Here is a 121,569-nt window from a genome sequence, read left to right on the forward strand (position 1 = left end):
GCCTCAGCACAATACATTTTTTAAAAAAACCTCATGTCCCTGGGCTCACTCAGCATAAGCCACCAGCCCAAGGTCAGGAGCCAATGAGGTGATGGGTGATTCCAGGCCTGCCTGCAGGGAACCGCTACCCTCGTCTCATCTGCATGTGTCTCACGCTGTCCCCTGACCCAGAAACTGCATCTCACCCGTCCTTGTGCTTCTGTGAAGACACCTGTATTAGTCTCTTAAACACACAGGGCTATGCCTTTAGAGAGTCTGAATGCTTTAAAAGGATAATAAAAATATATCTTTCCATGAGTCATGAAAGACTTGATGGTGTCAATAAGTTAGTTAAAAGCCCAGCATTCCTCAGAGCAGAAGAGCCATAAGGCACCGTGCCATGCTCCCCCCTCCTGTCCCCCGCTCCCCGCCTTGAGTCTGGACAGGGTGCAGGTGGCCAAGAAACCAGTCTTATGACACTGATTTCACAAGAAGGGTCCAAGAGGTTTATTAGACAGCCTGTGGCAAAACACAAAATGATTAATGATGATAACAAGCATATTCTATCAGCCAAGAACCAATCGGCACGATGACACTATCCCCAGAACATTCCTGGGTTCACATTTCCTAATGGGCTGCCAGAAGAAACGAATCCCTTCAAATCAAGACTCGAACACAAAGGAATTCCAGAGACTCGGGAGGAGAGCGGGGTAGGCAGCCCTCTCACCAGTGTGGGAAGGGGGAGGGGAGGAAACGCACAATTTAAATTTCCAAACTGAGGGAAACACGTACAAGGCAGGGTCTCCGGGACCTGGGGCAGGGGGTGAGGGACCGGAGAGGCGGAACAGCAATGACGGACCTGACAGGTTTCCTCCTCTACTTCTTTCTCCCGCCTCTCTCCTTGAGGGCCAGGTGGATGACAGCGCCATTGGCCATGTTGTAGTAAGCCAGTGAGTTGGAATCCTTGATGAAGATGCCCTGGAAAACAGACGGTGTGCTTAGCATGGGCAATCTGGCCTTGAGCACACGACGCAGCCTCACTCCCAATGTCTGCTCACGTTCTGAACTGAGTGAACACAGGAGCCCGAAGGAAGGCCGGGGGTAAGGGGGGATGCAGGCACAGGGCAGGTCTCTGGTTCCTCCCAGAATGCTTTGCTTTTCCTTCCTTCCTTCCTACCAAGCCATGTTCTTCCCTTTTGTCAACTCTCCAAGAAGTTGGCCCTGACCAACCCAAAATTTTAAACCACAACACCTTTAGAGATCAACTAGTCCAACAGCCACATATGCAGAGCAGGAAACTGAGGCCCAGAGTGGAGATTTGTCAAAGTCCAAAGTGGGACAAATAGCAGCCTTGTGAGACCTGGTGGGCACAGGCCTAGCTGGACTGTCACCTCTGTCCGCGCACAAAGCCAGGCTACTTGGAACCACACTGACTGGGTGGCTCCACCCCTGGACCAGAAACCCACTAGAGCACCCCGAGAAACTGTCCCCAGGTGTCCACCCTTGTCATTGAGGCAGAGGGCTTTTAGATCCCACACAAGATTGTATTGTGACCCACTACAGCCTCACCTGTCAGGCTAACCTGCCCCCGCAATCTCTCCCAGCAGCGTCATTACTCCTTGGATGGACTCAGGTGGCCACATCCAGGCATCTCCCCCCTCCTTTGGTTCCACAGGGGACTTAGCTTTTGGGACGACCCAAGGGCTAGGACCAGACACCTGACTCACCTCATACTGCAGCTTCTGTTTCCCTGCAGGCATGCCCGTGGCTTCGTGAATTTTCACCTTGATAACAGAGACCTGGGGGACCAAGGAGAGGACATTTACCCCTTTGCTAAGGTCCTAAGCTGAAGGAAACTGCCCCTTGACCCCTTGGTTCCCCGGCAGCAACTCATACCTGGTCAGTGAGTGGGAGCGTGAAGACCAGCACCTGTCCGTTCAGTTTCCATTCTGTCTTGTCCTGCATGTTGGGCACTTGGACCTTGATGGACACTGGACCCTGCAAAACAGGAGGTGGCCATTATGCCTGGGACCCCTGAGCCGATCCGGAACTATGCTCTCCTATTCCTGGGCCAGTCTAGACGGTGTCACCTCTCCATCTGGGCTCCTGGACACGGTCCCTGATGCCACTGGGGACATGGCACAAGATTTGGTTTCTCTTCTTGAAAATGATCTCTACCCTGCCTCCTGGTGAGTCTGGAGCTGAAGAAGTGACATGAAAATGCTCTGCAAATCCCAAGAATTACCATGGGGGGTAAGAATATGAACTGTGAAATCAGAAGACCTGGGTTTCCAACTCAGCCTCCCCGCTAACTAGTAAGTAGGTCTCTCTGAACTTCAATGCCATGTCTATTAGGCAGCTCATCACAACCACTGCACAGTACTGTTGTGAGCACTAAATGGACAAATGCGCGTACAGTAGGTCGCTTTACCCTGGCACTTGGGCCCTCAAGAGATGGGAAACACTATTGGGAAAAAATGAAAGAAAAAAAGATTTGTCAAACGCACTGGGGGGGATGGGGCTGGGACTGTTCCTGCCTCCTCATGGAGCCTAACAACTTTCCTAGGGACTGAAGTGCCAAGATCCCCACCACCCCTTACTGCTAGCACCCCGACAGGATGCCCACAACAGGCAGACCTCCGAAGGGCTGAAACTGGAGGAGGCCACAAAGTAAGACCTGCACCCAGGATTTCCTATAGGGCAGCAATTTTCAACTGGTGTGCTGCTAGAATTTTTAAAACATGCAATATCTGACATCTTTTCCCTTAGATTGTCTAGTAAGAAAATGACAACAGCTGTCTGTTGTGAATGAATCAAAATTATACCTATTTTTTTGGTCGGGTTGGCAAAAAATACACATTTTTGGTGTGCAGTGGAATGTTAGTAATTGATTGTGTGTGTGCGCCAGGAGATGAAAAAGGTTGAAAATCGCTGCTCTGGGGTTGCGGGTCCCTTCCACACTCAAGTCCTGCTGCCTGTGCAGCCTGGTCTCCTCCGGCCTCTACGATAGTCCACACCAGGGAACCAATGCTGTCTGCTCCTCCAGCTGCTGACCCACGTCAAGCACATGCTCAGAAGCCCTCAGGGGCCACACTGGCTGACCCAGGCTCTGGAAGCCAAAACCACAGGAGCAGAATGGGGTGGGCCAGGCAGTGTGTGACGGGGCGGGACTGGACTCCCAGCTAGACGCTCGCGGCCACGGCAGCGCTCCGGGATCACATACCTTGTTTCTGCGAAGGAACTCCTCCTCGGGCATGAGGCTATCCTCTGTCTTCAGTTTCTTGGAGGCAGGTTCATCCTCCATGGGAGGCGGAGGGTGGACAGGGGGCATTGGGGCTGGAGCTGGGACAGGGGCCACAGGTGGAGCGGGCACAAAGGCTGGAAGGACAGGAATAAGCAGCTGTGTGAGGGGGGAAAGAGCCCAGGAATCAGGGCTGGTGAGAACTTAGAGGGGAGATTGCAAAGGTTTCCTATTTCTCCCAGTGAGAGGTGTGAAGGGCCACTCCTTGCCGAGTCTGGCAGTCAGCCGGTTTCCTGGCACGGGGACCGGGGATGCTGCCCAGATTGGGCAGCCGGGCACTGGAAAAGGGGCAGGACTGATGGATGGAGGGGTGCCTGCCAGCAGTAATCACTGTCAGGCCTTTGCGCCTGCCTAGGCTGCACAAACCCCAGCTCTGTCACATCAGACCATCTCCCCCAAGAGCTGTGGCTCCCAGCTCCCAGCTCCCAGCTCCTAGCTCAGGGAACTCACGGGGAAGCCATGGCTTTCTTCTGGGCTAGACCCCGGGCTGGACCAGCTAGCACCACCACCAGCCACTGCTCTGCTCACAGTGCTTGGCCTGCAGTCCTGACCAAACGGCCTGGAAAGCAACACGAGACACTGACCTGTTGGCACAATCATAGGAGGTGGGCGGGGTGCCATGATCGGAGGGGCTGAGGGAGGCATTGGCACCACGTTGATCCTGGGCGCGTGGATAATAGGTGGCATGGGAGCGATCACCGAGCCTGGGGGCAGTCGGACCACTGAAGCCATCGGGGGCCGGGGCATGACGGGCACTGCGGACACAACTGTGGTGCGGACAGGAGGCGGCATCTGTGGGGAGAAGGGGCCCCAAGGTCACAGAAAGCCCAGGAGGGACTCACAGCTGGCAACTGGTCACCTGCAGACTTTGAGGAGGGGGCTCCGACTCAGCCCCTTGGGGCTGAGAAACTGCAGCCTCACCCGAGGCTCTGACGGGAACTTCGCCGAGAGGGGCCCAGGGGCAGCACTCTTTCCACTTGGACTCAACCAGCCACTCATGGCAGACACTGAGAGCCAAAGAGGCTGACCTTGACTGAGCTCCTGGAGATGAGCCAGTGCCCCTCAAAGGCCCATTAAGCCCTGCAGCCCCTCTCTGCCCGCAGCCTGCTTTGCATCTGCCACTTGCCTCCCTCCCTGCTCGATCCTCCCACACAGAGAGGAGGTCAGGCCAGAGGTTCTGACTCCCAATTAAAGGGTTCTCTGTATCTGACCCACTCAGCACTCAGGCCCTGCACTCAGGCAGTTGCCCTTCTCAGCCAACAGCATCCAACCCCAAGAACCACACTCTACAAGACCAGTGACAAAGTGGCTGCTGGCTTACTGCCGGTGGCCGGGGCACGGAGGTGATGGGCGGGGCTGAGCTGGGTATATTGGTGGCCGAGGATGGAGGTGGTGGCTGCTGGGGGATTTCATTGGGCTTGCTGGGCCCGATTTTCTCTTTGGTATCATCTTCGGGCACCAGGCCCTTCGCCTTGTGGATGGCCTCGATCTGCTCCTGGAGAGTGATATTGGCCTGCGCAGCCTGCTGGGTTCGAGCCATGCTGCCTGAGTGGCCATCCCAGGTCACCTGCAAGGGAAAGCGACACCACAGCTTGTCAGGACACCGAGAACAGAGCCCCACGGGGGAGCCTGAGGGCAGGGAAGGCTCTAGGATAATCCAAACTGCACCTTTTCCTCCGGCTTCTGGATCTCCTCCTCACCGATCTTCTTACCAATGGCTGTCTCCTCTACACCGAAGATGTCGGTACGTCGCTCGGCCAACTGTTTCAAGCTGCTCTCGATATCCAGACCTGGAGGGAGACGGACAGAAAGCGACTCTGAACCACATGCCCTTCTGACAAGGCAGCAGCTCTCCTGGTGCAGGGTGGAGGCTGGGCCCATGGGACAAGGCTGACTCTGAGTCCAACCCAGCATGCCTGTCCTCTGAGCCGAGGGAAGGCTGCCCCATCAGCTCTAAAGAAGCCTATAAACCAGAGTTCGTCCAGCTCCTTGACGTATGAAAGGCAATTGAGAGGACAGGGTCACGTGAGTCACAAGTAGCAGAGTCAAGACTGAAAGCTTGGTCTCCCCCCTGTTGCTGCTTCTCACACAGCAGTCACAGGAGTGCCGTGTCGAGTCTCATTCTAAGCCGCAGAATGGGCACCCCACCCAGCCAGTCAGACCTGGCTCTGGGGTGTCAATGGGCACATGCCATCCCTGTCAGGTGCCTGTCTTTGGAGGCGTCCTATCGATAGTCATTCTGCAAAATGGGGGGTCCTTCTGTAGGACCACAGGCTGTACATAACCTTGAAAGCTTCTGTGGAGCTCAACTGCTGCTTTCTATGTTTGCTTAAGGCAAGTTAACTGTAGTTTAGAGATTCCCACAGGTCAAAGCGAGTCAGGGCTGAGTCAGAGAAGGGGTGTGGACTGGGTGGGGGCACCCCCACCTCACCTGGAGCGTACACCTCGTCATCGCTCTGCTTCTCGCGGATGGAGCGATCTCGCTGCTCCAGCCAGCGGGGGTCGAGCAGCCCGATGCGCATGTGTTCCTGCATTTTGCTGGCAGGGATCTTCTCCCCCGTGATGGGGGACACGAGGTACTCATCTGGGGCGGGGGCTGGAGGCAGGGGCTTGGAAGCTAGAAGGGAAGAGATGCCTGAGTGAGAGCCCCGGCGGCAGCCTGGGTGAAGAGGGTGTGGTTTCACTCGTGCATCACTCATCTGTGACACACCAGTCAGTGCCACACGGTACCTGGCGCTGGGTGAACTGTCAGGGCGCCAGAGATGGCTACTCCCTGTGACCCCCAGTGAGGCCTGGGAGGGAGGGGCTCCTTTAACAAGCCGCCTCGAGCCATTCTAGAAACGGGCAGGTCTGAGGCACATATGGGGGCGGGAAAGCAGGTTGTACCTTTGGGGTCGTAGTCCTTCCTGACAATGACCTGGTCTGGAGTCGGGGGCAGAGGCGGCGGCATGGGGGTCTCTGGGGGTGGGGGCACTTTCTGCCCTTCTTCTTCATCATCTGAGCCCTGAAAAGCAAAGCCACGGTGGGATTTCAAGAGGGGCGGAGAAGCCGCCTCTCTACAGCCGAACCCTGAGGCTCCCAGGGCGGCAAGGTGCCTAGGCCTACAGCCAGTGTCCATGTGCTAAGCCTCCCGGGCAGCGAGGCCAGCCGGCAGCCAGCCAAGCTGCTTCCTCGCAGCATGAATGGGAGTGCTGGGGGCCGGGTGCTAGCACTCTGCCCAGGCATTTCCAGCAGCTGGCACCGGGCGGTCCCAGGAGGCCAAGGGCACTTAACATGCCAGGGAGGGGTGCGGGGAGAGCAAGTCAGTGCTCGAGGGTTGCTGCTCAGAGCAATGCTGGGAGGGAGAGAGGACGTCCATTCCCACAGACACAGGGGCCTTTCTTCTCAGGCTGCACGCAGATTCTTTCTGAGGGAAGGAGAACGGCTTGGCCTGGAGCCTCGATGCCGCCTGGAAGGCCTGGCTCCAAGAGGGTGGAGGTGGCCGAAAGGAAGCACAGGCCGCACTTAGAAAAGCTCGGGATCTGCTGATCATTTGGGCCGAAGCTGAGGTGTAGAGGGTTCCCTGGCTGAGAGCTGGCCTGGGTGGTGAGGAACGGGCTCTGGGCAGAGGGGGAAGGTGGCAGAACAGGCTGGCACAGCGTTCAGATCCTTGCTCAAGAATGAACCTTTGTTGCCCGAGCTGGAAAGGGGCTCTGTGCTGCTGGGTTCGGGCAGCTGCCTTATTCAGGGCCCACGCCTCCCTTCGAGGTTCACAAGGGGCTGGATCTCGGACTCTGGTGGAGAGCACCCCCTTCTCCTTGGGCTCCAGGGACAAGGTCATCTCACGCCTGTGCAGGCCCAGGGACACACCTCGTCCATGTCTTGCACTTGGGTGTCCTGATCCAGCTGGGAAGGAGGCTCCTCCGTCTTCTCCTGCTTCTCGTCCTCTTCATCAGACTCAACCTCCATCTCCACCTCCTCACTCTCCCCGAACTTCTCATAGCGCTCCTGAATGAGGATCCGCGCCCCCAGCTCCTCCGGGGTCGTCGGGGGAGGGAAGTTCCCTGGGGGAGGGGGAGACGGAGTCGAAGGGAAGCCTATAGAGGCCCAGCTATCCTCTCTGCCCGCCTGAGCTTTCCGCGGGCTGGGGCCGATTTCTCTCCCATCCAGAGCCCACCCGGAGTCTGACACCGTGAGTATTCGCTGGACTAGGCTGAGCTGGGACAGTGTGGGAGAACTGAAGTCCTCCGGGAGCCGAGGGGAAAGGACACAGCCTCCGAGGAAGTCTGCTGTCCTCTGGGACACCCGCACGAGCTCTCCCGGGGTGGCCCTCAACTCCTGGCTTCCCATCGGGCCGCAGGCCTCCCTCCTCGCAGACCTACCTTGCTCGTTGGGCTGGAAGTCCACCGTTTCCACCACCACAAAGTCATGCCAGTCGATCTGCGCGTAGGCCACCCGCTCCTTCTCCTTCTCCTCCTCCTCCTTCTTCCTCTCACGCTCCTGGAACTTGGCCCACTCCACGCGGTAACACACCTGAAGAGCCAGGACACGGCAAGGCGCTGAGCGGACAGGGTCTGCTCCGATGGAGGTGTCGCCCAGGGCCTGTACAAGCCAGCACCTCCTGCAGAACAGGGAGGAGGCCGCCCTGCTACAAAGGGGGCGCTGTGGAGCAAACTATGGCATCTGTGTCTAGTCTCAGCCAGGCCCGGAGTTCGGACAGGATGACAGCCCTAAAGCCACAGAAACCTCCTGCCGAGGCCCGAGGCCAGCCGTTTGTCCGAACCCCGGAGTTTTTTGCTCGAGTGAGCGAGGAGCTGCGTTCAGAGGAAGTCTGCGTGACAACCAAGTGCCCACAAGAGAAGCGGCCTCAGAGCCTGTGAAACAAAACATCCTACGACCATCCAAAACCGCCATATTCGTTGAAATATGTACAACACTTCTCTAAAAATTGAACAAACATTTACTGTCTCCTCTCATGAACAGCAGCAGCAGGAGACGGCAAACGTCAGCAGTCTCCTCGATCCACGTCGTTCTGATGACTCCCGGAAGGAAGAACTTCAACCTATTCAGGTGCTTGATGACATGAAGTCTTAAAGATTCTTACATGAAGGTGTCTTGAACCGTGTAGGCACAAAGCACTACAGCACATAATCATATCAAATGATTCTAGAAATGACCATTGCTACCCACAGAACAGCATATTCGTCTACAAAATTATTAAGCTACTGCTCTAAATATAGCAAGACCTGGGCCACAACAGGCAGCTGGGCTACAACAGGCACCTGCTCAGGAGTTGGCTTCTCTGAGGGTAGGAAAGAGGGAGGCCTAGTGACGCTGAGAGCAGAGCAGAGAGTTGGGGCACAGAATCCAGGTTCCTTGGCCTTTGTAGCAGAAGGCCCCTCTCCACCACTCCTGTGCCCAGAACATAACAAGGCACTGCCTCGGAGATATTCACAAACGTGAAACACAACCCAACAATCTAACTCCCACATCAGTGACTGGTCATAAAAAATGAGTTTACCTGGTCCAAAACTTCTCGGGGGTTCTCGGCCTCTTTCTTGAGCTTTGTAAATAAGCCTTTGGGCGGAATCAAGATCTGAAACACAGAAGTTATAAAGCCACGGTCAGCGCAGCACAACCCGGGACAGGGGGGGCCTTCCCTGGCCGTGGAGAGGTGCGGAGGGAGAGCATGGGAGTCTGGGTCCCAATCCCAGAAGTTATTTAACTTCTGTAGCTTCGTTTCCTTCTACAAAATGGCGACACCACTTAAGTTGGCATTATCAACTTAAAAGGCTGCTGTAAGAATCAGCAGGCAAGGATGCAAAACCATGGCAGGTCACCCAGCACACGGTCAGCATGTAGCTACTTATTAGCTGACAGACCATGAGTGACTTCAGCTCTCTGAGCCTGTTCCTGCTTTTAAAAAAGGGGAGAAAACACTTTTAGCTCATGGGTTCTTATGAGAGTTAAATTAGGTAATAGGAGACAATTACTACGGGCTTGCTGCTTTCTCAGGCCCTATGCGAGGCGCCTAAAAATGTAAATGTACTAAAAAGCAGCTAGCATGCCCGGCATGCATGGCTCAGTGGTTGAGCGTTGACCTATGAACCAGGAGATCACAGTTCGATTTCCAGTCAGGGCACATGCCTGGGTTGCAGGCTCCATCCCCAGTGGGGGGCGTGCAGGAGCCGATCAGTGATTCTCTCTCACCATTGATGTTTCTATCTCTCTCTCCCTCTCCCTTCTCTGAAATGAATAAAAAAAAAAATATATATATATATATATATATATGTATATATATATATATATATATATGTATATATATATATATATATATATATATTTTTTTTAAAGCAGCTAACAGCACGTGGCCTTGTCACACAGCAGGCACTCACCTAACGCAGTTGTCAATCATGCTTTTCAATTTTCTTCAGAAACAGCAGTCAATGTTGCATTTAAGAGGGAAACCCGAATATAAACCAAGATTTCACATGGAAATAAAGTGTTAACGTCCACCCAGGGGCCCACAGAGGAATACTGTCCTTGTAGACAGTGAGTGAACAGCATGCTTTCTGGGCCCAGCACCCGGCCTGCACCCTGACCAGGCACCTTGGTGTACTGTTCCACCAGCTTCGTGAAGTAGTTGAAGAGGCTGTGCTGTGGGCGGAGGAAGTCAAATTGGTAGTTGCGCTGCTCTTTCTGCATCAGCTGGGTCAGAAACTGGCGCCCATTCCTGGCCACAAACTGAGCTGTCAGCTTCACCACATCCAGGTCAAAGGCTGAGATGGAGGGGGGGTCTGCGATGAACTCGAACTCAGGAGGGGGCTCTTTGGGCACGATGGTCTCCTGGATCACCTGGGCTTGGACCTAAGATGCGGAAGACGTGTGAGCAAGAGGCACAGGAGTGGACTGGCTCCAGAGGGGGCTCTATGCCTCTGTTCATGGTGTGGCCACCACTGGCACCTGGTGAGAGAGTCCTAACTCACAAGAGCAATTTCTCGGCCAACGGTGGCCTCAACAACCCGAAAGGCTTCCAGTGAGATCCATGCCCCTCTTTATCTCTGCTGCTGCCCTGAAATCAAAGACTAAAACTGGGGAGCAGGAGACCTGATAGGAGCAGGGCTCGTAAATCCCAACCGAGGGAGAGGGAGGATGCAGGAGGCCCTGTGTGTGTGCAGAGGACCCCACCGGAGGAAGGATTTCCACATTTGTTACCTCATCTGGTCTCCACCGGAACCATGAGGTGGAGAGAACGGGTACCGTGAATCCTCTTTGTAGAGGGAGGAACTGAGATAAGTAGCCTGAGGCCCGAAGGGTAGTAAATTGCAACGCAAGGCCTCAGAGGCTACGTCAGCCTTTCCCTCCCACTGTAAAATGAGGCACCACCTTTGCCAGAGCAAAGGAGCAGAGAAGGAAAAGGGACCAGTCTAGGCCTACAAAGAAAACAAAATGTGCCAGCCCTTCCTGTCCCCACTGACAGCCCTAATCACCCCTAGTTCTGGGCCTAGTGCTGAGGGGTAATTGGGCAGGCCAGATTGGGGGGGGGGGGGCGCCTCGGAAAGTGAGATAGAATGATGGCGTAAGAAAGGGCCCCAAAGCCTTGGACAAGGCAAAGCGAAGAGGCTGAAAGCACGCACTTTTCAGTCCTGACTCTGTGGTCTTGGGTAGATCACACTTCCCTGAGCCTCAGATCTCTCAATTGTAAAATGATCACCTCGCTGGCCTCCTCATGAGCCCCCGGGGGTGCCAATAAGACAAGACCCCTGAAGCACTGAGCACAGAGCTTGACGAGCAGTGCTAAAGAAATGCCAGCTGTCAGCAGGACTTTGCTCTCTCAGCCTGTGTCCGCCTCTGGAGGAGGAAGGGGGGGGGGGGGGCTCTCCCTGGGTGGCTGTGCGGTTTGGATAGCAGAGTTCATTACTCTCCTCTCCCTCCCGATCCTGGCCTCCCTCTCAGGCCTGGGGAAGTGAGGGGAGGGGTTGGCTCCAACCTTCTGGGGCAGCTGCTGCTGGGTGGCTTGCTGCTGCTGCTGCATGACCTTGGGGATGGCGGCTGAGGGCTCCTGAGCCTTCCCCTCCTTGAACTCGCTGACCTTGTGGCGGTAGTAAGCATGGTAAGGGTCATTGGGGTTCAGAAAGTTGAACTTGGGATTGTTGATCTCGTTCTGTCGGATCCTAGCTTCAAATTCAGGTCCATTTCTAGAAGGAGGGAAAAAGAATTAATACCTCAACCATTGCAACTGCTGAGACCCAGAACACGGCCCATTCAAGCCACCCTCTTGCCCCAGCCATCACTCCAACTGGTCCGTCTCTCAGCACCGCGGAGGTCTTCCTCGAGACCCCTGCCATCAGCACCAGGGCCATCTGCCTCCTTAGGCCTGCCGCAGGCTTCTCTACCACAGGCCCTCAGCTCATCGCTCCTGCAGCTCCTCTGCCAGTCTCGCCATTTCCAAAACCCATCTGGACTATTGCCTTTTTTTTTTTTTTCTCAGTAAGATTTATTTACTTTTTAAAAAAATGTACTTACAAGGGAAGGCATATATTACTACTTCACATAAAAATCAGTATGACTTCACTAATAAAAGGCAGGCTTAAAATTAAACACAAGGAAAACAAAGTATTAGACTATTAAAGTTTAGCTCCAAGTTTGCTGGGCCAGAGGCCAGTTTTCTTAGTTAAAAAGTGGATTACAGATGCTGCAAAGGTGTTCAAGTTATCCTAGCCCCAAGCTGAGACTTTGTCCTTTGGGTAACGAGGAGGATTAAAACAGCCACGCAAATGTGGACAATGAGACTTATGCCCTGTCCAAGCACCGCCTAAAATCAGCTCCCTCACTCCTGGGTGAGGCCGTCAGGAAACACTGCGAGGGCGCGACCCTGTGCTGCTGGGTGCGGCACATTCAGATGCAGGGAAGCAGTGAGACGGCGGGAGGCCTCCCATCTCTCTGTACCTGGGCCAGTTTCCTATCTACACCTCACGACCCCAATTTGCCTGCCTTTAAAAACCTCAAAATAATGAAAAAGACTCTCTCAGAATGTCTAGGGAACGCTGATTTTTTAGAGTCCCAACAGTAATATTTCGAGGTGTCATACATACATGGTGGGGCAAAAGTAGGTTTACAATGGCTCATACGGAAGATAATATAATAATTACTAAATAATACAAAAATAAAGTTTTGCATACTCACAACTGTAAACCTGCTTTTGCCCCACCCTGTATATAACACTGTGTCAGTCAGAAAGTGCACTAACCTTAAAGACACAAGATATGGACGTGTTCAAGTTTTGGGTTCACTACTGATGCAACAAGCTACCACACTTCTCTTTGACTCAATTTCCCATGAAAAGTCGCTCACGCCACCTTCTCTATCTTGAACTAGTAAGATCAAATGTATTAAGGAGATGCCAGTCTTCTTGAGGCATAGAGTGGCCTGCAAATGCGAGTGCCGTCACTTCTGTAAAAGTCACAAGGGCTGTTCCATTAACAGGAGAGATGACTGGGTATTAGGAGACGATGGGACTTCCTCCATGGCTCCTCCAGCAGAGCCAGCTCTCAGATGCCCCCAACACAGCCTGGCTGCCCCACTTCAGACTTTCACACCCTGGTCCTGTCGGTTGAAGATGGGGGGCAGACAGGGAGTGGGCGATGCTGTGCTCCCGATGAGCCACCATAACCATCTGTGCCAGGGTGGGGGCAACACCCAGGCCAGCTCCTCCACAAGCTCTGGTCACACTCCGTAGTGACTGACACCCTGAGGTCTAATCTGACAGTGAACTAGTACAACCAGAACCTCACGCGTGAGGAAGAAGCTTCTGTCCCACTCCTCACACAAGGCACACTACACACGAGGAGGGGAGTGAATGCGAACGCTGCCACAGCGAGGCCACGTGGCCACACCCCCAGCGGACGCCGGGGCAGATAAGGGGCGGCTGGACAGGGGGCTCCGATTGTCTCCTCTATCGCAGCCTCTGAAGCCATAACCTCGCCACATCTGGGAACAATTGACAGATTAAAACAGTGAAAAGGCAGCCATGTTTATTCTCAGCTCTTCTGTTGCTTTAGATTAGTTTAATGTTAAAATTGCATTCTCTCACAAAAGAAATGGATTTCAAAAGAAGACAGTATTCTGACTCAACCCAGCTGGTGGGACTTTTAATGGTAATTTCCACTTCAGTTCCTTGAAAGGAAAATGCAGAGAAGGGGAGACCTAACCTACAAAAATACACACACAACTTCTTTTGGAAAACCCTATTGGTTAGTGATCTTTACGGTATGCTCTGCTCCATCAATCAGTACGTGTGAAACGAAGGGTCCTGCATGTTTGCTGTATTCCAGACTGAACTGCTAGTCGTCCCTTCATTGCAATGTCAACAAAAGCATGTGCAGAGACTTTAGAAATGCCTACAAGGCAACAACAGATCTAGAGATGTGGGTGTGTAGATTTATTATTTTTAAGGGAACTTGGACACACACTGACTTCTGTGGCAGAAGAAGTTGACACAAAATTACTGGAAAGCTACTTGGCAAGTGTTTAAGAAATCTTTAAAATCCTCCTTCAGCCACACTATTTCCTTCTAAAGAAACAATCTAAACAGGAAAGTAAATGCTCGGAGACTTCCCCTCAGCTTCACTTGCCAAACTGAAATGTTGCAAACAACTTCGAAGGAAAAGGTAGAGACGGCCAGTCAAGGAAGGCCCATTGCCTCAACTCGGTGCAGCGTCTCCCGAGGGGCCCACGCAGCCCCAGACCACGAAGCAACGTGGGAAACGCTTATAACAAGCACTGGGGAAAAGCAGGATGTGAAAGTACCTCTGCTGCTGTTACAAGGACCTAAAACAGGACGCGAGGGCCAGAGGAAACGGGAAAAAGTGAAAACGGCTGGCAGAAACGATCTGGTAGCGAGGTTGTGTCGATTCTTCCTCCAACACCCCTTTCCCATTTGTGTTTAAAATGAGGGGAGAAGGGGAAGCAGGCATGTTGCTCGGAGACGTTATAAACATTTATTACGGAATACACCGCCTGCTGTCCTAAACCTGACAGGGGCTGATGATGTCCAATCAAGCACAGAACAGCTTTAACCCAATACCCAGGTTCATCAAAGCCTCTGAAATGTGATGAGACCAAGCTGCCTGGCACCGGCCACACAGACTCCCTCCCGTTTCATTTCCCTAGCAGGGTGGGAAAGGAATACATCTATGAAGTAGACATTGTATGACTGAGGGCAGCAGTCTGCTCAGGACCAGCTGAGCTTCCAAGCAAGGAGCTGTCCAGATTTATTGTGCCATCTCTTCATTTTTAAGTAATCTGGGTACAAAAAAAATTGCAAAGACAAACAAAAGATCTGTAGGCTGCTGGCTGCTGAAGGAATACTTTAAAGACCCTAAATTAGGGGACGTGTTGACCTCTGGGGTCACGTGGCCATCAAGAGGATTCCATCGGAGGACGTGTGAGTGTGTGTATGATGGGGAGGGACTCGAGGAACTCGGACTGCCTTCCACGCCACCTGACACCTGCACGAGGCCCCCGAACGGTGCCGTCCCCCTAACTCACCCTCTCATGCCTGCCTCACGACAACCCTGAGGGGCGTCTCATTCCCTTCCCGTCTGCAGATGGGTCATCCGAGGCTCTGAGGTCCTCACACAACGAGAATGATCAACCCCTTTTTGTCTTCCTCAGGCCAGTGGCTTAGACAGAGACACACTTACTACGGGTGACACAGCGGCATCCGGACATATCCTCAGGCCTGCTGTGGAAACACAGGTTCCTGGTGACTCTGGGGCTTGTGTAACTCACACTCCGCCACCGCCACGCTGTGTCAGAGGCCAGTCCTGACCACTGCCCACCTCACCGCCACGCTGTGTCAGAGGCCAGTCCTGACCACTGCCCACCTCACCGCCACACTGTGTCAGAGGCCAGTCCTGACCACTGTCCACCTCACCGCCACGCTGTGTCAGAGGCCAGTCCTGACCACTGTCCACCTCACCGCCACGCTGTGTCAGAGGCCAGTCCTGACCACTGCCCACCTCACCGCCACGCTGTCCTTTTAGGTGAGCCAATGGGCCCACACTGAGAGCGCCTCTCTATGTGGATCAAGCCTGTGGCCTGTGTCCCTGGCAGGTGAACTAACTGCTCAGATGACTTGTGCTTTCAAAGGTGCATTGACCATTCATGTCAGTGGAGTCCCGCCTGACAACACCTCTCTAAAACCTAGTGTGAACCTGTGTGGACTCAAGAGCTGTTGGCGCTAAAAATCCACGTGTAAGCCACAGGAGCAGAAGAGCTAGGTTACCTGGCCACGAAGCTGGCAGTCTTGTCCACGATATTCCTGACCTCTGGAGGCGGGTAAATGATCCCCACCACGGGCTTGGAAGGGGTGGAGTCCTCCTTTGAAGATGCATCCTCTTCTGTGGGCTGTGAGAAAAGACAAAAGTCTTGAAGTTCCTGGTTTGGGGCTGGACATACCTGAGCACCAGGCTCTCCCTCGGACTTCCTTCGGGTCAGAACCCTCTGCTCCAGAAGAGGGTTCCTTTACCTGCACTGTGCTCGCAAGCAAAAGCAGCTCCACCAGCTAGACCAGCAGTCGCCAACCTTTCGGACCTCGCGGACCACCGGTTGGCAACCGCTGAGCTAGACTGTGTCCATGACACCAGGGGTCTGCATTTCTCCTAAGTGCCCAGGTGACTCAGATGCAGGTCTCGGACCACATACTGAGAAGCCACGTTCCAGAGTCCAGAACATGGGTCCATGATCCAGAGCAAGCGATGTGCCCGGCATGGGATATTTAGTGACTGTTTGCTGAATAAATACAAAGGGGCAGCTCCTTCTGCCTTAAAGCCTTTTCTCTCTGCATCCACTCCAGTCTTCACGACCAGTCAACGCTCAAATGTGTTGTGAAACTGCACTGGACATTCAGCATTAACTCCCCGTCAGTTCCGAGTCTTTCCTCGCTGGACTTTCTTAGTAAACGAAGGGTCAAGTCTCATCTCAGAAAAATAAACTCTCTCCCCTGCCCTCATGTTCCTTCCTCCTCCTGCCTTCTCCCCCAACCCTCTTCCTCTGCTTAACATCCTAAGTTCTCTCAGCCCCCACTTGGTCCCCATCCATTTCAAGTGTTTTTGCCAGCTGCCTATGGCCAAGTGCAGCGGCCGTCTGGCCGTATGACGAATGCCCACTCCTTCACAAAGCTCTCCGCCCAACTCCCAGGCCCCATTCTCACCCGTCTTCCCTTCTTGCTCACCGTGGCCCCCAAGAAACCTTCCAGGTTTCTGTTTCACCTCCTGCTCTATCATGTTGGGCACCCCCAAACTCCTGTTCTCGGTTCTCTTCCGTCTTCACTCCGTCCTCAGGCACCCACAGCCACCTCCAGCCTGAACAATCCCACCCACATGGATGCCCCGATCACTCTGCGAGCCAGAGCTTCAGATCGATTGATTCCCGGGCACTTTTGTCATCTCTGACCGCTTTCCTCATGAATGGCCAGACAGGCACCTGGTCAACCAGGCCAGAAACGTGGTCCTCCTCCTCCTCCTCCTCCCTCAGCCTCCAAATTCAGTGACAACAGAGGAGGTGCCATACACTTTTCTAAGCACTTTACATACATTAACTTGTATCACCCTTACGAGAGCCCTATGAGGCAGGTAACTTGATTATCCCCATTTCACAGATGAGAAAACTGAGGACTAGCGCGCTTAACTGGCCCTTTGAGCAATACACACTTGTGGAATATTCACGGGTACCTGGCTCCTTACTAGCTTACAAGCTGGCTCTCCAAGGCAGCTGCTGTGCCTCATCCATCCCAGTAACGTGGGACCCAGGCTCCGTCTGGCTTGGACTGAGTACTGAGTGGATGCAGGAGAATTAACCTTCAAAGCTGTAACCCTGCAGGCTGGGAAATTAGAAATTACTGGGCAAATTACTGGGGGCCGGTGGGCCCAATTGCCACAGCAGATGCGGGATCGGTGTTTTTCCCAAACTTCAATGAGTCACCTTGGGATCTTGTTAAAAATGCAGATTTCTATTAGAGGAGCTGGGGTGTATTTCTTTCCTTTTTTGTTTACTCACATTTTAATTTTTTTAATTTAGTGTTTCAATTACAGTCTGCATTCAATATTATTTTGTATTAGTTTCGGGTGTATAGCATAGCGGCTAGATACTCATATATTTTACAAAGTGCCCCCCCATATTTCCACCTGGCACCATACAAGTTATTACAGTATCACTGACTATATTCCCTATGCTGTGCTTTACAGAGTCTCGCATTTCTAATAAACTCCCAGCGGACGCTGAAGCTGCCGGTCCACGGACTTCACTTTGAGAACCACGGGTCTAGCGCGCTGCCTCCTGGGACTTGTAGTCCCTCCAAGGCCTCCTAAGCGGCCGCTACTTCCAGCAAAAGTGAGGCGCGCCTAGGCCTAGGCCCGGGCTGCCGGTCCCGGGGAGGGGGGCGCGATACCTGTTTGGGCTCGGTGGCCACGGGAGGCGGCGGAGGCACCGCCTGCACGGGTCCCGCCGGCATGACTGCGACGCTCAGGGCTGCCAGGCCGCCTCGGTGTGGGTGAGCGGTGCGGCCTCAGAGCGGTTCCCCCGCAACGGCGCTACCACAAGTCCGCAAGATGGCGGCAGCCGAGCGAGCCGTCACCCGGGAGGCCAGGCTGACGCACTTCCGGAGCCCCGCCCCTTTCCTTGACGTCATTTCCTTCCGCCCCCACCGGAGTGGCGAGTGCCCGACGCCGTTGCCATGGCAGCGGTCGGGGCGCCGCGTTAGGGTTGGCTGGCGTTCCCCAGAGCTGCGGGCGCGCCGGGGGCAGTTCCATGAGCCGATCCGACGCAGGGGCCGAGGCTGCGACACCAGAGACCGGTAAGAAGTTCTACATCACCCGCCGGACGCCCCCCGCACGCACCCCACGACTCTCGCCCCCCTCTCCTCTACTCCAAACCGGTCCCTCGCTCCCTCCAACCCCGCCTTCCTAGTCCCCAGCTCCCTCCCATCGGCCTCTCACTTTGGAGAGCCCCTCCCCTCGATCCTGCCTCCTCAAAGCCCCCCATTTTACCCCCTCAGCCCCCTCTTTCGCTTCAGACCCACCTCCTCCACAACCCCTTCCCGAGTCTCAGGCTCTAAGGACCGCTGGACCCTTTCCCCACGGACCTGCCTTGGGTAGGTTCCACCCCCTGCCTCCCATCGTCCCGCCTGCAAGCCCCGGGGGCCATCTCAAGTAGGGGCTGCTGCTTTTATTTTATTTTTCATTTGTCTTTATTGTTGAAAGCATTACAGATGTCCCCCTTGTCCCCGCCCCTCACCATGGGACTGCTTCTTCGGGCTCCACCCCTCACTCCCACAGGTGCCTCCCTGCAGGCCACTCTCCTGCTTCCCAGGTCCCCCAGGAACCCCTGCGATCCTCCCCTCCCTGCCTGTCCCCTCTCCTGCCCAACCCCCGAATGGGGAAGGCTCTAAGCGCTTGCCTGGACTTTGGCTTCCTCATCTGTGAAATGGGGCCGTGATAGGAAGGGGTGCCTTCTCGAGTCTTCCCTTACACACCCCCCATAACTAGTTCATGTCGGTGTCATTCATGTAGAATAATAACGATTGCTGGGATTTCTTGAACATGACCACGAGCCAGACTCTGTGCCAAACATCACCGGCATTACATCACTTATTATAGCAACTTATGGGGTGGAGTGGGCACCCCAACCCAGGCCACTCTTGGTCCTCTCCTCGAGCAGCTACTTATGCCTTGTCGTCACTCCACGTCTTCGCTGTCCCCAGGGATCCAGGCAATTAGCATTCCCGAGTCAGAGACTTGGTTTGAGAGTTTCGAAAGGTGACCTCGGATCTCAGTGGGAGGCAGGCGTGATCTTTACCTGAGACCTAGGACTCAGAGGGGGAAGGGGCCTGAATGTGGAATGGGAGTGGAGGGAAGGTTCCCCCTGGTGTCTGGGGGTCAGAGGTCCACCTGGGAGCTGACCCTCCTGCCTCAGGGCAGCGTTGACTCAGAAATTGGAAAGCCTGTGTCGAATGCTCCTTCCCCCGACACGTACCTACCGTGGTTTTCAAACCACGCTCATATCTGCCCATCTCCCTTGTTGCTAGTGATCCACACGGGTACGCGGAGCTGTTTTTCCTTGTTCTTTGACATTTGTGCTGCTTATCAGAATTGGCATCTAATAAGAGTTGGTATCTCGGCAAGCTCCCGAATTCCAGGGCCTCCTCCCAGCGCGGCGTCGCTGGCTCGCTTTATGTCCTCCCTTTTCAGGAAGGAAAACCAGGGATGTGTGTCTGTTTTTGTTTTTGTTTTTTTCTGTTTGTTTCTGCCTCTTTCTTTGGGGACATACAATCCCCACTTACAGGGTGGGGAAGGGCCAGGGCTCAGCATCCATGGGGCTGCCCAGCTCTGAGCAGAGCGCTGGCTCTGACAGCACCCGCTGGGGGCATGCGAGGAGCCACGGGAGGGGCGAGAACAGTGTCGCTTGCCCACCTTCTGAGTCGCGGGCCATGAACACAGTTCACCCAGATCACAGGTCCACAGACTCGGAAGATGGACAAGCAGCGTTCTGTGTGGGCCACAGGGACAGGGGAGATGTACCCGGCAGCTGCCCCAGACAAGGACGGCCTTTGCTGTTGTTGCGCTAACAATGTAATCACAATAGTCATAACTACTATCGATGGGGAACTTTTATTGGTGTCTTATCTGAACCAAGCGCTTTACTTGTAGACACCTGTAAAGGCCTCCGAGGGCCTGGGCCCAGGAGCCTCTGGGCAGGCAGCGGCCACGTGGCTCTGGCTAATGGGGCTCCTCTCTGCCCATCCCAGGAGCCCTGAGGATGGCTCACCTGCTGGGCAGCCAGGCCTGCATGGACAGCCTGCGCAAGGACCTCACCGACCTGCAGGGCACCATCGTAGACGTCTTTTCCCGAGCTGGACCCGTGCGCTTTCCCTCCTGGAAGTTTCCGGACCATGTGGCCTGCGACCTGGACATGGTGGCCCTGCTAGAGCACTATGACCACGTGCCGGGGGACCCGGAGTTCACACAGCTGTCTCACGCCGTGCTCTTGGAGCTGGTCATTGACAGGTGAGGGCCCTGACCAACCTGGTGTTCTTGGGGTGCTGATACCCGCCCCATAAGCCAGTAGCAGCCATGGGATCCCCCTGGTAGCAACGTTGGTAGCAACAATCACCTCTGAGTACCGTGGGGGGCCAGGTCAGCTCGGGGCCCCCACGATGGTCCCACCTGTGCCGTGGGCTGTGCTGTCCTCTCCCGCCCGCCCTCGGGGAGTTGCTGGCTGCCCTGCTGGGCTCTGTGGCTCCCGGCTCTGACCACGGCCTCTCTGGCTGCTTCCAGCTGCCTCCTCGGGGTTTCTGTGCGTCGGGGACACCCCGGCTGCCGTTCAGAGTTCCTATCCAGCACCTGTGGGCTGTGCTGTTCCCACTTGTGGGCCGTGTCATGGGGCCAGACATGGGTGTGTTCTTCCAGACCCTGGCCCTGCTGGGAAGAGGCCAGTGGATTCCTCCACACACTCCTCCCCCGACACTTCGATGCTATTACTGACATTAACGTGATCCTTAGCTTTCCCTTCCTGTTCCCCCTGCTCCGAAACCTTGCACGTTAATGAAGTCATGGGGGCCCGTCAAGCAGGGACCCCAGCAGCTGGGGGATGGCCGGCCTGGGACCAAGAAGCCAGGGTACCACCCAGAGGCCTGGGGGAGCCCTTGGTGTCCGAGCACCATCTGGAGCCCGTGAGGGGCTGATGTGTAAGCACAGAGCACCCCTCTGTGCCCTCTTCCAGGACTGCTCTGCCCACTCCTCACTGGTCTGCTCAGCTCCCCTCGTCCATCCAGGTCCAGTGTACGCGTCCCCCGCTGTGATGCTACTGCGGACAGACATGTCTTCCCACCCCGTTCCTCCTCCCTCTGCCCACCTCCTGCTGAGTTAGCCAGAGCCTCCCTGGCTTCCACGTGCCTGTGCGTAACTCCTGGCAGAGGCCGCGGTGTCTGAGAGCGAGAGCAGGCTGGGGGCCCTGGGGGAAGGGCAAGGTCACCGGCTCAGGGTGTAGCATGGGGAGGTGCTCAGCTCATGTCGAGGGGGTGATGGGTAAGGATGAAGGTCACGCAGTTCACTCAGCAGTATCCCTCGGAGAGGGGCTCCTCCCCGGCTGAGCAGACAGATCGCTGTCAGGCCCTGCCATCTCCTCTTTCCGAGTGCGTTCCCACCCCCAGTGCTGCTCACCCGTGCAGCGGGCACACTGACCCCATTCCCAGGAGGACACCTCGGCCCAGAGAGAGGCAGGGCCTGGAGAGAGTTGGCACCCCCTCCCCTGGCCCTCTCTGCCCAGGCCCAGTGGGTTTGGGGTGACCCCCCTGCACCTGCAGCAGCAGCAGGTCACTTACCTGCCTGGTGTGTTTGGTAAAAGAGCTTGGTTCCCAGGCAAATACAAACATCCCCCAACACCCATCTTCCTTAAAGTAAGCCTGTGACTCTGATCTTGACCTCAGCGGTCAGGATAGAGACCTAGATCTCTTCACTCCAAGTCTCCATGGTCACAGGAGCAGCTTGCCCTCCTGAGCCCCCCCAAGGCTCCCCACACACACACACACACACTAGAATCAGGGAATTGCAGGGCACCCGGCCCTGCATGCTCACCAGCGGCTGTGGGCAAGCTCCTCCCGCTCAGGTCTCAGCTGTGTCTCCTGTAAGCTGAAGGCTCTGCACCCTTCACCCTGTGATATGAGGCAGCCACTTGCCCAGCGTCTCTGAGCCTCAGGATGCCACTGAGGCAAGGCCCAGCCCCCAGAGCTTCCTCCCAGAGCAACACGGGCAGAGGGCCGGGCAGAGTGCTGCCCCAAGGAGGCCCCCAAGCTCGGCTCTCAGGGAGGGCTTCCTGGAGGAGGTGGCCCTTGCGTTGGGTTTGCAGCTGGCCTGGCAGAGCATGTTCTGAGACACGCCAGGCCCTGATGCCTGGGCCAGTTCCCCAGAGCCAGAGGCTGCTGACTGTATGGCAAGAGGGCGCACTGGCATTGGGCGCTGCCCCCGCTGACCCTGCTGTCCCTGCCCACAGGCTCCTGCTGCTGCTTCAGAGCTGTGCCAGCTACTTGGAGACCCTCAGTTCGGAGCAGACAGTGCCCCCTGCCAGGGCTGTGGGGCCCTGCATGTCCGTGGGGCTCACAGTACGGTGCTTCTGGAACAGCCTGCTGAAGCTGGGCATGCTCTATCAGCAGATGCTCCCCCAGGTGGGTCAGCTACCCCCCATTCCCCAACCGTGGTCACCCTCACACCAGCCCACCTGCCCCAGCTTCCTGGCCTGGCACACCGCACGTGCCCCGTGCCCACTCCTGGCTCCACCCTGCTGAGGGCGAGTGTCAACTCCAGAGCCGCCCAGTCAAGGCCTTGTGTTACAGCACAGGCCTCGGGGACACGTCTGGGCTACCGGGCTCTGCTCTTGACCCTGCGGGACTTTGGAAAAACGCTGCCTCCACTGAACCTCAGTGTGTTCACCTGTACAATGGGAGCAGCGACGTTCCCCACCTCTCAGGGCATTGTTGGGTGACAGTGTTCGTATGAGCACCGTTTGTGAAGGGTTATCCCGTCATCCTCACAGCCACCCAGTGGGAAGGACCACTGTAGCCCCGATGGGGGAGGAACGAAACCGAGGGGCCGCGGTGGCACGAGAGCAGTCACGTCCACTAGGAAAGAGCCCAGCACCCGGCCCTGTGCCTGTCACTGTCCCTCTCCCAGTGTCATGACCGGGTGGGGAGCAGCAGGGAGGAGGCCTGAGCTTAGTGACTCGCGGCAGCGCGAAGACAGAAGAAGGTTCTTTCCTTCACGTTGGTGTTCAGCAACATCTGAGGGTTTGAGCCTCAGGCGACGCTGTCCCAGAAACCCTCAGGGAAGCAGTCCCCTGTCATCCCCCCCCCAGCTCCCGACTTACCTGCTTTCCCTTTCTTTTCCTGAACACAGAAAAGGGCAGCCCAAGGGGAGACCCCCATCTGCAAGCCCACAGCCAAGGGCGAGCCCACCAGGAGCCCCGAGTTTGTGACCGCCAAGTTCATCAAGCCCCCCTCCCCAATTCCAGGCCTGCCCCAGACCTGCAAAGAACCCAGCAGCCTCTCCGTGCGCGTCTCCCTGCACTCTCCCGCCAGGACCACGGAGAGCACCCGGAGCGTCCCCTCGCAGACCGTGGAGACCGCCCTGGTGCCCTGCGACGCCTGCGCCAGCGTGCAGGGCAGCCTGCGGGAGGTGGGCAGGGCGCTCATCGGCCTGTGTCAGAGCCAGAACCTGCCCTCGTCCTTAGGCCACTTTCAGCAGCTGGTGCAGGACACCATGGGGCTCAAGCCACTGCCGGCTGCCACTGTGGGCCACTGGGCGGCAGAACAGAGCAGAGACCTGGCCCGCCTCAGCAAGCACGTGGGCGCCCTCTCGCAGCTGGTGGGGCCCCTGCGGGCCCAGCTGGAGGAGGCTGAGGAGCAGAAGGGCGGGCTGAGGGAGCAGGTGGGCCAGCTGGAGCAGGCGCTGCAGCAGGAGCAGAGGCAGCGGCGGTGGCAGGCGAACGAGGCCCAGCAGCAGCTGGCCCAGTGGGAGCAGGACAAGCAGCAACTGCTCGCAGGTCTGTGCCCCAGAGGCGGGGTCCTCATGCCACTTCCTCCGGGGAGCCCTCCCTGCGGGCTCTGCTGCGGCCTGAGCATGGGCTCTTCCCGTAGCAGACCCTGCAACGGGCTGCTGGACAAGTAGTTGGGGTGGAAGGAACCCTGGATGGGGAGTGAGCCCTAGAGCAGGGCAGGAAGGCAGCCAAAGAAGTACAGTCATCAGGCCAGTTCCACCCAGGCAACTGGGCCTAAGCCCCCTGGGAACACTGGAGCCAGGGCAGAGAGGAGGGGAGGGAGCGGGGCATTCACCCACCTGCTCCTGCTGGTCCCCGAAGGTGACTCCTGGGGAGTTTGCCCCCCTGGCACCTCTAGCCAGCAGGGTGGCCTCTGGCTTTGGCAAAAGCCATTAGGCAAAGAGACGCAGCCACTGGGAGTCAGCCAGTGCCCGCTACTGGGAGGCCGGAAGGAGGTGGGCAAGTCCCTGGTCTCTCTGAGCCTCGCGCTGTCCATGGAGGACATAGGCCCAGGGAGGTAGGGACGGGGCAGCCAGCCAGCAGGAAGCAGGGCGGACGGGGACCAGGCTTCCTGACCTCCCGGAGCTCACCCTCCAGCCCCGGAGGCGCCTCCACAGGGCGATGGCTGCCACCACTCTCTAGGGGGCACTGGGCATGCCGGCCACCAGCCAGCATCTGAAGGGAACTCAGGGGACTCTCTTGGCTGCACAGAAACAAGTGAGCTCAAGAGGAAGGTGGCCGCCCTGGAGAGGGAGCTGAAGCAGCAGCAGGAGTCCACACAGGCCGTGGGTGAGGAGCCCTCACATGCCCCACGCCCCGTGCCCCGTGCTCAGTGGTGCAGCACGAGCGCCCTCCATCTCTGTCCCCTGGGCTTCTGGGGCAAAGGTGAAGGGAACAGCAGAGGCAGGCGGGCCTGAGCGACCACACTGCTGGGCAGTGACCTGGACTGGGGTGCCACTTCTGTTTTCAGAACCCATCTCAGGTGGGGTTCAAGCACCATGTTGTGGCCAAAGACACAGACCCAGGGATGTGCTGTGACACAGTCACCCCCGGTCCTATCCTGGGTCCGAGGCAGGGCCGGGACTCGTACCCAGGACTCGCCTGCCCTGTCCTTTCCTGCACCCGCTCCATCCTGCAGAGGCAAAGGCCCAGCAGCTGCAGGAGGAGGCCGAGCGCAGGCTGGAGGCCGAGAGGCAGGTGCAGCAGCTGGAGGAGCAGGTGCAGCTGCTGGCCGGGAGGCTGGACGGGGCCAGCCAGCAGATTCGCTGGGCCAGCACAGAGCTGGACAAGGAGAAGGCCCGCGTCGACAGCATGGTCCGCCACCAGGAGGTGAGGCCGGGCATCACCAGCGCCCTGGGTGCCTGCGATGTAGGCTTCAGGGAGAGGGCTCCACCGGGGGAGGTGGGGGTTTAGCTGTGTAAGGTACCTCCTCCCCGACACATACCCAGGTGTTGGATTGACTCACCTCTATGGAGGGTCTAAGCCGAGAACTGAGAGGTGACCCAGGACAGATACAGCCAAATGAGCCAAGCAGTTGTGCCACCACAGCTCTCCTGCCAGGTGGCTAAGAGGGGCAGGAAAAGTGCTGCAGGGATCCAGGGATGGATAGGTCACATCTGTGGTAATCCAGGATGGCTTCTGGGAGGAGGTGGCCTTTGCACTGTACTCCAATTGCTGGTGGTTAGTTCATCCGCAACAGGAAGGATAGGGAGGACAGAGGATGAACCGGAGCACAGGATACATCTATGCCCTGAGCAATGGGGTCTTGCAGGAGTCCCCACTGGGGTGCTTTTCTCAGTGCCCTGCAAGAACAGTCACGGTTGCCCACACATCAGGTGGTTTCTGTGAGCCAGGCGCTGGGCCCAGCCTCTGCAGCCCCCTCGTCCTTCCTCCTTTCCACGACAGTGGGTGGCAGGTGCTCATCACTCAGTTTTTTACGGGTGAAAAAACTGAGACTCAGTGAGATGAAGGCCGACAGTTAGCCAGAGCTCGACCCAGGACTCAGAAATGACTGGGGCTGGTTCTTTTTGCTTTGCGCTCAGTGGGTGTCAGGAACTGTGGGTTCCAAGTGACATGGGCTGAAGATCTAAGGAAAAGAAGAAAACATTTCCTAAAATTCCTGGGGGGAGGCCGATAGCCAACTGCTTTCCAGGGGGGCAGGGTCTGCAACTGGGGGTCTGGCTCTGACCGGGCTGGGATGTGTGTCACCCCTTGCCTTCTTCCCTCTGCCCCTTGCCTTTCACACGTGTGCACAGGTCCCCCCCCCCCCCCCCACACACACACAGACTGACTCCGTTCAAAAGGGAGGGCTGGGGGCAGAGGTCACAGACACTGTAGCCTCCTTAGTCCCACATGGCTCAGCCGAGCCCCACGGGCCTCACGGCCGCCCTGCCTGCTCAGTCCCTACAGGCCAAGCAGCGAGCCCTGCTGCAGCAGCTGGACAGCCTGGACCAGGAGCGCGAGGAGCTGCGGGGCAGCCTGGACGAGGCCGAGGCCCAGCGGGCCCACATGGAGGAGCAGCTGCAGAGCGTGCAGAGCGAGAGGGAGCAGGGCCAGTGCCAGCTCCAGGCCCAGCAGGTGGGGGCGGGCAGCGGGAGGGGGAGGAGCCCCCAGGAAGCTGGGTGCCTGCAGGCCTGTCCCGTGTCCAGGGAGTAGAAGGGGTGGGTGTTCCCAAGGGAGCCAGGAAGTGGGCCTCGGGCCAGGCCTGAGCCTCCCTCTGTCCCAGGAGCTGCTGCAGAGCCTGAACGGGGAGAAGCAAGGCCTGGAGCAGGCGGCGACAGATCTGCAGCTGACCATCTCGGGGCTGGAACGGGAGCTCGAGGCGCTGAGGGAGCGGGAGCGGCTGCTGGTGGCCTTCCCGGACCTGCACACGCCCGTCGAGACCCAGATCCAAAGTAAGGGCCCAGGGCACGCTGGGACCCAGGGCAGCGGGACACGGGGGTCTGCAACTCCCCAGCTTGTGTAGACGGCGACACGGACGCCCAGAGGTGAGGTAACTGCCCAGGGTCACACAGCCGCATCCAAACACTGCTCATCCCCACATGTCAAATGCCAGTTCTTGCTCGACTTCCCCGGGCCCCTGTCCGAGCATCTCCCAAACCGCACCATGCGGGCTGCGCCGGGGCACAGCCCCAACTGTCCAGGGTCCCGGACCCCATCATCGCCCAGGGGTGCTAGGGACCCGTTTCAGCAGAGGACCTGGGTCCTGGTCCAGCCCCTCCAGCCCTTCCTCTAAGCTCCAGGGGTGAATCCATGCACAGAGCCGCCAGGAAGAGCCATGCAGTTTAACTGGCCACGATAAGTCGTCATCTTGAGCGCTGACCTATCGCTACACGCCAGACCCTCTGTTGCCCTCTCCACTGCCCTGGCAGGCAGGGAGCAGCCGCTTTACAAATCCAGGACCAAAGAGGGCAGGCGCTTGCCCCGGAAACTTCAGCCCCAAGCATGACTCCCCGAGGGCTGGGGAAGCGCATCCTTGCGAATCCCTGGCTCTTGCCCAAGAGCGGCCGCGTGGCCTTGGGCAATTCGTTGTCTCTCTGGCCTTCCAGAAACGGGCTTGTCTATTTGCTAGGTCTGCGCCCAGCTCTCAGCTTCTATAACGTAGCCTCCTAGCAGGTGCGGGTGGGGAGGGAGGCGGGGCCTCGGAAGAGGGAGGGTGATGGGAGGCCCGTGCACGACCCTGCCCGGCTCCCCTGTGCCTGCTGGGCCACCGACCACGCCTGCCCTCCGAGGCCCTGTCCTGGCGGGGGAGGTCCTAGGTAACCTGTCCCACAGGCTCCGGCAACGTCATGGACGACATGGAGAGGCAGGTGCAGGCCAACGACATCCGCATCCGGGTCCTGCAGGAGGACAACGGGCGGCTCCAGGCCATGCTGTCCAAGATTCGGGAGGTGGCCCAGCAGGGGGGCCTCAAGGTGGGCAGCCTGGGCCCTCACCCGAGAGCCCCCTGACGCAGGCGGCTTTAGGCTCCTGCTGGGAGCATCCTGCGTGTGAAGATGGGAGGCTGTCACAGGGCCTCTAGCTCCAAGTCCTCCCCGCCGGCCCTTCATACTCTTACTCCAAGTGCAGCCAGGAGCCTAATCAGAAAGCAAACCTTCCCGCCCTTCCTGCCGCCGAGCCGGCCCCTCAGAGGCACGGCCATGGGCACAGGCCCGGGCCCTCCCTCGCCCTCTCAGGCTGTGCCACCCTCTGAGCAGGGGAGGGGCCTGGGTCTTTCCGAGCTTGGCTCTCTTTGCAGCTGACCCCGCAGGACCAGCTCTGGGCCCGCACCAGCCAGGGAGCCCAGGGAGCAGCACCCCCCGTCCAGGCCCAGAAAGTGTCCTCAGGGTGAGTGAGGTTTTGCCGGGGGGGCTGATGGGCGGGGCGGGGCGGGGCCCTCTTGCTCACAGGGGCTCGTGCCATCTGGTCCTCCTCAGGCTGCTGGGCAGGTGGCACTCACCTGGCAGCAGGGCAGCCAGCGCGGGCAGGATCCTGCCGGGCCCGCGCCGGGCGTCGCCATCTCCGCAGTCCTGCGGCCGATCCAGCAAGTCCCCGCTGGAGGATGTGACCTACTCCACCACCTGTGCCCAGAACCCCATCCAGGTCTTGGCCAGGCTGAGGAGGAGAATGTCACCGAGCCGGGGTCCGGCCAGCCCTGCACACCAGCTCCAGGAGCCGCCCATGTAGCCTGCAGTGGGTGGGGCTAAAGGACGGGTAGCTGGCAACCCCCCCAACGTAATAAAGCCACACCATCTACCCACAGCGACCTGGGGCTCACAGCACTGTCTGAGCTGGGGCAGAGCCTTCCTTCCCCGTCCTGGGCAGGGACCACCGAGTCCCCCGCCATGGAGATCAGCGCCAGCAGACGCCGGGCGCACCGTGGGACCTCAGTGAAGGGAGCTCCCGACAGGCAGTGGGAGAAGAGGGCTCGCCAAGGGCAGAAAGAAGCTCCTGGCACCCGGGCCAGGTGACAGGCCATCGTTTGACCCCCCATACCAAGGGCCAAAGGGGGCGCAGTGACAACCCAGAAAAGGGCAGAGTCAGTGGAAGGGGTGTGCAGGATGGAGAGCAGCTGGAGGTGGGTCCACTGGGGGTACGTGAGCTAAGAAAGGAGTCTGAGGCTGGGGTCCCTGCTCTGGACTCGGCAGAGGGCAGTGATGCCTTCCCTAGCCCCAGGTCTGAACTTGGGGCCTCCCAGCCTGGCTCTGAGGACATTCAGGACCCCTTTCTTTGAGGAGTCCCTTCAGGAAATGTAAGTCACAAAGGGTTTCTCTAAAGCCAGGAGACTGGATCCCCAGGAGGCCACTGAAAGCTGGGCAGGGCCCCACTCAGCCAGAGATCAGGGCCCCCAGCCAGCCCTGGCTCTCCCAGGCCTAACCCTTGCAGCCCGGCACTGGTGCCAGCAGCCAGGCCAGGCCCATTGCAGTCCCGTTTCCTCGGGGCCTCCAGCCTGCCCTGAGCCACGACGGTGAGGGACAGGCCCTGAGACCTGAGGGCTTAGGGTGGGTGGCCCCAGCTCCCTGACATTTTCCCCAGTGAGGACGCCTACAGGTGGAGCACCCCGTTTACAGAAAAGTGTCCAGAGGGGCCACGTGTGTAGCTGAGCTGGCATGACCAGGGTCTGTCCAGCTGCTGCTGTGGAGCCCGGGGTCCCTGAGGGAGGCTGGGGGCTCCCTGAGGCCGGAGGCCCGGGTCCAGGTGCAGGGAAAGGACATCACAGCTCAGCCCCTCCGCACCCTCAGCTCCCAGCTCCGTGGTTCACAAGGTCTGGCCGGGGTGGCGGGGTTCTCTGCTCAGGGTCTTCGAAGCTGAGATCAAAGTGTCTGCCAGGCTGCGTTCCGTCCGACGGCTCCGGGGAAGCACGCAGGCTCCTCGGGTCCTGGCAGGATGCTGCCCCTGCAGCTGTGCGGCCGACGGCTGTCCGCGGGGCTGCACAGCTCAGAGGCGGCGGCCCTCCTTGCCGCGTGGCCCCTCCGTCTCCAAGTCAGCAAAGAATTCCTCGCGTGGTTGGGTGAAGTCCACCTGGATGTGTCCCTCTCGGGGTGCCCCCAGCTCCGACATTCATCACGGAGTCAAAGCCACGCGAGCCCTAGTTCCCGGACTGTGCAGGCGTGTGCGTGGCGCCGTCTCACAGCCCACTCCCTTAGGCAGAGCCCGAGGTTTGCTTTTTCAATCTTAAAACATCCACGCACGTTTTCTTCCTTACGTTAAAATATAGCCTTGTTTATTTAATAGGAAACCACCTCCCCTCCCCCACGTCTTCTACAAAACGGACGCCCTGGGAGATGCACCACATTTGTCCGGGGCTTCCAGTGTCCTGGGCAGTGACCGTCGCCCCCCGAGCAGCACGGAACTGGACGGTGTCTGCGGTCTCTGCTCTCCCCAGGCAGGAGGGGCCGCCCTGGACGGCCGGGAGCCCTTGGCTCCCAGTGCCCCAGGCCCGCGGCCAGGAGGCCCCTGGGTTTCACATCCAGCCTTGACCAAGATGTGCCCTGAAAGATGGTCTGGCCAGGGTGCCCCCGGGGCCAGACAGCTGCTCCCCGACCCACCCCCCAATAAATAAGCACAAAAGTGGCCACTGCAGCCTTGGCCCTGGGGTGTCCTGACGGGCAGGCAGAGCTCCCACCGCCCTCACCTCTCCCCAGGCCCGGGGGCTGCCTGCAAGAAGGCAGACACCCCAGGACTGTACACAAAGGGCCTCTCTCCCTCACTCCCCAGCAGGTCTGGCCTGGGGGCAGTGGATGTGGGGGGTGCCTTGCTCAGCAGGGAAGGCCCCATCTTTCCTCCCACCCTCAGGGTTTCCTGTCCTGCCCAGGCCGAGGGCCAGAGTGCAGGTTGGGGGGCGGGGGGGGGGCATCTCCCCATGCAGAGCGCCAGCTGGGGCAGCTAATCCTCTGAGTAGCTGTTCCCTGCAGGGAGGAGGGGAGAGAACAGGGAGGGCGGCGTCAGGTGGGGACCAGGTGGAACCAGCCAAGGGCCCCACCCGTGATGCTCACCTAGGACGTTGAACTTGCACAGTGGGCAGGTCTGCTGGAGCATCAGCCAGGGGTCCACGCAGTCCCGGTGAAACTCATGCTTACAGGGCAGCACCCGGAGCCACTGAGGGGAGGGGAGGAAGGGCTCAGGCCACAGCTGCAGGCCTCCAGGGGGTGCCGGGCCGTGTCCTCACCCAGACTGGGGAACTGAAACCCCAGGGCCCTGCCACCCCCATCCTGCTTTCCACGGTGCTGGTGGGGGTGGTTCCCAGGTCTCGGGGGGAGTGGGGGAGTCACAGGTCAGCGGATGGCGGGCCTCTGCCAGGGCCTCACCTGCTTGTTGCAGAAATAGTCCAAGCACACGGCGCAGGTCTCCGCACCAGGCTCCAGGGGGCCCTGCGCCGCCCGGCCCAGCCTGCAGCGCCGAGTCTTGAGGGACGCCAGCCTGCGCACCACGCGGCGCTTGAGCAGGTCCACCTGGGGGGAAGGACGCGCACCGTTGGGCAGGGCCGCGGGCTGGGGGCCCCGGACTCCCTGGGCTGGCTCCCACCTGGCCTCCGGGCTCCTGCTGGCTGTGCCGGGACGCCTGCCGCTGGGCCTGCACCACGAGGCCTGTGCACAGGAGCATGGCCACCAGCAGGATGGCGTTCCACAGCTGCTGCAGGGGCTTCTGGGAGGGAGCAGGGTGTCAGGGACACGGGAGGGGGTCTCCGGGGGGGGCCTCTTCCCCCAGTAAATCCACCCCTCAGCACGGCTCCTGGCTCCCTCTCCTGAGGCCTCCATCCCAGGGTCTGCCCGGCTGTCTGCTCTGTCCCACACATGGGGGACCCTCACTGTCCCCAGCCCAGGCCCCTCCTGAGCAGCTAACCCATGCAAGTGTCTGCCTGGCCAGGACTCCCCACCCCACTCCCAACCTGCACTGCTGCTCTGCTTTCTGGCGCCATCACCACCCACCTCTGTCCGGGCTGAGCGTTCACACCCCTCGACAGGGTGCCAGTCCCCGGGGCTGTGGCCTCCCTCTCCTTGGGTTCCATGTGCCCCCTCTCCAGCCCACCCCTCTACTGCTCCAGCCTCCCCCACCGTTTCCTGCCACAGCCACAGACCTGGTCACCCGACTCCCCTCCTGGACACCCTCCCCCAGGCCCGTCCCTGCGTCCAGGAGAAACCCAAACCCCTCACTCGGCCTGCCTCCTCCGGGCCCTCAACTCCGCAGCCCCACCCCCTGCTGTGTCCCTCGCTCCCCTCCTCCTCTTGTGCCTTCCACACACTGCTGCCCTCTAGGGAGCCCCTTCCTCCTTGCCCGTCCCTGGGCTACTGTCTCTGGAAGCTCTGCCTGACCAGGGCTGGGCCGGTGCTCCCCCCGCCTCGCCTGCCCAGCTCCGCACCCTACTCTGCACGGTGCTTCCTGGCTGCTGCGGTCGGAGGGAGGAAACCCTGTGTGACCCGCCTCACTGAGTCTGAGCAGCTCCTGGGGGGGGGAGGGGGGGGCTCAGGGTTCCCGGGAGGGGAGGGGGGCAGGGTGTCTTCACGCCCTGAGACTCCCACCACATGCAGTGTGGCAGCCAGGCTCTGACTACTGAGCAGCGGGCTCAGGAAATGAGGCGACACCGCACACCAGACCCAGCCTGCCCCCCATGTGGGCACACCTCGCCCACACGGGCACCGTCTCACAGGGCCGGTGGGTGTGTGATGACTAATAATAAACACGGTCCCTTCAAAGCTCTCTGCGCTCTTAGTGCTCTCTGCCACCATGTTCTCCCCAGCCAATGCTGAAGTTCAACGGCCATCACGGGGGTGGGGGTGGGGGTGGGGGGCCGAGGAACTGCCTGTGGTAACAGAGGCCCCCGCGCTGGACAGACGGTGCTGCCAGGGTCGGAAGACGCCGCTTTTGCTCAGGGCAGAGGCACTAGGGGGGCCGCTGCGCGGGCACCTGTGAGTCCCAGTTCCCCGCTGTCCTGCCCTTTCCTCCCGGTTTGTGTCCCCGTCACCCCGTCCCTGTGGTGGGGTGGTGGCACCTGCTCCAGGGAGCTCTCCCACACGCCTCAGTGAAGCTCAGGTGCCCTCGCTGTGCCCGGGAGGGCCCGTGCCCACCGGCAGCTCAGCACTCACCCCGCAGAGACCGTCTCTGGCCTCTGCTCCCCGGATGGGGCCCCAGGAGCCGGGCTGGCGCTGCCCTGCGGCCGTGCCCCCTGCCACGCTGACTAGGCTGGCCCGTGGCAGGACTCACTGAGTGGCCATTGAAGTGTAAGCTCTCCGGGCAGAACCTGGAGCCCCATGGGCCGAAGGCGTGGCTGGCCCGGAGCTCTGCTGCAGGCCCACCACCCAGCCCCCCCAGGCTCAGTGCATGTGGGAACCTCCAGGTGAAGAGGGAAGGCGGGGCTGGGGCTTGGCCATCGGACCTTTCTGATACACAGGGGCTGCAGCTCTGACTCCCAGGGGTGGAGGGGAGGCGCCTCCCACGCTGGCCAGCAATATGGCTGCTCAGCTGTGCCCTCTGTACCAGCCAGACCGAACTGCAGGCTGTTTTCCCACCTCCAGGCCCCTTGGACCCGCTCCCAGCCTGCCCCTCTCCGAGCTCTAGCCTTTGTGCCCAAACTTCTTCCGGCCTCTCACTGACAGCCCCGCCCCCAATACCTGCCTCCCCCACCCCCCCTCCCCCAGATCTGTGTAGGCTGCCCTCCAGGCGAGACCCAGAGGGCTCCCTCCTCTTCCAGAAAGCCCTTCCACCCCCCACATCAGGGCCTGCTTCCTCCGCAGACGTGTGCGTCTTTGTGTTGCTCAAACGTGAATTAGTCTGGGCTGCCACGGCCGCCTCTGGGTCAGAGTCCCCTCCCCCCTTGTCTTTGAGCCCTTCCAGGGCAGAGCCCAGGCCTCACAGCCTTTTGTACCCACCACAGCCCTTTGCATAGAGCCCCAAGTGCCCTAGGATCTCAAAAGCTACTTGGTGACTCTTGACTCGAACCCTTGTAACAATAAAGATATTCCAAGTGGCGGCGGCAGCCCGTTCGCTCAGCGCCCACCTGCCGGTCCCGTGGCCCCGTGCTGTCCTTGTTCACAAACGAGGAGCACGAGGCCAGAGAGGTTAAGCACGCGGCCCGCGGCCACTCAGCTAAGATTTCAGAGCCAGGACCTGAACCTATGTCCGCCCGACTTGAAGCTGCCTGGCACGGCCCACGTCCTCCGACGCCTGCTGGAGGCTGCATCCCACGAGACCGGGGCCAGCCCTGCGCAGACAGGGACCTGAGAAATGCCTGCAGGCAGAACCCCTCAGAACCCTCTCGACGCTGAGCACTGGGGAATCCAGAGAAAAGCCGACGTAGCTCGGCCTCCAGGAGACACGGCCTGGGTGTGGTCCTACCCGAGCCTCCTCGCCCCACACTCACCTGCTCCTGGGCCCGGCTGCCTCCCAGGCACACCAGGTCCTGCCACCCTCCGTAGCCATCCTTGGAGAGGCCGCAGGTGGTCCACAGGGTCAGCTTCCACTCGATGTTGGCCGACAGGGACGCTCCACTCGTGATCTCAGCTGTGGCCTGGGTCCTCCTGGGAGGGGAAGCCAAGAGGAGCTCGACAGGAGGGCTCTTGGGAGGTGAGCCACCCCCCCATCCCCCTCTCCCCCCATCCCCTCCTCCCCCAGTTATCATTCTGCAGCCCTTCTGCTTCGGCCCCCAGGCCTTTCCCAGATATAGGTTTTCCCAGTTCTCATACCAGCCAGGCCAGGGCGGCCCCCGAGCCCAGGGAGGAGCCTGTCAATCAGGTGCCGGGCTTCCTCCTTGCGAGAGCCAGTGCCCTCTACCCCCACAGCGGCCGCCTCGCTGCAGGCCTGGCACCTCCTTCAGGTCTCCTCACCCATCTTCCAGCTCAGCCGTAAGGATAAGAGGAAAGGCCCTGTTCCCACACACACACACCCCCCCCTCCACTGCCACAAGCCCATGGCCAAGCCCATGGCCAAGCCCCGCATCCTCAACACCCAGGTTCCCAGCTCCGCCCTTTGGAGCTCAAACCCCGACTCACTGCAGCAGGGCCTCCAGCAGTTTGGTGACGTTGGAAGAATAATGGAGGACGATCACAGGCCTGAGCAGAAGCTGGGATATGTCTAGCTGTGGGGGGCACAGGGAGGTCAGAGGCCTTGGTCCCCTCCCCCTCAGCCCGTGTGCCCCGAAGCCTCCTCCGGCTTACCTCTCGGACCACGTTGTGGTTCAAGATGAGGAGGAGCAGGGCCGAGGCCCCCAGGAAGAGCGCTCTCCGCATCTGCAGGACAGAGAGAGGCTGGCCCACGCCCCAGCGCTGCCCACACACCTGTCACCAGTTACTCTCAGCCCCTAGCGTGGGAGGCAGCCTTTCCTCTGGGTGGACCAGCTATACCCTCCTCGAGGTCAAGGGCATACCCTCCTCGAGGTCAAGGGCAGAAGCCCTTATTCTTCCTGCCTTTCCCCCAGATGCTCTGTGGGACCCAGACAATGCTGTGCCCTCCCTCCTCCGCCCGCCTCGGGAACTCCCCACTGGATAGTCCCAGAGCCTGGGGAGCATCCTGACTCTCTGACCTCCGCACCCCCCCTCCCCCCCCAGCCCCCCACACCTGTTTCTACACCACACTGCCTCCACTGTCCAAACCGGGGTCCCTGCCCGCCCCCCCAGGCCTAGGCGTTTCCTGGAAGCTCCTTAGGGTCCCACTTGGCAGTCTGGCTCTATCTAGCAAATGCCTTGACGCCCCTTCCTCCCACCCCCTCCCCCACATACATCCCCTGCACCTGCTGGACCAGCGCCTTGGGGTAGGCCCGCGGGCGGCCGCTGGGACTCTCCTGCGGGAACTGGGCCGCCTGCTCCTTGCCCACGTAGGCCACTGCGATCCAGCCTCCCCCTGGCACCTCCTTCTCAGCATCCACGTTGTCCATCTGGGGGGCAACGGGCCATGGGCAGAGGGAGGAGAGGACGTTAGGAGGGTCAGACACACGGAGGATGCAAGGCCAGGGTTTGGGAACGAGCTTGGAGGGGAAGGCATCTGGATCTCAGGTTTTAGAAGCCCGAACGCTGAGGGCCTGGGCGGGCTGGGGAGGGGGCGCCGGGCTGTTGGGGATGTGGGTGCGGGGTCCGGATCTGGGTGCGGGGTCCGCGTCGCGGGGCCGGGCCAGGTGGCTGGGCGGCGCTCACCAGCAGCAGACGGCCGCGCAGCGGGGGCGCCGGGTCGGCCTCGGGGCCGATCCTGACGCCCTCCAGGACCAGGGCGTCCTGCCGCGGCAGCCGCACGTCCACCCGCACGGCGCGGGCCCCTCCCCGCCCCGCCCGGGCCGCGGGTTCGCTGCCGTCGGCCGCGGCGCCCGGCCCGGCCAGGCCCAGCCAGAGCGGCAGCAGGGGCAGCAGCAGCAGCAGCGGCGACGGCGGCGGCGGCGGGGGTGGCGGCGGCGGCCTCAGCGCGGGGCGGGCGGCGGGGCCCATGGCGGACCCAGCGAACAGCTGAGACCGGGGCGCCGGGGGTCCTGGGCGCCGGGGCAGCAGAGCGAGCGAGGCCCTGGCCGGCCGGGGAGGGGCGGGGCCGAGGCCGGACGGGGTGGGGCGTCGGGAGGGGGCGGGGCCGAGGCCGGACGGGGCGGGGCGCAGGGAGCGGGGTGGACTCTCGGCGGCTCGGGCGCCCCCTGGTGGCCGCGGAGAACTCTGGCGCCGGCGGCCCGGGAGACCGGCAGAGCCCACCCAGGTCACCCGGGCAGAAGCGGGCAGTCAGAGAGGTGGCGCTCACAGCCTGTTGGATTGTCAAGAAGCCAAGACAGGACAGAGGAAAGCAAGAGAGATCGTTGGAAGGGGTGACCTGTGTGTGTTTGGGGGGGGTGGGGGGCGGGGTAGCGGAGACTGATCAGGGCTGGAGAAGGGTAGGAAGGAGGGCTGTCTAGGATCCTGGAGGCTGGAGTGGCCTGATGGTCCCGTGTGGCCTCGGTCAAACGGTAGTCCTCTCTGCCGAAACCGGTTTGGCTCAGTGAATAGAGCGTCGGCCTGCGGACTGAAAGGTCCCGGGTTCGATTCCGGTCAAGGGCATGTACCTGGGTTGCGGGCACATCCCCAGTAGGAGATGTGCAGGAGGCAGCTGATCGATGTCTCTCTCTCATCGATGTTTCTGACTATCTCTCTCCTTTCCTCTCTGTAAAAAATCAATAAAATATATATTAAAATTTTTTTTAAAAAATGGTAGCCCTCTCTTCCCTGGGCCTCTACCTCCCCCCCAGACCAAATCCGGGAGGCGGAGAACCAGAGACTGACATGGGAGGCAGGCGGGGGAGCCTGAGGCCAGGGTCCTGGGGTGGCGGAGAGAGGGGCTGGGGATGCTGACCGGACGGAGCGCCTCCGTGGGGTGGAGAGGCTGGGGCCTCAGGGGCGTCGCTTTCCTCGGCTGTGAAGTGGGCACGACGTAAGACCAGCACTGTCTCTCCCCCCACAAGTGACTTCTGATGCCTGCGCTGAATGTGAACGCCCCACCGCCCGTCCTCAGGCGCGTCCTTCCCTCCAAGGGCTGCAGCTGCTGAGAGCGGGCGCAGTCTGAGAGCCTCTTAAAACGTGAACGGTGATAGAGGGCAAAGCTGAGCCATGGCAGTCTTTCCCTAACAGTACATTAGGAAAAGCATCAAACGTACAGGAAGAGCGAAGGGATTTCACGGTGAACTCCGGTATAACCACCGATGCTGAATCCTCAAGATGCTCCAGAAGAAGAAGAAGATGGAGAGAATAAGACAGCCTGATATTATTGCCCTGGCTGGTTTGGCTCAGGGGTTGGAGCGTCGGCCCGTGGACTGAAGGGTCCCGGGTTGGAATCCTGTCAAGGGCACGTATCTTGGTTGCAAGCTGGGTTCCTAGCTCTGGGGCAAGCAATGTGTCTCTTACATCGATGTTTCTCTCTCTCCCACCTCCTCCCACTCTGCCTGAACATCAATGGGAAAAATATCTTCGGGTGAGGATTAACAACAACAAAAGACAGTTTGATATTATGATATTAGCCCCAAGACAGATTCCAGCAGGCGTGGCTCAGTGGTTGAGTGTCGACCTGTGAACCAGGAGGTCAGGGTTTGATTCCCGGTTGGGGCACATGCCCGGGTTGCGGGCTCCATCCCCAGTGTGGGGCGTGCAGGAGGCAGCTGATCGATAGTTCTCTCTCATCATTGATGTTTCTATCTCCCTCTTGCTCTCTCTTCCTCTCTGAAATCAATTAAAAATATTTTTTTAAAAAAATAGACAAATGGAGCATCAAACAGAAACCAGAACCAGACTCACACGCATAAACATGGATGTGTCAGAGGCAGCAACACATTGGGAGGAGGGGAGAGAAGGAAGTATGATGGACTATTGGATAAATTGTGCCAACAGCCCTGACCAGTTTGGCTCAGTGGATAGAGCGTCAGCCTGCGGACTCAAAGGTCCCAGGTTCGATTCCGGCCAAGGGCATATACCTTGGTTGCGGCACATCCCCAGTGGGGAGTGTGCAGGAGGCAGCTGATCGATGTTTGTCTCTCATCGATGTTTCTAACTATCCCTCTCCCTTCCTCTCTGTAAAAACTCAATAAAATACATTTTTAAAAATAACTAAATAAATAACTAAATTGTGCCAAGAAAATGGGTTAACCATAAGAGAAGACATGACATGGGACCCCTACTGCATTTCACACACAAGATATCAAGTTCACGTGGCTTGGAGACCTAAATAGGAAACGTCATACTTTAAACATTTTTAGAAAGAAACATAGGAGAATATCTTGATTCCTTTAAGGCCAGGAGAGATTCCTTAATCCAGGAAAGCAGATTGTAAAGGAAAAGGTTGAAAAAGTTCGTTAACAATAAAATGAAAAACTGTCCGTCAAAACCCGCAACCTTTTGGTGCATGGGACGATGCTCTAATCAACTGAGCCACCCGGCCAGGGCGCGTGACTATTTTTATAACCGGCAATTTGTGCTTCTTCATCTTTCAACTTTTCCGCCCATCCCCCCACCTCCCTCCCATCTGGAAAACATCAATTTGCTCTCTGTATCTCTGAGTTTATTTCGGTTTAGTTTGTTCATTTATTTTGTTTTCTTGGATTCCACATGTAAGTGGAAATCATATGGTATCTGTCTTTCTCACCATGGATATTGTAGCAAGGTTGAGCACACAAAAAAAAGCAAGTTTCAAAATAAGACACGCTCTGTAAGCTCAAAACCACCAGGACTTATAAGACTAACGCACAAAAAATCTGTTGTGTCGTATACACCAGCAATAAACAATCCAAAAGGAAATTCAGACAGCAATTCCATTTACAGTAATATCCCAAAGAATTAAATACCTGGGAAGAGATTGAAACAAGGAGGTGAAAGACTTGTGCACTGAGAACTACAGAACATTGCTGAAATAAATGAAAGAAGACCCAAATAAGTGGAAAGACATCCCTCTTAACACTAGATTGCCCAAGGAAGTCATTTTGACTGCTTTTTAATTTCAATTAGAAAAACAATTATGTATATAAGGACACAATGTCTTAGAATTTTGTGACTTTTTGTACAACATATAAATGCGTTTATTAATAATTGTAGTTACCTCCTCCTCCTTCATTTCCGGTATATATATGTGTGTTATACCTATATTGCCCAAAAGCAGTCATTTTGACTGCTTGGGAAATTTTTTTTTTAATATATTTTATTGATTTTTTCCAGAGAGGAAGGGAGAGAGATAGAGAGTCAGAAACATCGATGAGAGAGAAACACCGACCAGCCGCCTCCTGCACATCCCCCACCGGGGATGTGCCCGCAACCCAGGTACATGCCCTTGACCGGAATCGAACCTGGGACCCTTCAGTCCGCAGGCCGACGCTGTATCCACTGAGCCAAACCGGTTTCGGCTGCTTGGGAAATTTTAAATAATCAAATGACTCTTATTATTGAATTGAGTAAATGTCTTATATGACCAGTTCGGCTCTGTATTTAAATAACAGTTTTCATTTTTTTTCGATTACCGTCACATGATAACATACAAGTACATGATAAATTGTCGATACTTGATAAGTTGCAGTTGCTCAATAAGCTAAACTAGTACTTGTTATTCAAATCTTTATGCAGTGATACTTGTTCTAATAAGTTGTTTGTTTTATTTCTTTTGCGCCCTAAATTCATGAAAGAAATGTCGAATAGAAGTGAGTTATTGGAAAAGCTAAGGAACATAAGTGAAGAGTGCTCCGATATTATTCTTTCACAATGCAGTCATTTTGACTGCTTTTGGGCAATATAGGTATATACTAAATTTCAGTCTTTCTAGTGTTCATGAACTGATAGATTTAGTTTTGTGAAAACGGCAGTACTACCCAAGCAACGTACAGATTCAACACAATTCCTATCCAAATTCTAATGACCTTTTAAAAAATATATAGTTTTTTATTTATTTCAGAGAGGAAGGGAGAGAGAGCTAGAAGCATCAATGAGGGTGGGGTGGGAACCGGGTGGAGGGGAGCTATGGGGGGGAAAAGAGGAACAACTGTAATAATCTGAACAGTAAAGATTTAATTAAAAAAAAAGAAACATCAATGATGAGAGAGACTCATTGATCAGCTGCCTCCTGCACGCCCCCCACCGGGGACCGAGCCTGCAACCTGGACATGTGCCCTTGACTGGAATCGAACTTGGGACCCTCCCGTCCGCAGGCTGACGCTCTAGCCACTGAGCCAAGCCGGCTGGGGGCCTATGTCATCCTTTATTCTTTGTGTGAGGTCCTCACATTCGTTATGAAATCACTCCTCAAGTGTTGGAGGCTCCTTGGGGTCCATGGAGAGCCTTGCTTCTCCGACTCTGTGAATGTCCCAGCCCATCTGTCAGCCCCAAAGACAAGGCTGCCAGGACATACCCTGTAATTAGCCAGTCTGTGGCTTCCCCATCTGCCTACTCCCATCACTTGTCCCCTACCTCCCACCCAGGCAGGGGGTCCTCACTGTCCCCCCCCACAACACGCACACACACACACACACACACACACACGCACACACACGCACACGCACACACACGTGCACACACGCACACACCAAACAGACGAAGATCCTCCCCAACCTCTGTTCCCGCGGACCTAGAATTTGCTTCTGTTTCCCCACAAACATACACATCCTAGCCCCCATCAGTGGCAGCTGGGAGCCCTTGTGAACTTGGCGAGTAACCAGAGCTCTTACCCTGTGGTTACCCCCTGCAGGGCAACCCTGGGTTACCCTGGAAGAGACATGTTCTTGAGAATGTAGTCTCCATGTGGGAGGGTGTAGCCCAGCCCCGGCCTTCTGCTTGGGGTGGGGTGGGGTGGGGTGGGGTGGGGTAGGGTGGGGTGGGGTAGGGCCTGGCGGAGGAGCCAGAAGTCGCCGCTGGAGGGAGTGTAGGCTCAGGAACGGGGCCCGCAAGGCACCTGAGCTTGGCTGCAGGGAGATGAGTGCCGGGCAAGGCCCTGCTTGGGAGCAGAGCATCTGAGGCCGGGGAGCCTGGAGGACCCCCGGGGGAAGGAAGGGATCCCAGCTGGAGAAGAGGGGGGCCCCGGGCCTGGTGCTGACCCCCAGGTCCCCAGGTTCCCAGACGGACAGACAGGATGCTCAGCCAGAGGAGCCAGGCCTGCGGGTGGGTTCTAGCTTGCTTCGCTTCTGAGGCTGGGCGGGGAGCTGGCAGGGGGCAGGGGGCCAGCCAGCTCCCTCTGCCTGGCCTGTGCCCACCTGTGAAGTGGGAGACTCAAGGATTTAGGCGGGGGGGGGGGCCCTTTCCGTAGACATGCTGTGGCTCTGAGTGGCTCCTGTCTTGGAGTCCAGGCTCTGGGCCAGGTCGTGGACCGTTTGGAGGTCCCCACTGCTCCCCTCTCTCCCATAGGAGGACCTAGAAAGAAATGAAGCTGTTAATGAAAGCGCGAGGCAGGGGGTGTGTCGCCCCAAATGGGAACTGGGTAGGGGCGACGAAATATTTTAGACTCAATGCCAGGAACAGGGGGTGTGAGGGGGCCATGGGCTCCCCGGGCATGAGATGGGCTCTCCAGCGTGGTACCCAGCTGTGCTGAACGGACAAGGCATTCCGGGAGCCCTCGGCCAGTGGTGCTGGCAGGAGGAAGAGGGCAGGGAAATGGCCAGCAGATACCTGCTGCCGGCCCGCCAGCCCTGAGCTTGAACCTTGGCCTCCTGAGCTGCCAGGGGCCATGCAGTTCAGTGGCCACCAGGTGGCAGGCTAGTCCTGGGGAAGGGGCCACACGGGGCGATAGCGTTGGTTTCTGCTGTTTGTACGGAGACATGAGGGAGGCCCCGTGACAACAGGAGGGGGCTGGGCGGGGCTAGGCTAGGGGCTATATTACAGAACCTTGGGGGTTCCTGACCTCCCTTCACTGTGGGCATGAGCCCCAGGACCTAGGACAAATTGTCTTAGAGAAATCTTAGCCCGGCCGGCGTGGCTCAGTGGTTGAGCATCCAGCTAGGAACCAGGGGGTACCGGTTTGATTCCCCGTCAGGGTGCATGCCCCGGTTGCGGACTTGATCCTCAGTGGAGGGCGTGCAGGAGGCAGCTGATCCATGATTCTCTCTCATCATGGACGTTTTCTATCTTTCTCTCCCTCTCCCTTCCTCTCTCTGAAATCAATACAAGTATATTTTAAAAGAATAAATCTGGATTCTATCTTGAATGCAGGGAGTTGGGGTAGAAAGGACCCCACTCTTCTGGAGGGAGGTATCAGAGTTGGGGCAGGGCTCCAGCCCCTCCCCCTGCCCCTCCCTTCCCTCCCCTCCCTAACCCTCTGGGGGAGTTCTTTAAATTTTTTTTGGTTCAATGACAGTTTACGGTCAACATTAATTTGCATGGGTTTCAGGTATACAGCATAGTGGTTAGACTTTACAAAGTGTCCCCCCCCCCCCGCCACCCAGTGATATTTCCAGTGCCCACCTGACACCATGCATAATCATTACAGTACTATTGACTGTAAAAAAAAAAAGAAAGAAAGAAAGAAAGAAAAGAAATACTATTGACTGTATTTCCTAGGCCAGTGATGGCGAACCTATGACACGCGTGTCAGAGGTGACACGCGAACTCATTTTTTTGGTTGATTTTTCTTTGTTAAATGGCATTTAAATATATAAAATAAATATCAAAAATATAAATCTTTTTTTTAACTATGGTTGCAAAGATCAAAAAATTTCTCTATGTGACACGGCACCAGAGTGAAGTTAGGGTTTTTCAAAATGCGGACACGCCGAGCTCAAAAGGTTCGCCATCGCTGTGCTAGGCTGTGCTTTACATCCTATGCCTATTTTGCAATTACCAATCTGTGCTTCTCGTCCCTCCGCCCGTTCCCACCCAGCCCCCCAGTCCCCTGGGGGAGTTTGCAAGTCCCAGCTCCCTGCCCCCGGCCTCTGAGCTCACAGGTAACTGGGCCACCTCATTCTAGAGGGATTTGACCCCAGGAGACAACTGGAGACGGGTGAGAAAGGGCTTAGGGATTAGACCAGGATACCTGGGAAGGGAAGGGACTTAATGAGGGGGCTCGGCTGTGGGAAGCAGCAGGGCGGGGAGAGGATTTGTGTCCTCACAAAGCCAGGTGGACTGCGGCAGGAGGAGGAAGGGGCCCCTGGGAGGAGCCCGGGGGGGCTCGGTTTCTCCGCTTCTGTTGTGTCTTCAGAAACAACACGTAATAGTATTAACAACCCGGCACAGGTGTGGGCCCGTCACCTTCCCAGCCATTATTTCCCTCGGAATTCTCACGGGGGCCTTGGGAAAGAGCCAGGGATTACATTTCCCCCCAAATGACCAGCCTTGTTCAATAGGAGGCCCCAGGGGGAGGCCGAGAAGGAAGAAGACCTGTCACCATCCCTGTTTCCCGACCGGTTCCTGGGGCGCCCCCAGCGCAGGGATCCCGGGATAGCCTCTCCTCTCGGCTCAAAGATCCTTCTAGACGCCTCCTGCACCCCATACCCCCAAGCTCCGATTCTTTATCTGGCCCCCACAGCCCAATCTCAACCTGGGCATGCTCCCCACCCCCAATACTCTAAGTTCCACGGAGGCAGTTTTATTTTATTTCTATATTTAAAATTTTTTATTTATAGATTAGAGAGGGGGCGGGGGAGAAACCTCGACGATGTGTTGTTCTACTTATTGATGCATTCATTCGTTGCTTCTTGTATGTGCCCTGCCCGGGGATCGAACCTGGAACCTTGGCGTATGGGGACTGAGCTCTAACCAGCTGAGCTCCCCGGCCAGGGCGACATGAGGAGAGTCTTTTACTCCGTGATCGGCACAGTGCTCCGGGAAACATGTGCTGAATGAATGGGTGGGTGAATAAATGAATGAAAAGGCCTGCTGCCCCCTCTAATCTGGCTGACTCCTGCTCAGCCGTCCGTTCTCTGGGGAACCTGGGCGCCCCTCCGGTCTGCACTGTACTGGGGGTGAGGGGGAGGCGGGTATAGGCGCTGCCTGGCCCGTAGTCCCTATAACCAGGAAGTCCTTGAGGGCAGGGCCTAATTGGCTTCATCCTCGGAGGCGTCCCCATGCCTGGCGCCATGAACACTGCAAAACAGTACCAACGGGAGCAAACAAATGAAAGCTGCTCTGTCTTCCCAGGTCTGGGGGTGGGGGCGGGGGGGGGGGAGCAGGGAGGAGGGAGAGTTGGGGTGGGCAGGGACAGGAGGGAGCCCATCGCTTCCTCATTCTACTCCAGGCCCTGCCGTGCAGTTCCAGGTAGCTCTGATTTCTTCCTTCCTCCCCTACTTTGTGGGGAAAGGACTGGAGGCACCTGCAGCCCCACATGGCGGGGCGGGGAGGAGGCAGGGCGGCGAGGAGGTTCAAGGCAGGGCTTTTCTGCCCGGGCCGCCTGCCGGCACACGGGCTGCCCTGGCCTCGTGGCGGTAGAGCGTTCCACAAATATTTGCAGAAGGTTTAAAAGTCTGCTGCCTCCAACTCGCCATCCCCCGCGCCACCCTCCGCACCAGCCCGGTCCGCTGACACCGCAGAATCGGAGGCCAGGGCCCCGGCAGCCTTTGATCTCCAGGTCAACACCCTGGTCGTCGAGGAGAGGCGGCCCAGGCTAGAGGTCAAGGGCAAACGGCCCTGAGGAGGCCCCGCGTGCACGTCGCGGATTGGTCACTGAAGTGCTTTCACTCAAGAACTGGGCCGAGCACCCAGGCTCTGGACTCCCCGTCCAGTGCTCCTGTCTGTGTCCGGAGCTGCTTCCCGGATGAATCCCAACCCCAGGGCCCTGACTCCCAGGACTAGAACCGTCAGCCTCTGTTCTGAGCTCTCTGGGCTCAGGCAGCCTGCTTCCAGCTGTTCACTCCTCCTCCCAGCCAGGTGCACTCGGAAAGCACAACCATCCCCGAGCTGCCAGGTGGCGGCCGGCCCCCCGAGGCTGAGCTCTCCTTGTTGGGCCAGGCTGTGGCTTGATAGACACCACGATAACCCACAGTGTCGGTGTCAAGGTCAGGAGACAGAGGCTACTGGGGGGCAGAGGTCACCCTGGCTTCGGTAGATCAGGGAGAGGTTCCTGGAAACGGCATTGGATCAGGGCTTTGCGGGCTAGGGAGGATCTAGCACAGCGGTTCTCAACCTTCTGGCCCTTTCAATACAGTGCCTCATGTTGTGACCCAGCCATAAAATTATTTTCGTGGCTACTTCATCACTGTCATGTTGCTACTGTGATGAATCGTCATGTCAATATCTGATGTGCAGGATGGTCTTAGGCGACCCCTGTGAAAGGGTCGTTCGACCGCCAAAGGGGTCGAGACCCACAGGTTGAGAACCGCTGAGGAGGAAATGGGCGAGGCGCAGCAGGGCGCTTCTCGCACTGAAATGAACGTTGTGTGTGAAGGGAAATGAGAGGCAGCCGAGGCCACAAGGGATATGGGTAGGTCCTGAATGCGAGTCAAGGAACTGGGGAGCCATGGCAGATTCTTGAGCAGGGGAGCAACACGCCTAGCAGGGAGGCCGAGTTGCTGGGCAGGGGTTGGGGGGGATAAAGAAAGGGTGAGGCCGGAGAGGAGGGACTCTCTCCCTTAGTCACCAGCCGGGAGGAGTTTACCAGATGATTACTCCGGGATTTATATGATCAGATTAAGTAGCTGCTTCCTAGTGGGGGGGCGATAGATACATTTCAGTGGAGGAAGGAGAAGGGAGCCACAGCACCTGGGGAGGGAAGAGGAGGAAGGGTAACTCCAGACTCCCGGGGGCCAGGGGGAGGTGAAGGGGGAGGTTGGAGCTAATTTCTGCGGGGTGAATGTTTTCCCTGTGCAATCCTTCCGGAGCAGCCTCTGCAGGCAGCTCCCAGGTGAGTCCGTCCCCTGGCCCACGGGCACCTGGCAACCTATGGTCTAGAAACCTGGAACCTGGATTCCCAACTCTGCACGCACTCTTACCCAAACGCAGGTTCCTCAATAGATCGCCTGACCTTCCTAACTCGGGGGGGTCCCCGGGGGCTTAAATGAGCAGCTAGACCTGAAAAGGCCTCGTAAACTGTGAAGTGCTGAAACCACATACGGGTCTTTCCTCTATTTTCCTTTGACACTGAAATGAACATCTTGCCCCAGGAAGGGTCGTAGGCACAGGTCCCGGCCACATATCCAGCAAGGAAGGCAGCCAGGCCCTGCCCTAAGCCAAAAGCTGATGATTCCTTTATTTATTTATATATAAGTTTTTTTAAAAAATTGACTTCAGAGAGGAAGGGAGAGGGAGAGCGAGAGAAACATCCATGATGAGAGAGAACCATCGATCGGCTGCCTCCTGCACGCCCCACACTGGGGAGCGAGCCTGCAACCTGGGCATGTGCCCTTGACCGGGAATGGAACCGTGACTTGCTGGTTCGTAGGCTGATGCCCAACCACTGAGCCACACCAGCCGGGCCAGCATACATGTATTTAACAGCCTAGATGTGTGCTAGATGCTCTGCCGGGGGTAGCGGGCTTGTGGGGGTTCAGAGGTGAGCAGAACAGGGCCCGAGGCCCCGGGACCTGATGGTCTAGCAGGGTGAAGGCCGTAAGCAGGACCACCTTGAGGTTCGGCCGGTCCCCCCTGCCACCTCCTCTCCCCGCCTCACGTTTCCCACCAACCACCACAACGTTGCTCACGCCTTTGCGTCCCCATGGATTGAACGGAACTTTCTATTTTCTTCCCGCCCCACATTTTCAGTCCCGGCTCCAATGCCACTCCTTCCTGAAGCTCCCAAGGATTCTTCCAATCCCCAACGAATGGTCCCTCTCTTAGGCTCCGTCCCGGTCACTTGCCACCTCCTCTTCTTGGGACATCCATCTGGCCCTGGCATTGTAGGTGATGGTGCGTGTGTGTCTTCTCTCTGGAAGGGCAGGCTGGTATCTGGTTCATTCATTGACCCCAGAACTGTGCCTCAGGCCTGGTACACAGTGGGAGGAAAGAATGGCCCCAGGCATGTGGCGTAGGTAGGTAGGAGGGGAGAGCTGTGGGTTCTGAGAGGAGGAAACGGGCTCATTCTCTGGGGGAAGGGGCTGTGACTGGGGTACGGCAGGACAGTCAGACCTGTAGCTACACACAAGAACCCCCAGCTCCGACCTCTGGGTGTAAGGAGGGCAGGGGGTGAGGCAGCAGATAAGCTGACAGCAAGCCTAATTCCACTGGGCCATGACTTATACTTTTATTTATTTATTTTAAATTGATTTCAGAGAGGAAGGGAGAGGGAGGGAGAGATAGAAACATCCATGATGAGACAGAATCATGGATCGGCCGCCTCCTGCACACCCCGCACTGGAGATCGAGCCCGCAACCTGGGCCTGTGCCCCCACCGGGAATCGAGCCCTGACCTCCTGGGCCATAGGTCAACGCTCAGCCACTGAGCCACAACGGCGGGCCGGGCGGGCCATGACTTTCTTCCTTCTTGTCCACCCTGCACCCCCACCCGGAGGTGGAAACCTGGCCAGGCAGGCAGCAGGGCAGCCCAGGGGGGAGCCCTGTCCTGGGCCCCGCCCTTACCTCTCTTTACCCTCTCCTACCGACTGGAAGCCCAGATCATCTGCCTCCGCTGAGTGAATGGAGAAGCCTGGATTCAGAGGTGACGCGGCTAGCTGACTAAGTAAGCCTCATCGACGTGGAGGATTTAGAACTCAAGCTCGGCCTTGGCAGCGTTCTCATGCTGACGGAGGGTGCGAGCAACTTAGGAGCAGCTCTCAACATGCCGGGAAGGTCAAATCCCAAAGGACAGGGCCCTGGGTGGGAAGAGCGACCAAGACCAGGGACTTCCTCGCCCCCTCGGCCTGTCTGACCCGCAGGAGGAGTCAGGCTGTCCCCGCCGACAGGCCCTAAGCTGGGTTGGCCCGTCGTCGTCCAAAACCCAGGGCAGAACAGAAGAGGGCGAGGGCCCCAGAGAGACGGCCCATGAATACCACCGTTCCCAGAGTCAGGGTGATGGCCAGGCTTAGGGGACCTGATCCCCCGGCCCACCCCCTCCCCTAGTGACACCCCAGGCAAGCTCCCTGCGTCTGGGGGACCGAGGTCCCGTGCTATGGGGGTCTGATCTTAGAAGAGCCCATTAGATAGGACTCCGGTGGGGAAACTGAGGCCCAGGGAGCTCAGGTGTCTCGCCCAAGGCCACACTGTGAGCTTGAGATAAATCTGGGACTGCAATCCAGACTTCCTGCTCTTCCGATGCCCTCTGGCCGGGCGGGGCCCGGGCGCTCCTGCTGGCCTCCTGCCCAGTCTCCGACCTCAGGAGGGCGAAGGGGAGTCCGAGCATCCCCCCCTGCTTCGCCCCTAGGAATCCTTTAAAAGGCGGGGCTTGGCAGCCGGCCAGCCGCCCCGCCCCCGGCTAAAGGCTGGGACGTTAGCTGCTCCGAAGGCAGAGGCCAGTCCGAGCTCCATCAGCTGCTGCAGCCGCCCCCGCCCGCCCGAGCCCGAGCCCGAGCCCGAGCCCAAGCCCGAGCCCGAGCCCGAGCCAAGATGAGCGGAAGAGTCGGCGACCTGAGCCCCAAGCAGGAGGAGGCTCTGGCCAAGGTGAGCCCCATCCCGGCCCGGCCCGGTCCGGGTGGTGGCCCCTTCCCTCAGGCGGCGAGCCCGGGAGGTCTGGGCGCAGGGAACGAGCGGCGGCAGGAGCAGCAGCCGGAGACACCTGGGCCCGCCGGTCCCCGCGCCCCCCGCGCGCCCCCCTCCTCCCCGCGCGCGCCCGCCCAGGAGCCCGGGGAAGTTTGCGCACCGAGGCCCGTGCCAGCTCCGAGCGAGGCCCCCCCGAGGGACCACCTGGGGAGACGTGGGGGCTTGGAAGCCCTTGGAGGCAGCTCGGGGCACAAAGGCGACATTCATCTCGGGGCTGGCAGCCGGGCCCTGGCAGCCGGGCCCCAGGTTTCCTTCCATTTCCGGGAGGATTTCCTGCGCCAGGGCAGGGGCACCGATGGGAAGGGCCCTGGACAGCTCCCGGGGTGGCCCCTGCCCGGGGTCCAAGGTCCCCGGCTGCCGTGGGCAAGCCTGTCCTGCGCCCGTCTGCCCCCTGATGAGCTGAGATGCGGTTGCACCAGATGCTGTGCAGGGAGGTCTGGGATCCCGCGGTGACTCAGGGGGTTGGGGTTCGTGGGAGCGGAGGCCAGTCGCATTGAGCTGGGCGGCCATCCCGCCTGGGACTCGGCCTGAGGCTCTCTCTCCAGGCCAGGAGGTCAGCCTGGCTTTGCCTGGGCACCTGGGCACTTGGGCACCCAGGCAGAGGAGGAGGCAAAAGTTCGAGGGCTGCCCCCACCCCCACCCCCTGACTCTCCACTTCCCTGTCACCCGTGGGAAGAGGGGAGGTTGGCTGGGGTATTTTTTGTTTGTTTGTTTAATATATTTTTATTGATTTCAGAGAGGAAGGGAGAGGGAGAGACAGAAACATCAATGTTGAGAGACAATCACTGATTGGCTGCCTCCTGCAGCGCGCGCGCGCGCGCGCGCGCGCGCGCACACACACACACACACACACACACACACCCCCGCCACCCCCCATGGGGAATCAAGCCCCAAAACCGGGCATGTGCCCTGACCAGGACTCGAACCTCGACCTCCTGGTTCATACGTCAGCGCTCAACCACTGAGCCACACCGGCCGGGCTCAAATGCCATTTTAAAAAAAATATGAAGTCATGTGAGACCACCCTGTTCCTGGCCCCGGTCAGAATCAAACTCTTCCCTCACTCTGCTCTGCCAAGAACATCGCTCTCCCTTCCATTACTGAGTGGGGTTTTGCGGGGGGCGGGGGTGGGTGGGTGGGTGTGGAAAACCATGAAAGAGTGTATGCTCAGGCCTCCGACAGACCCGGGTTTGCGCCCAGCTCTGCTGTTTAACCTCGGGCATGTTACTTAACCTCTCTGAGCTCCTAGTCCCTCGTCTGTAATATGGGGCCAGTGATGCCTCTAGGGACTCTGAGTGAGGCAGGAATAAGAGAAGTGCCAAGTTCAGCGCTGGGCACTGGCAAATGACTGCGGCATGTCCCACAGTGTCTACTATCTCAGTTAGCTGAGATGATGCCCACCGGCCCACCACGGGGAGTGGGGCGGGCACGCAGCCAGGCAGAGGCAGTGTCTTACTCCCTTCCCACCCCCTCCAGCTACCCAGCTCCCATTCGCATGACAGACAGAGTGGCCCTCGCAGCCCCAATGCTCAGCCAGCGTCTGCAGAGTTGACTTGTGGTGAATGGTGAAGGGGGGGGGGGGGCGGCCAGCAAAGCCCCAGTGGAGAGTCCTGGGCAGAGGGCAGCTGGTGGGACCTGTCACTCACCCCGCCGCCTCTCTCTACAGTTTCGGGAGAATGTCCGGGATGTGCTGCCCACCCTGCCGAACCCAGACGACCATTTCCTGCTGTGCTGGCTCCGAGGTGAGGGGAGAGGGGCCGCGGGAGGCTGGGGCAGGGCAGGGCTCGTTCTGGGTCACAGAAGAGCACCCTCTGGAAACCCCGGGCCTGGCCACCTGAGAACCTGGAGTTGTCAACCCCGAGGGGCAAAAGGGCCCCTGGAATTACATAACCTCACCCTCCTACTGCATAGATAACACTGAGGCTCAGAGAGGTGAGGTAACTCGCCCCAAGCCACACCGTGCTTGAGCTGCAGGCAAAGAGTGGGGACGAGAGAGCCCGGGTTGGCTGAGTCCCAGCCCAGTGCGCTCTGCATCCACTCTGCTGATGGGCTTGGGGAAACAGGCCGAGGAAAACGCCGAGAAAGGCCCCAGGCGGAGGCAGGCTTAGAATCAGGGTCCCAGCTTCTGGGAGAGGCTGGGCCCCTCTGTGGCCTCCTGCTTCAACCTGCAGTGCCGGCAGCTTGAAGGTGGGGAACATGGGGGGCTCGGCCGGAACTAGGTGGACAAGACCCTCCTCAAGCCGCCGCCAGGCTCCAGAGTCCCGAGTTCCAATTCTACTCCTGCTCCGGCCTGGCTGTGGCACCTGGGCCAGGGGTGGGCATCTGCCCTCGCCCCCTCTCTGGGACAGCAGGACGAGACAGGGCTACCTGCCTGTTGTAAGATGTCACGTGGCAGAGCCCTGAGCATGGGATACACGTTTCTATTCGCATCGGGGGTCAAACTCAACCCCCTACCCTAACGCCTGGGATCCTCCTGTCCTTGACCCTCTCTCTCCTCTTCTATGATTCCAGTCACGTGGCTCCCTCTCTGGTTCTTGTAACACTTTTTTTCCCATTTTAAAAAATATATTTTTATTGATTTCAGAGAGGAAAGGAAAGGGAGAGAGAGATAGAAACATCAATGATGAGAGAGAATCATGGATCGGCTGCCTCCTGTTCGCCCGAAACCTGGGCATGTGCCCTGACCAGGAATCAAACCGGACCTCCTGGTTCATAGGTCAATGCTCAATCACTGAGCCACACCGGCTTGGCACGCTTTTTTTTTCCTTCTTCATAGAAACTTTATTACTAGACATAAAAATAATAGAGAATAAATTCCACTTTCTTAGATTAGCAGAGATTAAGTTGTGATGTGGAACCATAGTTCAAAAATTAAAGTACAAATCATCCCTGATTATTTATCTATAGATAGATGACAATCAGGGTGCCCCACGCACCCCAAATGCTCAGCCAGTGTCTGCAGAGTTCGCACACGCATGCACACACACGCACACACACGCACACACGCACGCACAGAGTCTCGGAGCAGATGAAGAGCTGGGTTTCCCTTTTCTGTGCAGACATGGAACAGACTGGCATCTGCTCAGACAGGGGTCCTCAAACTATGGCCCGCGGGCCACATGCCAATACAAATACTGTATTTGTTCCCGTTTTGTTTTTTTACTTCAAAATAAGATATGTGCAGTGTGCATAGGGATTTGTTCATAGTTTTTTTTTAAACTATAGTCCGGCCCTCCAACGGTCTGAGGGACAGTGAACTGGCCCCCTGTTTAAAAAGTTTGAGGACGCCTGCCGAAACTGGTTTGGCTCAGTGAATAGAGCGTCGGCCTGTGGACTGAAAGGTCCCAGGTTCGATTCCCGTCAAGGGCATGTACCTGGGTTGCGGGCACATCCCCGGTGGGGGATGTGCAGGAGGCGGCTGATCGATGTTTCTCTCTCATCGATGTTTCTGACTCTCTATCTCTCTCCCTTCCTCTCTGTAAAAAATCAATTAAAATATTTTAAAAATAAATAAAAAATAAAAAGTTTGAGGACGCCTGTGCAGGCGCCCCAAGGCAGGTGCAGCCAGGAGAGCCACACGGGGCTCTGCACCTCTGGAAGTGCCACTTGCCCTTTCCCCCCCAAAAATCTACAAACCCACAACCCCACAACCCCGGCCGGCCCAGTCAGAGGGCTGGAGGGGATTTTGGCCCGGCAGTTCCCGAAAGGCTGTAGCTACAAGTGGGTGGGTGGAGAGAGTGAGAAGCCAGTGGGGCCTTAAAGGGCCAGCTGTCAGATCATCAAACCCACTACCCAACTGCTGTTAGGTGGAGAAGTGTGGTTTCAGAGAGCTGTGAACAGCAAGGCAGCGCTCTCTCTCTCTCTCTCTCTCTCTCTCTCTCTCTCTCTCTTTCTCTCTAAAATATATTTTTATTGATTTCAGAGAGAGGAAGGGAGAGAGAGATAGAAACATCAGTGATGAGAGAGAATCATGGATCGGCTGCCTCCTGTTCGCCCGAAACCTGGGCATGTGCCCTGACCAGGAATCAAACCGGACCTCCTGGTTCATAGGTCAATGCTCAATCACTGAGCCACACCGGCTTGGCACGCTTTTTTTTCCCCTTCTTCATAGAAACTTTATTACTAGACATAAAAATAATAGAGAATAAATTCCACTTTCTTAGATTAGCAGAGGTTAAGTTGTGATGTGGAACCATAGTTCAAATATTAAAGTACAAATCATCCCTGATTATTTATCTATAGATAGATGACAATCAGAGTGCCCCACGCACCCCAAATGCTCAGCCAGTGTCTGCAGAGTTTGCACACGCACGCACACACACTCACACACATGCACACACATGCACAGTCTCGGGGCAGGTGGAGAGCTGGGTTTCCCCGCCGACCCAGCCAGAGGGCAGGAGGGGATTTGGGCCCAGCAGTTTACAGAAGGGCTGTAGCTACAAGTGGGTGGGTGGAGACAGTGAGAAGCCAGATCATCAAACCCACTACCCAACTGCTGTTAGGTGGAGAAGTGTGGTTTCAGAGAGCTGTGAACAGCAAGGCAGCTCTCTCTCCCTCTCTCTCTTTCTCTCTAAAATATATTTTTATTGATTTCAGAGAGAGGAAGGGAGAGAGAGATAAAAACATCAATGATGAGAGAGAATCATTGATTGGCTGCCTCCTGTTCGCCCAAAACCTGGGCATGTGCCCTGACCGGGAATCGAACTGGGACCTCCTGGTTCATAGGTCAGTGCTCAATCACTGAGCCACACCGGCTTGGCACGCTTTCTTTTTTTTTTTCCTTCTTTATAGAAACTTTATTACTAGACATAAAAATAATAGAGAATAAATTCCACTTTCTTAGATTAGCAGAGATTAAGTTGTGATGTGGAACCATAGTTCAAAAATTAAAGTACAAATCATCCCTGATTATTTATCTATAGATACATGACAATCAGAGTGCCCCACGCACTGCCTCCTGCATGCCCCCCACTGGGGATCAAGCCTGCAACCCAGGCATGTGCCCTTGACGGGAATCGAACCTGGGCCCTTCAGTCCACAGTCTGATGCTCTAACTACTGAGCCAAACCAGTTAGGGCTCGCTCTTTGATCTAAGACAGTGGTTCTCAACCTTGGCTGCACATTAGAATCACCTGGGAATCTTTTTGGAATGAGGCCCAGAAGTCAGGATTTTAGAAAGATTCCCAGGTGATTCTAATGTGCAGCCAAGATTGAGAACCACTGATCTAAGAGGAGGTCAGCCTGGGTTCCTTCCACGGGTCTCCCAGGCACCCCCAGCTCCCTAGGCCTGGGGTCACTTCTCTCTTTGCAGGATCATTGCAGAGTGTGGTCACCCTCATGTGCCGGATGAGGACACTGAGGCTCAGAGAGGGCAGGACACTTACCTGAAGGCACACAGCTAATGTGAAGCCGAATCCGGGCAGAAACCAGCGTCCTCTCCGGGAAGCCACGGCTGCCCCGAACGCCAAGCCGCGCCTCTGCGGACGGAGGAGCACCTCCTCGGAGCTCATTTGTGCCTCCCATTTCCCGGGCAGGAGCTCAGGCTGGCCAGACTCTGCGATGAATCTCAATTAGGGTTTTTGTTGCCTCTCTCTTTTTTATTTTTTTTAGAAGCCTTTCCTTTTTCCCGTTGGTTCTAAAGGAAGCATCTGTAAGGTGCATGCCCTCGAATGGCTTCTTCTAACCCAGGTGTGAGCTGGGGCGCCATCCTCCCCGCTCCCCACCAGGCAGACTCAGGGTTCTCCTGGCCACGGGCCCTGAGAGCGGACCCACAGGTCTCCACGGCCTCTCCCCGCGGGGCGGCTGGGCTCGGGCACTCCAGCCAGGAGAGTCAGGTGACAAGATAAACACAAGGAAGTGGTGGAACCCTCAGAAGTGGCAGAGCAGGTCTGGGTCACCTCCGTTTCCAGGCCGAGGGGGTGATCACGTGAGAGACTGCAATGGTTGCTCCTAGGTGGGCTCCTCAGGCCGTGCCCTGGGCCAGGCTTTTTAAATTTCTTCCTTTATTTTCATTACCCTTTTAAAATTTGTCTGTTTGTTTGTTTGATTTTATTTTTTGGTTAATCCTCACCCGAGGATACTTGTCCATTGATTTTTTTGGAGCGAGTGGGAGGGAGAGGGAGCGAGACAGAGAGAGAAACATCGATGTGAGAGAGACGCATCAATTGGTTGCCTCCCCCATGGCCCCCGACCAGGGCGGGGAATCGAGCCCTGCAACCGAGGTACATGCCCTTGACTGGAATCGAACCCGGGACCCCGTAGTCCTCGGGCCGACGCTCTATCCACTGAGCCACACCAACCGGGGCCTAAGCCACGCTTCGAGCTGCCCCTGACCAGGGCAGCAGGAGCCCCGGAGGGGCCTGACTCAGCAGGTGTGGGGAGAGACCAGGCCAGGTGCTGCGGGAGGCAAGTGGCGGCTAAGGGAGGGCCCTCGAAGCCCCTGGATGTTGGACCCTGGCAGATAAGGGTTAACTGGAGAGCCACCCTGAGATAAGGGGGCTCACAGTCCACCGCCACTCCTGTTCGCTGGGGAGATAAGGTCTCTTCTCACAGTTAGGGGTGTCCCTCCTCCAGAGGATCCCCACTTTCACATGCTCCCCATCATGAGAGCAGGCTGCCTTGCACCTTCCACGTGTTTCTAGCTCATTAGATGATTCTGTCAGAGCATCGGCCTGCAGATTGAAGGGTCCTGGGTTCGATTCTGGTCAAGGTCAGGCAGGGATGGGGAGCAGCTGAGATGCAAACCTAGATTCTGCTCCTCTAAGAGCTGCCCCTGCTGCCACGCTGCACATGATGGGCCGTGCACAGTGAGGACTGGTCAGTTCTGCACACGTGTGTCCAGCAGCAATGAAAGGTGGGGCGCTGGTCAGGCCTCTCGGGGCAGCCTTTGGACACATCCTGAGTGCCCTGAATTTCATGCTAACAGGGAATATGCTTGGGCACCTTCAGGAGCAGCGCTTAAAGGACCAGAGAGCAACCCGGCCGGTGTGGCTCAGTGGTTGAGTGTCGACCTATGAACCAGGAGGTCACGGTTAGATTCCCGGTCAGGGCACATGCCCGGGTTGTGGGCTCGATTCCCAGTGTGGGGCGTGCAGGAAGCAGCCTGTCAATGATTCTCTTTCATCATTGAAGTTTCTATCTCTCTCTCCATCTCCCTTTCTCTCTAAAATCAATGAAAGTATATTTAAGAAAAAAAAAGGCCAGAGGACAGCCTCTCTGGTCCAGGCTCCGGGGCCGTCCGGCAGATCTTGGTGTTGGTCAGACCCACAGAGGACACCCAGCTGGGAGGGACCGTTCCTAGGTCAGATGACAGAATTGGCCAGAATCTGTATCTCACAGACCCTTTAAACTAAGGATGAAATTAAGCTGACAGCAACAAGTTGAAATCGGATTGGGGTGGAGCCAGAAAACCACCTCACCACATCGGGGTGAAGGCTTAGCGGCAGGACGGCTGAGAAGGACTTGGGGGTTCCGCTGACTCTGAGTCCCCCCTGAGTGAAGGGGGTGACCATTGCCAAGAAGGTCCTTGGGCTTTCACCTGGCAGGCAGCACCTGGCGCCGTGCTCAGCTCTGGGCAACACGATGGAAGAGGGGCTCTGGGAGGCTGGAAAGCGTCCAAGAGGAAGTTATGTGGGTGCACTTGAACCTGAGCTGTGAGGAATGGCGGAAGGACCCACGGAGGGGCAGCGCTGGGCAGTGGAGGGGACTCGGGGGGGGGGCACAGTGGTTGCCAGTGCTGGGAAGATTGTCACGTGGCTGACGGCCACTCCCCAAGCACCGCTGAGTGGATCTGCACTCAGTATCACGAGGAGCCCTGAGTGCAAATGGCAACTCAGACTGTCTGGGAGCAGGTGGCTGTGGGGGTCGGTGAGGTCTTTGTGTTGGAGCTTTAGCGGGACAACTTTTGGGGGTTCATGCATGAGATAAAGTTGGCCTCGGTGAGCTTTAGTGTGAAATGTTCCAGGAATCCTGGCAGAAGCGCCCCCTGGGTCCCACTGGGGGGTGCGTCTGTCCTTGCAAGACATGGCCAGGTTGACTGGGACCTCGCCAACCCCTCCATCCTACTGGGATGTTCTGCCAGCTCTACCCCAGATGATGGGGCAGCTATGTTCATCTTTTAAAAAATATATATATTGGTTTCAGAGAGGAAGACGAGGGAGAGAGAGATGAGACATCCATGATGAGAGAGAACCATGGATCCGCTGCCTCCTGCACGCCCCACACTGGGGATCCAGCCCGCAGCCTGGGCCTGTGCCCTGACCGGCAATCGAACCGTGACCTCCTGGTTCATAGGTCAACGCTCAACCACTGAGCCACGCCGGCCAGCCAGTTCACCTTTGAACTGTGTATCAAGTTCTCAGGTTTGGGTGTTAGACTGTGGGAGAGATTAGCTTTGTGTCAGGGGAAGGCTGAGTGATAAGGGAGTCCAGGGTCCACTTTCCCCGAGCGGAGATAAGACCCTCCGCCTGACTGCACCCACTGGGGCCAAACTCTTTTGACCCTGAAGTTGCAATGCTGCTCCCACGTGCCCGAACCTTGACCTGCTCTCCAGGGTCTGTGGTTCTCTAGACCAGTGGTCGGCAAACTCATTAGGCAACAGAACCAAATATCAGCAGTACAACGATTGAAATTTCTTTTGAGAGCCAAATTTTTTAAACTTAAATTTTATAGGTAGGTACATTGTTATTAACTTAATTAGGGTACTCCTAAGGCTTAGGAAGAGCCACACTCAAGGGGCCAAAGAGCCGCGTGTGGCTCGCGAGCCGCAGTTTGCCGACCACGGCTCTAGACGCCTCCAGTGAAGGTCCTCACATTAGCTTCGACCTGGGGGGTGATCTGAGAGCCAGCTGGGGTGTGGACGGAGAGGAGCTGGCCCTAGAATGGGAACAGGGAAGCTCTCTGTGTCCCTGGACGCCCGGTCTGCCGGCCTAACCCTGACCACGTTTCCCTGTTACAGCAAGAAGCTTCGACCTGCAGAAGTCCGAGGCCATGCTACGGAAGGTGAGGTCCATTTTGCCTCTGGATCCCGGGGCGGCCTCCGGCCTCCGTCTCTCCCCGTCAGAATCGCACTGGGCGGGAACGTCTTCCGCCCCTCCCGCCCACCTCCATCACGGCCTGTGGCGTGGTGTGACGTCTCTGCGTGTTAGCCAACCACGGCCGCCTGATCCCTCTGGGAAAAGTGCATCCCCGCCCCTGGGGCACGAGCCTTCTGGGCCTGGGCGGGCGGAGGAGGCGAGTTCTGCCGAGACCTCTGACAGAGGCAGGGCCTTGCTTCGCATTCCTGCCAGTCGCTTTCTCGTGACGCACCCCTTCATGCTGTCAGCTAAGCCTAGATGTCTGTTAAGAGGTCCCCCTACCCTGATTTCCCTTTAAAAAAAAAAAAAGAAATAGTTTTATTGGTTTCAGAGAGGAAGGGAGAGGGAGAGAGAGATCCATGATGATAGAGAACCATTGATCGGCTGCCTCCTGCATGTCCCATACTGGGGATCGAGCCTGCAACCCGCAACCCGGGCATGTGCCCTGCCCGGGAATCGAACTGGTGACCTCCCGGTACTGGGGTCGACGCGCCACCCGCTGAGCCACGCCGGGCTGGGCTCCCTTTTCTAAAGCCCTGATTGTGCGTTTGCAGCACGTGGAGTTCCGAAAGCAGAAGGACATCGACAACGTCCTAAACTGGCAGCCGCCAGAGGTGAGGACAGAGGGTCCTGGCCCACCCCCCGGTGAGGTCATGAGGCCCACAACCTGTGTGCTGGGTCTGTGGGCCTGGAACCCCAGAAGAAAGCTCTGACCATGCCAAGTGGGCCCTCGTGGGCCCCAGGACAGGTGCCCATTGGCCCCCGGGGGAAGGCTGTGGAGGGAGAGCCTGGGGAACCCAGAGGGAGGCCCTGGGATACGGGGAAGGTGCCTGACCCGCCTGCTGACCAGGCGCCTTCTCCGTGTCTTGGCCCAGGTGGTCCGGCTGTACCTGACGGGGGGCATGTGTGGCTACGACAAGGAGGGCTCGCCCATCTGGTACGACATCGTTGGGCCCCTGGACGCCAAGGGTCTGCTCCTCTCGGCCACCAAACAGGACCTGCTGAAGACCAAGATGCGGGACTGCGAGCGGCTGACGCAGGAGTGTCACCGCCAGACGGAAAAGGCGAGTGACGGGCCGATGGCGGGAGAGGGGGTCCCGCGGCAGCAGGGACGTCCCACGGGGACTTACCCACGGCTTCGGGGCTGAGGCCTGGGCCTCGATGGCACAGGACAGTGACATTTCAAACTCTTGGGGACTGACATATGTTGCCAAATTTTTATTTTTCCCGGGAAGGACTTTAAAAAAAAAATTTTTTTTTTTGCCAGCTGCCATGACCATCATTAACCCCCCAAAACCATAGGAACGGCCAAATCTCCGAATAAAGGGCAGCCCTTTAAACAGGATAGATTTAGCTTTCCAAAGAACTTAACAACATTCCTGGTATTCTTCTCGTGTATCTGGGCCCCGGTGAGATCTTTGTCCTCAGACAAGTGTTTGGGTGTCGCGGGTGCGGATGAGCAAAGGGAGAGTCCGTGTTGCCCTAACTCTGTGTTTTAAAAAGCACATGGTCGTCTGATTTCCTCGCTGAGAAAGTGCTGGAGAGCAGGCTGGAGCTGCCACCGTGATCTCCCCTTCCTTCCTTCCTTCCTTCCTTCCTTCCTTCCTTCCTTCCTTCCTTCCTTCCTTCCTTCCTTCCTTCCTTCCTTCCCCTTCAGCGACTGTAAAGATCCAAGGACCTGGTGCAATCAGCGGGGGGCCGTTTCAACACTGTCACCCACACACACTCACTGAAGGCTAGTGTGTGCAGGGACCCCTCGGGCTGGGGAGGCCAAGAGGCATGAGCTTGGAATGCACCCTGGAGGGCTTAGGTTGGACAGAGAGCCCCTCTGCGCACAGAGAACCGGCTGCGCAAAGTCGCACAGGCCGAGCGCTCCGTGGCGCTGCCCCCGGAGGAACAGGGCAGACTGCAGAACAAGGGGCCCTCAGATGCCAGCTGGATCCTCCCAGGGGGGTCACTGGATGAGAACACGGACAACCAGGCGGGCAGGGTGGCCTGCCTGGGTCACAGCCAGGTCCTGGGACGCTTATCTCCACTGGGGACACCGTGACCAGGTGCCAACGCTGCCAAGGTGGATTCGACCAGGTCTCTTGAAGAGCTCTAGGCCTTTTTGTTTTGTTTTGTTTTTAAATATATATTTTTACTGATTGCAGAGAGGTAGGGAGAGGGAGAGAGAGAGAAACATCCATGATGAGAGAGAACCATGGTTCGGCTGCCTCCTGCACGCCCCCCCCCCCCCCGGGGGGGGATTGAGCCACAACCCGGGCCTGTGCCCCGTCCGGGAACGGAACCGTGACCTCCTGGTTCACAGGTCGACGCTCAACCACTGAGCCACACGGGCCGGGCAAGAGCTCTAGGCCTTTTGGGAAGGGAGACACCCAGCCCTCTCGATCTAGGGAGGAGGTGAGACCTCCCTCAGCCAAGCACCATGGATGAGAGTAGCCCGAGGAAGCAAGGCAGCACCGTTTCAGGCGGAGGAACCGCGATGAGCAAAGGCCTTTCACGCCATGCCACGGGCAGCTGTAGAGTGCATGGCAGGCCATGGCAGGGGGTGAGGCTGAAGAGGGAGCCGGGAGCAGCTGGGCAGGGCCCTGCCCGTATCCCCATATCCGGCTGCAGTATGAGCACGTGATGCCATCAGCATCTGCCCTGAACCGGGTGGGCTCCTGCGCCGGAGCCTGTGGTGACTTTCTGCCCCTCTGTGCCCTGCAGATGGGGAAGAGGGTAGACAGCATCACCATGATTTACGACTGCGAGGGCCTCGGCCTCAGGCATCTCTGGAAGCCAGCTGTGGAGACCTACATAGAGGTGAGGGGCAGGGGGCCGGCCTGGGGAGGCGGGCGGAGGGGGAGGTGGGGCAGAGAGTAGGGAAGGGGGCCCCTCGGCCGGGATGCCCTGTGGGTGGGCCAGGCGATGGGGGCGCAGGCCGGCCTGGAGGAGGTCTGCGCCCACAGACTCAGTGCTTTGTTCCGCAGTTTCTGTGCATGGTGGAGGACAATTATCCCGAAAAACTGAAGCGTCTCTTTGTCATTAAAGGTAAGTGGGGACCTCCGTGAGAACGTCACGGGCAGGTTTGGGAGAGGGACACGTCGGGAGCTGGAGCAGGGAAGCCGAGGGACCCTGCCGTGCGCAGACGGCTTTAGGGTCCACACCGTGTCTAGGATGCACCGGTGCCTCCCGGCCGGCCAGCGGGGGGGAGGCCCGCTTGACTCTGCCCGCTGTGCAGAGGGCGAAGCTGGTAATGCAGGAGGTGCCCGTGCTGAGCCTCACCCCCTGGGCTGCCACGTGGGCTCCAGGGCGCTTGGGCATGTGCGGCTGACACAGGGCACCCAGGGCGGTGCCGTTGGGGACAGGGTGGGCGCTGCGTCCGGCCTCACGCTGTCGGCCTCTGTTCCAGCCCCCAAGCTGTTTCCCGTGGCCTACAATCTGGTCAAACCTTTCCTGAGCGAGGAAACGCGCAAGAAGATCATGGTCCTGGGGGGTGAGTAGCCGGGGGCTCTTCTCAGCTCTGCAGGGGGCCTGTGGCCCCGCCTGGGATGGCTTTAGAGGGAGGGCCACAGCCACAGGGCGGGCGGACGGCCCCTCTGCTGCTCTGGGGGCAGTGGCGCCCGGGAGCAGGCTGGGGCTGGGTTGGGGTCTTCCTATCTGTTCTCTTTCTTTAAGTGTATTTTATTTAGTTATTGTTAATCCTCACCCGAGGACATTTTCCCGTGGACTTTTAGAGAAAGGGGAAGAGAGGGAGAGAAAGAGAGAGAGAAACATCGATGGGCTGCCTCCAGCCCAGGCCCCAACCAAAGCCGAGGGACATGCCCTTGACGGGAATCGAACCCGGGACCCTTGAGTCCGTGGGCAGACTCTCCATCCACTGGGCCAAACCGGCGAGGGCTTCATATCTGTCTCCATAAGAGCCCCTGCTCTCAGACAATCTAGAAGGAAGTACTGAGCCCAGCATCGCAGATTCAAAGATGAATGAAATGCCAGGCACTGCCATCAGGGAGCTTACAGAGCCGCAGGAGAGAGAGGGCCTTCAGGGAGGAAGCGATGCTACAGACTAGAAAAGGCGCTAGCGATGGCCCAGAGAAGGTGCCACGCGGGTCACGGGAGCGGAGGGTGCCCTCAGCTCGGGGGCAACTCGCTGAGAGCACTTACCAGGTGCCAGGCCCTGGACGAGGTGCCAAGGCTCCGAAGGTGAATTGGACCCAGTCCCTTGCAGCCTCTGGGCCTCTTGGGGAAGGGAGACACCAGGCCCACTCGATCTAGGGAGGAGGTGAGGCCGTGGGGAAGAGCAGCCGGATGAAGCAAGGCAGCGCGCTTCCCGGCAGAGGGAACAGCATTGAGCAAAGGCCTCGCGCCCCATGGCACAGGCAGCTGTAGAGTGCAGGGCAGGGGATGAGGCTGAAGAGGGAGCCGGGAGCCGGGAGCAGGGCACGGAGGACCTGGGGCCGAGGGGCTGGGCCGTGACTCTGCAGGCCCCGGGTCAGATCCTACATGGAGACACAGCCCACTGGGGAGAGGGTGAAGGGCAGATACCAGGGGCCTCTGTGGCCAGCACCCAGGCAGCAGGTGTTGCAAGCGGGGCGGGGGTGGGGACGGGGGCGGCGGAGCCAGCGAGGAGAGGAGGACGGGCCAAGGACTTCTTTGGGAAGTAAAGCAGCAGAACTCCAACGCTGGGATGCAGGAAAGGAGGAAGAGGAACCGAGAATGAGTCCGCGTGTCTGGCATGAGTTGTCTGCGCGGGGCAGTCGCTCTGACGCAACAACGAGGTCAATGGGGGAAGACCAGGGGAAGCATGAGCTTGAGGCTGCGTTTCAAGGGTGTGTGAGAGCCCGGCCGGTGCGGCTCAGTGGGTGAGCGTTACCCTAGGAACCAGGAGGTCACGGTTCGCATCCCGGTCAAGGGCACAGGCCCGGGTTGTGGGCTCGATCCCCAGTGGGGGACGTGCAGGAGGCAGCTGATCCATGATTCCCTCTCATCATGGATATTTCTCTCTCTCTCTCTCTCTCTCTCTCTCTCTCTCCCTTCCTGAGATCAATAAAAAAAAGAGTGTGAGCTATACAAATATTGGGGATACTTGAACCTGAAGCTGAGGGGAGGACTCCAGCCTGGAGATGTGGGAGCCATCAGATGCCAGCCAGGGCCCAGCCAGAAGCCCGTGTGCTGGAGCAGGAAGTGGCGTGTGTGGTGGGAGAAGGGGCTAGAAGGGTAGCTCGGGAGATCATGGGTGACTCGACACCTCTGGGCTTGAGCGTGGGCATGGGGAACGGGGATGCGGGAGGTTTCTCAATGTTCACCTTCAGGCCACACATGGCAAGTGGAGAATTTCCAAGTGTGTGCCGGCGAGTCCTGGGAGCGGAGGGAGGCAGCCTGGTAAGCCCGGGCTTCTCGGTTCTGGTCTCGGCTCTGCCTCTCGTCACCTCAGTGACGCTCCCTGTAAGATGGGGAGAGTTCCCCCGCCCCATCCCAGCTCTGCCGCTGCGCTGCGGGGAGACATACAAAATCGCGCAAAGGCTCGGGTGGTGTTGGCTTCTCGGCTGCTGCCTCCCACCGTGAGCATGAGGCAGGCTTCCGGGCAGCGAGGCCATGGAGGAGGTGCAGCCTGTTCTCCCACCCACACCTAAAACCCTCTCAACCTAACCCGCCTCGGGCCAAGGCCCAGCCTCCTCACCAGGGCAGGGAGGAGAGGCGCTCGCTCGGCCGGCTGCTGGAGCTTAGCAGCACAGATTACATCGCCCTGAGACCACAGGGGTTGCACGAACTTGGACTCGGCCCCTGCCGTCCCAGGTCTGGGAGGCCCCGGACGGCCTCTGTGGGTTTCCAGCCGGCGTCGGTGGCAGAGTCCACCGGGTTGCATCCCGTGACTTGGAGCTGCTGCCTTTGTGTGGCTGCTAGCGTCAGCGTGGAAAGGTTTCCACCATCAAAATATTGTTCTTGGCTGGTATTCGTTGCGGACTTTGGGATGGCGGGCATGTGGTTCACAGCATCGGTGGCACTAGAGTCAAACTCTCCTAGTCAGGAAAAGGCTTGGTTACCAGAGAGAGAGAGAGAGAGAGAGAGAGAGAGAGAGAGAGAGAGAGCCAAATCTTGGCCGCTGAATGGTCTAAAAAAAACAAAAACCAGAAAACAGGAGCAGACGTGAAATCCTGGCTGGGGTTGAGCCAAGAGAACCCATGTGGAGGGGTCGCCCTACAGCGATGCGTGCGTTCATTCAGTCACAATTGCGCGCACTGTGTGTAGCGGAAGCTGGGGGAGGGTGTTGCATGGTTGTGCCGCACATGCTGTTCCCTCTGCAGGGCGTGCCCTGCCCTCCCTGCTTTGTTCTCTCCTGGTCGCCCTGCAGATGTGTGCATCACCTCCCTGGGGGCGGTGAGCCACTCTCCCGCGTGCAGGGCACTTTACATGCCCTCTCAGGTACTTCGGTCACTTCACTCCCACCAGAGCCTGGCCAGAGGCAATGGGGACCCAGGTCCCCTGACTGCGGGGCAGGGCGGGGCGGGGCAATCCTCGGTCAAAGGCTGCCCCCAACAGGGGAATGTGCTGTGGGCGCGTCCGTGCTCCGAATGCCTGTGTTTTGGGGGGAGAGGGGTGGGGCGGATGGTGGTGGTTTTCCCGCCTCTTTTGTGTAGACGGTGGTGACCCCTCTTTCTCCTTCCTTACCTCCCCTGCCAGCAAACTGGAAGGAAGTGTTGCTGAAATACATCAGCGCCGACCAGGTGCCTGTGGAGTACGGGGGCACCATGACCGATCCCGATGGAAACCCCAAGTGCAAATCCAAGGTACGGCCCCCAGGGGCTGGAGGTGACCGGGAGGCCGGCCTGCGACGCACACCCCGGCTCACCGCACGCTCCGTCTCTAGCTCAACTGGGGGGGCGACATTCCCAAGACCTATTACGTGCGCGACCAGCTGAAGCAGCAGTACGAGCACAGCGTGCAGATCTCCCGCGCCTCCTCCCACCAAGTGGAGTATGAGATCCTCTTCCCCGGCTGCGTCCTCAGGTAGGGAGGTTCCGGATCCTTCCAGGAGGCCCCAGCCCTGCAGCCCCAGGCGCTGGCGGCCGGCCGGGGTGGGGAGCAGCCGCAGGGCGGGACCCCCGGGATTCCCCAATCATGCGTCTGAAAGGGCAGCTGTCCTGCACAGGTGGCAGTTCACGTCGGAAGGCTCGGACATCGGTTTTGGGATTTTCCTGAAGACCAAGATGGGGGAGCGGCAGAAGGCGGGGGAGATGACGGAGGTGCTGCCCAACCAGAGGTACAATGCGCACCTGGTGCCCGAGGACGGGAGCCTCACCTGTAGCACCCCTGGCATCTGTAAGTGTCCCTGTCTTGGCTGGAAGCCCCTGCCCTTGACGCCTGCCCGGGAGGCCCCTCTCCCCCCAGGAACGTGGGCTCTCAGGCTGTTAGAACCGCAAGCGGAACTCCCATCCGCGCAGGTGGGGAGACGGAAGACTCGGGCAGGTGGCCTGACTTGTTCAATAGCGGGGTTAATAGCTGGTCAATAGCAGGGTGGGACTCTCACCCGGTCCTACCGGGTAGCAGTGAGTCACAGAGCTGGGTGATGACCGGGGACTGTATCCGCTCTGGTCCAGGTGTAACTGGGTTGTGACGGCGATCAGACACCTCTTGGGAATTCTTCCCCACGCGTCAGAGAGGCAGGACGGGCTGGCGGGGTGTAGGGGGTCACCGGGTGAGCAGGGCCCGGGAAAGCCTAGCCTTGAGCCCTCGGGGCGTCACTCATCTCCAGGTGGCACAACACGTGAACAGGAAGTTTAACTCCAGAGGAGTAAGAATGGCAGATGGGCATTTGAAAAGCTATTATACCTCACTGAGCTTGGCAGTATCAATCAAAACTCCCTTGGACTCAGCAATTCTACGTCTAGAAATGTAAGCCTACAGAGCTATCTACACAAAGACACAAAGACGTAGGATGTGCTTAGCAACCTGGAGGCTGGCAACACATTACATGGCCTCAGTAGGGTCTTGTTCACTAAATTATGGTCCATCCACACAGTGCAGTAGAACATACCCATTAATGAGACTAAGTTGACGTGTAAGATGTCTGATACATGTTTTAACAAAATAAAGCATGAAGCATAGCATATGCGGTACACACTCACGTCGGTTGATAGAAAGTGTGTACACAGGAAAGAATTCTGGGGAATCCATGCTGACGCTCACAGTAGTTATCTCTGGCCTGGTGGGAAGCTTAGAGAGAAGCGTTCATTTTTTACCACCACGGCAGGTCCTCGGATAACGTCATTTTGTCCAACGTTGTTTCATGAGAAGGTTGGTAAGAAAAAAAAAAAATTAATTCCCGGCGGGGGCCACTGTCTGTGTGGCGTTTGCACGCTGTCCCCATGTCTACGTGAGTTTCCCCACATTGCGAAGGTGGACACGTCAGGTGAGTGGTGTGTCTCAATTGTGCCAGGAGAATGAGTGTGTGTGAATGTGCCCTTCATTGGAATGGAGTTAGCTCACGCCATGTGCCCTGGGCTGGGGAGAGGCTCTGGTCCCCGGTGACCCTGAACTGAAATGAGCTGGTTGGAAGATCATTATCTTATTTTATTTTTATTAATCTTTTCAAAAATATATATATATGTATATGTATTTTATTAATTTCACAGAAGGGAGAGGGCGAGAGGAATAGAAACATCAATGATGAGAGAGAATCACTGATCGGCTGCCTCCAGCACGCCCCCTACTGGGGATCGGGGCTGCAACCCGGGCCTGTGCCCTGACCGGGAATCGCACCGTGACCTCCTGGTTCATAGGTTGATGCTCAACCACTGAGCCACACCGGTCGGGCTATTCATCTTTCTTGAATGTGTGTATAGCTCATACTTATTTCAACGTTTGTGTCATATTAGAAGTGGCTGGGGTATTTATTTTGGAATGTCGGTGTGTGTGTTTTGTGTGACCAGAAACGTGCCGTAGAATCCATATCAATGCGTCTATGGTAGAACTGGTTTCCTTATACGTTGTGTCAGAGCTCAGGGGTTAGGCGTGGAAAACCAGTGAGTTAAACCTGACAGCTAACCAGTCCTCAAGCAAGTGACTCAACCTTTCCCGAGCTTCCGTTTCCTGTTGGCCACGGTGGGGATGCAGTTCTCTGCCTCAGAGGGGCCCATGGTGGTGACATGCGATGAGGTCTTGGCAGCGCTTAGCGTGATGACGGGCACACACCAAGCCCTCGACACACTTCAGCCACCGTGGTCGTTATCTGGGCAAGACCTGGAGGAGAAGGGCCGTCCCGGAGACAGTGCCGCAGGAGGGAGAGGCCCTGGGCTCCATTTCCATGGCAGCGCCACCAGGATCTCCGCCGGCAGCTCTCCTGGCCTCGGTGCTTGGCTACACCAGCACCCCAGCCTCAGATTCTGTATCCTCGCCCACATCCTAGGCAACTTCCAGTCCTGCCGCCACCTCCTCACGGCTGTTCTGTGATGCGGCTCCCTGGGGAGGAGAGTATTCTTGTTAGTGAGCAGCTGGGTCCCGGGGGAGAAGGCGTAGACTGTCCGTGCGCTTCAGCAAGAACACGCTTAGCACCGGCCCGGATACGGCCATCCGCAGAGCATACGTCATTGCGTACATACACGCTTGACTTTCTTTTAACAAACAAACAAACAGACACACGTTTTTATTGATTTTATTTTTAAAATATTTTTATTGATTTCAGAGAGGAAAGGGAGAGGGGGAGAGAGATAGAAACATCAATGATGAGAGAGAATCACTGATCGGCTGCCTCCTGCACACCCCCTACTGGGGATCGAGCCTGCAACCCGGGCATGTGCCCTGACCAGGAATCGAACCGTGACCTCCTGGTTCATAGGCCAATGCTCAACCACTGAGCCACATCGGCTGGGCCGTTTTTATTGATTTGAGAGAGAGAGAAAGGGAGAGGGAGAGGGAGAGAAACACTGATGAGACAAACATCAATGGGCCACCTCCTGGTTCATAGGTCGACGCTCAACCCCTGAGCCACGCCAGGTGGGCTCTCTGAATGCTTTTGAGCAAGTGCCCCTAAATAGTTAAGTTTTCCTCTTCTCCTTAAAATTCGGGAGTGAGCCAGAGCAAGAAATCGTAATCTGGGGTTCAGGGACTCCCCAGGGCAGTCATTATAAATCTTAAAGAACAAACACCTCCCCCTTTATAACAATAGTATCTTATTGTCCCCTTGACTATCCTGAAATATAACAACTCACACAGATAATTTTTAAAAATCAATTATCATCTCCTTATTTGGAGAAATTAAAAGAAGTTACTTTAGAATACAGGGTGTCCCCAAAAATGTATACACACCTTTGGAATAATTATTAATCCCAATGGGTTCAATCTGTAAAGAAAGAAACAGCCATTGAACTGTCGGTGGTTAAGTGTGTATACATTTTGGGGGAGATACCCTATATCTATTTCTCAGTACATACATGAGAGGGCATGCTTATAGCCAGTCTCTTCAGATTGGCACCTTTCCCAGTGGGGACCTCTGCCCCGGAGGGTCCACGATGGGCCCCAGAGGATCGGAGATGGTGTGCGAATTTCATCTCCGGATGAAAGCATCAGATTCTCAAGGGGTCAGTTCCCCAGCAAAAGTTGCGGAGCCCTCGCTCCCCTGGAGGATTCTGGGGGCTCTCCGAGTCTGTGATACAAGATTGGTGTCCAAACGAGCCATGCAATTCAGGAACTCCACTTTCCTCGGCCTGGGCCTCCTAACAGCCCCTCCCTGCTTCTGAGGGCAGACTATCACGCGAGGCAGAGCCGTCTCGATGGTGCTTGGTCCGAGAGCGCGAAGACTCCTCTAGTACCACGGACGCTGGTTGCTAAGGCTTTGTCATCCAGGGCCGAGAGGAAGCGCCCCTCTTTCCAGAAGGATCAGGGGTCCTGAGAGGCCTCTGGCAAAGAGAGAATCAGTGACTAATCTTCACTTCACACCACGAAGATGGAGGGTGGTGTATGTACCCTCAGTCTAAACTATGCAGGGAAGGGGCCAGGGCAAGTATCGGGATTAAATGCACAGTTTGTTTGTTCGTTTGTGCTGGGAAAAGTGAGAGAAGACCAGGGTGGAGAAGGGGCAGAGCTAGTTGTTTTGCTCTCATACTCTGTTCTCTCGAAGGGGTTACTGGACCGAAATGGAACAGACTCTCCAAAAAAGGGGGTTGGATTACACGCGGTCGGCCCCGTTTCCTCTCCGCAGAGGGAACCACCCCTAACAGGTCTTATCTATTCACGTATTAGAGTCCTGTCCCTTTACAAGCATCATATGCTGCCCCAATACACAGGACGTGCACACACACGTACCCATTCACGTCTGTCATTCAGTGTATGTATGTTGGCAGGAGTTTTGAAATTGTAACACTTGTCACAGGGCTTGAGAAACGTTCCTTCCAGACAAGATCAGGCATGTTCAGGGTGGTATGGCCCCACGTGAAAGCCTCCCTTTCGGAACAGGCACCCGAGTAGTGTCTGTCACCCAAGAGAACTGGGAGTGCAGGTAGACAGAGCAGCAAAGCCCAGTTATTTTCATATCTATATGAACCCAAACGTTACAAACTATTCATCATGTTCTGGTTTTTGGTTTTTTGGGGCCAAAGGATAACTGTGGCCATTTCCACCAGCCACTTCTTAGGAGGCTAACTCCTTTCTTTTACCATCAGAACAGTATTTCATCATATGGATTGCAGTATAAACTTTGTAAGCAATTCTCCTTAGAACACTGGCATTTTCCCAAGCGTTCAGTCCCCCAAACAGGGGTGCAATGAATGTCTTTGCCTGTGTATCTTCCTGTGGGATACAGTCCTGCTTCGAAAAGTTTGCACAGTTTACCTTTTGTCAGAAACGGGACAGGGCAGGGCTTTCTTTCCAGGGCCCGAGTCAGGCAGCAGTTCGGACCAGAGAGAAACTCCAGTTCTATCACTTCCTCTCTGTGTGACTCAGTGACCCCCTTTTTTTAAAGGACGTACAACAAGGACTCATGCTGAACTCATAGTTATTTTGAGAAATAGTGAAATAACACGTATAGATTACCAACCCAGTGCTGACTCACAGAAAGAGCAATCGTTACCATTACTCTTACTGTTGTAACGACGACCGATCGCTGCTATGAATTCTACGCCTCACTTTTATGGATTTCAGAGAGGAAGGGAGAAGGAGACAGACAGAAACATCAATAATGAGAGAAAATCATCAATAGGCTGCCTCCTGCACAACCCCCACTGGGGATGGAGCCCGCAACCCCGGCATGTGCCCCGTCCGGGAATCGAACCGAGACCTCCAGGTTCCTAGGTCGATGCTCAAATCACTGGGCCGTGCCAACTGGGCTCGACTCCTCACATTCCAGGCCCAGTTCAAGCTCTAACTCCTCTAAAAGGCGTTTCAGGTAATTTCACCCTGCAGGGCGCTCTCTTTCCAAGCTTTACAGGAGTGGTTCTCTCTCACTCATCTGGCACTTGGCACGTTCTAGGGAACACTTTGTCCATCCAGCTAGACGCATTTGCAGAAGGTGAAGGACCCCTGCTTATGCTACCATCATCCTCAGTACCGACACCTGGCCTTGCTCAGCCAAAAACATCGCTGTCCCCAAGCCCTTTGGCGGAACCGCCTGAACGCCCTGTTTTCTGCCTCCCCTCAGATGTCCTGCGGTTTGACAACACCTACAGCTTCATTCATGCCAAGAAGGTCAGCTTCACGGTGGAGGTCCTGCTTCCAGACAAAGCCTCAGAGGAGAAGATCGAACAGCTGGGGGCGGTCACCCCAATGTAATGCCTCCTCCCACCGCAGGCCTGGCTCCCTCAGTGTCTCCCCGTCAGTTTCTGTCCCCTGTCGCAGTCATTTTTCCAGCACCCTGATGCCCAAAGGAACTGGGGCTAGAAGGAAAACCTCAGCTTGAATCTGGGGAGTTTTCATTTCAGAGTTAGGAAGAGGGAGCAGAGCAGGAGGGGTCTCCCGGCCTTTCAAGTTACAAAGGAGTCCCCAGGGGCTGGGCACTGTGAAGGGGTCTGTTTGTCCTGAAAACTGTGCCAACAGCACCCACCTGAGACAGCTGAGACAGGAAGGGGGTCCCATGGGGTGGCAGCAGGGAAGAAACTGGAAAAAAGGGGGAGAGACTGAAATGTAACATTTCAGCGAAGCCAGCAGCAGGGGAGAGGAACTTGCAACCAAATGAATACGTAAGCTTAGATCATAATGAGCAGCAGAAGGAGTTGCTAGAGTTACGCTGGGGGTCAGAGGCGCTTCTAAACTCTATCACTGAGGCTGGGGTCCTGTGCCCCCCCCCTCGTCTCAGGAGGTGGCCCACAGTCGGCATAGAGTTCCTACTCAGGGGTACACAGGCAGGTCTTGCCCTCATCTTGAGAACTTCAGCAACTCCGGGGTCCCTACGGCTGCCGATTTAATTACTGATGATTGTCATTGATTCAGAGCTTCCTGGGACAGTGAGCTTCGGTACCCAGCCACTGTCCTCCAATGCAAACAAAGCAGAGGGAAAGTACCTCCAGGGATCCCAGCTCTGGGGAGAGAAGGGAGGCTCGGGGTGCCTGTGAGCCTGAGGTTTCCAGCCTCCCATGTGAGCACCCCACACAAAAATGACAGGTGGGATCCAGACGGTAGAACTCAGTGAGGGCATTTGCCAGTCTGAGCCGTCCACGGTGCTCGCCCACCCGCTCCCTGTCGGTCCGAGCAAAGCCTGGGCACTTCCCATCTCTGGGAGAGAGGAATGGTGGGCGCCATGGGTTCCTAGTGCCTGGCGGGGTGGCTGCCCGGGCAGGGGGCCAAAGGCAGGGCTAGCATCTGGGAGAGCCCGGGGCTGGGGGCCGCCACAAACAGCCTCGCAAGCCCCCGGCCCCTCCACCCACGGTAGCAAGCAGGGATGGCCATGGGGCCGCTCACCGACCAGGAGCTGGAGGGCAAGGACCCTTCGAGCAACCATCGCGCTTATCCCAATCCCGCCTCCTGCAAACACACACCAGGTCCTGGGCTGCACAGAGGCACAGAACACGAGAAGGCAGCCCAGCCTGGGCAGCTGGCCTGGCGGAGCGGGGGGAGGGGGGGGGGAGCAGGAGGAGGGGGGCCCCCCTGAGCCCGCATGGGTCCCAGCCAGAATACTCAGGAGGACATCCCGACCTTGGTTTACAACGCTCTGTTAGGAAAATTAACCAATGAATAAAGCAACGTTCAATGCACAGAAAGTGGAAGTCCATGCCTACCGGCTGGTTCTTCGCTGCTCACGCCGCACCCAGAGCCCTGAGCTTAGCGACATCTATCCGCCAATAGTAGGAGGGGCGCATGCGCAGAAACCACTCCCGGCTCTTCTCTGGCGTGCGCTTTCTGGCGCCCAGCGGCCAACTCGCCTCCTGATTGGCCTACCCGGTGGGCTGTCTTCCGCCATCTTTGCTAAGGGCACTAAGGGTGCTCTGGTCGCCTTCACGGTCAGGGCGGAAGCCCCGCCCCACTCGGGTTTCTAAGGGTGCGCAGGGCGCCTAGCGGTTCTTGCGCGCAGACACACGTGGGTCTGGCGAGCGCGGTGCCCGCGGTGGGACCGAGTAGGCAGGGAGGCGGGGGAGGAACGATCACGTGGTGTTAGGGACCGTCTCCTAATTCTGCGCCTGCACTGCCAGTGAGTCAGGGGCTGGGCATCTCTTTGAGCCCCGAGCCCGGCTCCCCGAGAGGTCACCGCTGACCAGGCTGTCGAACCCAACCCTACAGAGACAGCGACGCCCAGGGCTGAAAAGGGGACCCTCAGGAGGGAGTGAGTCGTCTTCATTTTTTCCAAAGTTATTTAATGATAATAAAAGCTAATTATTTAATGAACACACACCTCTGTACTTACAAAGAAATAATATGTGCAAAGCGCTTGGAAAAGAGCCTGGTACACGTGAGCACGCTGTAAATATTAATCTTTTTTTTTTTTTTTTTTACAGCGGTGGCCAGCAGGTAATAGGTGGCACAACTGGGACTGGAACCCAGGACTGCCTGTCTTTAATGGCTGTGTCTTTGCTTGCTCTACCCCCCTACCCTTCCCCCCCCCCCCCCAAATATTCACAAAGCTGCACTCATGGCTCACATGGGTAAACTGAAGTTCAGCAAGGGAAGAGTTCCCTCCTTAGTCATCACTGCCCCCCAAGCCCCCTCATTCTGTTCTGCTCATTTCCCTGAAGTCTTGCATCACAATCCTGTTTCCCTGGCCTCATGATGCATTCATTCATTCATTCATTCATTCATTCAAGGTCTTGTCCCCAAGAGGTTCTGTCCAGTGTTCAAAATGATCCGGTTTAGATGTCAGTGCTGACCGATGACCATGGCACGTGTCGGGAAGGGACTTCAGAGCCCAAGTATCCATCTCACCAGGTGCTCACCACTCACTCTCCCAGCCTCGCTGACTGAGATCTAAGAGCACGGGATCTGGAGCCAGTGCCGGCATCACAGTGTATCCGCTGTATGACCTGGGAAAGTGCCCCATCTTTTCTGAGCCTCTATTTCCTCGTCTGAAAAATGGGGGTCACCGGTTGATGGGAGGGTTTAAGGAAGTAATCTGTCTATAGAGTCTTTTCCCGGTAAAGTCTTCAGCTGTTAGTCTTTGGCCAACGGTCTGGCCGGTAGTAAACACAGGCAAAGATGACTTGTTATTCACCCTCGTCCCGGGAGTGAACGCCGGGGTGCACCCCGTGTAAGAAATGCATAAAGTGAGGCTCAAAGAAGCACAAGCGGGAGGTCACACGGCTCTGACGTGCAGCTGGGGAGGACAGGATCTTCCATTTGAACCACAGCCAGTCCTGGGAGAGGATCGTGCCAACCCTCGAAAGCCCTAGAAAACGTGAAGGAAATCTGTAAGCTCCAAGCCTGGGAGAGGGGCTTTGGTGCGCGGGGGAATTTACAGACGCTCCCTGCTTTTGGTGACAGCGCGACCTGCCCGTCCTTCAGTCCGGGACCTTCAGTCCGTCCGGCCACCTTGGACCGGAGGCGGGCTTGGGGAAGCTGAAGCGGCAGTGGTGGCTGGACCGGCTGCAGTGGCCGGGTCCTCCGCGGAAGGGCCATGTCCGAGTCGTCCCCGCAGGGTGCTGAGCGCGACCTTTTCCGGGACACGTGGGTGCGATACCTGGGTGAGAGCGGGGGCAAGGGGCACGAGGGGCACAGCGACTCCCCCACCCTGTAGCTGGGGAGCAGGGGTCACGGTTTGCCAGTTCATACCCCAGTTCTGGGTCCTGGAGAAGGTGGGAGGATTCCTCTTAGTTCTCATTCTGCCCAGACCAGGGATTGGGCTCAGAGAGGGTTAGGGGCTTGCCCAAGGTCACACAGCTCTGGTTGGCCCAGCCCTGCCTTTGGGGGTGGGGGGGCGGGTAGGGGAGGGGAGAGGGGTAGGTCTCTGCTGGTCCAGTCTCCCAGATTGAAGCTCGGACCCTACTGGGAGAAATGGGAATGGGGTGAGCAGGTTGCCTTCTCTGCCATGCCGGGGCTCTGATTGGAGCCCGAGTACCTGGAGCTCAGTCTGTGGCTGCCTGTTCCCCCATTAGCACAGAAGCTTCCAGAATCCAGACTGGGAAGGCAGGCGAGTGACTGATAATGGTGACTGCACTCAGCTCTCCCACAGTGGCCCTAGCGTTGAGGTAGGCATCGTGGGCGGCCGTTTTCCAGGTTCAGAGAGGTCCAATCCCTTGTCTACGGTCATCCAGCTTCTGTGTTGCAGGCTGGGGCTGGAGCGCCCCCTGGTGGAACAATCGCTGCTCCCAGGAATTAAATGTCCCCTTCTGTCCAGGCTACGCCAATGAGGTGGGGGAGGCCTTCCGCTCCATGGTGCCCGCGGCGGTGGTGTGGCTGAGCTATGGGGTGTCCAGCTCCTACGTGCTGGCTGATGCCATTGACAAGGGCAAGAAGGCAGGAGAGGTGAGTGCGAGCCTGCCCCTCGACGCCCCCCCCCCAGGCCATTCCCAGGGTGGGTTAGTCCCCGGCCTTGCATGTGATACCATCACTGTGATAAAGATGTGGACAGTCCCTACCCCAGTCCTGTTTGTAGGATAGTGCACCCCCCGCCCCCCAGCCTTGCGTGTGACATCTGTTTATACCCCAGTCCTGCATGCGGACAAGTCTATCCCCAGCACTAAATGTGGTAGAGTCCAGAGCCCAATACTAGCAAAATTTGTCCCAGCTTCCTCTCCCCTCCCCCCGCCCCGCCCCCGCTACTTCTCTCTCCCTGGTTCAGCCTCATGCCACAGGGTTTCCTGACTCTGCCGCTGCTGAATTCAGTTTCTCTTGTGCCCACCAGGTGCCAGGCCCTGAAGCGACCCGCCGCACCAGGGTGACCGTGGCTGTGGTGGACACCTTCGTGTGGCAGGCTCTGGCCTCGGTGGCCATCCCAGGCTTCACCATCAACCGTGTGTGCGCGGCCTCTCTCTACGTCCTGGGCACTGCCACCCGCTGGCCTCTGGCTGCCCGCAAGTGGACCACCACTGCCCTGGGACTGCTGGTCATCCCCATCATCATCCACCCCATCGACAGGTGGGCGTGGCTCCCAGCCTCAGGGTCATTCTCTCTGCAGATGGAGAGAAGCCCTGGGAGGCAGGGGGTGTAACCACTTTGCACAGAACAATCGCAGCAAAGGCAGGGCTGGCACCCAGGGCTCCAGAGGTAGAAAGGACAGTCTTTGCCCTGGGCATATGATCTGGCAGGTATTTTGGCAGTAAAGGCAGAGGCCGGGGCTGCCTGGAGGCTATAGGACACAGGACTAGTAAATTCCCAGAAAAAAAAAAAAAAGGTAGTGTTACAAAACAACCAGAGGCAGGCGGGAGCAGGTGCACCTGGAGGGTGTTAGTGACAGACGTAGGAATTGTTTTGTGAAACTGAAAAGTCATTAAGCTGCTTTCAGGCATGGCTGGATCTAGGCACCCAAATGATGTCATTAGGGGGTCTGGGTCTCCCCATCTTGCTGCCCTTTCCTCCACCCCACCCCCCATGTTGGCTTCACTCACACTTTTCCCTCATGGGCGCAGAGATGGCCCCCAGCAGCTCCCAGCTTCCATCCCACCAGCTTAGCAAGCCCCATGGGAATCTTCTTAATAGTGACAGCAAAAATCCCAAGGAAGGCTGTCATTGGTCCATTGTAAACTGGGTATCCACCCCTGAGCCAGTTGCCCTTCTCTGATTGGCCAGGCTTGGGTCATGTGCTTGCACTTAGAACCAGACATGGGGCCAGACCAACATGGAGTGGGAGGAGTCTTTCTCCAATGGAACACAGCTGACCCCGAGGCCATGAGTGAGTCTTGTACCCTCTCTGTGCCTCGGTTGTCCTAACGGAATAAAGAAGAGGGTGATGGCCGCCACCTGGATGGCACCTGTGCCCTGCATCCAGAAACTCCCTCCCCCTAGCCCTGACCGCCTGCCTCCCATTCCCCCATTGGTCACTTGTTCATCACCCTCCCTCGCTCCACAGGTCAGTGGACTTCCTCCTGGACTCTAGCCTGCGCAAGATGTACCCCTCAGTGGAGAAGCCCAGCTCCTCCTGACCACAGCCTGGCACCTGGCTCAGGGGGTGGCATACTCCCTGCTTTCCAACCTCCTCCTCCTGTCTGGGGATTCAGTGCTTGGCTCCTTGGGGTCGTAAGGCCCTGGCACCTGAGTGGGTGTGAACTGGATGAAAACAACGGCAAAGGCCTCAAGGAGCAGCTGCCGCAGCGACTCAGAGGCAAGCCCTGAACCCCGGAATTCGTGATACCGAGTGGCAGTGGGACTGGGTGGGCCCAGCCTTGTCTTTTTGACAGGAAAGCAACATCCTTCCATGGAGGATGAGGGGACTGAGCCCAGAGAGGGCGAGGAATATGGCCACGATCACTTGGCAAGCTGGGGACCCAGGACTCCCAGCGGCTCAGCCGAGTCACCCCATGGCAGCGTGGCTGGACAGAGGAGCAGCAGGCACTGGGTGTGCCGCGGTGGGGGACCCTGAGCCCTGAGTCTCTGGCCAGCCCATTCCCGGGGCACTAGGAGGCAAGACAGCCCTGGTCTAATAAATCCTCAAGAAGTTTCGTTTTCTTCTTCCCTGTTGGGGATGAGCAGGGATGTGGTGGTGGAGAGCAGGGCTGGGGGCCCTCCGAGGCAGAGGCTGACTGCTGGGTCCAGGTGGCACTCGCCGTGGCCAGCGCTGGGCCTTTCTGGTCCCTCCCCGCCCACCAGCGCCCCCTGCAGATGCCTGGGCGTCCACTTGGCGCTGCAGCCTCCTGCACCCACGCCTCTGGGAGGGGAGGCCTCCCAGCCTGTAGGGTCACAGATCAGACCCAGCCCCGGTCTGCTCTCCCCTCTCCAGCGGCGGCTGGGTAGGGAGAAGGGAAGGGTCTGGGAGGCAGCCCCTGCTTGTCCGGAGCCCTTGCTCCAGGTTGGGCGCCCACCTGTGGCTGCTGCCCCAGCACCTGATGTTGGGGCTCAGGCCCTTGTCTCTCTTCCCTGGCTGCTCCCTCTCCCTCCAGTCGCTTCTGTCCCCAGGGCTCTTCCCCCACATCTCCTATCTCTCCCCTCCAGGCCAGCATGAGGGCAGCGGTCCCTGGCTTGCCTCCCTCCAAGCTTCTCTATTTGCCAACTACTTCTGAAACCGTCCAGAACCGAGCCCGGGCTCCTGCATCAGGATCTGCACAACCGCACCCCCAATTTTTACTCCAGCTATGCTGTCCTTTCTGGTTCCTTGGATCTGGAGGTTCTTTCTCTTTTTTAAACAAAGATATTTTTATTGATTTCAGAGAGGAAGGGAGAGGGAAAGAGAGATAGAAACACCAGTAATGAGCGAGAACCATTGGGTTCTCAACCTGTGGCTGGCGACCCCTTTGAGCTCTGCCTGTTTCCCATCTAGTTAGTCAAAGGGGCCCTCCAGGACCCGAGAAGCCAGAAACTCAGGCTGCCTCTCTGCCACTGGCCGGCCGCATGGCCTTGGGCGAGTCCCAGCTTCTCTGTAGGCCAGCGGTTCTCAACCTGTGGGTTCACAGATTGAGAACCCATGCCCAAGGGGTCGCGACCCACATGTTAGAACCCATGCCCAAAGGGGTCGCGACCCACTGGTTGAGAACCTCCGCCCTAGAGCATGCTGGGAGTCAGGTCCCTCCCTGTCCACTTTCACGCAATGCTCAGCATCACCACCAGGAGGCAGCATCTCCCGAGGTGCCCATGTCAGCTGGTTCAAAGTGCTCCCAGGGTTACTGAGAGCTGCATCTACTAGTGAACTGCTCCTAGCATGTGCCAGGGCCTGTGCTAAGTGCTTCCTGTGATGTGTGCGGCTCACTCACTCCTGGCAAACACATCCATCCTGGTTGGGTCCCTGTTTCCTGGAGTCTGAGTCACCGGCCCAAACTCACACCGACCATCCCATAGCCTTTGACCTTCCCACTGCCTCACCTCACCTTTCCCCCAGCCCAGCACTGACTATTGCCTTCCAGCCCACAGCTCTCTACATCGTCGGGGGCAGATCCGACTCACAGGCTGAGCTGTGGCCTCCTCACGTACAACTCTACGTGATGATCTCCCGCAGCGGCCGTGAGGATTACGGGAGAAATGGCTCGCGAAGGCATTCAGCCAGGGCGGGGCTCACAGGGCGAGCTCCACAAACATTGGCTGTCCTTTTTTGCTTTCTTTCTTTTAATTTATTTTTATTGATTTCAGAGAGGAAGGGACTGGAAGAGAGAGAGAGAGAGAGAAACATCAGTGATGAGAGAGAATCATGGATGGGCTGCCTTCTGCACGCCCCACGCTGGGGATCAAGCCCGCAACCCAGGCATGTGCCCTGACCGGGAATCAAACTGTGACCTGGTTCATAGGTCGATGCTCAACCACTGGGCCACGCTGGCCGGGCAACTTGGCTGTTCTTAATGTGGCGAGAGGCATGGACGGATGATAACCCGTCGGCATATAAAGCATGCCTATGCTCTGGTTCAGGGATTCCACTCCTGATAATGTATTCAGGGGAAACAATCAGATTGGTCATTAGATGTGCACCTGAGGGTGATCATCATGGTCTTGTTTGTACAAACTAAAATCTTGGGGGATCCTCTGACATGCCCCGCGCATGAAGGGACGTTCTCCTGGTCGGACCATGCTGGTGGCGGAATCTCCCCAAGCACCTCCTCTGTCCTGATCCCTGCCATGACCCCCGGCAGCCCCCGGGAGCCAGGCTGAACAGGGCAGCCTGGCATGCAGAGCCTCCAGGCCTTGGCAGGCTCACCTCTCACCACGACACCTCCCTGCACCTACGTTCTTGCCTCCACTGACCCCTCGCCGGTCCCTGGATGTGCCCTGCACGACTGGCCTCCGTGCCTTTGCTCAGGCCATGCCATCCGCCAGGAACGCCCTCTCCGCACCCATTTCCCTCTGTTCCCAGCCTTCAAGGTCAGCTCTCGTGGTATCTGCTCCATGAAGTCTTGTCGGCGTCCTTCCCCAGACAGAACTATCTTGTTAGGCAGCACCCTCCGTCATCACAAGAGTTATGAAATGGCACCCACAGAGCATGTGAGTGGAGCTCTGACGTGGTGTCAGGCACTCTGCTAGGCATTGTGTTGGGCAGCCTCCATACGAGCCTCTGATAATGCCGCCATTACCATCCTACAGATGGACATGAAGTCCTGCCCGGCCGGCCTGGCTCAGTGGTTGAGCATCGGCCTATGAACCAGGAGGTCACGGCTCGATTCCCGGTCAGGGCACCTGCCTAGCAGGCCTCGCCCTCAGCTCTTCCCAAGGAGCCTCTGGTGGCACCAGCCATGCCCTTTGGTTCCCATCTGCCCACGTCTGGGTAACTTGCTCCCCCTGGCGGTAGCTGTGTCAGGAGCTGGGGCTCAAGCCAGCATGTCTGTGTCCCTGACTCGCAGCACAGCGTTCAGGTGGGCGTCAGGGGGCTGTGCTTCCCAGAGGCCGTGCCAGGAGGGGCAGGATGCTGGGCTTCGGGGCACAAGCCCTGCCTGGCCTTCTGCGAGTTTCCTTGGACGAGTGGCTTAAGCATTGTGTGTCTCCATTGCTCCAGCTGCCCGGTGGGCATAACACCTCCTCTACCCACAGACGTGGATTGGAGATGGTGACCTCCAGGCCACTTCTACTAGAGGGTCTAGATCAAACAAGCCACTCCTCCTCTCCTTCTTTGTACAAGAAGGATCTTAGAGAAGTGGTATTAGGGGGCAATTAAGAGCAATGTCTTTGGAGTAAAGAAAAAGCAAACAAAAAAAACCCACCTGTAGGGTTTTGGAACCGCTACAGAACAGCTGTGTGATGTTGGGTGAGTGACTTCACCTCTCTGAGCCTTCGTTCCCTTGTCCATCAGGTGGCCGCGATGAACAGCCCCGGGGGAGGCACGAGAGTGAAACAAGCTAAACTCATAAAGCACTTGGCAGTCTGTGTGGTACACAGAGAGCACTCGCTGAATGATAGCTCTGATATTATTATTATCATCATCATCATCATCATCATCATCATTATCGCCAGACAGCTGCCTGGGTCGGATATGACTTCCTTTGTTCCCAGGAGAGTCCCTTTGTTTAAAACACAAACTGTAAGTTCCAAGGGAAAGAAATGAGGGTGGGAGTGATGGACGGGGGGAGCTCTGCACCCTGAATCAGATAGAGTCTTCATGGGAGCATCGCCTACTGACCCCGAGGGGGCAGCCACTGCCAGGAATCTGGGGGCTGATTGCCTGAGTCTCCAGGACAGTCAGTCCAGCCCCCTCCAGGGCTCTGTTCCTGTCCGAGGTGCTGAAATCTGCCCGGGTAGGCAGGCGCCTTCCCCTCCTGCCCGTCCATGATCACCTGCTCCCTCTCTCCATTCAGCTTCACAAGGACACACTGTGAAGCTGTACTCCTTACATACATCTGCTCTACAGGGAGTAGAAGTAAAAACAAACAAACATTTAGATACATCTCCAACCCAAATTGCTCATAGTTCTTTTTTTTTAAATATATTTTTATTGATTTCAGAGAGGAAGGGAGAGGGAAAGATAAAAATATCAATGATGAGAGAGAATCATGGATTGGCTGCCTCCTGTTTGTCTCCCACTGGGGATCGAGTCTACAACCTAGCCCTGTGCCCTGACCCGGAATTGAACCGTGACCTCCTGGTTCATAGGTCGACGCTCAACCACTGAGCCACGCTGGCCAGGCTCATAGTTCTTAGGAAAGAAATTCAAGCAACTTAGGAGATGTGGGGGCAAAGGGTAGGAGATTGACTTTTCTACTTCTTGGGTTTCAGTGACCTCTACATCTTGCTGTGACCCTTGCTTCTTTCTCTCCTGCCACATCGGCCTCCTCCAAGTCTGTGTCTCTCATACCTTTCCTGATGTGACCACAGCAACTGAATCTTCCCCCAAAGCGGCTCCTTCTCTACTCATTACTGTCAGGCTCAGGAGAACTAATGATCAGTTTCTGGCGGGAGGATAGGAGATCTATAGGCAAAGCAGGGGGTGGGAGATCTCTGCGCAGTGACGCAGCGCCTAGATGGGGGTGAGCTCCTCGTCGTATTTCTGCATGCCCTTGTCTGGGAGCAGTACCTCCACCGTGAAGCTGATCTTCTTGGTGTGGACAAAGCTATAGGTGTTGTCGAAGCGCAGGACGTCTGGGGGGACAGAGGGACAGACAGGTGGTTGGCCCTGGCTTTACACTCCTGTGTCCCTGCCCCAGCCACGGGGGAGGACTGGCTGTGTTTCCCCTTCCTGTGTTTGCCGAGCCGAGTCAAGTTCCCACCACGACTGTTTCCTTCCCCATGGGAACGGCCACCCCTGAGCAGGGCCTGTAAACAGACACTGACCTCCTGCTGGCCTGTGTCCAGCCTGGCTTTAGTTGCACTAACTGGCAACCAGAACAATGGCCATGGCATCCCATTGTCTTCACACCTGGACGCTTGCATAATGGGGGTTGGCGGGGGGCCATCAGAGGCCTCCTGGCCCCTGGGGTTCTGGGCCAAGCCTGCACATGCCCTCTGCCTCCCCCACGGGCACCCCAAGAAGCAGGGCTTGTAATCTCTGCTTCACAGGTGAGTGCAAACCAAGGGTCCAGACAGGAAAGACTTTCGCCCAAGGGTACACGGCGAGCACGAGGCTGAGGTGGCATCCTGGCCCCGCACGTGGCTGTGTGGCTCTGGACAAGCTGACTGACTTCTCTGAGCCCAGCTTCCTCCTGGGGAGAGTTGCACCTGTCCCATCATCCCTTGCCTGTGTCCCGGGAACCAAGGTTTCTCAACCCCTGTAGGGTCCGTGGGTCCCTGGCTCTTGGTGCAAACAGGTGTGGACCAAATGGGCAGCTTTAAACCCTGGCCAGTTTGGCTCAGTGGATAGAGCGTCGGCCTGCGGACCGAAGGGTCCTGGTTCGATTCCGGTCAAGGAAGGGCGCGTACCTTGGTTGCAGGCTCCTCCCAGGCCCGGGCCCTGGTAGGAGCCGGGCAGGAGGCAACCAATCAACCAATCAACCAATGCATGTGTTTCTCTCACATCCCTGTTTCTCTCTAAAAGATCAATGGAAAAATATCCTGGGGTGAGGATGAGCCAAATGAGCAGTTTTGTGAATGAATGGTGCTAACCTCAGCTGTGTGCCTGGGGCAGGGGGCCAGCGCCCTTCCGTTTCCTTCTCTACACCCTGGGACAGGTGACGGCAGCTTCCAGGATCTGGGTCCCGGCTGGGGCGCACTTACAGACGCCAGCTTCCGAGCAGGTGAGGCTCCCGTCCTCCGGCACCATGTGGGCGTTGTAGCGCTGGGTGGGCAGCACCTCGGTCATCTCCCCCGCCTTCTGCCGCTCCCCCATCTTGGTCTTCAGGAAAATCCCGAAGCCGATGTCCGCCCCATCCGAATAGAACTGCCACCTGGGCATGGGTGGGGGACGAGGGACAAGTTACCTACCGCTCAGTCTGAGGGGTCCCCCAGGAGCTAGTCCCCAGCCAGGGGTGGGTCAGTGGCCTGTCCCTACCTGAGGACACAGCCCGGGAACAGGATCTCATACTCCACCTGGTGCGAGGAGCCGCGGCTGATCTGCACGGAGTGCTCGTATTGAGTCTTTACCTGGTCCCTCACGTACATGGACTTGGGGACCTCCCCACCGTAGTTGATCTGCGGACATAGGATGGGATGGGCTGGCTCCCAGCTTCCAGCCCTTGCATTGTTCATGCTGGTACATCTGCCTGAGATGCTTTCACCATTTCCTGGAAGTTTTCTGCTCATCCTGTCCTCTCCCACCCCACCCCCACCCCCGCGCCCCAACCCTGACCCTCCAGGCCGGGAACTTCCTTCTCTAGCTCATCCCTCTGGGCCAAAATGTCCTCATTCCTTGTTCGCCTGCACAGCTGCTGAAAGGCAGGGCTGGGCCTGTGTGGTTCCACACTTGCTCACAGGGGTCTCTCCATAAACATTTGTGGAATGAATGAGTGGGTGAGAAAGCAACTCAGCTCTACTCCCCTCCCCTCCCTGTCTTAGGGGGTCTCTGTACCTTAGTTAAACATTTGGGGTTCCCATCTGGGTCAGTCATGGTCCCCCCATACTGGACAGGCAGTTCCTCAGGACTGATGGATTTCAGCAAACCTTCTTTCCAGTTGTCTGGGGTCAGAGGCATTGAAGGACAGTTATTGGGCATGAAGGGAACCTGCCCCCCTCCCCCACCCCCACTCCCACCAGGAGGACCTGAGCTTAGGGAGAAACCATACAGAAGCTCAGCTGCCAGGGCCACTCCCCAGCCTCCCAGGCCTCAGGCTGCAGGAAGAGTCTTCCAGCATCGCGTTGCTATGGAAACATGTTTCCCCTTGGCTGATGGGTTTGCACATTTTTGAGAGTGTCCAGTCGTTGAATAAGAGTTCTTTAATTCTCTCACAGAAATGTATCTTCTAGAAATGTACCTTGTTTTTAACTATTCACGCCTCTTTATAATCAACTTTTTAAAAAGCTTAACAACCTTTCCCATGACAGCAAATCATTTTTCATGGCTGCCCAATAAGGCATTTTTCACGCATGCATTATTTACTTATCCAGTCCCTTCTGGTTGAGCCTCCCTTCTCTGAATTACGTCTCCTTTTCCTGCTCTTTTTCCTCATCTTCCTAAGCCAAAATTGCCTTTAGAAGTACTGAGATGATGAGAGTTCAAAGGACACTGAGGCCCATAGCCCAGAGGTTGACTAGCAAGCAACTGAAACCAATAAGGAGGAAGGCGTGAAAGCCTTAGTCACCAATAACAGGGAATGAGGCAGAGGTCACTGGGTAGACGCCACAGTGTAAGGCCCGCCTCAGCCTTGAGAAGGAGGAGTCTCTGCCTCGAGGTGATGTATGGGTCTCTGGGTGTAGTGATGGACCCAAAGCTCATGCACAAAGCTCAGGGGATGCAACTAGAACTACTTACTTCCCAACACTATAATTTTCCTGCGAGTGTCTTCACTTAGGAAGGGCTTCATGAGGTTGTAGCCCACAGGGAACAGTTTGGTGGCTGGAGAGATACAAGCAAAGATAATGGGGAGAAAAGAGTTCCATCGACCCACCCTCTCCATAACCGTCATAGCCAACAATACTGCGGAATCGTGAATTACCTCGGCAAACTTCAATGCCCTGCACCTGACAAACCATCCAGCCAACTGGTCAACCAACCAACAAGCAACAACTAACCAACCATTCAATCAGTCATCCAGTCTATTAACCAACCGATCAACCAACCAGCCAACAAAGTTCCAATAAATTCACTGTCTAACCAGCCCACCAACCAATCAGCCAACCTATCTAATCGTCGAACAACCAATTAACACACCAGCTAATCAGTAAACCAACAAGCCAATTAAACAACCAGTTAACTGGCTAGCCAGCTAGACAACCAATGAACCAACCAACCAACTAACCAATCAACAACCAATCAACTAGCCAACCATCAAACATCCATCCATCCTTCCCTTCACCCACTCAAATGACAACCACCCCAATACCCAGGGATCACCCACCTGGCCCCAGACTTCAAGGAGTGGAAAACCCAGCAAGGAAATCAGGATGAATACACACAGGACAACTGGTGGCCCCAGAAGGCAGCAAACAAGAAAGGCCAGAGGCAGTTTAGGAAGGGAGAGATCAATGAGGCAGGAGAGCTGTGGGGACGGGGTCCTGAAAGAGCTGGGGCTGGAGCTGCCTCCTTGTGCAGTGAGGCCAACCACAGAAGCTTCCATGTAGGGAGCACTTGCTCTGTGCTAGGCACTCTAAGTGATTTGCACGCAGCCAAGCAACCCACCTGTCTCCCTGAAACCCAGGGAAGAAGGCGCCATTCTCATCCCCAGGGTACAGGTGAGGAAAAAGAAAAGTCACTTGCCACACACCTTTCAAAATGAACAGGGACTTCAGCGTCTCCGGATAATTCTCTTCAAGGAGGGCAAAGAACTGTGGGACCAAGAAAGACCCCCTCAGAGCCCGCACCTCATCTTCCCCACCCCCATCGCCTTTGCAATCCAGAGAGCTGGGAGCGTTCCCCTCCTTTCCATCCCCTCACCTGGCCCCTGGAGGGGAACTTCTCACCTCAGACTATGGCAACCATATCATAATAATCATTTGAAGTAAGATTACAGTAGTGATAGTATCATCATAATAATGACTACTATTTATTACTAGTAAATGTTCAGTATTTGCAAGCGCACTGTATACACTTTACACATTAACTCGCCGGGGTATCCGTGTGTCCCTCCAAAATGCGGACTATCATTATCCCCAATAACTTGCTCAGTGCAGAGCTGGGGGTGACAGGGCTAGGAAGGCCGTGGAGGAAACTGGCCCCTCTGGTCTCAATACAGTGTTGTCCCCGAGGCCTGTCCTGTGGGGCCTTCTAGGGGGCATGTCTCTGGGTCCTGAGTCGCATGCTGGGGCCCCGGGAGGCTGCCACCTTTTACCAGATCTTGGCTGTGAGTAAACACCAGGTCACAGCAAGCCGAGCTGGTCATTAAACCATGCGGGGGGGGGGGGGTGCCATGGGGCTTTCTCCTCACCTCCTGGTACACATCCACCAGAGGTTTCCAGAAGTGCTTCAGCCCCAGGCCCTCGCAGTCAAATATCATCACAATGGTATCAATCCTCTTCCCCAGCTGCAAGGATGAGAGCAAGGACCGGTTCCCAGGCTCAGGGTGCAGGCTCAGGACTTGGGGCACGGTGACGCTAGCATATGACACCTCAGGGTTTCTCCCAGCCCCCTACTCTGTCCTCAGATGAATGAATGGACAAGACAGTGCATACCTTTATCTATCCATCCATCCATCCATCCACCCACTCATCCATCCATCCATCCATTAACTGATCTATCCATCCATCCACCCATCCATCATCCATCCATCCATCCATCCATCCACCCATCCATTCATACTGCCATTCATTCATTCATTCCTCCATTTGTCCGGATGACGTTTACTGAGCACCTATTGTGTGCCAGATGCTGAGAGCATAACACAAAATGCTCAATAACCCACACTTTTGTCTTCAAAGAGTTCACAGTCTCGTTGGGGAGATGGACAAGCCACCAGGTCATCATGGTCCTGAGATGCGTGCTGGGGTGGGACAGCGTGGGAGCTGTGGGAACACGCGTTAGCCCAGACGAGGGCCTCAGAGAAGGCGACATCTAAGGTTGAGACCTGAAGCTTAGATAGGAGAGAGCCAGGGGAAGCGTGGCAGGCAGGTGTGTGTGCTGGGGGCAGTCTGATCCCGATACACGGAACAGCAGGGGCCACGAGTCAGCAGGAGTAACAGTAACCGGCATGGTTGAGAAAGACGTTAGGCCCTGTGTGCGAGGCCGGATACTTGCATTATCTCACCGAATCTTTGCAACCGCTATCTATGACGAACCGTTTTCTAGGTGAGGAAACCGACCCAAGAGGTGAAGTGACTATTCGAGGCTGCACAGCTGGGAGGTAGCAGAGCTGGGGTTTGGCCCCAGAGCCCTCTGACCATAATAGTAGAACAGGTAGGTGCTACTCCTGGGACCATGTGCCCTGGCAGCCTCACCCACCCCAGCTGCCCGCCCCGCTCAGCCCAGGCCTCACCCGCTTCGTCTGCAGTTCACACTGTTGCAGGATGCGCTCACGGTCCCTCATCTTGGCCTTGAGCAGGTCCTGTTTGGTGACCGAGAAGAGCAGGCCTTTGGGGTCCAGAGGCCCAGCGATGTCGTACCACACGGGGCAGCCGTCACGGTCATAGCCACACAGGCCCCCGGGCATGTATTTCTGGACCGCCTGGGGTCACACGGAGAGAGACACGAAACTTAGCATGATACACCTCCCCGGGGACCCCCAGGCTAGGTGGCCCTGCGTGCCCCAAGCCTATACACACTTTTGCCCAGGTGAGAAAACCGAGGGCCTGCAGGGGAGGGCCTCGCTCAGCAGGTGCACAGCAAAGCCAGGGCCTGGCCCGAGGCCTCTGGGCTCCTTAGTTCTGCCCCTGACATCTCCCACGTCCCTTTTCATGGAGGGACGCGTCATGGGAAACATGGATCCTGAAGGTCAACCGACCTGCTTCAAATACAGACACCGCTGCTGCCCTGCTGTGCATCCCTGAGCAATGGGTTCCCCCCAGCGCCCCCCTCTGAGCACCATTCCACCTCCTCTGCTGCCAAATGGTTTGGATAGTTCCTCCCTCGTGGGATTGTTGGGGACAGTCCCCAAGATCATGCCGGCAAAGCGCAGCGGCTGGTCTAGAGCTCTTACTCCATCCAGGAAGCTATGGCCATTGCTTTACTAGGATGTCAGCGGCGGGGCTGTCCTCCCGATGCCTTGGGCAGCTCACTGTCCTTCCCACCCCAACAAGAGGCTCTGAGCGAGGCCCCAGGGGTGAGGGCGCAGGGGCACAGGCTCACTGTGGTGGTCCAGGGACTCACAGGCCTGAGCTCAAATCCCAGCCCCACCTCAGGGTGGTGGGCCTTTGGGTAAGCTGCTTAATCTTGGCTGGGCCTCAGTGTGCTCGTCTGTAAAATGGGACAATAGGACCCACCCCCATAGGGTTGTGATGATCCAATGAACTCACGCAGGTAAAGTCTTGACCCCCAGGCCTGGACCTCATAAGCCCCCAGGAGAGGTACCTGCAGGCCCAGGAGGTTCCACAGGCTCCTCGGGCTCCCCGCCCTTCACTCACGTCCCCAGTGAGCCCCAAGGCGGCTTCCCGGTATGTTTGGGAAAGACCTGGGTGTGAGGGGAGGTGCGGGCTCACCTCTGGAGGCTGCCAGTCGAGGATGTGGTCAATGTCCATGGCCTTCCGGAACTCCATGTGCTGAAAGGGAGAGCAGTGGTCAGGCCCCCAGCACCCCGGGAGGGGCAGCAGGGGACGGAAGCGTGCGTGGCCTCCCACGAAGCCCCTCCCCAAATGTCCAGCGGAGGCCGTGGGTCCCACCTTGCGGAGCATGGCCTCTGCTTTCTCCAGGTTGAAGTTCCGAGCTGTGGGGAGATGGAGGAAGGAGTGAGTGGGGAGGGGCCTTGTCCTGGTCCTGGCCAGGGGGAGCTGCGGAGGGCCCTGGGTGGGCCTTCTTTCCTGCCCCCTGCCCTCTCCTGAACCTGGACGGGTGGAGCAGGGGGTGTGCTTGGAGCCTGAGGGCCGTGCACCGTCCTGGAGCCTCTGGGACCAGCACCCTCTTGCCGCCCCCTTACCTCGCGCTTTCCCGCCTCTGCCCTCACCTCGGAGCCAGCGCAGAAGGAAATGGTCATCAGGGTTGGGCAGGGCAGGCAACACGTCCTGGACGTTCTCTCGGAACTGGGAAGGGAGAAGCGGGTGAAGGTGGTTTTCATGCTGAGCCTGGGCCCCCCCAGACTCAGCAATTGTTTTCCTCAACCCGTCTCTTCCGCGTGCTTCCGGCCCACGATGATGGAAGGGTGGGCGGGCAGAGGAATGAAAGGGACATAGATCACTGGATGGGTGGTTGGATGGATGGGTAGGTGAACGGAAGGAAGGCTTTATGGGTGGGTAAATGGGTAGAAAGAAGGATGGATGGATGGATGGATGGATGGATGGATGGATGGAGAGTGGGTGGGTGATGGGAAAAAAGGAAGGAGAAATCAGTGAATGAGTGGGTGGAGAAAAGGAGAGGTGGGTGGGTGAGTAGAAGGAAGGAGAGTTTGGTGGGTGAATGGATGGAAGGAGGGATGGACAAATGGGTGGTGGGGTGGGACGGTGGGTGGAAGAAAGGATAAATGGGTGGGTAAGTGGACTGGAGTATGGATATACAGTAGTCGCCCCTTATCCACGGGGAATACGTTCTAAGACCCTCAGTGGATACCGAAGCCACAGGGAGTACTAAGCGCTATATATGCTATGTTTTTTCCTATTCATACATACTTATGATAAAGTGTAATTTATAAATTAGGCACAGTAAGAGACTACCAACAATAACCAATACGGAAACAGAACAATTATAACAATACTAGAGGCCCGGTGCACGAATTCGTGCACAGGTGGGATCACTAGGCCTGGCCGGTGATGGGGGCTGATCAGGGCCGTCTCACGGGGGGGGGGGGGGGGGGACCATGGGAGGTTGGCTGTGGGAGCACACTGACCACCAGGAGTTGACAGTGGGTAACTGAAAACGTGGAAAGCGATGTGGTGGATAAGGACAGACTCCTGTACTCTCCATTCCTTCTGTGTGACAGCCCACCCAGGCACCTGCCTTTTGGTTGCTGTTTGTTTGTGAATCCTCACCAGAGGATATATTTCCATTGATTATTTTTTTTTTTAGAGAGAGTGGAAGGGAGAGGCAGAGAGAGAGAGAAACATCGATGTGAGAGAGATACGTTGATTGTTTGCCTCCCACGCGAGGATTGAGCCTGCAACTGAGGTATGTGCCCTTGACCGGAATCGAACCTGGGACCCTTCAGTCCAAAGGCCAATGCTCTGTCCACGGAGCCAAACCGGCTGGAGCTCTCCTGCCTTTCTAAAAAGTCCTGTCTTCTACCAAACCATGGTTAAGGATCATGTACCCTCCGTCCCCCTGCTCTGTCTTCCTGGCTCTCACACACCGGTCACCTCTCAGGGTCCTGGGAGGGGTGGGAACCGTAGGAGGGCACCGCCAGCACCCTTCAGCTCCCACCTGAGGGGCCTGGGAGGGTGGGGAAGGGGGCGGCTTTCAGAGAAAGCTCTGGGTCTGGCTCCTGAACGAGAAGAGGTCAGGCTTGAGCTGGTCCCCCCCACTACTGACCGGACGTAGTGCTGGTCCCTCAACCCCTTCCCCGGAAAGGGCTGATGTCACTGTGAGACCTGACCCTGGGAGAGGTGACGGCAGAGAGACAATGTCAAGGACATGCTGAGCCAACAGAGTAAGGCAGGGCGGCAGCCACCGCCCCTCCTCTGCCCCCCAGCCCTCCTCCCTGGGGCTGCAGGGCGAGGGACTCTCACCTTGGCCAGGGTCTCTGCCTGCTTGGGGCTCAGGTCTCCGACTCGGCCGCTCATGGTGCTGGGCGAGCTGGAGGAGAAGGGACCACTGTAGGCAGCGGCCAAGCCTGGTCTGGAGCCCTGAGCCAGCCGGCCTTTTGCCCCTTTGCTGGGTGTGGCTCCAGGCACCTCCTCCCCGGACAACTGTCGAGTGGCACCTTACATAACTGGGATTAAGTGAGGTCCCGTGTTTGGCTCTGGGCCAGGTCTGAGGGGCAGGCAGGCACGGAGGCTGGGAGGGAACAAGGCTGGCCTCCCGGAGTGTGGGAACCGAGGCTGGGCCCTACAGGCCATGCTCAATCTGCTGAGCCCCACCGGCCGGGCTAGAGGCCTCCCTTTTACGATGACATCTTAGGGTCACTGCCTCTTTTATAGAATAGGGGGTTGGGCGGGGGGGGGGGGGTCAACGCTTGCCCTGCCCTCCTTACGTGGTTGGAGGGAAGATCTAACGAGCCATGTAGACTGTCCGGGGCTGTACCCATCTAAGGGATCACTCTCCTTCAACCGTCAGAAGCAGAGGCCACATTGTTAATGACTGCCCGTCGGGAATGCATCAGCTTGAGCCCTGGCTGGTGTGGCTCAGCGGATAGAGCATCGGCCTGTGGACTGAAGGATCCCAGGTTCGCTTCCGGGTCAGGGCACATGCCCGGGTTTTGGGCTCCATCCCCAGTGGGGGACCCATCAGTGATTCTCTCTTATCATTGATGTTTCTATCTCTCCCTCTCCCTTCCTCTCTGAGATCAATAAAAATATATATTAAAAAAAAATAATGCATCAGCCTGAGACCACAGCACGCCCCTGAGGCCACATCTTCCAGGCCTTGAGGCTGCCACATGGGCTGAAACCACCCCTGGGCTGGCCTCGGCCCCAGTAGCTGGGCTCGCCCAGGTCCCCTAGCCCTCGGGCATCCTGCCCCCCCCCCCCCCGGGCTCTCTCGGGCCCTTTAGGCTGGCGGATGTGGGTAGTGCTGGACACCTCCCTTGCTCTGGGCCCTGATAGAGGTGGTCGAGAGGAGGAGGGGCCTGCGGTGGCATCTGCATCTGTGTGGGGTGCCAGCCAACACACTCAGGGGCAGTTAGCTAACCCTCCACACCCTGTCCCTCCCCACTTCACATTCCAGCCTCTTTCTGCACGGCCTCGGCGGCCCCCCACACCCACTTCCTGCCGATGGCGGAGGCAGAGATTGGGTTCCCGCTGCCCTCTCCCGGCCTAATCCTGCCCGTTTCTCACCCGTCTCCTTTCTCGCCCTAATCCCTCTCATGGGAGGTGCCCCAGCTACTTCTGGGCACCTCAGAGGCTGGGCAGGGAGAGCCAGGGGGAGGGTTTGGGGGTCCTCTCAGCAGCTGTGGCCTTTCAGAGACACCCCTACAAAGTGCTTTTCCTGGTTCATAGGTTGATGCTCAACCACTGAGCCAAGCTGGGGGGCGGGCGGGGGGTGGGGGGCGGCGGGGGGAGCTCAGAAAGCTGTCTCCCTCTCTCGGACCTTCCACTTCTTCGATTCTCTGACTCTGGACCCATAGCCACGCCCTGCCTTCCCTGGGAGGGCTCACCCTTGTGCCTGATACCTAGTGCTCAATAAAGGGTCTAAAGCAAGCATGTCAAACTCAAAGGCTAACACGGGCCAAAGACATGAGGCATGAGGCCCACAGGCCACGAGTTTGACATGTTTGGTCTAAATCATGGTGGTGGGGCCCCCAGGCCGCAGGGTGTCTCGAGGCCTCGGAATTAATCTCCCTCCCTCCCCCGAGGCAAAGCCCCTGGCAGAGGAGAACCCCACCCCCACCCCCACCCATGGGACACATCTTCTCAAGTAAGTCCCCAGATTGTGTTTAGCTCCTCTTTGCCAAGCTCTCAGGGGGCCAGGGGGCCATGGCGACAACCAGGACATAAGCAAACAGCTGCAGGAGGTAGACAGGGCCGCCCACACTGCACCCTGGAACCGCGCTTTCTGGGAGGTCACTAGGACATGTGAGAGGGCCGCCACTCGGACATTCCTGTCTGCCTCCCCCTAGCTGGGTCGCACCAGAACCAGTGGGGGGAGCACAGAGGGGGCCCAGGGGGAGCTCGAGCCTAGGCAAAGGCCTGAGCATGGCTGGGAAGAGGCAAGTTGGGGGGAGAGGGAATGGGGTCTCAGGCCACAGTAAGGTGAGGCGGGGGTGGCCTAAAAAGGGGGGATGGAAAGGGAATTGGGGGGGATCTCATCAGAGTCCCAGTGGTGCTCTGGGTAGCACCTGGGGGACAGTCTGTGTTCCATCTTTTACCTTTTTCATTTCCTTTGTTTGTTTATATATATAAACACACACATATATATATACATAAACATATATATATCAGAGAGGAAGGGAGAGGGAGAGAGAGAAACATCAATGATGAGAATCACTGATCGGCTGCCTCCTGCTCACCCCCCACCGGGGATGGAGCCTGCAAGCCAGGCATGTGTCCTGACAGGGAATCAAACCGTGACCTCCTGGTTCATAGGTGGACGCTCAACCACTGAGCCACACCAGCCAGGGCTGGCTGAATATTCTTTTGTATAGAATCACCACATTCTTGTTTATTCATTCCCCATTTGGGGGACATTGGGGTTGTTGCCACTTTGGGGCCGTTATAAAGAAGGCTGTGATGAACATTTTTTGTGCAAGTTTCTGTGGAAACATATCTTTTCTGTTCTCGTGTGCACACCCTTAAGAGCAGCCTTGCTGGGTCGTATAGTCACTCTTTGCGTATCCTTTTGAGGAGCAGCCAAACCGTTTCCCAGAGCGGCCGTGCCATTTTACACCCCCGCTGGCAATGGGGGAGGGTTCTGACTTCTTCCCTCCCTCACCTACATTTATTGTCTGTTTTCTTTTTTAAATAAATCTTTATTGATTTCAGAGAGGAAGGGAGAGGGGAAGAGAGATAGAAGCATCAACGATGAGAGAGAATCATGGATTGGCTGCCTCCTGCACGTCCCCCACTGAGGATCAAGCCCGCAACCTGGGCATGTGCCCTGACCAGGAATCGAACCTGGGACCCTTCCGTCCACAGGCCGACGCTCTATCCACTGAGCCACACCAGCCAGGACTTGTCTGTTTTCTTGACAGGTGAGGCCAGGTATTTCCCAGCACCTCATCCTGACTAAGAGTTTTGACCTGCGGCCTCTTGCCAAGATCTTGCCATTCTTTCCGGACAAACAACAGACTCGGTTGCATAACCTGCATCATGACAGGGTTGTATTAGCAACCGAGTGTCCCCAGTTGCTTGCAAGTAACACACGTCAGTCAGCTGTCACCCAAGTGTCACCCAAGAGCCCTCATGGCTTTCCTCCAGCCTCAGACCCCATAGCCTCCCCCACCCCATGCCTGTCTGGGATCCCCCCCCACACACACATACACACATGCTTCAGCTCTCCCTTCAGGGGTCCCTCCCGTGGGCAAAGCACATCCGATCCCCCATCGGGTTTCTCTGCTGGATGCTCCCCCAGAATTTGGCTCCTGCCCCTCCCAGCGCACCCGTGATGACATGCTCACTCGGTGATGGATCATCAGTCACTTCTGCCTCTTCTAACACAGGCACCTTTCCTGCCGTGGGGTCCGGCCAGCCCAGTGGCCTGGTGCCCCTGGGGCCTGCAGTGCCTGGCGCTGGACGGACGCTCCATAAACATTGATGACTAAATGGATGAACAAGGAAACAGGCCTGGGCCAGCCAGTGCCTCTCAGAGCTATTTCGTTCTTTGAAAAAATATATCTTTATTGATTTCAGAGAGGACGGGAGAGGGAGAGAGAGATAGAAACATCAATGATGAGAGAGAATCATGGATCGGCTGCCTCCTGCACGCCCCACACTGGGGATCGAGCCCGCAACCCAGGCCTGTGCCCTGACCGGGAATCAAACCACTGAGCCTCCCGTTGGGAGGGCAGCCTTCATGACCTCATCAAGACCTAATTATCTTTCAAAGCCCCCACCTCCTGAAACCATCAGTTTATAACAAGCACCATAAATTAGTTTTATTATTTTTAAAATTCAAATAAATGGAATCAAGTATGTACATTTTTACAACAGGCTTATTTTGCTCAAAATGTTTGGGGGATGCAGCTATGACATTTTATTTTGCAAGGTTTATTCATTTTCATTATCAGAGAAAGGATTCTAGTTTAAGTTTTTGGCAATTACTAGTAGTGCTGCTCTGAACATTCTTTGTACATATCTTTTAGCACACATATGAATGTGTTTCCAATGGATATATACGTAGGAGTGTTGTAGATCTTCACATATGATGTATTCAGTTTTAGAAGGTATTGCTAGTTTCTAAAGTTCCATGGCAACTTTATATCCACCGGAAGTACACAGGAGTTGGTTTTTAAGTTGTCCCATACTTTAGCCAACACTTGACAATATTAGTCTTTTTTATTTTAGTCTTTCTAGTTGATGTGGAGTGGCATTGAATTTTAATATGTACTTCCTTGATGGGTGTGGAATTTGAGAACCTTGTCATGTGTTCATTGACCATTTGAATTTCCTACTTTGTGAAGCACCTATGTAAGATTTTTACCAATTTTTTAAATGAGGGGTCTGATTTTTTTGTTGTTGATTTATAGATTCTTATACATTCTAGAAGCTTATAATTGGTCAGATAAGTGCTTTGTGAATATCTTCTATTCTGGCTTGCTTTCATGTAATGGTTTACTTGAGAAAGGTTATTTTTATTTTAATAAAATCCAATATATCAGTTAGACTTTTTCTTTCTGGGTAATGATTTGTTTTTGTCCTGTTTAAGAAATAATTGCCAGACCTCAAGGTCAAGATATTGTATAGGAGCTCTATTGGTTTTCTTGTCATATTTGGATGTACAATCCATCTGCAATTGACTTTTGGCTATGTTGTGAGATAAAGGTCGAGATACATTTCCCCATGTGAATATTCTATAGACCTGCTAACAAATTATTAAAGTAATAATCTTTTCCCACTTCAAAAAAAAAAAAAAAAAAAACCACTGAGCCACCGCGGCCGGGCTAAACTGCTTGATTTTAGGCAGGGGATTGTGAAGGTGGAAGTCACCTATTGTGAGCCTCTGTCATAGCAACAGGTGGGCCCAGCAAAACCCGGAAAAGGGTCCCCCCAACCCCGGTCACGGGGCCCTCTCTAGCCTGCCAAGGGCAGCGGGAATGGCTCTGGGATGCCCGAGCGCCCCGGGGTTCTCCAGATGTGGCTGCACCTGGGAGGCTGCACGGAGGGTGACCGCGGAGGGCCACCAGGTGGTGGCAAAGCCCGCTCTGAGATGGGGGAGCAGCCCCGGAACACCATGTCCCGTGGTTTCTGCCTGACCCCAGCCCTGGGCCATCTCCCCGATGCAGGCACAGCAGTCTCTCTTCTTACCAAACCACTCACGCGCCCTGGCAGACGAGGAGCGCCTCACGCACGGGCGCTGGCGTTTTGATCATTTAGCTGGTTTGCTCCTCATGGCGTCGGAGCTCCTGTGCAGACTCTCAAGCCTCCAGCTGGCCCTGCCTGTCCCCAGTGAGCCGCTTCTGGCAGACAGCGCGGCCTCCCTGCTCTTAGGGCCTGAAGCTGTGCCCCCTTCGAGGCCTGGGGCTCAGGCCGCCACGCCGGGTGCCAGGTGTGTGTGGGGGGGGGCGGGGGGGGTCCTGGGACAGGTGGGCATTGTCAGGAGGGACTCGGGCAGCTCTGCAGGCGGAATCCTTCCTCAGTGGATGCTGGTTCATCCTCGGGTTCTCATCCCCAGCCTTTGCAGACAGGTAATCAGATGCCCGTCGGGATCCTCAGGGTGGTCTACGCACTGGGTGTCCCCTCCTGCTTGCCCCCTGGGCCAGGTGTGCCAGGAGGAGCTGAGATGGCGATGGGAGGTGAGTGCCCTCTGGGTCGCCTCCAGCAGCACCCTGCCTGGGCGGGCAGGGGACAGGGAGTGGGTGCAGAGGGGGGTGGAGAACCCAGGCGCAGAGGCAGCGGGGTCTTCATTGTGCCGGGGATGGTTTTGTCGCCTCGAGACCCTGGATTTTCTCCTGGGAGGCCCTGTCGGGGAGCAGCACCTCCACGGTGTAGCTGACCTTCTTGGCGTGAATCAGGCTGTAGGTGTTGTCGAAGCGCAGGACGTCTGCCAGGACGGAGAAGGAAGCCATCAGGCAGCTCTAGCCCGAGCCCTCTGCAGACCCGGTGCCCTGGGGGACTGGCCGCCCAGGACTATGGATGGGGCTGGAGCGTCAGCCACGGCCCAGCCCCCAGCCCATGGCTCACAGCCATCCATCGCTTTGGATGAGGCTTGTGCTCATTAAAGAATTAGGAACAGCCTGGCCGGCGTGGCTCAGTGGTGGAGTGGCGACCTCTGAGCCAGAAGGTCACGGTTCGATTCCCGGTCAGGGCATATGCCCAGGTTGCAGGCTCAATCCCCAGTAGGGGGCATGCAAGAGGCAGCCGATCAACGATTCTCTCTCATTCACTGATGTTTCCATCTCTCCCTCCCTCTCCTTTCCGCCCTGAAATATTTTTTTTTAAAAAAAGGCAGAGAGAGAAGCCAGACTGGCCACCCATGTCAGCCCATCCCTTCGCCAGGAGGAAGCAAACGGCCCTGGTGGACCCTACGGCTCTTACAGACGCCGGCCTGGAGGCAGGTGAGGCTCCCGTCCTCGGGCACCAGGTGGGCGTTGTAGCGCTGGCTGGGCAGCACCTCCGTCATCTCCCCCACCCGCTGCCGCTCCCCCTTCTTGCTCTTCAGGAAAACGCCGAAGCCGATGTCCGCCCTCTCCGATTCAAACTGCCACCTGCAGGGGACAGGGCGCCGCTGACGGCCACCTGATGCCCGGGCTCCAGGCTCCTCCCAGCTGTGCCCAGGTGTCAGTGGCCACCGTCCGTCCCTACCTGAGCACACAGCCCGGGAACAGAATCTCAAACTCCACCTGCAGGGAGGAGCCGCGGCCCACGGTCGCCGTGTGCTCGTACTGCACCCTCACCTGGTTGTGCAGGTAATAGCTCCTGGGCACTTGGCCTCCGTAGTTGATCTGTGGGTGAGGGTGGGTGAGTGGCGTCACCACCCTCACTCCCCACCCTCTGGGCACCCCCATACCTTGGTCAGGCACTTGGGGTTGCCATCGGGGTCGGTCAAGGTCCCCCCAAATTCCACAGGTAGCTGGTCGGGGCTGATGAACTTTGGCAGCTCTTGCTTCCAGTTGCCTGAGGGAGCAAGAGGGGGGCTTGACAGAAGGCAGAGGGGGCCAAGCCCTGCAAGGCACCCTGGTGTGCCCTTGGCTCGCTCCCCTGGGTGCCTACTCATGAGAGCACCCGAGAGCGTGGCAGGGCCACCCAGGCTGGCGTCCAGGCCCAAAGCCTCATCTGAGTGTGCAAAGGCCGGTGGAGTCAGGCCGAGGTCAGTGCCTGGGTAAAGAAGGTCAGTGCCAGAGAGAAATGGGGGCGTGAGCACTGACCTCTGCTCCCTGGGCAGATGGGCACAGCCAGGAGGCCACGTCACTCACCGCCCAGAATCACTATCTTCCGTCGAGTCTCCTCAGTTATGAACGACTTGACCAAGTTGAAGGCCACAGGGAAGAGCTTGGGGGCTGAAACACAGGAAACTCCCTTGGGAAACTGACCCAGCAGGACTTGGGATTAGATGTAAAGTCCCACTCGAGGGCGTGGGCCGGACAGGAGTTCGACAGCTCTAGATTCTGACTCTTCGTGCTGTGTGACCTTCAGCTAGTTACTCACCCTCTCTGAGCTTTAGTGCTATTAACTGTAACTACATAAAATGGAGATTCCACATAACGGTGCGTGCATAACACTTGGCACCGTGCCTGGCTCGCGATACGTGGCTGGCTTCCCTGTTCAGCTGTAGGGCTTCAGGAGTGTTGATTCCCCAGTGGCCGCCTCTTCTTTTTCACACTCAAGGTTTTCCCAGGTTGCCTTGGGCTCCTCTTGGGTGCAAGTCGGTGGGGCATCTGCCTTAGGCCTCATGTCCCACCTGCACCACTCACACTTACTAGGACCTTTCTGTCGGTCAGGCTCTGTACTATGCCTTCCCCACAGACTGTCTCACTTCACCTCACAGCTGTCTCATGGGGAAGGTGCCATCGCATCCCCATTTTACAGAGTGGGAAAACTGAGGCTCAGGGGGTTCCACAGGCTTGCTCAAAGTCACAGGGCTATAGCTTCCAATCTAGCTAGCCCTGTGACTTTGAGCAAGCCTGTGGAACCTCCTGAGCCCCAGTTTTCCCATCACCACCGTATGTATCTGACCCAGAGCACATACGGTGACCCCCCTCACTATACGGCTGTCACAGACAGAGACCATTCTCGCCCAAAGTGTGTCCATCAATCCGTGTGGCCCATAGGCCATTTGTTACCAGTGCACACGCCCAGATAAGGAAAGAAAATAACAGCAAACATTTAGAAACTTATGACGTATTTGACATTGCTGCACAGGCTTTTGTTTGGCCCCAAAATATCAGCCTGGGAAGCACTGAGCTAAAACACCCACACACCAACAAACCAACAAACCAACAACAACAAAAAACACCCATTCTTCACAAAGGTTGGTTTCGGAAGCCCTGAATGCGGTGGCTTACCCACGGCCCACCCCCCCCCATTCTCCACTCCTTCCCCGCTGCCCCATTAATCCTCACCTCGAACAATAATTAAATTCTTCACTGTCTCAGGATAATTTGCTTCCATGATGGCGAAAAACTGTGACGTCAAGAAGAGTCAGGTGGAGGCCACACTCCAACATTCCTGCCTGGATGGGTGGCCTCTGAGGCTGCGGAGGCAAGAGCCCCCCTCCCTCTGTCCCCTGGCCCACCCCGCCTTCCCATGAGCACCCAGCCCGTCCTCTGTGAGACTCCTGCTCCTCTTCCTCCTTGCAGGAGGTACCTCAGGTGGGCGTCACTGACTGCTCGGTGGGACCCCGGAGGCACGGGTTCCCCTCCTCCGTGGACTGAAGCTGCTGTGGGCAGAGGCTCCCTATTGGCCTCGAGCCAGCTGCTTACCTTACCTGCTGGTAGACCTCCACAGCTGGCTTCCACAGGTGTTGCAGGCCCAGCCCCTCCAGGTCAAACACCATCAGCACCGTCTCGATCTTCCTGCCCAGCTGCGTGGGACGGAGCAGGTACATAGGTCGGACAGGAGATGCAGGCACAGAGACCTGGGCCGGCTCCTACCTTCCTGCCACCCCCACCCCTGGCTGCCCGCAGTGTTTGCCAAGCAGATGCACCTGCCGCGGCTCTGAGACGATGCTGCATTTAAGCCCTGCAATGAGTTAGCTGTGCAATTAAAAATCTTCGTTCCTGCCCTGACCGGTTTGGCTCAGCGGATAGAGCGTCGGCCTGCGGACTGAAGGGTCCCAGGTTCGATTCCGGTCAAGGGCACGTACCTGGGTTGCGGGCACATCCCCAGTAGGGGGTGTGCAAGAGGCAGCTGAATCGATGTTTCTCTCTCATCGATGTTTCTAACTCTGTATCCCTCTCCCTTCCTCTCTGTAAAAAATCAATAAAATATATTAAAAAAAAATCTTTGTTCCTTATTCATTGGGCACCTTTAGATACAGTAGTAGATACTACGTTGACCAGCGTCTGCCGCGCTATGCTGTTGGCAGGCTGTGTGGCCTTGAGTTCATAGGTCGACCCTCAACCACTGAGCCACACTGACTGGGCCTGGTGCCACTTTTTATTTTTATTTTTTAAAATATATTTTATTGATTTTTTTTACAGAGAGGAAGGGAGAGGGATAGAGAGTTAGAAACATCGATGAGAGAGAAACATCAATCAGCTGCCTCCTGCACATCCCCCCCCTGGGGATGTGCCCGCAGCCAAAGTACATGCCCTTCACTGGAATCGAACCTGGGACCCTTGAGTCTGCAGGCCGACGCTCTATCCACTGAGCCAAACCAGTTAGGGAAAACTGAGGGGAAAACTGAGACCCACCTTTTAGACAGAGTGGGCCTAACATGACTCCCTTCCCCGCCCCTTACCCCCCGACAGTCCCCAGCCCCCCGGCCCGGGTCACTCACCTTCTGACTCTGCAGCTCACACTCCTGCAAGAGCCGCTCGCAGACCTTGATGCGTTTCCGGATCAGCTCCTGCTTGGAGGCTGACAGGAGGAGGCCCTTGGGGTCCAGGCTCCCGATGATGTCGAACCACACGGGGCAGCCTTCGTAGTCGTAGCCGCACAGACCGCCCGAGTCATACCGCTGGATCACCTGGGGTAAGGTCCTCCCTCAAACCGGCCCCCCCGGCCATGTCCCTGCTCCATCAGGCAGCTGGACATGGGGGGGGGAGGAGGGGGGAGTGAGGTGGGGATGGTGTGGGGCTCACCTCTGAGGGCTGCCACGTGAGGATGTTGTCCAGGTCCTGTTGCTTCCGGAACTCGAGGTGCTGTGGAGACAGGGCAGGGCCTGGAGGCTGTGTGCCCCGAAGGCCCCTCTGCTCGAAGCCACCGAGGCCTGGCCACAGCATCCCCCGGGCTCTGCCGACACTGAACGGGGGGGTGGGGACACCGGGAGCAGGACCGTGGGGGGCCTGGGTCCGATGCCGAAAGGGGTCCAAGGAGGGGGGAAGAAGAAACGTGACAACAGGACAGGGCGAGGCCCCCACCCTTTGTGGCTGATCCCTGGGGTGCAGCGTGCGGGAGGCGGCAAGCGCCTGAGAACGGGGCCTCACCTTCCGAAGCATGTCCTCGGATTTCTTCAGGTCGAAGTTCTGAGCTGCGGGAAGAGTCGAGGTAAGAGGAGGCTCGAGGCTGGGTCTAGAGCAAGCTATTCTCTGAAAACTCATGAGGACATTGTGGGGGGCCCCCTGTCTGTTCCCGACACCCCCAAGGATCCACTGGGGGTCTGGCAAGTCTGTGAAAATGGGAGGATCTTTAATTCTCTAGAAGGCTTTGGAGAAAGTCATGATTTCGGTTTGCAGGGCTTTTTAAACTCTTCATTCTGAAGGTCAGTCTGACCCTAAACTGGTAGCTCAGTTGGTTAGAGCGTCATCCCACTATGTCAGGGCTGTGGGTTCGATCCCCTGCTGAACAGCTTGGGCTTTGGAGTCAGGAATGATTTGGACTTGAAGTCTAGTTTTGTCCTTTTATTTGCTGTGCAACCTTAAGCATATTGCTTAACTTCTCTGAGCCTTAGTTTTTTAATCTGTTAAATGGGAATAATATCTTTGTTGTAGTTAATCCTCACCCAAGGGTATTTTTTCCATTGTTTTTTTTAGAGAATGGAAGGCAGAGAGGGAAGGGAGAAAGAGAGAGAGAGAGAGAGAGAGAGAGAGAGAGAGAGAGAGAGATACACCACGAAGCTTTCTCTGCCATGACCAGGACCCACCTCCAGAGAAAACCCACCAAGGCCACCAGCTCTGTCTTAATGATCAAGTTCAAAATCCGTCCCCCGGGGTGCGCTGAGTCGAAGTCACGGTTCCCCTAAGCCCTGGAGTGGTTTCTGTTATTCTAATCATTTTACACTGGCTCAGCCATTCCTGGGAGAAACTCCCCCACCTTTCATTACTTCCTGGGGTGTTTGTGGGGCATCTGCTGGCTGCCAGGTTCTCTACGGGGACACACAGCCTTGTCTTCAGGGACCTGGAGACAGGCCCAGAGGCAGGTGCCCCGAGGCCGTGTTCAGCGACGTCTGACTCAAGGCCTGGCCAGGCCTGTCATCCCGAGAACTCCCGAGGGAGGTGCTAACTGTGAGCTCGCCCCGACCCGTGCCCAGCCGGTGCCAGGCTCTACACCCTCTCATTTAACACTCACAACCGCCAGTGGGCGGCGGCCTCATCCCACATTTGCAGATGAAGAAACTGAGGCTCCGTGGGGTTTTGGGTGCCATGCCAGCCTGAAGGGGAGCTCAGATTCTAGCCAAAGTGGGCTGGGTCCAGAGCCCGGGTTCTTTTTTTTCTTTTTAAAATATATTTTTTATTGATTTCAGAGAAGAAGGGAGAGGGAGCGAGAGATAGAAACAGCAATGACGAGAAAGAATCGTGGATCGGCTGCCTCCTGCACGCCCCCCACTGGGGATCGAGCCCACAACCCGGGTACATGCCGTGACCGGGAATCGAACCCTCACCTCCTGGTTCATAGGCCGTGCTCAACCACGGAGCCACGCTGGCCGGGCTCAGAGCCCGTGTTCTTTATCGCTCTGTCCCCCAAAGTCTCCCACACCCTCTCCTGAGGCCCTCACCTCGCAGCCAGCGCAAGAGGAAGTGGTCGTCAGCTTTGGGCATGGTGGGCAGCAGGTCCTGGAGGTTGTCCTGGAACTGAGGGGGGGGGATATGATTGTCAGAGGGGCTGCCATGATCCCTGGGACCCCCAACCCCATCCCTGACCCTGCCCACCCTCAGTCAGCCAGCCAGCCCTGCCCAGGGACCTTGCCCAGGGACTGTGCAGTCCGCAGCGGCTACCTGTATCATTCTGCCACCTGGGAATGGAGCACACCCACCCTCCCAGCCCACCATGGCAGGAAGAGTTGTGTCCTTCTCAAACTTCGGGGGATCTCTGTCCCCCAAGACCCTCACTCTATAAGCCTGAGGTGGGGCCCTGCTATCCCTATTTTTGCAAAGATCCCTGGTGAATTTGATGCAGGCCAACGTTTAGGAGCGTTGCCCCTGATACTGCATCTATGATTTGAAATATGTTTTCATTGATTTCAGAGAGGAAGGGAGAGGGAGAGAGAGAGAATCATCCATGATGAGGGAGAACCATGGATCGGCTGCCTCCCGCACGCCCCCTCACTGGGGATGGAGTCCGCAACCCAGGCATGTGCCCTAACCGCGAATCGAACCGTGACCTCCTGGTTCACAGGTCGACACTCAACTACGGAGCCCGCCAGCTGGGCTCTTGCCCCCTATTTTAAAAGTAGCGCCCATTTCTTTCGAATAACGGTAAAACTAAGACTAAACTCTATGTTGTTTAAAGCATCGCCACCGGAATTCACCCCCAAAGGCCAGGTGTCCAGCCCCTGCTAGGGGCCCAGTGCCTGTCTTCTCTGAGGCCATTGCCAATGGGGGAGGGGGAGGGGGCGGGTTCACCGGGGACCCACTCTCTTTCACCTGAGAACCCTGCCTTCATCTGGGACCCTCTGCTCCTGGGACCTCCTCCTTTACCTGGGGATCCCCCCAGGGCCCCCATCATTCACCTGGTCTCTCCTCCAGTAGGAATTCACCCAGGGCCCCTCCTTCCCCAGAGGTGCCCATTAGGCTCTGCGGGGCCCTCAGGGCCTCCGAGGGGAGGAGCCGCAACAGAAACCCTTCCCCACAAGCCCGAGGCTGCCCTTCAGTGCCCAAGTGGCAGCCAGGGTTGGGCCCCCCTTCCTTCCCCCCACCCTGAGGTCACAGCCCCAGCCCCTGGCCACCTGCAAACCCCATTCATGCTGTGGCACCTAAGACTTGGACTGCTCCCCCTTCCCCAAGGCCAGGACCCTCCCAGGTGTGGCCTACCCCGCGGACCCTCTTGAGATCACCCCAACTCCTCCCTTCCCCTTTAATGAAAACATTGGCGATCTGGAGACAGCGTAGGCCCTGGTGAGTCAGAACACCACCCAGAGAAGCCAAACAAATGTTGCAATCTGGGCGGGAGATCTGGGAGTCTGTTTGCCCCTAAACTGTCCAGAAGCAGGACAGGCAGAGGGGGGAGGAGGGCCCCTCCCCTTCCCACCCTTTCCCACTCCTCACCCCCAGCAGGGGACAGGGGCCAGGGGGCTCTGTGGCCAGGAGTGGGCAGGAGTGGGGAGCTGGGTCGGGCCCCAATGTGGCCCAGAGAAGGGCTCCTGTCCCCCGTCCTGTCCACAGCGACCGAGCAACTGGGCACAGGTGCCCACGGCTGGGCAGGGGCGCTCTCCAGGGTCCCCTTTCCCCTCCGTACAGTAGGGGCTCCAGCATCAATCAGACTGCTGGGGGGGGCCGGCAAGCCAAGCCTCCCGGCCCTGCCCCCCGACCCCCGAAGAACCTCACCCTGGCCAGGGCCTCCTGCTGCTGGGGGCTCAGGTCCCCGACTCGGCCGCTCATGGTGCCTGAGGGCGCCCGCTTTTGCGGCTCAGGGTGCTCCCTGGGCCTGGTTTTGCCCCTGAGGTCAGATGCTGGTCCCGCCCCTGACGACAGGAGAGCCCGGGTCTGCCCCGCCCCATCCCGCCCGATGGTTTCCCCTCCCCTCTGGGATGTTTGCCACCGTCTGTCCCCAAGATGCACCCTAGCCGGGCCAGGAGGTAACACGCCCCCAAAGGGGCCCCAGAGCAGACTTCAGTGAGGGCAGCAAGCACGACCCCCCACCTCCAGGCCTCCTCTTCCCAGGGGCTCCCACAGGGCAGGGCAGGGCAGGGGGAGGGCAACAAGGACACGGACAAGTTTCAGGGATCCCCTTCCAGCAAAACGGGGGCGCTTTTATGAACGTGGTTCAGCCCTCGGAGTGGCCCCCAGGCCTTTCTTCCCAAGGGGCCCCCCCCACCCATTCCCCTGACCTGGAACTCAGGCTACACCCTGGCTGTGCTCACCCGCTGATAGGACAGCCCTTGTGTGCAGAGCGGCTCCAGCCTCAAGATGTTCTGGAGGATTAACCGGGACGGCCCGCCGGGGGCTTGCCTGGCATCGCACACCCAGCGCGTGCTGGCTGGTAGGAGCATTGCTGCATCCTAAGGAGGCCCAGGCTGTCAGCAGAGCAGCAAGCTGCAGGGGTGAGGTGGCGGGGAGGGTCTGGGGGGGTGTTGGAAGGCGAGAGGGTGGGAGGCTGTTGACACAGGTGTCTGGGATGGCACCTGAGAGCCAAGCAAAGGTCACTGGGGAAGGTGAGAAAGTTCAAGTTGGCTGAGCAGAAAGTTCCCAGAGAGAGAAGCAGGTGGGAGGTGAAGGTAAAGGCGTGGAAACCAGGCTGGCAGACCTTTGCCCTCTGCACGTCTCAGGCTTTCGTCCACCCATCTGGGCTTCCCAGCCACGGGTGGCAGTTGAGGTTGGGAGAAGTGGCTTGCCACTAGTGGGAATGGAGAGGTCAGTGAAAAATATACACCACGTTTCGGAGACCTCGTATCCAAAAAATTTAATGTTTCATTATTTAATGTCTTCTATTGATAAAAATGGATTTTACCTGTTTCTTTTACCTTTTTGTGATTTAGAAGTTTACAAATTAGTAAACTTTATTTTGCCCTAGCCAGTTTGGCTCAGCGGATAGAGCGTGGGCCTGTGGACTGAAGGGTCCTGGGTTCGATTCCCGTCGAGGGCACGTGCCCAGGTGGTGTGCTCGATCCCCAGTAGGGGGCGTGCAGGAGGCCGCCGGTCCGTGGTTTTCTCTCATCATGGATGCTTCTATCTCTCCCTCCCTCTCCCTTCCTCTCTAAAAAGCAATGGGAAAGATATCCCCGGCTGAGGATTAACAGCACAAAGTTGGTGAAGAGGAGACATTGCTACGTTGCTGGCAGGACTGGAAATTGGTTCCGTTTTTCTAAAAAACCACCTGACAATACGCGTTAGGGTCCTTCGATAGTTTGCCGACGAATGGTCCTTAGTAACGGAAAATATTTTCATTTTAAAGTTGTTTGTGTCTTGTTAGTAGGAAAATTGGAAACAGTTTCTCAGGAGACCCTAGTGCTTACTGTGGCTGCCGGAGAGTTTATAATGACATGGAAAAAACCACACCCACAGAACAACTGGGAAGAGACGGGATCACGTCATAGATGCCTTATGCTTTTGGGATGCAAAACCAAGTCCACGGGTCCGAGGAGGGCCAGACAAGAAAAGGAATATCTCCCCCAACGTCCCCCAGTTCCTGAGGCGTAGGAAGCCGTGTTTCTAAAATGCCACAGGTAGCAGGTCACCTGCAAAGAGAAGTCCTTATTGGCCAGGCCCTGTTCTAAGGGCTTTGTCAATATTAGCTCAGGTCATGGGAGTCACACAGGTAACTTGGCTATTTTTTTACAGTTTTATTTTTCCATTGCAGTTTATGAGCAACATCACTGTGCATTGGTTTCAGGCGCACAGCATAGTGGTTGGCAGTCACACGCTCTGCAAGGTGTCTTCCGCCCCCCCCCCCCGCCCCCGCCCCCCCATATCTCTAGCACCTGGTTCCCTATGTAGTTTCTACCACATTCTTGACTCTGTTCCCTACGCTATACTTTATTGACACACCCCGCGCCTGTTTGGCAACTGCCAATGTGCACTTCTTAATCCCTTCACCTTTTTTGTTATATTTTTATTTATTCATTTTTTTAAATAATCTTTGTTGATTTTTTTTACAGAGAGAAAGGGAGAGGGATAGAGAGTCAGAAACCTCGATCAGTTGCCTCCTGCACACCCCTTACTGGGGAGGTGCCCACAACCATGGTACATGCCCTTGACCGGAATCAAACCGGGGACCCTTCCGTCTGCAGGCCGACGCTCTATCCACTGAGCCAAACAAGTCAGGGCTGTTATATTTTTATTGATTTCAGAGAGGAAGAGAGAGGGAGAGAGAGAGAGAGAGAGAGAGAGAGAGAGAGAGAGAGAGAGAGAGAGAAACCTCAATGATGAGAGGGAATCATGGATCCGCTGCCTTCTGCATGCTCCATATTGGGGATCAAGCCTGCAACCCAAGCATGTGTCCTGACCGGGAATCGAACCTGGTTCATAGGTGGATGCTCAACCACTGAGCCACGCTGGCGGGGCGAGGGAAGCACCATTAAAGGTCTCACACCAGCCAGCAGCAAAGCCAGGACTGGGACCAGGCTGGTTGGTACAGGGCCAGGTGCCCACCATGCCATGGGGCTCCCGGCCCCCTCCAGTCCCTGTTTTCCCAGCACAGGTCTTGCTGGGCGTGGAGGACCTTTGCTCTCATCATCTGGGTGCCCGTGTTTTGGGAGATGGACAACTCCCCGTCTTCCGTGGTGTGTGGGCTGAGAAGTTGGACTGCACTGAGGGTGTTGTTATGGGGTGTAATCCTGACATCACACCTGCGCCCTCACGGCAGTCCCTCCTCCTCCCACCTTCCAGAGGCTCGGAAAACAGCTGGCATGTCTCTCTGGCTACAGGTGCCCTTCCTGCAGTCCTCATTCAAGCCTGGATCCTGCCAGCGAAGCAAAGCCTGCTGGGTGAATGGCATCCCCATTTTTGGGGTGCAACCAGGCTTGGCAGGAGTCCTGCCTGCTGTGCCCCACATCGTGGCTAAATGGCGCCCACCCTGTGGACATCTAGCTGGACAGATGCCACTGGACACTCCTCCGAATACATAGGCCTAGGCTTGGGTGACCTTGGGAGGAAGGATCGGGAGGGAGTGTCTGCCTGGCCCAGTTGCCCGGGCAGCGGTGGCCTCCTACCTGGGCCCTGGGGAGTGGAGATTAGGCTCAGGACAGCTGCGGGAGGGTCTCCTTGGCTCTCCACTCACTCAGGGTGACTCCAGGGAAAGATGGGGTCTGATATGACCACATCCCCCAGACTCTTTGCTCCCACAAGGGCCTGGGAGGGAGAGGGAGGGGCAAGGGGAGCCTGACCCAAACACCTGACGCACAGGCGGAAAGGGTGGGTGAGAGATCTGGGGCCACAGTGGGTCTCTTTCCCTACAAAATCAGGGAGGTCCCTGGCCTTCCCAAGCCACGGAACAGCAGGTGGGCGGTGTGCGGGACTCTCTCTCTCCCTGTGCTGCTCCTCTGCTTGGGGGAGGGGCGGGTGAGCCTGGTGTGGGTGCTTTGAGTGGGACAACAGTGTCAGAGGGAGCAGGTGTGACCAGCTGTGGACACCACCATTATCGGGCCAATGGCTCTGGCCTTTGACCCGTTCCCAGGGAGACTGTGTCAAAGACAGATGTGAGCGTGGATGGGGTAGTTGATACCACAGAGCAGCGGGGTCCTCCATTGCAGCTGGGTTTTGGGGCCCAGGGCCCTTGAACACAGAAACCATCCTGTCTGCAGAGTGGCAGCCCCTGGCTCAGGCTCCGGGCTGGAGAGGAGACCCCGAGCTGCTCACTCACCTCTCGGAATCACCACCTCCCTGCGTGCCTCCTCACCCACGCGTGACTTGGCCAGGGAACAGCTTGGGGGCTGAGACAGGCACCGTGGCAGGGTTTCTCGGGGTCTCACTTCCCCACCGGCCGCCCCACCCCATGCATATCCTGGGGCTGATTCACCCGCCTTTCACAATTGAAGTCTTCAGCCCGGCTGGTGTGATGCAGGGGTTGAGCGTCAACCTATGAACCAGGGGGTGGCGGTTCGATTCCCAGGCAGGGCACAGGCCCGGGTTGCGGGCTCGATCCCCAGTGGGGGGCGTGCAGGAGGCAGCTGATCCATGATTTTCTCTCATCATTGATGTTTCTATCTCTCTCTCCCTCTCCCTTCCTCTCTGAAATCAATATAAATATGTTTTAAAATAAACAAATAAAAAACACCAACCATATTGGATTAGGGCCCACCTTCATGGCCTCATCTTTTTTTTTTTTTAACTACTTTTATTTTTTTTCTTAATAATATTTTTTTGTCGAAAGTATTACATATATGACCTCATCTTGATGACATGTACAAAAACTGTATTTCCAAATAAAGTCAGTTAGAGGGAACTGGGGAAGTTAGCAATTCAACCTCTCTCTCTCTCTTTTTTTAATGTTTTTATTGATTTGAGAGAGAGAAGGGAGAGGGAGAGAGAGAGAGAGAAGCATCACTATGAAAGAGAAACATCGATCAGTTGCACCCTGACCAAGGATGGAGCGTGCAACCTCAGTTATGAGCCCTGACTGAACCCGGGACCTTTCGGTGCACAGGCCGATGCTCAGCCCACTGAGCCGTACCAGCCAGGGCCAACATCTCCTTTTAGGGGATACAGTTCAACTCACAGTGGAGAGAAACAGGTGGTTCCACTGAATTTCTCCCCGGGGACAGCCATGATGCCCGCTCTGGCTTTCACATGTCAGGCCTACAGATGACTGGTCATCCTGGCGCCCCCATCTGGACAGAAATAGCAGGACCGACCAAGACCAAATTCGGCACCATGGCGCCCCCTGCTGCCTCGCTGTGGCAAGAGCAGCCTGGATCCTGCAAACTGCAAGCAGCAGCAGAGACCCTTGAGGATCACTTTTTTTTTCTTTATTTTTTTGTCTTCTGGGGATTACTTTTATTTATTTTAAGAATCTTTCTCTTTTATATTTTTATTGATTTCAGAGAGGAAGGGAGAGGGAGAGATAGAAACATCTGATGACAGAGAGTCATTGATTGCCTCCCTCCTGCACGCCCCCTACTGGGGATTGAGCCCACAACCCGGGCATGTGCCCTGGACCGCAATCGAGTCCTGGGCCCTTCAGTCCACAGGGCGACGCTCTAACCACTGAGCAAACCAGCTAGGGCTCCTCATTGATGTCTCTATCTCTCTCCCTCTCCCTTCCTCTCTGAAATCAATAAAAATATATTTTAAAATAACAATAACTTGTGTTCTTAAAAAAAAAAGAAACTGAGTCCAGGTGGAAGGGGAACCCAGGGCCTAGGTAGGGTTGGAGCACCAGCAGGGGGGGCGGGGGCAGCTGGAGTGGGGGGGGTGGTGGGGGGGAGACAGGCAGAGTCGGGGTAAACAGGCACTGGAGATGCGAGGGCCCCAGGGCCCCAGGGAGATGGTTTAGTTCTTGGTTTGAGGTGTGACCTTGGGCAAGTCCCTTCTCAGAATGTCAGTCCCCACATCTGCAAAACGGGAGTTACTGTGCCTGACGCAGGCATTATTGTGAGATGAATGAGATTCTGCTAGAACCTGTGGCCTGGGCCCAGCGCCACCGCTCAATGACCCCCACTGAGCGCTCCCCAGCTCTCTCTCTCTCTCTCTCTCTCTCTCTCTCTCTCTCTCTCTCTCTCACACACACACACACACACACACACGATCTTCCTCATCTTGGTAGCTCATGGGAGTCCTTCAACCACACGGGACTTCAGCATGTAACACACCAAGCCCTTGCCGCCCCCTGGGGCTCCGTCCCACAGACACCGTCACACAGGCGCCCACCATGCTCCCTGGGGTCCCCAGTCCCTACCGGTTACCCCCCGCCGGGCCCCGGCAGTCACCACCACGGACGCTGATTAACAAAACATGAAATGCCTTTACTTGTGAGGTCTCCCCTGTACGGGGAGGCAGGAAGTAGAACAGAACAGGGGATTTAATTTTTTTAAAAAAAAGGAAAAATTAGTCAAATACTGACGCTGCGGGCACAGACCTGGCTGGCGGCATCCCCGCGGCAGCCCCGCCTTCCCCCGGGGACCGAGGTGGCACCAGGAGGGGCTGGGGGGAGGCCGGCCCGTCCCTGCCCGGCAGGAGGGGCCCCGGGCGGGCGGCCGTCACCACTGCAGAAAGTCCCGCACGAACTTCCAGAGCCTGGTGACCCACAGGTTGACGCCGAGGTCCATCAGGTACTGGATCTCGGGCGTGAGCATGCGGCGGCAGAGCTGCGCGTGCCGCTGCCCGATGCTCTTCTTGAGGTTGTAGCCCAGGATGGACTTGGCGCCCAGCGGCTGCCAGGGCTGCATGGCCGCGTCCTGGATGGCGGCGGCGTCGACGGCGCGGCCCCCGTCGATGCAGATGCGCCGCATGCGCTCGTTGGCCCGGCGCAGGGCGGCCACCTCGCGGGCCATGCGCTCGCGCCCGAACGCCTCCACCTTGCGCCAGAAGCTGGCGTTGAAGTGGCGGTAGAGGCGGGCATCCAGCACGTTCCAGGCCGTGGCGCGCCGGTACAGCTCCCCCGACAGGCGGGGCACGGCCGAGGCGCGGCGGGCGTTGAGCCTGAAGTACAGCACGTCCTCCAGCTCCCAGCACAGCAGGTCCTTGAGCAGCACCAGGGACTCGTCGAAGTATTCCTGCAGCAGCACCAGGTGGAAGCGGCGCTCCACCTCCAGGATGTGCTCCTGCACCCGCGGGCTGCTGGGGTCCAGGCCGCTGTCGTAGCCCAGGTCGAAGAAGAGCAGGTTGCGGAGGTAGTGGGCGTTGTAGCCGCGGGGGTCGTAGTAGCGGTCGGGGTCTTGCAGGAACTCGGCCAGCTTGTCCCGGCCCGAGAGCTTCCAGGTGAAGGGCACCACGGAGCCGAAGTAGTGGAAGGAGGACTCGAAGAGGCGGGCGGGGTCCCGCAGCACCGTGATGAAGGTGGCGTCGGGCCGCACCAGGCCCCGCACCTCGTCGTAGTGGAAGCGCATGTGGTTGCAGATGATGTTGAAGCAGGCGCCGGGCCGGTAGTCCTGCACCAGGCTGCGCGCAAAGAAGGCGGGGTAGTCGAAGTCGTTGCGGCCGTTGGGGAAGGCGAACTTGAGCCCGTGCTTCTGGCCGAAGCGGAACAGGATGTTGAGCAGCGTGCTGCTGGCCGTCTTGTGCGTCTTCATGAACACAATGTCGCGGCGCGGCCGGCACCCTGCCGACGAGGACGACGAGGAGGAGGAGCCGTTGGCGGGGCTGGCCGTCTCCGACTCGCCCGGGCCCGGGGAGCAGGACGCGGTGCCCTCCGGGGTCCTGCAGGGCACAGAGGGGTGGGGAGAGCCTCAGGGGTGGCCGGGGCCCCCCGGTGTGGGGACCTCAGGCCCTGGTGTCCAGGCAGCAGGGTTGTTGGGGACGGTGGTGGCGGGGGGAGCCAGGGTGGGGACCGGACGGGACGGGCCTTCCTCCGGGCGGCAGAGCCTCGGCCACTGCTTTGGCCTCTCCAGCCTCACGTTCCTCATGTGTAAAATGGGGGGGAAACACACTCTTTTCGTGGTGTGGGCGTGAGGTCAGAGCGAGACCAGCGTGCTGGGTCCTGTCTCCTTAGTGGCCACTGCATCCTGGTACATTTATCACGAATTGGCATTGGGTTGAACCACGTGAAATTCTGTAGGCCAGAAACGGTCCATTTTTGACCCAAAATGATCAATTATCAGGAATTTCCTCTAGTTCAACTTAATACCACCCAACTCAAGGCAGGGGCTGTGCCAGGCCTTGGCTGAGCAGCCCCGTGGGAAGGTGGGATGGCCTCATGGTTAGGAGCCAGGCTTGGAGGCCAACAGACCCCAGTTTGAATCCAGGCCCTGTGCCAGCCGAGTGCTCATGGACAAATCACACCACCCACCCCGCCCCCCGCCCCCCCGCACCTCTCTCAGCCCCGTTGGAGCCTCAGTTGATAAAAATCCAAGTCCCATACACAGATGGTGTTACCTGATTCCCCTGCTGCATAAGGCAGGCTCTGAAATCATACCCATTTCACAGATGCGAACACTGAGACCCAGGCTCACACAGTGAGTTCTGCCCTCAGCATAGCATGGTTCAGGGTGCCCCCTCAGGCCCCTCCCCTCCCCTCGGTCACCCAGGAGGGCCACTCACGTAGATGGCAGGCCAGCGTGCAGTGGGGGGACTGCGTATGAGTACAGCAGCAGCAGGAAGCTGGTGAAGAGTGCTCCCAGCACCAGGCCCTTGGCCATGGACTCCCAGCGCTTCTTCTGAGGCAGCGGCATCTCAGACACCTGGCGGGGGGGGGGGGGGGGGGAGACACAGCAGGGCAAGTGTCAGGAGGCCGGCCCCAGGGAGCGCCCACCACTGCCCCAGGCCTGGCTGGGTTGAGGAGCAGCCTTGGACATTGGGCCCTGCCTTCACCAGCTCGGCCCTCCAGCAGAATGCGGACAGAGAGACACACATGTGGAGAAACGCGATGACAGGGTTGCACACGGAGACGGCTGGCAACGCCAACGCTGAGAGAAGTTGGAGGGCGGGAGGCGCAAGGAGACGTTTGGACTGCTCGGTTCCATTTATGTTTGTTGTTGTTTTTCGTTAATCCTCGCCTGAGGGCATCCCCCCCCCCCATGATTTTAGAGAGAGTGGAAGAGAGAGGGAAAGACAGAGAGAAACATCGATATGGGAGAAACACATCCATGGGCTGCCTCCTGCACGAGCCCCGACCAGGGCCCAGGCTGGGGACTCAGCCCGCAACTGAGGTACGTGCCCTTGACCGGAATCGAACCCGGGACCCTTTGGTCCACAGGCCGACGCTCTATCCGCTGAGCCAGACCGGCCAGGGAGCAGGGTTCAGTTTTTTTTTTTGTTTTTTTTTTTAAATATATTTTTATTGATTTTTTACAGAGAGGAAGGGAGAGAGACAGAGAGTCAGAAACATCGATGAGAGAGAAACATCGATCAGCTGCCTCCTGCACATCCCCCACCGGGGATGTGCCCGCAACCCAGGTATATGCCCTTGACCGGAATCGAACCTGGGACCCCTCAGTCCGCAGGCCGACGCTCTATCCACCAAGCCAAACCGGTTTCGGCGAGGGTTCAGTTTTAATTTTGAAGCTGAGTTGGGTACGTGGATGTTTACTTTTTACACCCTTTTCGGCTTCATAAAGAAATCGTTTCCGAAGGAGGAAAAAAAGACCCCGTCCCATCGCCCGTCCCCCAGGCCCCTCCTTTCCAAAGCCCAGCCAGGCCCACCGTCTCGGGCGGCACCCTCCCCAGCTGCCCAGCGAGGGGCCCAGGCACAAAACTTTCCGCTCCCGTCCTGGCGCCTGGCATGGGGCCCTCGGTCCCTGAGGCCACAAGAGGTCACGCCTGCTGCCCGGTAACTACACGCATTGGCACGTCAGCACGGTCCCTGGGGCAGAGGCCAAGTAACCCGCCTGGAAAAGAACCCCACGTACTTCCCCTGGAAAAGTTACACACGAGGGACCCACCGGGGATCGAACCCACAACCTAGGCGTGTGCCCGGACTCGGTTTCAAACCCGCAGCCTCTCGGTGTCTGAGAATACACTCCAACCCCCTGGACCTCCCGGCCAGGCCTGCAACGGCTGCTCTTTCTTTCTTTCTTTCTTTCTTTTTTTTTAAATCCTCACCCAAGGATATTTTTTTGTTTGATTTTTAGAGAGAATGGAAGGGAGAGGGAGACAGAGAGAGGGAGAGAGAAACACCGATGTGAGAGAGACACATCGATTGGCTGCCTCCCGCATGCCCTCAACCAGGGCCGGGAGCCTGCAACCGAGGTCCGCGCCCCTGACCAGAATCGAACCCGGGACCCTTCAGTCCGCAGGCTGACGCTCTATCCACTGAGCCAAGCCGGCCAGGGCAATGGCTGCATTTTATGGCCTTTTTAATCAGAAAAAGGCAATAAAATAGATTTAAATACTAGATGAGAAGGCTTGTGTGTGTGTGGGGGGGGGGTACCGGCTAAGAGGGTCCGGTCATGGAAGGAGAGGCGTGGCCTCAGGCCCTGGAACCCCCCGTCCTGGGGTCCAGTCGCAGGAGCCCCTGGCCGCGGGCTGTACCTCCTGAACAAGGAGCGGCCGCTGCACCCCCCCCCCCAAACACAGACCTGCACCAGGCCTCCAGCGCCCCCTGGGGCCTCCACTCCCTGGGGTCCTGGGCCAGGCCAGCGCCTCAGACTCCGGCCCAAACCCCGAGCGGGACCTGGGGCCTCGGCTCCCCTGACTTCTGAGTGAGGACGGCTCAGGAGTCCTGCCCTCGGAAAACCCCCAGCCCCGTCCCCACCGGCAGCCCCACTCACCAGGGCACCTTCTGGAAGGAACTCAGGGAGGCTGAGGAGAAGGTCGGAGCAGAAGGCCAGGCAGCAGGGGGCAGACCGGCTCCGGAGCCGTCAATCAGGCTCCGTCTGGCCCCGCCCAGGTGTTCCCAGCCCCCTCACTCACTCACTCACTCACTCACTCATTCAGTCATTCATTCACTCTCCCACTGGGGCTCCCTCCAACCCAGCGGGAGGGGGGCCCTGGGCCGTCCCCACCTTCTGGGCTCAGCGGCTTCTCCAGATCATCTCACTGACTCCACTCGGCCACCCTGGGAGGCAGACCCCACTGTCACCTGCGCTCTGCAGATGGGGAAACTGAGGCTCCCAGAGGCGAGGTGACTGGCCCAGGGTCACTGGACAGGCAAGGCAGGGTTCGGGGCTGGAATTCACACCCAGGTCTGCCAGCCTCCGGCGCACAGCTCCCAGCTGTGTGGTGCGGCCCAGGCCCAGGCCCCAGCCCCTGGGAAGAAGGGTGTGTGCAGACGCAAGTGCCATCCGGAAGGCTCAGCAGCACAGCAGGGTCTGGCCTCTGTGGGCTGGGCCGGGGCAGCCAGGGCAAAGGGTGGGGAAGCAGGGAGGGCCCTGGTGGCTGGTCTCTCCGGTCTCAGCAGCCGGAGGCACCCAAGACGGGAGGCTCCCTTCCGGCCTGGCCGCTGTGAACTTGGGCACAGCACACAGCCTCTCCAAGCCTCAGTCTCCCGTGCACAGTGGGCACAACAGCAAGGTCAGGGCAGACAGCACCCTAGTGATCCCAGGCAGAGCCCCTGGGTAGCCTGAGGCCCGGCGACGGCGCACTAGCAGGCAGGAGCCGGGCTGGGGGGGGTAGGGGGTGTGGGGAGAGGAATAATTATGAGGCTGTGAGATTTCAATGGGAGAAGGCATGTACACAGGCAGAAATCAATACATATTAATTATTATTATCACGATTGACCTGGGCCCAGGTGTGTGGGAGGAGGGATCCCCTCCGTGCCCAGCCCCAGGCAAACCTGATGGTGATTCAGCCCCGAGCGCTCCGAGCCTGGCACCCGGTGAATGTTTGACAAATGGACACTCACGACTCTCAGGGCAGAACGTGGCCAGGGTGGACAACACCTGCGCCAGCACTTGGGGGCCAGGGGCCTGGGTTTGAGTCCCGGCTCTGCTGCTTCCTTGCTGGATGCCCGAGGCAAGTCTGTGCCCCTCTCTGGGCCTTAAATCCCCTCCACAATGATGATGCCAACCCTCCCCCCATCCCAGGGTGGTGTGCAAACCCTCTGCACCCCCCCAAAGCTGACCATCGCACCTCCGTGCGGGGTAGCGGGAGACACACTTGCTGCGGGCCGGGGGCACAGAGGTGTGAGTTGAGGCTGGAGGAGCAGCTGGAGTCACCAGGGAAAGACTGAGGAAGGAGAAGGACCTGCAATTGTGGGAGCAGGACGGGGAAGATGCCCCCTCGGAGATCAAGATCAAGGGTCTCCAGAGCCATCGGCTGCAGAACGTTCTGAGGAACCACGTTCCCCACAAAAGTGGGGGGGGTGAGTGTCCTGGGGCTGTTTCCTGTGGCTGGAGACACTCTCACGGGGACGCTGGGAGAGACGTTAAGAGTAAAGCAACAGCCCGGCCAGGTGTAGCTCAGTGGCTGAGCATCGACCCAGGAACCAAGAGGTCACCGTTCGATTCCCCGTTGGGGCATATACCTGGCTTGTGGGCTCAATCCGCAGTGTGGGGTGTGCGGGAGGCAGCCAATCGATGATTCTCTCTCCCATCGTTGATGTTTCTCTCTCCCTCTCCCTTCTTCTCTGAAATCAATAAAAATGTATTGAAAAGAGAAAAGAGCAGAGCAAGAGGACTCTCCCTCCAGTGCTCAGAGTGCATAACGGACAGCAGCTATTACAGCCTCAAGTGCCCATCCTCAGACCCAGGGGTGGCACAGAGCAGACACGCGCTGAGCATGGGCTGCCACCACGGTCATTATCATCATTCTATTACCCTCCCGGGATCCCAGTCACGGTCCCTTCGAGGTATATGCCGACTTGCCCACCCACGATGGAGGATTGCAGGCAACCGACAGCCCCGGGTCCTAGTCCACGAGATACTGAGGACAACCTCAGGGTGGCCCGAGGCTCAGAGAGGGCAGGGCCACCCTCAAGGTCACACAGCACAGCAGCAGCAGAGACGGGTCTAGAACCGGATCCCCTTCGTCCCCTGCCTACGGCGGTGACAGTCCCAGGGACGCGGGGCAGACGGTGCTGCTTTCCTAGCCCATCCCATCTGTTCCTGCCCTTGTGGGTGACCCCGGCCACGCTGCCCTCCATCTGTGCCAGTGGCTGGCTCCAGGCCAGGCCCAGCAATCCTCCAGCTTGGCTGGACGAGCACCTTTCACGGAACGAAGGAGAAACAGGACTCATCCCCCACCGCGTGCGCACAGGGAGCCCAGGCCAGGGTGGCAAGCCTCCCGGCCCAGAGCATCGCCACCGGGCAGCTCTTGGCCCCGGGACCTCAGGGCGGGGACAGGGGCAGACACACTTACCTCGGGCCTTGACGGGCTGGCTACCCCTTTGCTCTCCCTGCCTGAGCCACATCCGACTCCCAGGCTGCCTCTGCGGTCACTGGGAAATAGGAACGCTCCAATGACACCCAGTAATAAGCCGCCTGGCTCCCTCCCGCTCCGGGCTGTGAATATTCATGAGTTCCCTCCCTGGGGACAGCAGGTGGTAGGTCGCTGTACCCTGCCGGTGCACCCTCTGCCCCTTGGGTGGCCCCCCACCCTCCCTGGACCTCAGCGGCTGGGCAGCTCCTTCATCCAAGGGCTCAGCAAGGTCCCTGGTGTCCTTGGGCCAAGGACACAAGTAGCCGCAGAGCCCTGCAGAGAGCCCGGGGCAGGCTCAAAGGCCACGGGGAGGCTGATTGCTCCTTGTATCGCATCTCATTTAACACGGTCCTGTGCCTCCAACACCCCCATGACCCCACTCCCTGGGGGAAGGAACTAAGGCTCAGAGAGGGGAATTCACCTGCCCAAGGTCACACAGTCAGCAGAGGGCAGACAGCCAGACAGAGTCCAAACTCGGACTTGCCAAACACCAGGGCTCAAAGAGACGCGACCAGAGAAACATTTGTCTGAAATCTGGGGGAGCCCGGAGGGTGAGCAGGTCATCCCACAAGGCCTTCTGGAGGGGAGCACCTGACCGAGGCTGGGAGGATGGGTCTGATGAGATTTCACTAGCTCCGAGTCCTCCATCAAAAAGGTACAGTCCAGAATCCCGCCTCCACCCCTGTGTGAGGGATGGTGGCCCAGGTCCGCCAGGGGTTGGGGCCAATCCAGATGCTACTGGTTTTTCCCAAGGTCTAGACAGGACGGGGGAATGCCCCGAGGAGATCAGGATCAAGGGCCTCCCAAGCCATCGGCTGCAGAACGTGCTGACGAACCACTGCTCCCCGCGAATGGCTCCCTGACTAATGGGCCTGGGTGCTGAGTGCTCAGCGTGCCCGCAGGAACAGGGCCCTGGCAGGGAAAGTGGTAGGGTGAGTGCCCAGGGCTGATTCCTGTGGCTGGAGAGACTCTCACAGGGCAGCTGGAGGAGACGAAATAGAGCAATAGCCCGGCCGGCGAGGCTCAGGGTTTGAGCGTCGACCTATGAACCAGGAGGTCACGGTTCCATTCCCGGTCAGGCCACAGGCCCGGGTTGTGGGCTCGATCCCCAGTGGGGGCGTGCGGGAGCCAATCAATGGTTCTCTCTCATCATTGATGTTTCTATTTCTCTCACTCTCTCCCTTCCTCTCTCAAATCAATAAAAATATTTGTTTAAAGAAAGAGCCTGGCCGAAACCGGTTTGGCTCGGTGGATAGAGCGTCGGCCTGCGGACTGAGGGGTCCCAGGTTCGATTCCAGTCAAGGGCATGTACCTGGGTTGCGGGCACATCCCCAGTGGGAGATGTGCAGGAGGCAGCTGATCAATGCTTCTCTTTCATCGATGTTTCTAGCTCTCTATCTCTCTCCCTTCCTCTCTGTAGAAAATCAATAAAATATATTAAAAAAAAAAAAAAAAAAAGAGCCTGGCCAAACCGGTTTGGCTCAGTGGATAGAGCGTCAGCCTGTGGACTGAAGGGTCCCGGGTTCGATTCCGGTCAAGGGCATGTGCCTTGGTTGTGGGCACATCCCCAGTGGGGGGTGTGCAGGAGGCAGCTGGTCAATGCTTCTCGCTCATCGATGTTTCTGACTCTCTATCCTCCCTTCCTCTCTGTAAAAAATCAATAAAATATATTAAAAAGAAAAAAAAAAAAAGAGCCTGCACTGCCATGCCTGGAATTCCAACATTTGGGCCTCCTTCTCCCAGTTAATGGCCTCTCCCACCGGGTGGCACACTCAGTCCCTTAGACCCCAGACAGAGGGAGGGACCACAGGGGACACACTCATCCCTCGCTGGGTGGCACAAGGGCTTCAGACCCAAGCTCTCAACCATCAGACCTGACCCATCGGACGAGGGGATGCACGGGAAGCAGGCAAGCTGCTCTGTCCGCAGGGCATTTCCTTCAGGCAGGGATCTGCTCGAGGTGGCAGCTGGGAACAGGGCTCTCTTGTCTCTGCTCCCCGCGTAGCAGCCTGCTCAGGCCCGAGTGTCAGGCAGAGCTGGGAGCCAGGGGGTGAGGCAAGGGGGCGGGGGTTGGGGGCAGTCCAGACAGCTTCAAGAGGCACAGACCCCAGAGGGGCCCCACTTTGCAGCCACCTTTGAACTGTGTGACTTCGGGCAAGTCTCGGGACCTCCCTGAGCCTCAGTTTCCCCTCGGGATCACGGGGATAGTGGCCACGTCTCCTTCGCAGGGCAAGGCACAGGGCAGCTGATCGGGGCTGCTCTGGCCCAGGCCCGCTCACAGCCTGACCCTCTCTGGGCCTCGGGCTACTCCCTTCGTAAAGGAAGAGGCTGGATTCTCCCAACTGGACTGTCCTTCTGAGGATTTCCATGGCCCCTGTCACCTCGGCAACCCAGGCGATCGGGTGTCAGGCCTGTCACCCTCTCTCCCTCCCTCCCTCTCTCCCTCCCTCCCTCTCTCCCACCCTCTCACCGGTGTGAGTTATGGCTGCCAGATGTGCACCCATCACCTCTCCGGTTCGAGGCAGGTGGGGCGAGGGTTCCCACTGGGAAGGGACCACGGTCTCGCTCCGAGCTGTTACCACAGCTGGCTTGGCACCAAGCTGGTCCCCCTTCCTGAGCGCTGGTCCGGGAAACAGGGGAACTGTTGGGTTTCCCCGGGGACCCCTCCTGGAGACCAGCGTTAGTCCCATCCCCACAAGCCTCTCCTTGGCGGCCCTGCCTCTCTGTGGCACAGGTCAGGGCCTTCTCCAAGCAGAGGGGATCCCTCCCTTATCCAGGTCCCCAGCCCCTGCTCGGACAAACCCCCTTCTGGGGGAAGGCTGGGGGGCAGAGGGGAGATTCCTGCCTCTCCTCCGAGCACAGGCTGCTGGGCCAAAGATTAATCATTAATGGACTTCCAGCTCCAGCCCAGCTCCAGCCCCACCCATCCCCTGTGGACTGAACGGGGAAACCCTGGAAACGGGGGACCCTGGGAAGACACCAAGGACAGGGTGAGCACCCACCTGCGCCCTCCCCGGCCCCAGCCCAGCCACCGGCCCGAAGCTGTAGTTCAGCGCGCTCCTAAAACACTCGGGTCTGAGAGTCCGGTCTGACTTGCAATTTGGAGGTTGGGGCGATGAGGCAGGGTGCACCCCAGTACGTACCTGTCCCCTCCTGGGGCGTGGGCTTGATGGCTCGGCCCGGGCCGCGCCGCCCGGGCGCTTACTAGGCGGCGGGGCGTACCCACCGGAGCCCCCTGCTCCGCCAGGCCTGGGCCATGCTCCCGCCCCGCCCCCCGACGCCGCCGCGCCCGCCGGATCGCGTTCGCTCGGCCAGGTGCGGCCGGCAGCCTCGCCCAGCCCCCGGCTCTGCAGCCAATGGGCACCCCGGACCCCGGGCCCCTCCCGGGCCTTCGGCGCGCGCCCAGGGCGCACAGAAGCCGCATTCAGCATCGCGCCCCCGCCAGTGGCCCAACAAGGCGCATTTGTCTCGGATGCGCCAACGGGGCCATTGTCCCACCGCCGGACCCTGAGGCTCGGCTGAGCTCCTAGCCCGAGGGGGTTCGAGGGTGCCCAGGAAACGGGTGGCGTGGTGGTGGTGCGGGCAGCCGAGCTCTGGGAAGAAGGAGGCGGCTAGACGAGCTGCTTAACTTCTGTGGGGAGTTCTGGAGCCCTGAGGGCTCAGTGGGAGGTTGGGTCCCCTGCTCAGAGTCAGTGCAGGCTGGGATACACTTGTTTGAGATGTAGACGCATGCGGGGGACGGGGCGGGGGTGGTGCCAGAATTCCCGAAGGAAGCTCAGGCAAGGGACCCCTCTCCCACTGCTCAGACACTTGGTCTCAGTTGACCCCAGCTCTCCATGGCGCCCATCGGAGCTGAGCACAGTGCCCGGGGGCACGCACCAGAGGGCCAAGGAAAAGGGACATTATTGCCCACCCACAGCCGAGAATGCTCAGCTCTAGCTGCAGGCAGCGCCTAAGTAGCTGGGCGCCCAGTGGGTCCCGGCCGCGTCACAGCCCCACCGCCCCCGCCGTCACTGGGCGACTCTGGAATGGGGAAAATTCCACATCACGGCTGCCAGATTTTTCCGTATCTGATGGGCCTGCCCTCCAGCCTTGCCTTGGCACTCTGTGCCATGGCCCCGGGATGCACCTACACCCAGGCAGGTCCCGGCTCCCCCCCCCCCCCCCCAGGACACTGGGTGCTGCCTCCAGAGGCCTGGCCCTGCCTGTGGAAGCACCGCCCACCACCATGAGCATCCGAGATGGAACACAGCCTCCCCTACAGCCAGACAGGGGCCCCGGGCTCTGCTCCCTCAGCCAGAGCCGCCCAAGCTCCCGCCTTTCCCCTCCACAGGCTGGGCCTGCAGCCACTG

The 121,569-nt window shown here is 57.6% G+C and overlaps 8 protein-coding genes and 1 long non-coding RNA gene across 15 annotated transcripts; 4 read left to right on the plus strand and 5 right to left on the minus strand.

Moving 5' to 3' along the window:
* Positions 1 to 462: 462 nt before the first annotated feature.
* On the minus strand, positions 463 to 17,907 carry SF3A1 (splicing factor 3a subunit 1). The gene is made up of 16 exons (XM_059676023.1): positions 17,712 to 17,907; positions 15,549 to 15,670; positions 11,250 to 11,457; positions 9,869 to 10,126; positions 8,781 to 8,855; positions 7,642 to 7,792; positions 7,130 to 7,323; positions 6,167 to 6,284; positions 5,712 to 5,897; positions 4,949 to 5,070; positions 4,602 to 4,847; positions 3,865 to 4,072; positions 3,203 to 3,357; positions 1,876 to 1,977; positions 1,707 to 1,778; positions 463 to 957 (listed from the first exon to the last, which is right to left on the minus strand). Exons 1-16 carry the CDS (start codon positions 17,772 to 17,774, stop codon positions 856 to 858), a joined length of 2,382 nt encoding a protein of 793 aa, XP_059532006.1. The 5' UTR covers positions 17,775 to 17,907; the 3' UTR covers positions 463 to 855.
* A 9-nt stretch (positions 17,908 to 17,916) lies between these two features.
* CCDC157 (coiled-coil domain containing 157) lies at positions 17,917 to 28,592 on the plus strand. Of its 3 annotated transcripts, XM_059676024.1 has the most exons (11): positions 17,917 to 18,116; positions 20,067 to 20,325; positions 22,310 to 22,481; positions 23,209 to 23,854; positions 24,560 to 24,637; positions 24,987 to 25,177; positions 26,249 to 26,425; positions 26,574 to 26,742; positions 27,623 to 27,762; positions 28,086 to 28,174; positions 28,264 to 28,592. In XM_059676024.1, the coding sequence occupies exons 1-11, from the start codon at positions 18,071 to 18,073 to the stop codon at positions 28,511 to 28,513; spliced, it is 2,217 nt and encodes a 738-aa protein (XP_059532007.1). In that variant the 5' UTR covers positions 17,917 to 18,070; the 3' UTR covers positions 28,514 to 28,592. The 3 variants fall into 3 exon arrangements, with proteins under 3 accessions (XP_059532007.1, XP_059532008.1, XP_059532009.1); XM_059676025.1 differs by lacking the exon at positions 28,086 to 28,174; XM_059676026.1 differs by lacking the exon at positions 24,560 to 24,637.
* A 1,446-nt stretch (positions 28,593 to 30,038) lies between these two features.
* Positions 30,039 to 36,345, minus strand: RNF215 (ring finger protein 215). The gene is made up of 9 exons (XM_059676032.1): positions 35,950 to 36,345; positions 35,550 to 35,693; positions 34,978 to 35,049; positions 34,813 to 34,898; positions 34,185 to 34,341; positions 31,352 to 31,471; positions 31,135 to 31,278; positions 30,823 to 30,925; positions 30,039 to 30,735 (listed from the first exon to the last, which is right to left on the minus strand). The coding sequence occupies exons 1-9, from the start codon at positions 36,232 to 36,234 to the stop codon at positions 30,713 to 30,715; spliced, it is 1,134 nt and encodes a 377-aa protein (XP_059532015.1). The 5' UTR covers positions 36,235 to 36,345; the 3' UTR covers positions 30,039 to 30,712.
* Positions 36,346 to 45,755: 9,410 nt separating this feature from the next.
* Positions 45,756 to 47,905, plus strand: LOC132221725 (uncharacterized). The gene is made up of 3 exons (XR_009450060.1): positions 45,756 to 45,935; positions 46,912 to 47,055; positions 47,755 to 47,905. It is a non-coding gene; the product is annotated as an uncharacterized LOC132221725 (long non-coding RNA).
* A 722-nt stretch (positions 47,906 to 48,627) lies between these two features.
* SEC14L2 (SEC14 like lipid binding 2) lies at positions 48,628 to 72,094 on the plus strand. 3 transcript variants are annotated; one of them, XM_059676029.1, is made up of 12 exons: positions 48,634 to 48,741; positions 50,507 to 50,582; positions 57,800 to 57,843; positions 58,472 to 58,531; positions 58,793 to 58,981; positions 60,630 to 60,725; positions 60,893 to 60,953; positions 61,315 to 61,398; positions 64,584 to 64,690; positions 64,771 to 64,910; positions 65,053 to 65,222; positions 70,534 to 72,094. In XM_059676029.1, exons 1-12 carry the CDS (start codon positions 48,688 to 48,690, stop codon positions 70,662 to 70,664), a joined length of 1,212 nt encoding a protein of 403 aa, XP_059532012.1. In that variant the 5' UTR covers positions 48,634 to 48,687; the 3' UTR covers positions 70,665 to 72,094. The 3 variants fall into 3 exon arrangements, with proteins under 3 accessions (XP_059532014.1, XP_059532012.1, XP_059532013.1); XM_059676031.1 differs by lacking the exon at positions 57,800 to 57,843 and having other exon boundaries at positions 48,628 to 48,741; XM_059676030.1 differs by lacking the exon at positions 61,315 to 61,398.
* A 1,642-nt stretch (positions 72,095 to 73,736) lies between these two features.
* On the plus strand, positions 73,737 to 76,913 carry MTFP1 (mitochondrial fission process 1). Its single transcript, XM_059676045.1, has 4 exons — positions 73,737 to 73,999; positions 74,653 to 74,780; positions 75,160 to 75,392; positions 76,324 to 76,913. The coding sequence occupies exons 1-4, from the start codon at positions 73,933 to 73,935 to the stop codon at positions 76,394 to 76,396; spliced, it is 501 nt and encodes a 166-aa protein (XP_059532028.1). The 5' UTR covers positions 73,737 to 73,932; the 3' UTR covers positions 76,397 to 76,913.
* Positions 76,914 to 80,832: 3,919 nt separating this feature from the next.
* LOC132221770 (SEC14-like protein 3) lies at positions 80,833 to 90,349 on the minus strand. The gene is made up of 12 exons (XM_059676139.1): positions 90,207 to 90,349; positions 88,496 to 88,571; positions 88,215 to 88,258; positions 88,035 to 88,094; positions 86,876 to 87,064; positions 85,832 to 85,927; positions 85,172 to 85,232; positions 84,220 to 84,303; positions 83,320 to 83,426; positions 82,804 to 82,943; positions 82,530 to 82,699; positions 80,833 to 81,458 (listed from the first exon to the last, which is right to left on the minus strand). Exons 1-12 carry the CDS (start codon positions 90,258 to 90,260, stop codon positions 81,337 to 81,339), a joined length of 1,203 nt encoding a protein of 400 aa, XP_059532122.1. The 5' UTR covers positions 90,261 to 90,349; the 3' UTR covers positions 80,833 to 81,336.
* Positions 90,350 to 95,215: 4,866 nt separating this feature from the next.
* Positions 95,216 to 104,727, minus strand: LOC132221679 (SEC14-like protein 4). 2 transcript variants are annotated; one of them, XM_059675936.1, is made up of 12 exons: positions 104,692 to 104,727; positions 102,388 to 102,463; positions 100,880 to 100,923; positions 100,535 to 100,594; positions 100,231 to 100,419; positions 99,217 to 99,312; positions 98,852 to 98,912; positions 97,706 to 97,789; positions 97,300 to 97,406; positions 97,095 to 97,234; positions 96,828 to 96,997; positions 95,216 to 96,333 (listed from the first exon to the last, which is right to left on the minus strand). In XM_059675936.1, exons 2-12 carry the CDS (start codon positions 102,428 to 102,430, stop codon positions 96,194 to 96,196), a joined length of 1,134 nt encoding a protein of 377 aa, XP_059531919.1. In that variant the 5' UTR covers positions 102,431 to 102,463; positions 104,692 to 104,727; the 3' UTR covers positions 95,216 to 96,193. The 2 variants fall into 2 exon arrangements, with proteins under 2 accessions (XP_059531919.1, XP_059531917.1); XM_059675934.1 differs by lacking the exon at positions 104,692 to 104,727 and adding an exon at positions 104,156 to 104,283.
* Positions 104,728 to 110,208: 5,481 nt separating this feature from the next.
* GAL3ST1 (galactose-3-O-sulfotransferase 1) lies at positions 110,209 to 120,534 on the minus strand. 2 transcript variants are annotated; one of them, XM_059676304.1, is made up of 4 exons: positions 120,361 to 120,533; positions 117,158 to 117,236; positions 112,463 to 112,602; positions 110,209 to 111,622 (listed from the first exon to the last, which is right to left on the minus strand). In XM_059676304.1, the coding sequence occupies exons 3-4, from the start codon at positions 112,591 to 112,593 to the stop codon at positions 110,464 to 110,466; spliced, it is 1,290 nt and encodes a 429-aa protein (XP_059532287.1). In that variant the 5' UTR covers positions 112,594 to 112,602; positions 117,158 to 117,236; positions 120,361 to 120,533; the 3' UTR covers positions 110,209 to 110,463. The 2 variants fall into 2 exon arrangements, with proteins under 2 accessions (XP_059532287.1, XP_059532288.1); XM_059676305.1 differs by lacking the exon at positions 117,158 to 117,236 and having other exon boundaries at positions 120,361 to 120,534.
* Between the last annotated feature and the right edge of the window lie 1,035 nt (positions 120,535 to 121,569).

Source organism: Myotis daubentonii, chromosome 19 (assembly GCF_963259705.1).
Source record: "Myotis daubentonii chromosome 19, mMyoDau2.1, whole genome shotgun sequence".
Lineage (NCBI taxonomy): Eukaryota > Metazoa > Chordata > Mammalia > Chiroptera > Vespertilionidae > Myotis > Myotis daubentonii.

Coding starts and splice junctions, on each gene's coding strand:
- RNF215 (XM_059676032.1), bottom strand. CDS start 36,234: ATGGGCCCCGCCGCCCGCCCCGCGCTGAGGCCGCCGCCGCCACCCCCG. Junction 35,694..35,949: donor TGCGCGGCCGTCTGCTGCTG/GTGAGCGCCGCC, acceptor GTTGCCCCCCAG/ATGGACAACGTGGATGCTGA. Junction 34,342..34,812: donor CTGCTGGAGGCCCTGCTGCA/GTGAGTCGGGGT, acceptor TTCCCCTCCCAG/GAGGACCCAGGCCACAGCTG.
- MTFP1 (XM_059676045.1), top strand. CDS start 73,933: ATGTCCGAGTCGTCCCCGCAGGGTGCTGAGCGCGACCTTTTCCGGGAC. Junction 74,781..75,159: donor AGGGCAAGAAGGCAGGAGAG/GTGAGTGCGAGC, acceptor TGTGCCCACCAG/GTGCCAGGCCCTGAAGCGAC. Junction 75,393..76,323: donor ATCATCCACCCCATCGACAG/GTGGGCGTGGCT, acceptor CTCGCTCCACAG/GTCAGTGGACTTCCTCCTGG.
- CCDC157 (XM_059676024.1), top strand. CDS start 18,071: ATGAGCCGATCCGACGCAGGGGCCGAGGCTGCGACACCAGAGACCG. Junction 20,326..22,309: donor TTGGAGCTGGTCATTGACAG/GTGAGGGCCCTG, acceptor CCCTGCCCACAG/GCTCCTGCTGCTGCTTCAGA. Junction 24,638..24,986: donor GGAGTCCACACAGGCCGTGG/GTGAGGAGCCCT, acceptor TCCATCCTGCAG/AGGCAAAGGCCCAGCAGCTG.
- SEC14L2 (XM_059676029.1), top strand. CDS start 48,688: ATGAGCGGAAGAGTCGGCGACCTGAGCCCCAAGCAGGAGGAGGCTCTG. Junction 50,583..57,799: donor CCTGCTGTGCTGGCTCCGAG/GTGAGGGGAGAG, acceptor TCCCTGTTACAG/CAAGAAGCTTCGACCTGCAG. Junction 64,691..64,770: donor ACCCCAAGTGCAAATCCAAG/GTACGGCCCCCA, acceptor CTCCGTCTCTAG/CTCAACTGGGGGGGCGACAT.
- GAL3ST1 (XM_059676305.1), bottom strand. CDS start 112,593: ATGCCGCTGCCTCAGAAGAAGCGCTGGGAGTCCATGGCCAAGGGCCTG. Junction 111,623..112,462: donor CACGCTGGCCTGCCATCTAC/GTGAGTGGCCCT, acceptor TGTGCCCTGCAG/GACCCCGGAGGGCACCGCGT.
- SF3A1 (XM_059676023.1), bottom strand. CDS start 17,774: ATGCCGGCGGGACCCGTGCAGGCGGTGCCTCCGCCGCCTCCCGTGGCC. Junction 11,458..15,548: donor ACTGCCAGCTTCGTGGCCAG/GTAACCTAGCTC, acceptor CCCTCCTTCTAG/AAATGGACCTGAATTTGAAG. Junction 7,793..8,780: donor CCCGAGAAGTTTTGGACCAG/GTAAACTCATTT, acceptor CTGGCTCTTCAG/GTGTGTTACCGCGTGGAGTG.
- LOC132221770 (XM_059676139.1), bottom strand. CDS start 90,260: ATGAGCGGCCGAGTCGGAGACCTGAGCCCCAAGCAGGCAGAGACCCTG. Junction 85,233..85,831: donor TGGTGGATGTGTACCAGGAG/GTGAGGAGAAAG, acceptor TTGGTCCCACAG/TTCTTTGCCCTCCTTGAAGA. Junction 84,304..85,171: donor GTCCCTGTTCATTTTGAAAG/GTGTGTGGCAAG, acceptor GTATCTCTCCAG/CCACCAAACTGTTCCCTGTG.
- LOC132221679 (XM_059675934.1), bottom strand. CDS start 104,209: ATGAGCGGCCGAGTCGGGGACCTGAGCCCCCAGCAGCAGGAGGCCCTG. Junction 100,595..100,879: donor CCGAGGACATGCTTCGGAAG/GTGAGGCCCCGT, acceptor CTGTCTCCACAG/CACCTCGAGTTCCGGAAGCA. Junction 98,913..99,216: donor CTGTGGAGGTCTACCAGCAG/GTAAGGTAAGCA, acceptor TTGACGTCACAG/TTTTTCGCCATCATGGAAGC.